Raw genomic sequence first — 114709 nt, 5'->3', positions numbered from 1 at the left:
TAGCACTCTGACAGTGTGTCATCGCCTGGCCTCCCTGAGGCTGTCCCCGCAGCCTCCGTCCCAGCACATTGTCTGAAATGGGCCACCGACAATGTTCAGGTTCCAACCCAGCCCTGAGCACAAGGAGGTCACTTCTGAGGAAATGAGGCAGCCTGCCCCTTCCAGAAAAAGCTCAGCTCTCCCACTGTCTGCCCTGGAGCCTCTGACCATTCCTCTAGAGCCCAGTCCGGAAAGGTCCCCTTCTGCCACCTCTGACACTTGGCCTCTTGGCAGATTGTTGCGGTGGGTGCGGTGCTGAACTCTGCTGTGTCCCTCAGAAAACCTTTCTGTATCTGAGATAGCAAGGGCCAGGAGTGCTGGGATTTTCCTAGATAATATTGGCTGTTTTATAACATCAGGCACAACACAGGGCACTCACCACACACACTCCTCTCATCTTAGATAATCAGTTATTTCACAGATGAGAAAACCAAGGCCCAGAGAGGTTGTTTAACAACACATTTTTAAAAAAGATTTATTTATGGATTTATTTGTTTATGCATAGAAGTACTGGGGTATAGACCAGAGACACAGGGCGGGGGTGGGGGAGGTGAGAGGATTCACCAGAGACAGAGCAGGGAGCAGAACAGGTGGATCTATTGAAATACACTGCTGACGGCAGCCAGTGGGCTAATCAGGAGAGATTTGTCGTACCGTATGTGGGTGAGCTCCCTGGCTGGGGATTGATCTCAGGCTGTCATGGTGAGGAACCCCTATGCCGCCAGGGAGGCTCCCTTTAACAACCCTTATCTACTTTTATAAGAAGTGAACCCATGAGAATTCTTTTGGCCCCATAAAACCGAAACACAACAAATTGATTAATAGAATTGAAATTATGATTCAGGTTCAGATGGATCACAGTTCTTAAGCCACCTCACCAGGGCCGCTTCTTTGTCCATCTTTTGGCTTTCCTTGTATCAGCTTCATTCCCCGGCAGGTAGGAGGGTGGCTCACAGCTCTGAGCCAACCCTAAGGTGCGTAAGCAGCATAAAACAGCACCAGGCTGCCTCAGCGTGGCGTATGGATGGCTATGTCTGAATCAATCTCAGAGGCCAAAGGGCCAAAATACACTGATTAGCAAGGCCAATGAAGCCCACCTAGAGGGCAGAGGAGCCGTCCTCCCTCCACACATGGAAATGCTGTTCCCCAAGGAGCAGGAGGAAACTACAGGTGGGCAGATCTGATGGGAACCCGGGCATCAGCCCTGAGCTATACTGGCCTCAGCAGCTTTTGACCCAACATATTCATCTCTTCAGAGGTCACTCTCTTCAAATCACCATCAGTCAGACCTGAAACCTTCCCCCCCGGCCACCCCCACACACACACACCGAATCCCAGCCCCTGCCCACTGTGAGTCTCAGTTTCCTTGTCTGTAAAATGGGTCACAGGAAGGGAGTAGCACTCAGTGACAGGTTGAAGGTGACACTGGTTTTACGAAGAGCAAGTTGCTTCTTCAGAGAGAAAGGGAAGGACTTTTCTGAGTGACAAGGGGTCCTCACTGGGAGTGGTGTCTAGCCCAGGGTCAGGACTCAGCAGGCTTCTGTGGTGGCGCCAAGGAGCAGCTGGGGGCACCACAGAGGCTGCCCTGGGAAGCCGGCATCTGAAGGTCCAAATTCAAAACCCAGGATGGGCACCCTTCTCTGCCCTGCAGCCTCTTCCGGGTCTCTCCACTGCCCTACTTTCTTGTTTACCCATTCGCGGCCATGATTTTTTTTCAGATGAGAACACCCGTCCTCTTCACGCTCTGTGGCCACCTGCCAGAGCCACATGCTGGCCACACTGCAAAAAGAGAAGTCGAAGGATTCCAGCCTCCCTGAGCTGAGAGAAAGCTAGTCCTGGGGAGGGTCTCAGCAGGCCTGGCCCCCAATCTTCTGTTTATCCTCATAGACAGTAAAGGGGGTGCAGGCCAGGCCAAATGCTCCCATTTCTCCATGTTCCTGATGAAGGAAGAGACTGACATGCTTTGCAGTAGATGTGAGCACTGTTGCTCAGATATTGGCCCAGGTGTGGTTTAGGGTGGGTTGTGAGGTGTCCAAACATAAATACTACTCCAGCTCATGCACACAAATGCGGTGCATGCAATTTCATTTTAAATTTTTAAAATTTTAACCCATTTCCCATTTATTAGATTTATAAAGTTGAATTACCCATCAGTCTCCACTTTCAACTGGGCAAACTCCTATTCATCCTTCAAAATCCATCACACACACCCCCTCCTCCATCCATCACACATCTATACAAATGCTGCATCTTTGCCCTCTTCGTGCTGTAAGAAAGGAACCCCTGACGCTGCAGTCATCTATTTATGACTTGCTCTCCCCCGGGCTTCTGTTCTAGCACTTAGCTCAGTACCTAGTACACATGGATACTCAGGAAATATGGGACTTAGTAGGAACAGTTTTAAAAACAGCTTTATTGAAATATAATTCCCATAACACTCAATTCACTCTTTTGAATCATACAGTCCAATATTTCTAGTGTATTTACAGAGTTATACAAGCACCACATCTAATTCCAGAAGATTCCATCACCCAAAAGGAGACCCCATTCCAATGAGTAGTCACCCCCCTACTCCCCGCCCCCAGTTCCTGCAAACCTTAATCTGCTCTCTGTCTGGGTCTGCCTGCTCTGGACGTTTCATGTAAGGACCACACAATGTGGACTTTGTGTCTGGTCTCTCACTCAGCATTGTGTCTTCAAGTTCATCCACATGGTAGCATGTGTCAGAGCTTCACCCCTTTTGATGGCTGAGTGATACTCCACTATGGGGATGAACCACACTGTGTTCACCCTTCCTCTGTTGGTGGACACTTCAGTTGTTTCCACCGTTTGGCTATTGTGGACAAGCTTGTGCAAGCGCATGGAGTGTGTTCCCTTCTGTTGGATACATTCTGAGGACTATCCGCAAACACTGTTGAACCCAGTTAAACTGTAATCCTGCTGGGTAGATGAGAACTTTGATCCCACAGGCTGTGAAACTGAGTTAGGAGTGGAACCTGCCCACCAACTCCACAACCTTAAATGGCTCCATAACCTCCAAAGGACCACGGCCCATGAGCAGAAGAGGCCCTTTGGCTGTCAGTTATGTAACCACTTCCTCTTTCCTGGGTCTCTCCAAAGTGAATGTTTCATTCTTCAAGGTCCACTGGTGCACCTCTCCTGCCTCTCAAGGCCAAGAATGGCCTGTCTGAGGGGCAGGCAGCACCCAGATGTGTGACCAGATCAGGCCATGGGGTGGGGAGTAGATGATCTCTGGGCACCTGACCCTGGGTTTATTTTGTTGAGGGTGGCAAGCGGGTAAGCACCACTGCTGGGACTGTGAAACACGAGGCTTCTAATGCTTGTCCTTGGCCTGCCTGCCTGTGTCTGGGGGCGGGGGCGTAGGCGGGGAGGCCCTGCCAGCATCCAGCTGGGAAAGGCCAGGGTAAGCAGTTTTGAGGTCCCACCACTGGGTGCTCTCATTTTACCAAGACTTGATTCCCCACTGCTGGGCTTCAGGGTGCCAGTATCAGTCAGAATCTCCAGAGATACAGAACCAAGAGGACATATGTGTAATTGATATATGTATATACACTCTCACACGATCTTCCTCAACTTAAGGTGGGGTTACATCCAATAAAAAATTGAAAATATTGTTTCAAAACATTTAACTGCACTTTGACTCATTACTACCCGAACATCACAGCTCAGCCTAGATGACATTAAACTCAGAACACTTATCTGCTCACAACACTGACGTGAGCCTCCAGTTGGGCAAAATCATCTCACACAAAATGTATTTTATAGTAAAATGTTAAATATTTCATGTGATTGATTGCAAATGAAAAGCAGAGTGTCCTAACTCAAAATCCGAAGGATGGTTTCTAATGAACATGTGTTGCTTTTGGATCATTGTAAGTCATGGTAACTTGGGGATCCTCTGCAGAGAAATTTATGTTATATAACTGGTTCATGTGGTTATAGGACCCACGAAGTCCCAAATCTATGTCCATTGGACTGGAAACTCAGGGAGGTTTTCTATGTTGCAGTCTAGAGGAGAATTCCTTTTCTCCCCCCAGGAAACCCAAGTTTTTGCCCTGAAGACCTCCAACCGATTAGCTAAGTTCCTCCTACAGTACTGAGGATCACTTCCTTTCCTTAAGGTCAAATAATTGGAGATGTTTACCACAGCTACAAAATGCTTACACAGCAACACACAGAGGAGTGTTTCAGCAAACAACTGGCAAGCAGACACATAAATTTTAACCATTATGGTATGCTCTCCTGGCCCCTGCTGCAACCCAGCTGCTAGAAACCCAAATCCTCTGAGAAATCCTCTGTGATGTGCCTTGTCACCAAGGAGCAAATTTTGACCAGCTGCATCAGAGGGAACCAGAGTGGGTGAGCAGGGCGGGCATGTGGGGTTGTAGAGATGTCAGGAAGCAGTGCTCCAAGGCCAGCCAGAAAGTGCAACTTTGCTGTTGGGGGGTGGGGAGCCATAGTAGGCATTGGGGCAGAGGGGGGTATCCTTAATAAACATCAAGTTGCAAGATATAATACTGGCTGTATCCCTCAGCTGCCTGGCCAGAGCTACGTCATGGGCTGCACACATTGAAGAACACGACCCTGCAAGTCTGTAGCATCACCTAGAGAGCTGTGTGTAGAGTTGGCTGCCACCTCTCCCTGCTTCCAGTGGAAAGCTCACAGGCATCTGTGTGCTGACTTCCCTTCCGCTTCTGGCAACACAAGAGCTGCCAATGCTGCCGATGCTCGGAACTGAGCAGGGTACAAATGAACATTCTGAACTTCTCCTGAAACCAGGCAAACCCAAGCAAAAGGGGATGACACACTTGGTGGGTCCTCACCCTAGCACTTAAGAATGCAGGACAGAACCCAACAGCAGACACACAGAAACAACAACAGGATTTGTTTACATGGGGAGTGAGAAAAGGGATTGCTGAGAAACAGGGAGTGGAAAAGAGAAATAATTTATAGTTTACAGGCTGGCGAGTAGCTGGATGCCATCTGTACTACCCCAGATAACATCCGCTAAACAGACTGAGGTCCAAGCCAAAGCCGCACGTGGCAAGCTAGTGATTTCTCCACTGACACCCTTTCTCACCAGTGGCTTCACTACCAAAGCGCTAGCCACTTAACTGCCACAGTGCAGTGGTTTTAACTGCCAAACCCCCAGCCCTGCCTCTACATCCCATGAGTCCCCAGGCCACCCTCACCTCATGACATCAAGGGGCGGAGCCTGGAAACGCCACCTTCTACCATCTATTGGGCTATGGGCACCACCCACTGGCTAGGAGATTGCTCCTCAATGTTCCTCTTAACATTCCTAAAAGGGAAGGGAGTTGCAGGAAGCTGAGGTCACTGTGACTTACAATGGTCCCAAAGTGACACACATTCAACTGTACTCTAAATTTAAATTTAGATTTAGGGCACTCTGCTTTTCACTTTCAACACAGTCATCAATAAATTACATGAGATGCTCAACATTTTATCATTTATAGGTTTTGTTAGCATCATTGTTTACAAAAGAAGTCCTCGAGATTCTCCCAGTTTGAGGAGCAGAGCCAAACATAAACACCTTTGGCCTCAAGGAGTCAAGTCTGGGCTAGAGGAAGGAATTGTGGCTGATGTACCCCAGAGGGGAAGGCTGTCTGGAGGTTTAGAGAAGTCTCCCTGGAAGAGGGGCCAATGACAATGGGTACTGAAAGGTGAATACGAGTTCAGCAGTTGGTAAGGTGATGGGGGAATTCCCTGATAGAGGGAATTAACTAGCAATGTGTCCAACTACACTAAGCAAATCTGGGGAACTGTGATCACATGAGTTCACAGAGATGGCGCTGCTCAAAAATCCCAGTCCAGGGCCTCCCCGGTGGCGCAGCGGTTGAGCGCTGGGTTGCAAAGCTGCCCGGCAGCCTCTGCAGCGCCGGTTTGATCCCTGGCTGCTCCCCGGCCACCAGAGGAGGGTCCCAAATAGTGCGCAAACCTCCCCTGCTGCCCACTGCTCCCCTCAGCAGTGTACTTTGGTCCTTCTGCCTGCTCTGCTCCCCGCTCTGGCTCTGGTGAATTCTCTCACCCTCCCGCGCTTCTGACTGTACCCAGTGCTCATATAAATAAATAAATAAAGCTTAAAAAAAAAAAATCCCAGTCCACTGAATGACTGCAAGAGTGCCTCCTTCCTGAGGTCAGCCTGGCTACTGTGGGATAAGACCAGATTTCACATCAAATTCTGCTAGACTGAGATGAGAAACTTCCTTGCATAAGTCCTTATGCTACAGTGCTAGGTGGGCATCATCTCTGTGCCTGTGGACAGCAATATGACACTCACTGCATGATGCTTCCTCACTATCGAAGGCAAAAATAGATGCTCATAGAAGTCAGGGCTTTGGATTTGAATCCTGGGCTAACGGGGGTGGGAGGAGCATCTGACCTGGGCTAGGGTTGGGGTATCTTTTCCTGCATCATCTCATCATCTTCACACCAACATGAGGGGGAGAGATTGGTCACCATTTATGAGCCTCTGATAGAGGCTTCCCAGTGCTGGCACCTCCAAGGAAATGCAGAACCTGTGGCCCCACCTGTACCCTCACCCCTTACTCCTCGAACGGAGGAGGGCGCCACCACCCACCCTCCGGTCTGGTCCTGGCCAGAGGTGCACCCAGGAAGCTGTTCCATCCCATGGTCTTACATGACCATTTTCCCTAATTATAAAAAGGTTGGGCATTTTCCTGATGGAGAATAAAGAAGCAAAAAATAAAACGATCACACCTTTCCCACCACTGCTGGGCAGAGATCATCTCCACTCTGCTGCCTTCCAACATTTAAAACATGATCTTATCATATTTTTGTTGTTATCTAAGTAATGTGACTCTGCTGGAGAAAAAGCAACTGCAGAGATAAGCAGAAAGAAAAAATAAACAGAAATTACCTCATTTCCAAAACAAGAACTGTTCACATTTGAGAGCACAGTATTTACTTTTTTCATACACAGCACTTCATATCTACTGCAGATGAATAGAAAATACAGAACAGTTGGAGGCAGGGAGGTTATATTTCATTCCCTGTGCGGAGATGGGGCCTGTTCCATGTGAATCCTGGTGTTTCAGACTCTGGACTAGACAGCTCAGGTTCAATGCCAGTTCTGATAACTGTCTGGGCAACTTTGCCCAAGCAGTTTCACCTCTTTGGGCTTTGGTTTCCTTATCTGATCAACAGGAAGATCAAAATTACGCTTGTTTCCAAGGGTGCTGTGAAGATGGAGAGAACGACTTACTGTGAATGGGAGAGTTTAAAAACCTTAATCTGGGCCTCCCTGATGGTGCAGGGTTAAAGTCTCTGTGCTATCAAGCTTTCGCCAGCCACTGCAGCATAAATTCGATTCCCAGATTCCACCCCCCCACAAGGACCTGACCCACATGACACAGCAGACCTCTCCTTTCTAGTCCGCTGCTCCCCTCAGCAGTGTATTTCAGTAGATCTGTTCTGCTCCCCACTCTGTCTCTGGTGGGTCCTCTCATCCCTGTCCCCCACAACTCTGGCCTACACCCCAGTTCTTATATGCATAAATAAATAAAATCTTTGAAAAAATATAAATAAAAACCTTAATCTTCTGACTTCTGCTCAGACTTGTGTACTTTGTGCGCCAGCCATGCACGCACACAAACACACACACACACACACACACACGGGTGGGGGGGGGGGAGAGGGGCATTGCAGTGGGAAACCCAGCCCAGCAGAACCACAAGAATCAAGTGATAAGGAAAAAAGTTAATTCTTGCAAAATTGTTTTCTGTTATTTCACTTAAATATAAAAATAGGGGACGGGTCAAATGGGTGAAGGGGGTCATTATAAAATAAGTAAGTCCTGAAGATGGAATGTTTAACATGGAAACTCTAGTAAATAACTCTGTGTGGTATGTTTATGCTAAGAGAATACACGTTAGACGTTCTTATCCTATGTGTGGTGATGAGTGTTCATTAGATTTAGGTTTATTGCAGGTTTATTCTGTAAAATATATAATTACCGAATCATTATGTTGTATGTCTGAAAGGAATATAATGTCAGTGATAGGGCAATAAAAATATATATATTCAGTGTGAAAAATTGAAATTTATAGTTCTGTAGATAGAGAACCCTCATCCTCCCGGGTAGTTTACAACTGTCAAATATAAATGCACGGAGGCAGAAATATATACATATCCTTAATTTTACTAAAATGTGATTCTGCATTACATATGAATGTGCAAATTGTATTGTTTACCAACTCTGTGTTGTAAATATAAGCACATTTATTCACATAGATTTATCTCATTTTTTCCATAAATGGACCACCTTAACCCCTCCGTATTATCCAAATATTTTCAAATTTTTTGTGAAACATAATTCCATATTTTCCCCTATTTTTGCATCATGGAACATTCATACAGTGTATTAATTTTAGGTGTGGAGTCTGGTAAACTTTTATATGGTATACCCAGGTAACCACCGCACAGGTGACCTGGTAGAACCCCTCATGGTACCCTCAGTACATCATCTTTTTTTTTTTTTAAAGATTTTTTTTTTAATAGAGGCATGTTTTTATTTATTTATTTATTTGTCTGTTTGTTTGTTTTGTTTATACATGCACTGGGTACAGTCAGAAGCGCGGGAGGGCTAGAGAATTCACCAGAGCCAGAGCGGGGAGCAGAGCAGGCAGAAGGACCGAAGTACACTGCTGAGGGGAGCAGTGGGCGGCAGGAGAGGTCTGCGCGCCATGTGGGACCCTCCTCCGGTGGCCGGGGAGCAGCCGGGGATTGAACCGGTGCCACAGAGGCCGCGGGCAGCTTCGCAACCCAGCGCTCTACCACTGCGCCACCTGGGAGGCCCTCAGTACATCATCTTGATTGAAATAGCTGTTCAGGTACTACTATCTTCAGAGACCCCGCCCCACTTTACAAGTAATATTTATTGTTTTCCATTATATTGAATTTGAAATCTTAATCCTCTAGTATGGCAAGTCTTTTCTTCCCTGTCATTAAACTTTTCACTTTGAAATAATTCTGTGTACAGTAGTAAAAATTAATACTGAGAATTGAAGGCATATGTTCATATAAAATCTTGCATGTGAATATTCATAACAGCACTATCATAATAGCTCGAAGTGGAAGTCATCTAAATAGCTACCAACTGATGAACAGATAAATAAAAAGTGAGAAATATAGACAGAGGAATATTACTTAGCATAAAAAAGAATGAAATTTTGGTACATGCTCTCGTGTGGATGCATCTTCAAAACATTGTGCTAGGGCCTCCCTGGTAGCGCAAGGGGTTAAGACACAACCTATGAAGCTATCCGCAGTCAGTGCAGTAGCTCCCGGCCAGGGAGATACCCACACGGTGCAGCAGATCTCTCCTGTCTCACCTGCTGCTCCCCTCAGCAGTGTATTTCAGTCATTTCTCCTGTTCTGCTCCCCACTCTGTCTCTGGTGAATCCTCTCACCGCCCGCACCTCTGGCCTGTACCCCAGTTCTTGTATGTATAAATAAATAATTCTTTAAAAAATAAATAATAAAACTTTAAAAATAATTCTTTAAAAAAATAAAACATTGTGCTACATGAAAGGAGCCAGACATAAAATAAAAGGCCACATATTATATGAGCACGTTAAAATGAAACATCTAGAATAGACAAATCTATTGGAACAGGAAGTAGATTAGCAGCTCACAGGAGCAAGGGGATGGGTGGTATGTTAAGGGATGAAAGATAGGGTTCATTTTGGCCTGCATGGATGTCCTGTTCCTTCAGAACAATTTCTTGAAAAGTCCATGCATTTCCACGATTGCACAGCTAACCAGGGATGAAGCAGGGATTGAGTCCAGATCCCCAGATCCATTTGACTCCACTCCGAACAGTCTCTACATCCCCTGTGGGTCTGTCCTAATGTCTGGCCCAGCTTTGCCCCATCAGCAAAATGCAGCTTCTTTGTGGAGTGTTTGCCAAAGGAAGCAGGATGGGAAGGCTCAGGCCAGCTTCAACTCGCTTCCTTCCCGCGGGGATGATGAAACTCTGCCTCCTGCTGCCCCACCCCACCTCTTTCTATTTTTTCCTTTTCCTGCCTTCCCTTGAGGGGGAAGGTGGACAGATGTCGCAGCTGTGCATGCATTCCCCATGTGGAAGGTCTCGTGTGTCTTCACCAAGGGGAAGTTTAAGTTCATCTCCAAGTCTAGTACCTTCTGCCACTGTGAGATGTTACTGTGAGGGTCCACCCCAATCCTGACCAGTGACCCCCAAGCCTTCTTAAATCAAGGGGAGGCTCCCCAGACTCTTCTCTCAGCCTGCAGAATATTTTACCCTTTGGCCAGCTTATCATGATTCCCTCCCAGACATCCTGGCCATCTCTCTCTGACTGGAAGACGTCTGGGCTCATCTTTTGATGAGCTGACACTACCTGACACTACCTAGTCCCTTTTCCCTGCAGCAGCCACAAAGAGCTTTCCAGATCTTAAACCGCATGGAGTTACTCCCCAACTCAAAGCTTGCCTATTGCTCCTATTACCCTGGGGTAGAAGCCCCTGCTTCTTGTAGCACTCCTCCCCAAAGAAAACCCAGCCCCTACCATCTCCCTGCCTTGCTCTCCCTCCTTCTCCCCTCACTGGTCCTTTTCTAGCCTCAGATACCTTCTCCATGCTTGTCACTACAACATACCTAAGGACTTTCCATTTCAGGGCCTTTGTGCTGGCTGTGCCCTCCACCTGGGGAGCCCTTCCTCCTGCTTGTGCGTGACTTCTCCCCATGTTCTCCAGGCCACATCCCAAATCCTGTTAGGTGTTGTTCTCTGCACACATTGCCTTGTGGCTTCTCCTTGTTTGTATATTTGCCTTCTAGGCTTCAAGAACCCCCAGCACCCAGCCCAAGGCCTAGGACATGGTCAGGCCTCAACACATCTTTGTAGAATGGATGGATGAATGTACTAAAGTGAGCAGAACCGGGGGCCAGAAGTGACGAGAACCCCTTCTGAGGCCCCAGCACACCGTAGACTGTCTATACCTGCCCCATGCAATGGAGACAAGACCCAGTCTTGGCCAACAGGCATTTCTGGAGGGGGCTGAGTCAGGTGTGGGGTGTGGGGCAGCCAGACCTCATAGCTTGGTGGAATTGAGCCCTGGAAACACCTGGCTTGGGACCCTGGGCAACCCAGACACTCTGAACCTCAGTCTCCATGTTTGGAAAGCAGGCATAATAATGACTGTGACTCCTCCCAACCTTTCCACGTGGGTGAGTCTAGACACAGAAGTTACCGTCACCAAGGGGGTTGTCAGGGGCCGTAGCAGCAGGCACTAACCTATGTTGAAGAAGCCAGAGTTGCATTTATCCCTCCTTTAACCTCTTAGTTTTCAGAGTTTCAGGTGCTTCTCTCTGCTCACCTACCCACCACCCCAGCAGGAAGTTTGCTTTTCCTAAACCCCCAGCTTAGAGTGAAGGGGAGGAATTTGAGCCTTGGAGATTCCAAACTCATCTCACCTCAGTGGGGGAACATATACATGACCCTAAGCTTCACGGTAGCCCAGATGAGGAAACTGAGGCACAGAGAGTTGGTTCCCCCCGCCCCGCCACTTTCTTTGCAGGCTTGAGAACAGGGCTGACCTTCCAGCAATGTCTTTCTGGACCTCTGAGTACAGTCTGGGGATGGACCCAGGGACTAAGGTTCAAGGAGGTAACCTTGTCCACTGAGGTACCCAGTGGGGAGGTGCAGAGCAAGATTTCCTGAGATGGGGTCCAGGCTGGCTCCACACCCTGCAGGTCAATAACACAACATATCTGCTTCTCACAAACACCCAGTACATGTGGGACCAGGTTCTAGAAAGGTTAGATGGTCACCATCAGATACCAAGGAATCCATTTCCTCTCCCTCACGCCTCCCCTCATGTCATCTTTCCTCCCTCTCCTGCTCTCCCTTCCCTCCCTGCCGCCTTCTTTCCTTCCTTGGAGCATCAGCATGAACATGAATAGATTGATAACACATGTGATACCTTCCATCTCTTCCATATCCTCGTCCTTGCTCATTTGTTCCATCTCCGGCCAGGGGAGCATCCCTCAGGATTCGCTTGTTCCTCAGTCCTTTGACATAAATCCAAGCTTCAACTCCTCTGACCGGACCCTACTCAAATATGACTCTTCTCCAGCGTGGCTCCTTTTGGGGAAATGGTATGTTGTAGAGACCATGGTTGGCCTCAGGCTGCTCACTGCTGCAGGGCCGGGTGCTCTTTTGAGGTCTTTTCAGCAGAGCCAGGAGATGCTTTTTCTTCTTAAGAAATTTGAATTTGGACCTGCCTGGTGGCACAGGGGGTTAACACACAGCCTATGAAGCTATCTGTAGCCACTGCAGCATGAATTTGATCCCCGGCCAGGGAGCTGCCCACATGGCACAGCAGACCTCTTGTGACTCACCCGCTGCTCCCCTCAGCAGTGCATTTCAGTCAGTCTGCCTGTTCTGCTCCCCACTCTGTCTCTGGTGAATCCTCTCATCCCCACACCCCTGGCCTATACCCCAGTTCTTTTATGTATAAATAAATAAATCTTTTTTAAAAAGTTAAAAAAAGAAATCTTAAAAAAAGAAATTTGAAGTTCTTTAAGGATTTGAACCTGGGGGCAGGAGGAAGGCTACAATATATTCTGGGGTCTATTGATTTTCCAATTTAAATTAATTGGGACTACAGAATTTGACTTAACTTTCTTGCTTTTATTTTTGTTCAACTTTCTTTCTGGAGCACTGAAAATCTTGGTTTCTAATATTCTTAAAGCAACAAAATTGCTTATTTACTTTATTTAAAAAATACATATATAATAGTTTTAGAATAACAACACCAATGTTATTAATAACACTACAATTGTCAAAAACAGCTTAAGATTTCTTTGCAGTTCTTTTTGTCCTTGGGGTAAAGCCCACCCGGGAATGTTCTGTGTGTACTGAGCACAGTGTTCAAATGACAATGTTTTAAAGGCAGCAGAAATTATTCCTGCTTGTGGATTAAGCCACCAACTCAAAAATACAACTAGATTCAGTTGTCGCATTTTGACTTTAAAATTTTTTTTGCTCTCTTCTCTTCCATTTAGTTTTGTTTAGTAACCATATAAAGCATGTACATGATTGGGGGGCCTCCCTGGTGGTGCAAGGGGTTAAGCATAAGCACTATGAAGCTATCCGCAACTACTGCAGCAAGAGTTCGATCCCCAGTCAGGGAAGTGACCCACATGGCGCAGCAGACCTCTCCTGTCTCACCCACTCTCCCCTCAACAGTGTATTTCAGTGGATCCGCCTGTTCTGCTCCCCAGTCTGTCTCTGGTGACTCCTCTCTCTCCCCCACACCTCTGGCCTACACCCCAGTTCTTGTATACATATAAAATAAAAATAAATATTAAAAAAAAATAGAGGCACATAAACATACATTCAGACTCCCTCTTAGATAAATGGTAGCACATTCCATGCACTCTCTCAGCCTTACTCTTTATCTCTTTATGGTGTGACTTGGAGATTACTCTGGTGACAAAGAGCTGTTTCTTATTGCTTTTTACAGTACATGCTCCATAGGGTGGGTACATGGGTAGATTTTCCCACCACTCCCTGTATGTTTCTTCCAGCCTCTGTTGTTACCATGCATTGCTATTTACACATCTCTTTGGAATAGATCCCTGTAGGTAGGGTTGCTGGTTCAAAGATCGAGTGACCATGTAGTTTTGCTACATACATCCATCACCATGCCATTGTATTGCTTTCCATTCCCACCTGCAAAGCAAAGAGTCAGAGTGCCTGTTTCTCCACAGCCACTTCTGTGTAGGTGCCTGTGGGCTTGCACGTCTGTCTCCATGCATTTTTCTCCCCAAACAAAATGGAAATATAATTACTATTTTGTAAAACTCCAGAGTTAGATGGTCCAGAGCAGGCAAGGTTGTGTCGGTCATGCTTAACGCTTCATGGTCCAAAATGGCTGCTTCAACTTTAACCATCACACCTGCATTCCAGGCAACAGGACTGAGGAAGGAATAGTGAAGGTAAGAAACAGGGTGTCTTCTTTTTTTTTTTTTAAAGATTTATTTTTATTTATTTATTTATACAAGCACTGGGTACAGTCAGAAGCGCTGGAGGGTGAGAAAATTCACCAGAGCCAGAGCGGGGAGCAGAGCAGGCAGAAGGACCGAAGTACACTGCTGAGGGGAGCAGCGGGCACAGCAGGGGGTGTCTGTCGCACCATGTGGGACCCTCCTCTGGTGGCCCGGGAGCAGCGGGGGATTGAACCGGTGCTGCAGAGGCTGCAGGCAGCTTCGCAACCCAGCGCTCAACCGCTGCGCCACCGGGGAGGCCCGAAACAGGGTGTCTTCTGTGTAATTTTCCTTTACATTTCTTTTTTTTTTTTTAAGATTTATTTATTTATGCATACAAGAACTGGGGTACAGGCTAGAGGTGTGGGGGGTGAGAGGATTCACCAGAGACAGTGTGGGGAACAGAACAGGCAGATTGGCTGAAATACACTGCTGAGGGGAGCAGCAGGCTAGTCAGGAGAGGTCTGCTGCGCTCACGCTGCGGTGGCTGCGGATAGCTTCATAGGTTGCATCTTAATCCCTTGCGCCACCATGGAGGCTCTGCATTTCTTATTAGAGTGCAATTAGGTATATTAACCCTCTGTAAGTTGCTAGTATTTCTCCACTTCATCATTTGTCATCTTGCATTATTAATAATGCAAAAGTTTTGTGTTGTACACATTCATAGACATACATTTGTATGAAGATGTGTAGAAAAATGTTCACACATGGTCTTTAGTGCTTGTAGGGTGTGTGTTTGCAAGTACTTCTCTGATCCATTAGGACTTGTTTCTGTGCCTGGTGAGGAATGGACCTGGTTCTACACTTTTTTGTATAGTGATCCAGTTAACCCAACACCTTAATCCCCTACCCACCAATCCCATGGGCTTGAGACCGGGGGAGGGAAGCCTACTTATTTCAGCATAGTGGCATTTGAGCTAAGACTTGAATGAACAACCAGTCCTGAGAGGCCTGTTCAGAGGCACGAGCATGTGTAAAGGTCCTGAGGCAGGAGTGATTGACTCAGGAGGGCCAGCAGCAAAGATCAGGGGGAATAGAAGGAGGCGAAGGTGTAGAGGGGAGGTATCTGACTTTAGTTGAGGTCTTTGGCTTGCAGAAAGGGACCGACTCTGGTGCACAAAAGCCTCCCTCTGCTTCGGGCTGGGTGTGCCCATTTCTCAACTGTAGAGACTGAGCTCAAAGAGATTGGGAGTGTGGGGTAACGACAGCAGGTGGGAGTGTGGAACTCTCTCCTCTACCAATGCGCAAACTACATGGTCAGACGGCATCGGCTGCACTGGTTCCTGGAGCTGCGAAGCCGACACCAGTTAGTGCGCGACCACTGCAGCTGAGTCGGTTGGCCCAATCTTGCCCCAGGTGTTCCTGCTTGACAATGGGGGCAAATGATCTTCCACAGCCCAGGTGGCCCATGGACCCCGCCCACCAGGTACCACTCCGCAAGGTGTAACTTTAATCAGTCCAGCCCACCAAATGAGGAGCTCTCACCTCTGTCCCAGCCCACTAGGCGTGACTCTACTCACTTCAAATGGAGGCAGTCCCGCTCCGGCCCCGCCTTCCAGGCAGGCTCCCACCAGCCCCGCCCATAAACTGGGAAGTCCCGCCCCAGTCTCACCTGTGGCTCCACCCATTTAACATGGTAGCCCCGCCTCACCAGGCGTGAACCAGTCCCCTTAAGCTGGTCCTCCCCACTGTGCGGGCCAAGGGCACAGTGCTTGGGTCCCACCTAATGGGGTAGCCCCGCCCATCCCCATAGCTGCACCCGGGTTCACCTCCACTCTGCTGCTCACTGCTGTGTGGCCATTGGTAACCCCACTGACCTTCTGTGCCTCATCTTCTCTCTATATACAGCCAAAAAGGAATAGCCCCATCCCAACCAGACCCTCATGCCTCTTGCTGTATGATCCCGACATGTCAGTTCCCCTCTCTGAACCTCAGCTTTTCCTTATGCACAGTGGGTGCATGTGGAAACTCCCCCAAAACCTGGTCCTGCATCTCCCAGCTGCATCTACTTTGGCAAGCACCTTAACTGCTCCGTGCCTCAGTTTACCCACTCATGGTGGGCAGTTGGGAAAATGAGCAACTCTAAGGAGGCCCAGCACACAGTCAGCACTCAATAAATGTTCCAGATTGTTGACTCACTTCCCAAGAGATGAGATGAGGAAATAGGAGGTGGTTGGAGAGGATAACTGGGGGAGAAGTCAGCAGGGTGTGGGCTCAGGGTCAACTCTGAACATCAGTGTCCTTATCTGCAAGAAAGGTCTGTGCAGTCGCAGGGAGTCATGGGTCTGGGCTTTTTACACAGTGCTTAGCAGATGCTTTAGGAAGAGGATTTCCGCACTGGTAGCATCAGAACAACCTAGCAATGGCAATTGGTCCAGCCACACATGGGACATCCATGACTGACCACTGCCTGGGCAGATCTAAGGTACCCCAGCTTGGAGGCCAGAACAGGCCTGGTGCTTCTGAGAAGAGATTTTGAGCCCCCTCCAGGAGTGGGAAGGGCCAGAGGGGGCAAGTACCAGGAGCTAGTTGTGTGGGGATAGTGGGCTGTCTAGACACTGCAGACCAACCCCCCTTGGCAGGATCCCTTCCTGCTGGCAGGATCCCTTCCCACTGGGGCCAATCTGAGAATCTGAGCACCCAGACTGCAGCTGGTGGAGAGGTGGGGAGTAGAATTTACCTGAGGCACCTGGAGGAGGGAGCCACTTGCAATCCTCCCCAAGTGAACAGGTTAGAACCCTCCAGAAACTGAGTCCTGGCCCGAAGTCTTCCTAAACTCTAGAAAGACCCCTCACCCCAGCTCACACCAAAAGTCCCTTACAAATGGGCCATTGAAAAGAGTTGGGGGTAGCTGGGAAGCATCTGGAGCCAAGTCATGTTGAAACGCCAGTGCCTCCCCAATCTCCAGAGTGCCAGGGGAAGGGCATTCATGGGCAAAGGTGAGGTGGTGGGGATGGGGATAGGGGAACTTTGCAGCGGGCACTAGCCGGGACCCACCCCTACAGGATGGGGTGCCTGTAGGAAACAGGATCACCACCAGTACCCGTTGGGTGCCCATTGCACACAGGCCACCTGGCTCTAAGGGCCACTTAAGATGACAACTCCTAGACCACCCTGCCAGTTGATCAGTCCCTCAACCTGCTTCCTCCTTGTTTTTTCAGTGGCTTAATTCACAGCATCCAGCAAGGACAGAGTCTGGCGATATGCAGGTGGATGTATGAACCGAACTGCCTCTGCCGGTCCCATGCAAGGCCCCACCAGAGTCCATGTTGGGTTTTTACAAAAAGCTCTGTCCAGAGAATGCTGACCATGGACCAGAGACTCGCCACATTGTCCCCTTCCCCCCAGGGCTTGGGAGTTGGGTTTGGGGACAACGGTGGGTGTGATCTCAAGTAATGGCAGATGTGACCTTTCTCCCCACCAGCCACTGCCCCCATGAGGCCATGCTCCCCAGCCACTCAAGTCCCAGTGTTTCCTGGCTCTAGGCCAAGAACTCCCATTTTCCTTCCCCTTCCGCTTTGGGGAGCCACTATGGAAAGTTTTCTGCCCATCTCTCACACTCTGATTTATTGCATACAATTCATTTGTTCTTCAGATTTTTATAAAGACAAAAATAAAGGAAAATATAAACAGGGGGTTAAAAACGTGTATCCTACCTGCTCCTGGCCACAATGCCTTTTTCAGGGTGGATTTTGGTGTTTGGCAGATTTTTTTTTTTTTGGCCTGGCTCTGATCCACTGTCCATTGTATATTGTGTACATTGTATATTTTGCTAGCCATGATAAGAATAATCAGACTATAACTACTGTTTCATAAACATTCATTATTAAACAAATATTTACTGAGTACCCACTGTTTGCACAACACACAGTCAATGAGTGAGCAAGTGAATGAGTGAAATAACCTCAAGGAGTGATGAAAGTTAAGAAAACAACAAAAGGGATCCTCCTTGGTGGCTCAAGGGGTTAGACACAACCTATGAAGCTAGCCACAGCCTCTGCAGCATGAGTTCGATCCCCGGCCAGGGAGCTACCCACATGGCACAGCAGACCTCTCCTGACTTGCCCCGCTGCTCCCCTCAGCAGTGTATTTCAGTAGAATTTCCTGCTCTGCTCCCCACTCTGTCTCTGGTGAATCCTCTCACCCTCCACACCTCTGGCCTCTATCCCAGTTCTTGTGTGCATAAACAAATAAATCTAAAAAAAAAAAAGAGAGAGAACAACTAAAGGGGGGACAGATGGAAAGTGCTGGAGGGGGCATGGGATTTGGGTGCAGCAATGAAAGTGCCTTCCTGGAAGAAGACATTTTTTTGGGGGGGAGGGGCCTCCCAGGTGGCGCAGGCGGTTGAGCACAGCACTGTGGAGCTGTCCACAGCCTCTGCAGTGCCATTTCGATCCCTGCCATCCGCGGAGCAACCCACATGGCACAGCAGACCTCTCCTGTCTCGCCTGCTGCTCCCCATCAGCAGTGTATTTCGGTCATTCTGCCTGTTCTGTTCCCCATTCTGTGTCTGGTGAATCCTCTCACCCTCCCATGCCTCTGGCCTGTACCCCAGTTCTTGTATGCATATAAGTCTTTTTTTAAAAAAGATTTTATTTATCTATGCATACAAGAACTGGGGTATAGGCCAGACATGCAGGGGAGGGGTGAGAGGATTTACCAGAGACAGAGTGGGGAGCAGAACAGGTGGATCTACTGAAATACACTGCTGAGGGGAGCAGTGGGCATGACAGGAGAGGTCTGCTATGCCATGTGGGTCAGCTCCCTGGCTGGGGACCAAACTTGTGTTGCAGTGGCTGCTAATAGCTTCATAGTGAAGAGACTTAACCCCTTGTATCACAAGGGAGGCTGTGGAGGAAGACTTTTGAATAGAGTTTTGGGAACTTTCTGGAAGGCAGAAACCACAGGCTGGAAGGGAAAACCTCTGGTTTTGTTTGTTTGTTTTTTGAGGTAAAATGCATATAACAAAAAATTCACCATTTTAAATCCTGCAGTTTTGTGGCATTCAACACATTCACAATGTTGTGTAATCACCACCATCTTTTTGAATTTCAGAATATTTCCATCCTCTCAAAAGGAAACCATGTTCCCATGAGCAGTTACTCCCTATTCCCCCTCATTTTTTCTTTTCAAAGATTTATTTATTTATTTACACAAGCACTGGGTACAGTCAGAAGCGCGGGAGGGTGAGAGAATTCACCAGAGCCAGAGCGGGGAGCAGAGCAGGCAGAAGGACCGAAGTACACTGCTGAGGGGAGCAGCGGGCGGCAGGAGAGGTCTGCGCGCCATGCGGGACCCTCCTCCTGTGGCCGGGGAGCAGCCGGGGATCAACCGGTGCTGCAGAGTCTGCGGGCAGCTTCACAACCCAGCGCTCAATCGCTGCGCCACCCGGGAGGCCCTATTCCCCCTCATTTTAATGCACATCTGTAAAACAAGTGTCTTTAATATTTATTTGCAAAGGTCACATGAAAATCCACACTCATCAAAGTGAGGGTCTGAGAAGCGGTTTTCTGCTTCAAGATGAAGTTGGACGTCTGAGTCCCAGCCACTGGCTGCCAGCAGCATCCCATCGAGTGGACGCTGACAACGCAACCTTCGCACCTGCTGTGAGACGCCACAGAAGCTGCTGCTGACGCTCTGGGTGAAGAATGGGAGGGCGACGTGTGTGCGAATCGGGCAGAAACGACAGACAAGGTCTCCCCATGACGCAGGGTGTCTCCACCCGTGATGGGGTCGTCTGTTACCGAGTAAGGGGCTTTCGTGTGACAGTCCAGGAGGATTGGGAAAGAAAACCCAAATCTGTCTGGGTGGCATCGGGATGCCAACCTGAGTGTTCTCAACTTGGTCGTTGTGGTGAAAGAGAGAAGGAGACTCCTGGATTCGTTGACGTGACTGTCTCCCGGGGCCCCAAAGAGCTAGCAGAATCTGTGAACTTTTCAGTCTCTCTGAGGAAGATGATGTCCACTGGGTGTTGTGAGAAAGGCCAGGAAACCTGGGGCCAAAGTACCCCAGGCCCAGCGCCTTGTGCCGTCCCCCGAGCTCCCCATGCAAGTGGCGTGTCACTCTGGAGAAACAAACAAAAGACACCAGGAAGAAGCTGCAGAGTCTGCTAAACTTTCAGCCAAGAGAGTGAAAGAGGCCAAAGAAAAATGCCAGGAACAGACCGATTGCCAAGAGTTAGAGGCTGTCTTCTTGCAGAGCTTCCACCTGAGTTTGAGTCCAGTTAAAAATGAGATTTTCTAAAAGCAACCAATAAACAAGACCAGTCATTTAAAAAAAGAATAAAAGGAAAAAAGAAAAGACAAAGCAAGGAGGAGGTCAGACATGAGATCCGAGGCATGGAGCTCAGAGCGGCCCTAAGGATCCACCAGCAGCCTTGAAATGAATGATTCCACTTCTAGAAGTGTCCTCAAAATGTGTCCCTGGAGGAAACAACCTGGATCCCCAACCACTGGGGATCAATTTAATAAATCATGGAAGATGATATGGATGATGGCTTTTCTCAGCTGAGAGAAAAATCTAGACTGAAATAGATCATCTTGCTAGTAACTGCTTTCTGCGTGTGATTTTATGTTTAACATTTTATTCACTCCACAGACATTTGGGGAGCACTGGTGCCCTCACTGAAGAATTAGTTTGTTTCCTTTGTTAATGGGTTTTAAGTTTCCAGTGAGCTCCCCAGGAGCATGTGCCCCAGACACAACAGCGGATGAAGTTCTCTGCCATTAACGAAGACTGGGCGTCTATATGAATTTGCATTTAGACTGGGGAGGCTGGGGAGAGGGCCACAGAGAGCAGTTCTGCCTTTCACCCTCCCAGCCCAAGCTTTTAATACAGATATGAACAAAGGAACAAGAAAATAGCATGCAATTGTGTTTTTGCTTATACAGATTAATAAGTTACTGCTGAAAACAAGTTTTCCTGGTTAGTGGGGAACATGCGCAGAAGCCAGTACATCCACAGAGAACAGGAGTCAATTCTGGGAAGAAGTTCTGTTTGCAGAACTTCTAACATCCTGGAACTCCGTATGCAGAGTAAACAGGTGTTCTCCAAAAACTCCAGCTCCCTGTAGGGCAGCAGGCTCCCAATAAGCATGTAGTAGAGATGAGATGCTATGACTGGACCTAATTATTTACCTTATGCTGTATTTTCTGAAGCTGTTTTTACACTGAGCACACAAAACTTTGGTAATCAGAAAAGAATGCATATAAAGATGTTTCCATTGGAAAGGTTCACATATCTGTCCCATGCAACCACAACCCCAGTCATGGTCCTGATTTCCCCACAGGTGCTGTCCTCCAGTCCCGCTCCTCCTGGTCTTAAACTAAGCACAGGTTGACATACCCCCAGCTCCCAGAGCCTGGGCCCCTGGGAAATGTGCAATTAAAATGAGACAGAGAGATTTTTCCCATGGGGGAATTTGGGCTTAGAGAGTGACCCTTCATTGTCATGGAGTGTCTAAGTGTCAGTGGAAGCTGTCTGCCACTGGAGAACCTTCTGCTCATTAGAGCGGATTCAGGCCAAGCCTGGATTCCTTCCTATCCTGCAGCAGTTTTGGTGGGCTTTTAAGAGGGTGGTTTTATTACTGATATAGAATTCAACCCCACACAGGCCTGTTTGATTCCTTGAGGGGCTGCAGGCAGAACTTGCCAGTCTTCTGGTGCCACTCACACAGTGGTGCCATTGGGCCCCCAAGAACATCAGCCCGAGGGCCTCCCTTATGGTGCAAGGGGTTAAGTCCCAGTACTATCAAGCTATTGGCAGCCACTGAAGCATGAGTTTGATCCCCGGCCAGGGAGCTACCCACATGGCACAGCAGACCTCTCCTGTCTCACCCACTGCTTCCCTCAGCAGTGTATTTCTGTAGATCTACCTGTTCTATCTCTGATGAATCATTTTTCCTTTACCCCCCACACCTCTAGCCTACACCCCAGCTCTTGTATGCATAGATAAATAAAATAAATCTTTTTTTTTTTAAAGAACATCAGCCTGAGACCTTCCAAGAGCCCTGGGCCTACAGAGACTAAATGTAACACAATCACTCTCAGCTCCATGGAATCAGGCCTGGGCTCCACCTGGAGGGCTACCTAGAGGAAGGGACACAGAGTTGGAAAGAATGTTTAGAAATACGATAGGCTGAGAAGAGGAAGAACAGCCAGGATATGCATGGATGGAGGATAATGGATGATGCCTCCCTGCATGTGTGGGAGGGTGGGTGAATGGGTGGGTGAATGGGTGGATGGATGGATGGATATGTGATTGGGTAGATGGGTGGATAGATGAGTGTGGGGGATGGATGGATGTTTGAGTGGGTGGCTAGATGGGTGGATATTTGGGTGGGTAAGTAGGTGGATGGTGGATAAATGGATGGACGGATAGATGGATGGGTAGACAGATGGGTTGATAAATGTTTGAATGGGTGGATGAATGTTTGAATGGGTAGCTGGGTAGATGGATACAATGGGCAGATGGGTGGGTGGATATATGGATGGGTGGGTTGTTGGGTAGATGAATGTATGGGTATGTGTGGATGGGTGAAGGGTTGACCAACTCTGGACCACCCAAACCCTGAAACCCTCCTCCTTCTTATCCCTGCTCTTTACCTCCATGAAATGTATCCCTGGAATAGCAGCCCAGCCACCAAACACATCCCTCCTGTCCCCCAGGAGAGATGCCAAAGCCTGAGGAATGCCAAGATGCAACAGGGAGCTCCAAGACATGGTAGGATATCTTTCCCATATTCCAGCTCCCTGGTTCCTGTTTACATGCGAATTTGTTAGAGAATTAACAGAGCAGGTAAACAGGGACCACAGTTTCCAGAATTCCATGCCCTAAGATGTGACAGGGAGGCTAAATCCAACTGCCTTTCTCACTGGATATTCAACACATTTGCTTCCATTTCAGAAAATTGGGTCCCTCTGCTCTTGGGCATGCACCTTCACTCTCTGGAACTCAAGTTGTCCAGCTATGAAGATGGCAGGAAAGCTCAGGACAGCTTCTCGGTTTTGGGCTGTGATGTCACTATTTGAAAGTTTGAGAGGCCCTACATTTCTTCTTCTTCTTTTTTTTTAATTTATTTATTCATGCATACAAGAACCGGGGCACAGGCCAGATGCGCGGGAGGGTGAGAGTACTCACCGGAGACAGAGTGGGGAACAGAACAGGTAGACTGACCGAAATATACACTGCTGAGGGGAGCAGTGGGCAAGACAGGAGAGGTCTGCCGCGCCATGTGGGATCCTCGCCGGCCGGCCGGGATCAAACCCATGCTGCAGAGGCTGTGGACAGACTCACAGAGCCACGCTCAACCGCCTGCACCACCAGGGGAGGCCCTGCATTTCTTTTTGTGTTTAGTCCTGCAAATCCTGTGGCTTTGTTGCCCCTGCTGCATCCAAGTGTGAACTTTTATCCAGTACCTGGTGCGAGTACCCTCCAGGAAGAATCTTCAGTCTGGAAGATGTAGCCACTTCTTCCAGGTCTCCAGAAGAATTGAATGGGCCAGGATTTAACCCAGATCGTGATTGCAGCCTGGACACAGTGTCTCCCCTGTGCATGCTGCTGGTGCCCAATGTGTGATTTTCCTTTCTCTTAGTGACCCCCCTCCCCCAACCCACGCAACTGCAGGCTCCTCTGTAACTTCCCTTGGGCCTACAGGATCCATGCTCTAGGAAGCAGATGTGAGCAGATGTTTCCGTCCAGTTGGGGGCTGGGATTTTAGTGATAAGACCAGGGCAAGCACGAGGGCCTGCAAGAGAATGAAAGAAAGGCCAGACAGACAGAGATGGGTTGTGGAGATGGGCTTCCTCCAGGGGCCATCCCCAAAGAAATAACAATACCACTAACAGCAGTGTCATCTGTTCATCCAGCATGGCCAGGATGCTCTCTGCATCACCAAAACCAGGAAGAAAGTGTTGGAACTACCCTCCTCCATTCACTCACCATGTGTCCATGTGGGGCCCTGACCAATCTCATCTAACCATGACCTGTGGAAAGACAGATCCTGTAGCTCTCCTGATTAGAAGTCTCCCATGGTTCCCCATCCAAACTCTTCATTGGGGCCCACAAGACCCAGTCTGTGGAGCACCCCAACCACATGATTCTCACTCTCCCTCAACTCCCCCTGCTCTGGCCATACCTGCCGCTCAGTGCTGCTCCAGTGAGTACCTTCCCACCCGAGGGCCTCTGCATGTGCAGCTTCCCGGTGCTCCCTCCACCCAGCAGCTTTTGCCGATAACTGGTTGTCTTTGCCTGTTTCTTTGCCTAGTTTTCTCTCCTTTACAAAATACTGTCAGAAGCCTTCCTACTGGTTCCCTGTTTGACATCCATCTTGTCCTCCCATAGCTGTGAGCAAGAGCAGGCTTCCTGCAGGTTGGCACACAGTAAGTGCTCAGTTAACATGATTAACAGTTGAAGAATCCCATTATACAAACCAGAACTCCATTGCATCCTTGGAGGTGATCCATTGTATCCATTGAGTCTAGGCCCAAATTGCACCTAGGCTGCCCGAAGGCAGGTGAATGCCTTCCTCTTCCTGTGGGTAAACAAGGCATTAAAGGCTGCAGAGAACAGAGCCTAACCTCTCAGATCTGCATTTGAGTATATGGGGGAAGGGCCTACACAGATAAGCCTGTCCTGTGGGGTCAGGGTTGGGGGAGTGGAAGGTATCTGAGAAGGCTTCCAGGAGGAGGGGGTATCAGGAATGGCATTCCAGGCCGAGTACAAGGGCTCAGAGTGAGGTCCAGTGACTTGACCAAAGGCCATGAGGACCTGATTCTTCCTTGGAGCCTCCAGGAGAGCCATGGAAAGTGTTGAGAGCAGGAAAATGAGCAATGCATGGCCTGTTAAAGGGATTCCTAGAGGGGGATGGTTTGGGGGCGGCCCAGAGGGGCGAATCCTGACTCTAGTCTGTGCCTGAAGACCAGGAATGGCCTCCCCTGGCAGACTGAGGGAGGAGGCTGCAGCATCTGAATCACTGGGTTCCTGCAAGAACATTCGGCACCCAGCGGCCCCGCGTGGGCTGTCACCAAGCAGGAACAAGGCCCCCAGAGCCCCTCCGCGCTGCCTTCCCCACGGCTTCCCGCTCTCTGTTCCCACAGCTGTTTCTTCAAGGCCACAGAAGGAGAGTAGGAGTGGGGGCAGGCGGAGAGGAGGCCATGCAGGCTGCTGGGCCAGAATTTGGGAGCTGGTGGGGGAGGGGAGCTTCCCTGGTTGAGGGTCTAGTGAGTTCCAGGGCTGCCTGAGCCTTGGGATTCTGCTCCAGATGGGGAAAGTGAGACTCAGAAAAGGAGAGGGCCTGCACCCATCCTGCACATGTACAGATTCCTGGTTCTCTCCTGAAAGCTGAAAGCTTGTCTGGATCCTTCAGTATAACGCTGATCACGTCTGTCTCTGTGGCTCCAAATTCTCCCAGGGCTCCCTGGTACCATCAGAACAAAACCCATACACCTCATCACCATCCATGAGGCCCCGCCTGGGCCCTAGGACCTTTTGAGTCACCAGAGCCCCCCTCTGAGAAAGTGAGCCTCCCCCTCACACTGCTTTGGCCTTTCCCCTCCCCCCTGCCTCAGGGATTTTGCTGTGCCTTAGACCTGGAGCATCTGCGAGTTACAGTCCCCATTTGATCCCTCAGGCTGAGGAAAGGCACAAAGAAAGAGAGAGGAACAACACACAGCAAGTCAGCGGTAGTCCTAGTCAGTAGTCAGTGTTCCCAAAGCTGGCCCATCTGACATACCACCTCCCCCCACCTCTCTTCCCCCAACAGTGCCTTATTTAAAACAGGCTCAACCAGTCCACCGCAGAGCTGACTGATTCCCAGCCTCTTCAGGTCCTATCTCCAGTTATGTGCCCAAGACCCTCAGGCCCAAGCCTCCTGCTCAGGGAGCTCCCAGGCCAACCTGATCTCCAAATCTCCCAGGGTCCCGCCTATCCCTGTCGTGGCCGTAATTTCTCCGCCCCACTTTCCGCCCTTCACGTAGGCAGATTTCAGAGGAGCCTTCAAGGACGACACAGCCAAAAATAATCAGGTCCTGACCTACCTCCCAAAAATGGGACAGCCCCGCCCAGGCACCTGGCACCACAGAGGTAATTAGTGCATGTGGCAAATGAGGGTAATTAGGTCTGTGGGAGCCAAACTGAGATCCAGGTTTGGAGTTGGGGACAGAGCTGCTGATGCCCCCTCACCCCCAACCCACCTTGGTCCTGGGACCTCAAGTTCATAACCCAGGGTCAGATCCCTCCCCTCAGTACCTTAATGCCTAGGACTGAGGGATACTTACTTCCTGGGGGCTGCTTGTTTAATTAATTAAACTTGGCTTTGGGCAGAAGTTAAATTGGATCTAAATTTAAGGTGTGGTCACTTTCATGTGATGAAAAACCACCAATATTGCGTCAGCAAACTCTCCTCTATCGTGATACTCCATACTGAAAAATGCCAAGCCTAAAGAAGGCCTTAGCCCAGTTCTTGAGGTGCCCTCAGACTGGAAGAGTCAGCTAGACACAGGCATTCCCAGCCCCTTGGCATCAGGGTTTGGCCACAAGGAGGGAAGACACTGAAAAAGGTTTTGTAGGAGAGAAGGAAAGTCTTCTTGGAGAAGAGGGCGTTGGGGTGGGACTTTGAAGGATGAATAGGAGTTTGATGGGAGGCTGTTCTGGTGACTGGTCCAACTGGCCATGACTGGGGGGATGGGAGAATTAGGAGAAGGGTGGAGAAGGGATACATAAGAACCTCAGAGTTGAAGATTTACAGGATATCACACTAAGTTGGTTCCATTCCCTTAAAAGCTCATGCCTGGGTGGGACCCTTCAACCATAGAAAAAGAAAATCTTAAGAACATGGCTCATATATATAATGTTTATAATAGCTAGCATTTATTAAGTTCCTAAGGTCATGCCCTCTTTGTGTAATGACTCTTTTGATTCACACAGGAAATCTCAGAAGTAGGCACCATTCTTATGTGCCTTCTATAGATGGGGAAACTAAAGCACAGAGAGGGAAATTGGCTTCTTTAAGGTCACAAAGCTGGCAAGAGGTAGGCTGGGATTCATTCTCTACCTTATGTGAGTCTGGAGGTCACCAGATACCAAGGTTGGGGCCTGAGGAATCTCCCTCTTCTGGACGCATTTACAGATCCTGCTGCAGGTCAGGCTTGCTCCAGATGCTAGGACAGAGGTGGGCAGTAGCCAAATCATGCCATAAACTAATTCAAGTGGTCTCCATGAGCCATCATGCCTTGAAGCTAAGCATGCAGCTTTGGCACATTTCTTGGGACAGGAACCCTCTATGGGGGAGAGATGATTTAGGTTCAGTTCAAAGGTTGTATCAGATAACTAGGCAAAGGTCAGAGTTTGATCTATAACAGGCACTTTGCAAATGCACCTCACCTAAAGACGAATGACTTATCCTAGTCCCTGCATCACTCCTTCTATGACAGGGAGCTCATTATCTCATGTGTGTTCTCACTCCCAAGGGAAAACTGTCACTTCTAGTCAGCCATCCTTGGGGTGGCAGCCTCTAGTTATCCGGAAAGGATATCCCCCATCCCTTGGAAGAAAATTATAAGCCTTGGGCAGAAGAGGACTCAGGCTGGGTTGACAGTCGCAACTCAAGGAAGCCCCCTATCCATCTGTACTCAGGGATATGAGGAGCTGCTGGTGTTGATGGATCTCCCCTGCCTCCTCCCACCACCCTTAGATGGAGCACACCAAGGCGTCAACCCATTCTCCAGGTGAGAAAACTGGACAAAGCCACAGCCTCAGTTTGGACAACTTCAGGTAGGGGCTGCTCAAGATCAGCCACAGCCCAGCAGCCCCCAGAGGCCTAAGAGGGGGCCAAAGTCTCTGTCACACTGTTGTTTTCCACCTATACAGGAAGTCTGCCCAGGCCTCTCACCTGACCACCCCCCTAGCATAGCCACGTGGCTCTGTAGTTGTCTTGCATTCAGCATCTCCTAAGTGGATTCCAGAGCCTTGGCCCCACCAGCACCTTTCCAGTTACATTTAAAAAAAATAATGTTCTTTTTGGTAATAAGGAAAAGTCACTCTTTGCACAGAACAGACGGTATTTTCTTTGTTCCCCACAGTGTTCAAGTGTTTTGTGGCTTAGGGCCTGAGAGTGAAGCCAAATCTTTTGTTGGTGCAGATGCCTTGTGAAGCTAAAAGCAGCTGGGGAAACTGATTCTGTGCCTCAGTTTCCCCAACTAGAGTGAGCCATTTCTATGATCCTGGATGATGTTAGGGCTCCAAGACTCTGTAGACCCCACCATGACAGGATTAATAAGAAGGTAACACAGATCAGGGGTCTCACAGAATGTGAGGGGGGTTGGGGCAGGGGAGAGCAGGGGATGATCAGAGGACAGGAGGCCGAGAGTTGAGCCTGGAAGGATAAAGCGGAATGGATGCTGGGGAAAGGCATCCAAGGTGGAAGGAACAGCTTGGTCAAAGGCCTGGAGGGAGAAAAACTCAGATCTTGGCCTGGAAGTAAGTCTCCAGAAACCACAGGAACTAGAATTCACCTAAAGGTCATTTGAAGGAGGCTGCTGGCTCAGAAACACAGAAATAAAAGGACAAGGAACAGAGATGAAAAGCCCAAACCTCTGAGGTTGTCAGAGAACTCCAAGGTGAGGCTCATAGTGTCAGGAAACTGCCAGCCTTAGTTCTGAGGAGCTGGGGAGCCTCTGCCACCAGCTCCATGTAACTTTTGAGGGGTCCTCAGAGAAAGGGCAGCCACAGGATTGACAAGAGCCAGTTGGAGCCAGGGGAGGTCCATCCCATCTCAGGTCTAGAAGATGGTCTCCCAGGAAGAGTGTGAGGGAGAGGCACCCCTGTCCAGAGGGGGCACCTCTGGAGGCATCACTCACTGGTTGGGAACTGCAGGGGACATTCCCTCCAACCTGATTGTGGGATCAGCAGTAACAATCTGAGTCCTTGTTATGGCTGTCCTGAGGGAGGCAGAAGGGGACAGAAGGCCCCTGAGTACCCAAGATCAAGTTCCATTAAATGTCTGTTTGCGGCTCTCATCGTTTTCCACCCCACTCTCTGGCCAAGTATTTTTCATTTCCTGGCAACACCCACTGAGCACCTACTATGTGCAGACACTGGGAGCCATCCAGGCCGCAAACATGTCCCTGGACCCCCATCACGGTCGGACGTTCATGACCCCAGGCAGCGAGGGCACTGGCAGCCAGACCTGGCGAATCAGGCCAACCCTGACCCCAGGACATCTCCCAATCCCTTCCCACTCCTCCCTCCCGCTCCCGGCCCCGAGCACACGCCCCGTCCTCTCCCTCCCCGCCGCGGTAGACCGGCAGGGGGCGCTGCGGAGCGGAGGCGGGGCGGTGGCGGTGGGACCCGCCGCGATGGGACCGGAGGCGGCGCGGGCGGCGGCGGCGCAGACAAAGGCGCGGGAGGCGGGCGGCGCGGAGGGCGCGGGCCCCGGAGCCAGCAAGCGGGCGCGCGCCGGGCTGCGCGAAGTCGGCGCTGGGGGGCCGCACCCCACTCGCGCGCGGACACTCTCGGGGCGCCGAGCCCGTAGGGTGAGCCCGGCCGACCGAGCCTGCGCCTGGGGCGCAGAGGATCCCCGAAGTTCCAGGGCCGGGAAGAGGAAGCGAGGGGTCCCCGAAGTTGTGGACACGGAGGCTGGGGGCGGCGCGGGGAACCTCGAAGTTCCAGGGCTTGAGGGGGGTCCGCAGGGGCCCAAAATTCGGGAGTCGGAGAGGGGAAGGAGCAGTGCGGGGATTCCCGGCGTTCCGGACCCGGCGTTGGAGGAGGCTCGAAGGTGTCTCCGGAGTTCCGGACGCGGGGTTGGAGCGGGGAGCGGCGCGAGGGGTGCCAGAATCCGAGCCTGGGGCTGGCAGGGGGCGCCCGCCGGGGCCGGGCGTGGAGAATCCCGAAGTTCTGGACCACGGGTTGGAGGAGACAGAGAAGGTTCCACGAAGTTCTGGACCGAAGTCGGGGAGCGGGGGCGTCGTGGGGATTTCGGAAGTTCCAGGGTCTCGGGTGGCAGTTCCCGAAGTTGGGGCGCGTACTGGGCGACCCGTTCCTGCCGCGCGTGGGGACTCGATTCTGACTGATATCACGGAGCTGGGATGCATGGGGTGGGGCTTCGCCCCCTCACGCGCTTGGGGATCAGGCACCGGGCGGGGTCGGGCCCCCCTCCAGGAGCCCCGGGCCGCCCGGCGTCCGAGGCGCATGACTAGTTGGTGAGTAACTTTCCCCAAACGTTGCAAGTCGCGGCAGGAGCGTCAGGACCGGAAGGGCCTGAGTTCCCGGGATCCCTGCACCCCAGAACCCCAGGACTTGCCTACAATCTCCACTAGAGCCGTCGCCCCTCCTCCACCCAGGGGCTCCGATTTCAGACCCTGTGAACCAGACAGCAGCTGCCCTGGACTGGGTGGGGAGGGGAAGAGGCATTCCCCCTCTGGCCACTGAGGTCGTTCCTTCTTCCAATTTGCCACCCCCTCCCCCAGATCCCTCTTGAGTCCCCCGGCTGCCGGATTGAAGGTACACAGGTGAGGGGCGGAAGTCTCTCTGGTAGCTGTTTCTGGCCTCTGTTAGGTGGTGGCTAGAGGAATCAGAAGCGAGGTACAGGGGCGCCCCCCATCTCCAGATCCTGGATACCCTTGGGCCTCCTGGTATGGAGTTGAGAGGAGATGGGTCTTCTGGCTGTAGGCCCCAGGGCTGACCTGTTTAGTTACATCTGTCTTTTTAACTAGGTTGGGGGCTCTCTGGGGATTTGTACTTTGACTCCAGGTTGTGCCTCTGCCCTGGAGGAGAAGTTGGGATTCCCTCAGAGTGGAGGGGGGAGTGGTCTCCAGTAGGCACCAGACTACACCCCATTTTTTGTGGAGGCCCTGGCTTGGGTCGTGACTGGGGAATGTGGCAGAAAGTACTGGGCCAGAATTGATCTTGGACTGCATCTCCACCCAGTCCCTAGACTGAGGGTGCTTCACTGGGGGTTCTAGTAACTGGGACTTGACAATGAAGGTTTGTGCTATGATGTCAGGTACCACCTGGCTCCCCTCAGAGTGTTGTGGGGATAGGGGTTCCTTCAGAAGGGGAGAGATGAGAGATGTTCTTTTGTTCTTTTGCCTTGAATGGTATACTGATTCCCTCCCGTTTTTGAAACAGTTGTATGAATGGTGTGCCAGGTTGTGGGTCCTGAGTTTGGACATCCTTGGCCTCCCTCAATCGGTCACACACCCCCCTCTCTCCCCAGAGGCCAAAGCAGCAGACCTGCCATCCCTCTGGCTACCTCTTGGAACTTACCCAGCCCAGCCTGACCAATGTCCACAGCCAGGTAAGCCCCGGTCACCCTCACTTGGCCCTTAACCCCTCTAGAGGGTTAGGGGGTTCGGGGGCACCCGACTCCCTCCTGAGAGCCCTCTCTCCACACAGGGAGCAGCCCATCTTCAGCACACGGGCACACGTGTTCCAGATTGATCCCGCCACCAAGCGGAACTGGATTCCTGCGGGCAAGCATGCACTCACCGTCTCCTACTTCTACGATGCCACCCGCAATGTTTACCGTATCATCAGCATCGGGGGTGCCAAGGTCTCCGGGTGGGACTTGGGTGTGAAGGCAGGCCTGGGTGTGGTAGCTGCCTTGCTGTTTGCCTGGGGCCAGGGGAGCGCTGAGCCTTTCTGTACCTTAGTGTCTTCCACCTGAAATGACTCAGGCCAAAGATCTCCGAGGCACTAACACAAAGTGATAGCCTAGGAATTTCATGTTCATTATTACCCGTCCAGTCATCCTTGAACTTTGTTTCCCCCTTCCTCAGGCCATTATCAACAGCACCATTACCCCCAACATGACCTTCACCAAAACCTCCCAGAAGTTCGGGCAGTGGGCAGACAGCCGAGCCAACACTGTCTACGGCCTTGGCTTTGCTTCGGAGCAGCATCTGACCCAGGTGGGTCGCCAGAGGAATGTGTCTGGGTTTTCTGGGTGACTGGGTCCCTGGACAGCTGCAGGGCCTCAGCTGTACAATGGGCATATGAAATTGGACAAGCCAGAAACCCCTTTCCAGGTCCCTCTTTCACATCTCAACTTTGCTGGTCACCAGCTCCAATTTTGGGCATACCTGGCCCCTGTGGGTGCTTGGGTGGGACTTGGCGCTTCCCCAAACACCCTGGCTTGTCTTTGTTCACATTGTCCCTTCACCCTCAGCTATCACTAGACTTCAATATTGTCTTATATACCTGACAGCCAGTACTTCCTCTGTCCTGCCGAGATCACCAGGATTTTCTCCTCCAAGTGATCATTTTCTTTTCACATTAAAATAGTTTTGAATTAATTGCTGTGGGCAGTAGAAGGTAATCTTTTTTTCCCCACATAAATGCTGGTTGTTCTTGACCATTTTTTTAAAAAGACCACTTTCCCAAATGAATTGCACCACTCCCTTGACTAACATCAAATAGCTGTATGTCTGTAAATATTTTCTTTAAAAATTATTTTCAAATGAAGGAACTTTATTTAAAAATTAAAAGTGTGTCGTACCTTAACCTTATGGTAAAGGTAGAGATTAGTGAAACAAAAATGACACCAGCAGAGTGGTGAACAGATGACTTTCAGAGCTGCTTTCTCTTTTTGTTATAAAAGGATTTTGTCCCAGGCAGTAAATAGCACCTGCCTCAGGGTCTCCAAGTTGAAATAAACTTGGTAGAGAGAATGAGGGGATTCTTTTCTTGAGGAATCTCACAGTGAACCTCTGTGCACATCCCATCCTACCCTGAGGTTCCCTCACCCCCACAATGCTCACCAGGGTATCTTTTAACAAGTCTTCTTTCTAAAAGTTCCTTCCAAAGCAACAGGGTTGGCATTGGGTGGGGTGACCTGGTGGGGCTTAGGGGAAGAGGCTAGGGGCTGGTGACTCTTTGTTCCTGCTTGCCCACCCCAGTTTGCTGAGAAGTTCCAGGAAGTGAAGGAGGCAGCCAGGCTCGCTCGGGAGAAATCTCAGGATGGTGGGGAACTCACCAGTCCAGCCCTGGGGCTCACAGCCCACCAGGTGAGCACTCGCGCCCCATGCCCTGGTGCCCAGACCTGAATGTTCAGATGAAATGGCGGTAGGTGAGATGATGAGATGGTGATATGGTGGTAGAAGCCTGGGGAAGGGGAAGGGTGTGGTGCCATGCATGGGGCCTATCTTATGGGTACGACCTAGTCTTGTTTCAGGGAAGGCCAGAAAGCCAACTATAGGGCAGAATCAAAACCTGGTAACTGAAATGGCCACACAGGGGAACAGAGTAAAGACCTGTCCCTGGGCAGCTCTGCTGCAGCACCAGACACGTTAGATATGAAAAAGCAGGCTGGCTCTGGCTCCTGACCTCAGGGCTGGAGATTCTGGTGATAAGATCTATTCATAATGAATTCAGAGGAGAGGGCTTCTTGTCCCAATCTTCAGTGGAAAAGGTGTTGAAATTCTGCCCCCCACCCCCCGGAGGAGGGGAGGGTATTGCTAGGAGGGCTTCTGAATAAGCTCGTGGATTTAAACTGGTCTACTATAGATCCCTCCTGGGGTGGAGGTAGGGGGTTGATGAAAGCTCAGGCAGGTAAGATGGGGGGCAGGGACCCAAACTCCGCCAGGAGCCCTGGAAAGTGGTTGAGGAGGGGAGGGGCACCGTGGGCTCCCTGTGCTGGAAGGATCCCTGCCCTCAATGAGGACCGCACTAACATCTGTCCTCACCCCAATCATGACTTTCTAACCTGGGCTGGGCTGCAGCCACTCCCCCCTGTGAGTCCGCTTCTGCCTCTGCCCTTAGGTGCCCCCCAGCCCCCTCATCAGCACCAACGGCCCTGGCGATGAGAAATTGTTCCGCAGTCAGAGCGCAGACGCCCCTGGTCCCGCAGAGCGCGAGCGGCTCAAGAAGATGCTGTCGGAGGGGTGAGGGAGCGGTTGCGACAGGGAGCAGCGGGGCTGAGGGAGGCTCTGGCTCAGAAGCCGGTGGAGGACGGGCGGGCGGAATCCGTGAAACCGAGGCCTGAGAGCAGGGCGAAGTAAACCCCATCCAGTCCCGTGGGGAGTGGACCCCCTCCACTCTGCCCTTACTTTGGCCACGCCTTCCCGGGATACGGGATAATACGACTCCCACTCCCCCCCTCCTCTGGGACAGTGCCTCCCCACTCACCAGTTCTGACCCCATCCCCTGGGCCGAGCCCGCCCCGCATTTCTCACTGAGCTATCACCTAGCACCCTAGGGGAGACCCCCCCCTGCACCCTAGGATGTACAGCCCCTGCCCCGTCTCGAGAGGGTGTGACCACACCTGGGTCCCTGCGCCTCCCACCCTGGCGCCCCCCCCGCCCCCACCTTACCCCCTGCTGCCAGCCCCTGCCAAGCCCCTGTCCTCCCTGCAGCTCAGTGGGAGAGGTGCAGTGGGAGGCAGAGTTCTTCGCACTGCAGGACAGCAACAACAAGTTGGCAGGCGCCCTGCGGGAGGCCAACGCCGCCGCCGCCCAGTGGAGACAGCAGCTGGAAGCCCAGCGCGCTGAGGCTGAGCGATTGCGACAGCGAGTAAGGGGACACTTCCTACCCCGGGTCCTTGAGTTCCTCCCTGTCATGTCACTTTCCTGAACCTCCGCTTCTTGCTCTGTAAAATGGGTCTGATATAATGCCACCTGAAGAGTTGACAGGCCCTAAAGTCCCATTATCAGAGACAGGGGGTGGACCCAACCAGTGGGTGTTACTGTGCAGGAGGCAGGTTCCCCAGGGGTCAGAAGCTGTCTTTCCTGTCTGCGTAGGTGGCCGAGCTGGAGGCCCAGGCAGCCACGGAGCAAACCCCAGTCAATGAGAAGGAGGGGCTGTGCCAATCACTCCAGCTGGAGCAGCTGGAGGCACTGGTGCAAACCAAGGACCAGGTGAGCACTTAGCTTGTGAACATATCTATATTTGTGTCCCTGCCCTTGCCTTCCCTGACATCCCATGGGGAAGCCAGAACCTCCAAACAGACCCTGGGAACTCTCCCCTAGGAGATTCAGACACTGAAGAGCCAGACTGGTGGGACCCACGAGGTACCGGATGCCACAGAACGTGAGGAGACACAGCAGAAGGTGCAGGTATGTGAGGCTGCTGCGGTGGGGGGATAGGAACTAGGCAACCACCCCCTGCTGTGGGATGCATTTGGGCGTTCCCCCTCCCAGTGAGTCCTGGTAGCTGTGTGCCTCCCTGGGCCTCCATTTCTCCACCTGTAAATGGGGTCAGGAAGACCTGATGCTGGGAAAACCTGGTTGTAAATGGTAGTTGTTATTGGTACCATGTTTTTCTATTCATCCACACATTCAACAAGCAGTTTGATTCCCTACTGCATTCCCATGTTTGACCCCATCAAGTTCTCATACATCCTGGCCTGGGATCAAAAACCTGCATCTGAAGCTACACCTGACTATTGCTGAGGACTTTATCTGTGAAACTTTCATGGGATGCCTCCTGTGGGTATAGGAGGTGGAGATGTTAAAGGATCTGGTGCCCTCAAAGGTGTCCTAAGAGAGAGAAGTGGGCAAATGCTCCTTGTTTTCTTGGGGGCAGAATGCACAGTATGTGCAAAGGCCCTGCAATGGGAAGCTAACCAGTTCAAGGAAGCACAGCGAGGCTACAGGCTTGAGTTGGGATGAGCAAGGATAAAAGGGGAGTGTGGATCTTCTCCCCAATTTCTTGGCTAGGGGAGGGTTTTCAGTGGATGAGGGATGTGAGCAGTTCTATGATGTTGAAATCATTGGGGACAGGGAATGTCTTGGCAGAGACAGCAGGGAGGCAGTTGGGAGATGGAGAGCGGGGGCTGTGAAGATGGTGTGCAGAGGCTGAGGCCTCAGCAGAGCTGTGACCTGAGACTTACTGGGCCACCCAACTCGCCCTGCCCCTCCCTGCAGGACCTGGAGACCCGAAATGTGGAATTGGAGCACCAGCTGCGAGCAACGGAGCGCAGTCTAGAGGAGGCACGGGCTGACCGGGAGCGGGCGAGGGCCGAGGTGGGCCGGGCCGCACAGCTACTGGATGTCAGGCTGTTCGAGCTGAGTGAGCTGCGAGAGGGCCTGGCCCGCCTGGCCGGGGGTGCACCCTGAGCCAAGCCTTCAGAAGCTGCTTTTACATAAACCATGCCCACCTGGTGCACGGGCTGGGCCGCAGGCGGCACAGTGGGCCGTTCGCCCTGGCTGGAACTAGGGCTGACTCAGCCTGGGGAGGGCCTGGTCACAGTGCCCAGCTGGTCCTGGCTCTCAGCTCAGGGGCTGGTTTTGAGCTTTTCATCGTGTAGAATTTCTAGAATCCTCGGGGCATGCGCTGGCGCCCAGATTACATTTCTAAGCGTAGCTGTGTGTGCGTGTGGTGTGTGGGCACCAGGCATCAAGCCACTGTCATGGGGCCTTCTACCCGCCTTCTCTTAACTGTACCCTAGCCGCCTTGGTTCACATGGGACTTGGTCGGCCATGTGTAGGCGTGGCAACATTTGGAAAGTTGCTGGGCTGGGTTCCAGCTCTGCTCAGGGTTGGTGCCCCCTTCCCCTTGGACTCAGCCTGAGCTGTCAGAACTTAGGTGGCCCCTCGTCAATACCCTCTTCACTCTGGCCTCAAGCCTTAAATGAATTCAGGTGGGCAGGTGAGGCAGCCCCCAGAATTGGTGGGCAGTGGTGTTCACTGGGTGGGGGAGTGGTCTCCCTAAACCTCACAGATGCAACTGGAGAATGGTACAGTTGCTGTGTTAACCTTTCAGAGAGGAAACTGAGGCCCTGAGGCAGCTTCACAAACCGGAGGTCGCCACGCTGGATCACAGTGTAAAACTTTGGGCATGTCTGGACAGGAATGGAGAACCAGGGTGGGGTGGGATGACACGATATTCGAGGGGGGGGGGGAGATGAAGCATATTAGCCACCTCTCTTCCCCTGCCTCCAGTCCCTAAGAGATAGGGATATCAAAAGATCCATTTATTGAGTGCCCCTTGCAAGCAGCTTATTGTTCTGACCCTACCATACCATGAAGGGTCTCTGGCCACAGCCAGCCCCCCTTTCCTTCTCCGAGGCCTCTTTCCAAAGCTCGGAGGAGGGGCCAACGGGGACCACAGGGTGGATGAGCTGTACTCTGCATGATGGGGTGTCTGTACATGCTGCTGAGGGGGGCTGGCAGGTTGTGGTGGGGCCAGCTGTCCCCCAGGAAGGAGTCCTAGGCAGCACCCGTGGAGCTCAGGCCAGGTCCTGGGTTGAGTGGTTCTTAGGTTGGGTATTGGGTAAATGTCCCCTTCGGCCAGCCTGCTGCTGCTTCAATGTCCGCTGCACTTTTTCCTTGAAGCGCCGGTTCTTCTGCTTGATCTTAGCCAGTTCTGCTTTGCGCTTGGCTTCCAAGTCTGGGTCCTGGCATGGAGAGGACCAGGGGAAGGGGGTATCTGAGCTGGGCAATGCCCCTACAACCTCACCCACCACCTACCTACCTGCCTGCTGGGTCCTCACCTTCCCCTCCAGGATCAGCTGCTTCCGCTTATTGATCTCCTTCTTTTCATCAAAGTTGGCTGCCTCCAGTTTCTGATGGGAGAGGGGGTAGAATCCCGTCATGGAGGGCCACCTCTTGGAGGGAGCACCCTCACCCCAGGACCAGCTCCCCAACACTCACAATCTCACACTCCCTCCGCACCACGTTGACCTGTGTGAGAATCTGCAACACCTCGGCCTCCTCCACTGAGAACTCCTCCAGCTTCTTCTCTGTAGGGATGTGAGGCGCGGCAGGGGAGGGTAGCATGACAGGGAAAGACAGTTTACCCACAACAGTGAGCTCCCCTTTGGGGGGAGGGCACATGCAAGGCCATCCAGAGCTCTATCAGGTGGGCAAGACCAGGGATTCCAGCTTTCTGTCACTTAGTTTTTGGAAAGCATGCCCTTTAAAGCCAAAAGACATTTCGGAACATATGTGACCCACATTTCTGGCTCGCTACATATTAAACTACCCAAAGGGGTTTTAACACATCCAGGCTCTGTCCCTGGAGCCTCACATCCACAGGAACTACCCACACGCCTGAGAAACCCCACTCCCTTCCCACTTGACGTGGCTTTCAGCTGCTGAGAGCCACTGTAGGGAGCTCCTGTTCCAATGGTTGGGCAAAAGAAACTTCTCTAGGGTTTCAGACAAAAGTGACTTAAGCTGCTCACAGCCTCTCCCACTGTTCACACCCACTCACTGATCTGTTCTTCGATGGCGTGAACCAGGTGGATGTCGTACTGCGTCACTAGCGTGATGGCCTGGCCTTGTCGCCCTGCAGGAATGTACCAATGTACCAGTTATGTGTGTAAGGCCTGGATGAAAGGCCAACAAAAGCAGATCCTGAACACTTGGCAGCTAGGGATTCCTCCTGTTCAATCAAGGGAAGGAAAATCAAGGTTTGATAGGTGGGGGAGGTGAAGGAAACTCAGGGCTCTACCACCAGCTGGACCTCAGTCTAATGGGTGGTCTGTCCCAGGGCAGCAGCTACTTGTTTGACTTAAAAGGGGGTTGGAAACATGGATGTTTTCCCTTTTCTATGTCACTGCCAGGGAGCTCAGGTTCTAATGTCATTGAGAGGCCTAGATCTTAGGCACACTAGTTCTCCACTCTTTTTCTGTGACAATGATTAATGCTAGGACAGCACTCACAAGTGATGAGGCCCATGAGCCTGGAGCAGCTGCAAACAGGCATGATGCACCAGGCATCTGGGGCCCACAGAGCTGATATGACCTATCTAAGGCCATGGGTAGGAGAGAAGGTCCAGGGCCCAGCCTAGTCTGGCCCCAGAAACTATGCCTCTCCCCGTCCTGGGTGTGAAAGAATCCCACACACTCCATGCTCCTCCCTTCTGGAGTTGAGCAGACATAGGACACCTCCTGGCAGGGTCATGATGAGGAACCAAACCTGGACACCATGGGGTCACATGGAGAAGCCAGAGCAGCTGGCTTCGTGTCTGAAAGAGCAAGCCCCTTGACTTGCAAATGTTGCCTCCAATATCTCTCACCTGCTGCTATTCCCCCCCAAAGTCCCTACTGTTCACATGTGGGCAGGCTGAGGGATGAACATCCAAAGGCCACCATACCCTGCTTGCTCACCTGCACGGGCTGTCCGGCCAACTCGGTGGATGTAGATCTTGGGGAGCCCAGGGGTATTGTGGTTGATTACCACCTGCACTGTGGGGATGTCTAGGCCCCTAAGGGAAGAGGCCAGTCAGCACCACTGTTCACATGGAGTAACTGAAGCAGGGACCCTCTAAGTTCACTCAGCATTGAAACTGGGGCCACTTGACCCATGTCCAAAGCCAACCTCCCCCTTTGGCCCCTCTATGGGGGCATCATGGGGCAAGCACATGAAGCACCCTGGGGCCACTCACCGAGAGGCGACATCTGTTGCAATCAGGATTCGGTAGATGCTGGACTTGAATTTGGCCAGGGCAGCAAAACGTTCTTTCTGTGCCAGGTCAGGGGAAGAACTGACATCAGTATTTCAGCAAACATTTGAACATTTACTGGTTGGGGTATACCAGTTCCCGGGGCAGAGGCCAGGGCAGTCCAGCCCTCCATGGGCTCACAGTCCAGGCAACCATGAGGGAGAAAGGCAACCATGAGAAGGTCAGATGGACAGACACCACAACAGACACAGTGGAACAACAGGACAGGAAGGCCTCGCCAAGGAGGGACTTGTGAGACTGGGACATGGAAAGCAACAGCAGTGTGCCAGGCAGAGAAAAGTACCTGCGCAAAGGCCCTGAGGCTGGGGGAGCCCGGGAGGCATGCTGGAGTGGTTGGCATTGAGACAGCCTAGCAACTTACCTGCTTCATCATGGAGTGCAGAGCTACAGTGGGGAAGTTGAATTTGCGCAACATCATGCATAAGATCTGGCAGGTTCTGGTGGGAAGGACATGTTATAAACTCCAGCCAGGGTCCTGGGAAGGTGCTCCTAGCCTACCCACTCCCAGTCTCCAAGCAGATGGCCCTGTACTGCCAGGGAAGGAAAAGCAGGGGTGCAGGTGGTTGGACCCTGCTAGCTGACATCCTGTCTATTGACTGTTCCCATGGCCTAAGTCCACGAGAGTTGGTCCTATTTTCAGAATTTTTTGTTTTGGTAGCTGATAAATTTTTGGGGGCCAGCAGCCAGTTAGGAGGCCTCCCCAACTCCAGCCCTGCTGGAACATCACGATTTCTTGACAATCTCCCCCAATACTTCAAAGGAAGACCTGGTTAGAACTGCCCCTCTGGGTTATCTGGGACTGCAAGATGACTGCACTGGGGGTTGTGCTGATCTATGGGCCTCTGGAGACAACCCACGCACAGCCCCTCTGGTTAAGGTGGGTCTGACGAACCCTGAAGTCTGTTTCTGCCTCTGGGAAGGGTGGCCCCTCTCGGCCTCCTTGAGCAAATCCTCCGAAACTTCTGGTCAGAGCAGAAGCCCCAGAAACTGGCTGTGTCTCATGCCTGTGATGTGGAGTCACCCGTGGGCCTCTGTGGGGGTCAGGGGACAGGAGTCAACTGGGAAGGGGTGTGACAGGCCGCTCTTGCTCACTTGCACGTATTGGTGAAGATGATGATGGACCAGTCCTCATGCTCATCCTGGAAGCTCTGGATTAGGTGGACCAGATAGGCGTCCTTGACTTTCTCAGGCACCAGCAAGTAGCGCTGGTCCAGCTGCTCCACCGTGCGTACCCTGGGGATGGGCGACTGCTATTTTTCCTTCTGTGTCTACAGCCATACCATCCTGAATGCACCCTGTGTCATGCTTCCCCTTCTGTGGAATGGGGCTGATGCCCTGTCCACAAGGCATAACCTCTAATGGGTGTGAGCTTCACACTGACCACCCTGCCCTTGCCCCAATGTGGTCGTGGACTCACGGGGTCTGAGCCTCCCAGAAGAAGGGCTGGTTGGTGGCCAGGCCCTGCAGCTCCCTGAGTGTGTCGGTCAGGGTGGCACTGAAGAGCAGTGTCTGCCTGCGGGCTGGCACAGCTGCTAGGATGGTCTCCAGGTCCACAGTGAAGTCTGTGCAGCCCTGCTCCAGCAGCCGGTCTGCCTCATCCATCACCTGCAGCACCAGCAAGCAGGGGAATCTAGGTTAAGCACTGGTCCTGAGGGTGGGCACTCTCTCTTCTAAGTTTCCAGCACTCTTACCCTCTTGGCTCCAACAACATGCCCTCAGTCACCCTTCACTAACACAGGTCTCACCTTGTTGACCTCTGAGCTGTCATCGTCTCATGTCCTTCCTATTCTTTTTTTTTTTTTAATTTATGCATACAAAAACTGGGGTACGGGCGAGAGGTGTGGGAAGTGAGGATTCACCACAAACAGAATGGGGAACAGGACAGATTGACTGAAATACACTGCTGAGGGGAGCAGCGAGCGAGTCAGGAGAGGTCTGCGGTACCATGTGGATAGCTCCTTGGCCGGGGATCAAACTCGTGCTGCAGTGGCTGCAGACAGCTTCATAGGTTGCGTCTTAACCCCACCAGGGAGCCCCTTCCTCATCTTTTAAAATGTCTCCCAGATAGAGAAATCACTGCTTCACATGACTCACCAGAAAGCGGATCTTCTTGATGCTGAAGGTATTGGAGCTGCGGAGATGATCAGCCAGGCGCCCTGGCGTGGCAATGACTACATGCGGTTTCCGGGAGAGCTCCAGGGCCTGGGCCACCATGTCTGCGGGCAGAAAGGGGGCAAGAGGTGGGTCTGGGTAGTTGGCCTGAGGTTTCAGGGCTCCACACTCAGCGCTCCCTGGGCCCCTTACCCACACCACCCAAGGTCTCCCTGATGCACTGTACCGGTGCTGCTCAGAGATCCCCTGGCTCCCCTTACCCATGCCGCCGACAATGATGCAGTCTTTCAGGCCTAGAGGCTTCCCCAGGACCCGGAACTGCTCAGCAATCTGGTAGGCCAGCTCCCTGTAGGCAGAAAGGATACAGGTTGGATCAGATAAAGAGTCTATGTCAGCCTCCCATTCCCTTCTCCACCCAGGACCACCCTCTCCTGTTCACACACCCTCTGAGGCTTCCTGTCCCCTTTGACCAAAGGCTCGGATACTGAACATTGGAGGCCCATTGTGATTCCTGGTCCCTCACGATGCTGGGCTCCAGAAGATATCCCAACAGCCCTTTCCCTATCAATACCACCCAAACTGGCCTCTCTTCCTCCCATGGCTTTAGCACTACAGTCGCCAAAGCCTGACAGTGTTAGTCTCTTCTCCACATCCCTGCCCAGCTCCACACAGGCTCCGAGTATGGGATCCCCAAAGCTTCAGACCATCTACCCACTTCCTCATCTCTTGTTTTGCTCTGCCTTGCTCACATGCCTTCAGAATCAATCCTAAACCTCTTGAGATCCTTCTCAAGCTGGCTCTAACACACTCAACCCCCAAGACCCTTTCTTCCCTGCCTTCTCAGTCTTCGCATAAATGCAGTTCCCTCTGCCCAGAATACCTTCCCCCAAGTTTTTCCCTTTGAGGCACTCTTCTCATTCTATAAGGCATCCCTTGAATGAAACCTCCCTCACTCCCCCACCCCACCATGCTCTCACAACATGCAGCACCTACCTTTCTTACTGTCCTTACAGACCTATATGTCAGTCACCATACCTGTCTACTTAAGGATGGGGAATGTATCTATTTATTGGATCGCAAGACTGTTCACACTTTTTGCACACCATCTCGCATAATTCTTCAATGCCTCTAAGAGGCAGACACAACTTCTGTCCCCATTTCACACATGGGGAAAGCATGGCTCTGAGAGGCAAAGACTCTTGTCCAAAAGAATATAGATGGCTAACTCACAGCAAGGGTCCTATGGTTGGCTCACCTGGTGGGTGTCAGGACGAGGCAAAAGATACCATAGGGATCCTCAGACAACTTCTGCAAGATGGGTAGGACAAAGGCTGCTGTCTTGCCACTGCCTGTCTTGGCACAGCCCAGGCAGTCCCGACCTGGATGGAGGGCAAAGCAGCATCAACACATTCCAGGTGAAAACAGGCCAATTTTGCGACAATTAACACCTAAGGAACAATCACTGTGTGCCCAATAATGGCCTATATCATTTCCATTGTGACCAACTGGCAAATTCCAAGAGGGAGAGGCCCTTAGAATCTTCAATAAACAGAATGGGAAACTGAGTCTCAGTTTTGCCCAGGACACAAGCTGGTAAACAGAAGTTGAACCACATCCATCTTATCCTAGATGCCAGTTACTGGCAGCCTCAGTTTCCACGCGTAAAATGAAGATAACAGTGTAAGCTCTAATGGATTTCCCCAGTACTATCGAGCAGTCATTCACCAAACCCCTCCTGTGCTCTGAGGCTTAGAGAGTTGTGCGCGGACACACTGCAAGACAGTCGTGCAGCCTAAATGCCAACCTGCCCAGTCTACCTCCGTTAACGCTTCGCAGGAGTAGCGCGGTCAAAGGCTGCGAAAAGAAGGAAGGCGAAAGGAGCGACGACTGCTCCTGGGGAAGATGCCAGGCCACACTCACCCTCCAGGATGGCGGGGATGCATCCGAGCTGCACAGGTGTGGGCTGCTTCAAACCCAGCTGCCGACATTGTTCCACAAGCCACGATGACAACCCCAACTCCACGAAACCAGCCATACTCGCCGCCAGCCACGGGGCGCCTTTGAGCCGCGCTTCCGGCGCGTGCGGATGACGCCATGGAAATATTCGCGTTTATTGGATCCGCCTTCTGCGTGGAACCACCCACTCCAGCTCATTCAGCAATTCCCTAAGTCGAACACAGCCTCACCCTGTTTCCCGGAATCCCTTTTGCTCGCAGAATCTAATCGAACTACAATTCCCGAGACGCCCTGCGAGCCGTACTTGCGGCACCCTCCCCTTTACTTTCTATTAAGGGTCTCCCATTGGTTGGTCGCCAGCCATCGGGGAACGAGTAAACTACATTTCCCGGCGTGCTGCGCGGTAGCTCCCTCCTTCCGTTGACGTGTCCCTCCGGAAGAGGGGAGTGTGAAGGCAGCGATATGGCACCTCCTGCCCCAGGTCCAGTTTCTGGAGGTTCCGGGGAGGTGGACGAACTATTCGATGTAAAGAATGCCTTCTATATCGGCAGCTACCAGCAGTGCATCAACGAGGCTCAGCGGGTGAAGGTGGGGCCGTTCGGGGGCGGGGGGCCTCTGGGGGGCGCTGGCATAGGATGCTCCCTGGTAGCCGCCGGTCGTGCTCTCATTTAAAACCTTTCTGGTCTTCTCGTCTCGGCGGTTCCCCCGCGTATTTCTTCAGAACACGGCTAGGAATTGTTTTTGTGCCACGACAGAACGCGTATCTATAACAGTTTGTCACCCTTCTCGGAGTGCGCTTCCTCTGTGCCCTGAGAGGCATTTGGGTGAGGGAGGCGTTTGTACCACTTGCAGTAGTGATAGCAATAACTTTTGTTCACCGCCTACACTTTACGGCCGAATCCGCAGTACCCGCGAAGTAGGAGCTGTTGTTTGTCCTCGTTTTACCGATGAGAACACCGACGCGGGAGACAGTAATGACTTCCCGGATCTTACCCTGATCCCTTGTGCCGGTTATTTTGTCCCAACCTTGCCTATTTATTCATTCCTGATTGAGCATCTCCGTGGTCAGGCAATGTATTCGTGCTGGATGCACAGCAGTGACAAAATAGGCAAAACTTCCAGATCCCTTGGAAACTTACCTTCGAAAGGGAGGTTTGACAGTAAATAAACAAGAAGTCAGGAAGTTTGGTGGAAAATGGTGGGAAGGAACTCGGTTGTTTGAGAGCAGAGCCCAGCCAGCACTGGTTGGGTGGCAGGGTCCTTTGCCTTTTAGGGAGAGGCATGGATGTTACTTTCATTTTGAGAGTGAGGTGCTGGAATATTTTTAAGAGCTGTGAATATGGCAGGGTCTGGGGGAGGGGTGGTAAAAGGGGCGGGCAGACTCATGGCAGAGGTTTCGATGTTATTTTGAAGGTGCAGAAGGCCATGGGAGCACAAGCAAGGGAGTGGCAGACATCTTCACAGAGTCAGCTTGAGAGGAATTTGGACTCTGAAGTAGAGAAGGCTTGCTTTCCATGCCTCTGTCTTTGGCAGTGTGCCTGGATTCCTGAGCATATGATGGGAATGAAATCTCAGACGTAAAGAGTCTGAGGATTTGTTGAGGTAACATTTGCACCATTGTATTGGTTTTCCAATGCCTCTATGATGATAAACAACTGCTTAAGATGGCACAAATTTATTATTTTACAGTTTCTGTAGGTCAGAAGTCTGACGTAGCATGCTCCAAGCTAAAATCAAGGTATTGGTCTACTGAGTCCTTTCTGGAGGTTCTGGAGAGGAATCCAACTTTCCTGACTTACCATAGCCGTGCCACCTTAGCTCTTAGGGACTTCTCTCCAATTCTCTCCTGCCTCCTCTGTGTTCTTTCCTTAGCCAGGGCTATCACTGTACTGTGTGTCTACGAGCCTCAGTTTCACCTCCTGTCAAATGGGAATGATGCCTCCTAACTCGGTAGAGTCATAATGAGCTCTAGCGTTACATTCACATTCCATCTTGCAACTTTTGCCATGTATCTCTTTTTCTTACATCATAGCAATGACTCTGAATCTTCTCTTGTCATAATCTGCAAACGTTATGTCCTCACTGAAAGAACCACCATTACCTTCTGTACGGGGAGTGACAGAAAAGGAAGAGAGGGAAACCAGGCCAAAGTCACCCTGGCTGGGGGCATGCCATGGCCAGCCTCTGAGCACAACCTGTCCCCTCTTTGGTCACATGGTGAGGGTGCTCTGGTCCTAAGCCTAGGTGCTGCCTCAGTGCATCAGAAGAATGGATGTGTCCCTGCTGAGATACTCAGTGCACTTTAACTCTGGTCCTCAGAGCTAACTCTGACTAAGCCTCAGGCATTCTGTGCTGCATGGAATGGTATCTTAAAAAGATAACATCCACCATGTGTGTGACTTATTTGGGAAGGGAGTTTTTGCTGGCATAATAGTTAAGTGAAGGGTCTCTGGAGATCAGCTAGGATTTAGGATGGGCTCGAAATCCCACTGTAAACATCTTTCTAAGATAAGGGGAACGAAAAGTTTCAGACACAGAGAAGGTGAGGGCAGATTGGAGTGATGGCACACTCCACACCAAGGATGGGCATGCTTGCAATCCCAGGGGCTGAGAGAGGTAGGAAGGGTCTTCCTATGGGGCCATTGGTGGGAACATGGTCCCGCCAACACCCGGGTTTTGGAAGTCTGGTCTCCAGAGCGAAGATACTTGGGTTTCAGTTTGTGGGAGTTCATTCATCAGCTCCCAGCAACTTCAATAGGTAACACCTGGTCAAACACATGATGTATCATTGCCGTTGATCATCACCATGTCACTGTTTGTCACTTTTCTTAAGTGCCCACAAGATGGCAGGCAGTATCCAAGTGTTGGGGATGAAGCAGTGAAGAACGCCTCAAGGAGCTTGCTGTCCAGTGTGTCCAGGGACCAATGGCCACATGGGCAGCAGAGTGAAGGGATGTGACTCCTGGCCCCATCGCTGTCCTCCCTAGGCAGTACCCCTTGTCCTCAGGCCTCGCAACACCTCTGAGCCACTGGAGTAGTACAGGAGCACCCAGTGGGGACTGGGGGCAGTCCTGCCATCAGGGATGGGGAACACAGCATCCACCTGAAATGGTACATGAGTCTCCCGGTACTTTGATGGGGGTGGGGCTGAAACTGCTGCCTGACAAGCTTCTGGAGATACTACTGCAGGTCGTTTGTCCTCATCAATGCCCACATATGAGGGCTATTTGAAGGTTATTTATGGCCAGATCCCCAGCCTGGCCACCAAGGCTAGAGCAAGCTGCTGGTACCCTAGGGTGAAGTTGACCTGTCAGATCAGGGCCAGGAGCCAGGCTTCTCATTTGAGGCAGTGTTGGGCCTGGGAGGACATAGTCGCCGCCCTCACCCCTCTCAGGCTGGAGAGAAGAGGGCTGGCTCAGTGAGCAGAAGTGCAGTCCCGATGGACTCCCAGTTGTCAATTCCTCGACCCCTTGTCCCTGTACCCTAGTTGCTGGACCAGCTGCCCCATTGTTTGCTTTCCTGGGGCCCATGGTTTAAAGGCTGCTGGAGTGATCACCCTGAGGTGGCCTGTGCCCTCAATTGAAATTGTGCCCCTGAGAAAGGGCCCCTGCCTGCCTGCAGCCTCTTGGTCTGGCCAGGGTTTCCTCACAGTAACTCCCACTTCTTGGCCCTGAGTAGTGGCTGGGCTGAGGGCATGAGCCGTGGGCTATTTCCCTGGGATTTGGCCTTGGTCTGGTTGGGTACAGATGTCATTGTACCAGGGTAGCCCTGCCAACTCTACAGAAAAGTCCCCTGAGGGAGGCAAACCATGTCTCTTGTTTGTCATGTTTAAAGAAAGCTTTTTGGAGCAAGAGCAGGTCAGAAACAAGATGTGTAGAAGTATTTGCCACAGAAAGTTCTCTCAAGTGGCTTCCTGAGCCCTGTCTGTGCTCCAGCCTCCCCACCTACCTTAAGACTGTTGCTGACCCAGCATGGGGTACTCCTTCAAACACCCTGACCACACACACTTTTGGACAGTGGCAGTTTGATCCGCTGCACCCGGCGGTCGTGAGGTTGAGGCCTGAGTTCCACCCTGCCTCTTGCTGTATGAATAGAGTGGCCATGGCAGCTGTAGGGGCCTGTTCCTCACTGCACAGACAGGTGCTGATGGGGCCTCCTTCCCAGGGTGGTGTATGTGTCGGGGGGAAGTCACAAGGCAGTTTCAGGAGCCAGGCTTGGGACTCCACTAGGGCAGCTGGGCCCTACCTCTGAGGACCTGTCCATACAAGGGTCCCTGAGTCCTGACCTGCCTCTATTTCCACAGCCATCCAGTCCAGAGAGAGACGTGGAAAGGGACATCTTCCTGTACAGGGCATACCTGGCACAGGTGAGTGTGGACAGGGTCAGGGCTCTAAATGCCTGGTGAGGGGAACAAGAAGAGTGGGCCCAGGACCATGAGCAGCTGGTGTGGTCATCCCAAGTAGATAGGTCATGTCCCCAGAGTTCTGGAATGCCAGGCCAGAGGGACAGTGCCAGGATTTCTTACTATTCTCTTTTACCTGATGGGTAGATCTTATTTAGCGTGGTGTTGGGTTTACACAACAGTAACAGAAACCCCCCACTGCCACCCCCATGAGAAGGCAACTTCTTGTGTTACCTGAGTGGGTGCTTTGTTACAGCCACTGCACCTGTAAGGACAGTATTGTTAGCTAGTCCATAATTCACGGTAGACACCAGGGCCTTTAAATTGCATTGTTGCCCTCATGAGATGCCAAGAAGGCCTCTTCTTTCTCTAAAGACACCCAGGTGGTACAAGCAGGGCTGAATGTGCCCGCCTGGCTCCCCCAGACCCAGTATTCTATCTGCCTTGTCCCCAAGTGTTGTTCTTGGAGCTGCCCCTATCTCCAGGCTCTGGTAGCCTTGCAGGGTTCCTCCCACCTCTTTCTCTGCAGGGTGTTCTAGTACCTGACAGGGTCCCAGTTAATGCTTCCTCAGCCTCAGGGTAAAAACTCAGGCCTGGGGCCTCCCCGGTGGCGCAGCGGTTGAGCGCTGGGTTGCGAAGCTGCCCGCAGCCTCTGCAGCGCCGGTTCTATCCCCGGCTGCTCCCCAGCCACCGGAGGAGGGTCCCACATGGCGTGCAGACCTCTCCTGCCGCCCGCTGCTCCCCTCAGCAGTGTGCTTCGGTCCTTCTGCCTGCTCTGCTCCCCTCTCTGGCTCTGGTGAATTCTCTCACCCTCCCGCGCTTCTGACTGTACCCAGTGCTTGTATGTATAAGCAAACAAACAAACAAATAAATAAATATTTTAAAAAAAAAAAAAAAAACTCAGGCCTGGACAGCACATGTGATGTGGCGGGAAACTCCTTGGGATGCGTTCATGTGTATGTGCACACATGTCTATGCACATACCTTGTACATGAACTTTAAAAAAATAAACAGGGCCTCCATGGTGTTGCAAGGGGTTAAGAAGCAACCTATGAAGCTATCTGCAGCCACTGCAGCACAAGTTCAATCCCCGGCCAGGAAGTTACCCACATGGCGCAGCAGACCTCTCCTATCTTGCCCGCTGCTCCCCTCAGCAGTGTATTTCTGTCAGTCTGCCTCCTCTGTTCCCCGCTCTGTCTCTGGTGAATCCTCTCACCCCCCACACCTCTGGCCTATATACCCCAGTTCTTGTATGCATAAATGAATAAGTCTTTAAATTAAATAAACAAACAAACACCTGTGTGTAGCAGTAATAACCCTGACAATGTAGGAAGAACTCAGTGAGAAGTAGGCCCCTGACTCCAGGCCCTTCTCAGAGGAACCACTGGCACTATCTGGTTTCAGCGCAGAGGTTCTGTCAGGTGTGTGTTTTGCTTTATTATTTCCCAGGACCCTGTCACCTCACTGGAGTCTGGACAGTAACCCTTCAGGTCGTCAGCTAGGATAGTGGGCAGTGTGACCCAAGGGGGCCTTTGGTGGAATGGCATCCGGTGACTGAGGGGTCCATACAGTAGTGGGCACTTGCCCCAGGTGTTGGGCCTCCCCCAGGGCATGCATTTTGGGACTGATGGCAGAGATCCTGCAGGGAGCCGCACTGACCGTGTACTTGTTCTCACAGAGAAAGTTTGGAGTGGTCCTGGATGAAATCAAGCCCTCTTCAGCTCCAGAGCTCCAGGCTGTGCGCATGTTTGCTGAATACCTGGCCAATGAGAGCCAGAGGTGAGGGGGGAGGGTGGGTGTTCTACCTCCTTGTCCCTCACCTTCTTCTATCTCCTGTACCCATACAGTGGAGAGCAGTGAAGGACCAGCTTCAAAGGGGTGGGAGGGGGGTAGGGGCAGGGACATGAGTGCAGATGTCCTTAGAGAATGCCCACAGGTTAAAGGTCAGCCTGTGGAAACATCTCCAGAGTGTGGGGGGCCAAGGTGGAGGGTGGGCAGAGACACTCCAAATCCTCACCCTGGGCTGGATGTCCACCCTGAGCTGCAGACCAGCGATTGTCACAGGGGAGGTGGGGGTCGGGGCTCTGGGGCCCTAAGACCCCATAGGTTGCTCTGTGCTTGACTCCTCTGTGGGCACCTGTGACAGCACATAGTACAACCCTACCAGTCTCAGGTGGACCTCTGGGCATTTGTACAGGCTGTGGTCTTATTGGTCAGATGCTCACCCAGGGGCGTATTAGCTCCCGACTCTGAAGGTGGGAGCCATGCCACCTGCCTCTGTGCGGGGTACCTGGCACAACCTAGCAGGTTCCCTCTACATTCCATTCCAGCTGGTCAGCCCCTTTCTGCTTAGAAAGGGGTGGGAAGCTGGGCCCTCGAAGAGTGCTCCAGAGAATTGCATAGGGCAGATGCTCAGGGGAGCAGGCAGCTGTCAGTGTGTCCATCCTGCAGCCACATGCTGCCCCCAGGTCTGCTCAGCAGGCAAGTGGTGGAGAAAGTGCCAGACCCTATGAAGATGATGGTTTCATGTTGCAGTCATGACACTGACATCACAGAACAGTGGTGGCGTGTGTGCGGAACCCGGCAGGAAGCTGCATGGGTGGCCTAGGGGCTCCTCACACCAACCCTGTGTAACCCTGTGCAATGTCACATGCAGAGCAAGACACATGCTCAGAATTGAAGTCATGTACACTGGGCACCTCCTTGGTGGACACAAAGATGGGGATGGGCATGTCCTGCCCTCCAGGGACCCTTTTATATATATACTTGGCCCCCAGACTGCAACGCCCTGCACAGCAAATACACATTCGTAGAAAATGAACCCTGAACAGCAGCTTTTGTGTACAGGTGACTCACACAACCTCATGGCTCCATTGTAGTGCCACTGAGAATGAGTCAGGCCATCCTCCATGTTCAGGACATTGGGGTACCACACCCCAAGTGCTGAGGACCAGGAATGCAAAGCCTGGGCAGAGGTGGTATGTGATACCTTCTACATCACATCTCCCCGCTGCATTTTTCTGATTGCTTGGGGCTAAGAGTGCCTAGTGGGGGTGGGGAGGTCAGCACCCAGCGGGTCAGCAGTTAGCCAGTTCTGCCTGCTGCTGCTGTGCACCTCCAATGGGCTGACTCACCATCTCTGGGCCCATCTGCTCGCTGAGACTACCATGCTTTGCAGGGATTCAATAGTCGCTGAGCTGGACCGGGAGATGAGCAGGAGTGTGGATGTCACAAATACCACCTTCCTGCTGATGGCTGCTTCCATCTACTTCCATGACCAGAATCCTGATGCCGCCCTACGTGCCCTGCACCAGGGAGACAGCCTGGAGTGGTGAGTGTTCCCTCTTTATTGGGGGTACAACCTGGAGTGGCAAGTGTCTTCTCATGTCTCTAGGCATCTCAGACTTTGTTGGCAGTTGTCATGGAGATGGGGGTGGGAGGGTTGCTATTGAGCTGGCAGCTCTGCTTTGCACCCCGCAGACTCCTTTCTGCAGGCATGGGCCATTGCTCCAGGGACATGGTGCTCGGGGTAAAATTCTTTGTTCCTTACTGCAGAGCAGAAGCACCTCTATCTGCCATTGGCTCCTCTCTGGGGCCGATGAAAGCAGAACTGGGGGATGAGCTCTGCTCCCAACATGCCACCCTCTTCACAGCACGGCATCTGTGACTGCCCAGGGAAAGGAGAGTGTGGTACAGGCAGAAGAGCGGCCAGGGAATGGCCAGGGGCCTGGAATCTGCACTCAGATTATCAGCAGCCCCTTTGCAAGGGTTATGGAAGGTGGCACCCATGTGGAATGAGCCCTGGCGGCGGGTAGTGTGGGGAATGGGCCCACTGACTGACTGCCTTATCCTGCAGTATGGCCATGATGGTGCAGATTCTGCTGAAGCTGGACCGCCTGGACCTGGCCCGGTGAGTTCTCCCCTCTACCCCACAGGAACTATGGACAGGCCACGCATGGGGATGTCTGAGCAGAGACCAGGCCAGTTTGTCTCTTTCAGAAGACAGACTCTGAGTATTGGTGCCTCAGTTGTTTTTCCAATTTATCCCAGTCCCTCCAGGTGGCGTACCACTCACTTGTCCTTTTCTTAGTGTGTTACCTAGAGAATGAGGGGTGGTGCCATCTGTGCCTTAGTTTCCTTCAGTGAGGCAGGTGGCTGGGCCTGTTCTGCAGGGTTGAGTGGATGGAGAGGGTGCAGGGTGGCGTGCAACAGAGGGACAAGGCAGCTGGGCCAGAGCTCCACATCCTGAGACCTCATGAGTAAGATGAGGGGGAAGAACTTGGGGGATGATGGCTGGGTCAGCATTGACCACTCGGCCCTCTCCCACTTCTCTGCCCCAGGAAGGAGCTGAAGAAGATGCAGGACCAGGATGAGGATGCCACCCTCACGCAGCTGGCTACTGCCTGGGTCAACCTGGCTGTGGTGAGCCCAGACCTGGGTCGGGGTAGGGTGTGGGTAGGCACCTTAGAGTGAAGGTGGGAGGTCTCCCCCACCCCAACTGCTCCTGAACAATGTGTTTGTATTGGGTGGTTGTGGCGGGGCGGGGAGGTGGGGGAAGTTGTTCCATGGACTTGCTGGACCTGCTGCTTCCTTTGGGGCCAGGGATTCATTCCTAAAGGAGCTCCTCGGGCTGCAGGGCCCCTGCCCATGTCCCCTTGGCTCAGCCTCAACCCTATTCAGGGCTGCTCCTAGCTGAGAGGCTTGGCCAGAGCCCGCAGGAATGAACTGGGAACTCTGGGGCCAGACAGAGCGAGCATTTCCTTGCAAATTCTTCTCCCAACCAATGCAGCCTAGCTGTGCACCCTCTCGCTTCTGGCGCAGAATGGGTGCGGGTGTCCCGTGGCACCATTTCTGAGCCCAGCCCCCATCTACCTCATGCCTGAACATCTTGCTCTCTTGGCAACAGCCCCTTTTTTTGGCTTTGCCATTTGGCTTCCTTTTTCTGAGCCACTCTTTTGTTTGGGCCTTTTGAGATGCATTCCCCATCTGCAGGCACTGTCCTGGGAGCCAGGGCCTCCCCAGGCTGGTGTCCAGTACCCATCCAGTTAGTGGACAGACCCTGACAGCTCATTCCAGCAGCCTGGTTTGTTTTCATGAGCCCTGCTGAGTCTCTGGCTCCCCTATGGCTGTGATGCTGTGCTTTTAGAAGGGGACAGAATCTCCTATTTAGAACCAGGCTGTTAGAGCAGGGCTGCTGGTAATGGGGCTCTGTGACTCCAGCCTGGTGTCCTGTGCTGCATCTCCCTCTGGAAGCTGAGGCTTCCATGTCTATAAATTAAGGGCTTGCGGGACCTCCCTGGTGGTGCAAGGGGTTAAGTGTCAGCACTATGAAGCTATCCGTAGCCACTGCAGCACGAGTCAATGCCCGGCCAGGGAGCAAAACCACATGGCGCAGCAGACATCTCCTATCTCGCCCGCTGCTCCCTTCGGCAGTTTATTTCAGTAAATCTGCCTGTTCTGCTCCCCACTCTGTCTCTTGTGAATCCTCTTACATCCCCCCACACCTCTGGCCTGTACCCCAGTTCTTGTATGCATAAATAAATCTTTTTTAAAAAATTAAGGGCTTGGGAACCCAGGTGTCAGGTGGCCATCGCTATCATGTGCCACTTCACTGCTCTGGAAGAGCACAGGATGCACAGGGGTCTCTACAGGGAAGGGCGGCACCCACAGGGTGTTTGTGAGGCCCAGCCATGCCAGGACCCTCTCCACACTGCACTGGTGGTGTTCTGTTCTGTGAGGGCACAGGCTGGACTGGGCCAGGCAGCAGGAGGACAGCTGTGATGGCAGAAATGTCCCCGCAGGGTGGTGAGAAGCTGCAGGATGCCTACTACATCTTCCAAGAGATGGCTGACAAATGCTCGTCTACCCTGCTGCTGCTCAACGGGCAGGCAGCCTGCCACATGGCTCAGGGCCGGTGGGAGGCCGCTGAGGGTGTCCTGCAGGAGGCGCTGGACAAGGTATGGTTAGGCCCATGCCCTCGGCACCTGGGCAGGGCAGGCAGGTAATGGGGCACAGGCTTGCTACAGGGTATAGCGGCAGAAGGATCTGGTCCGAGCCCCCATGGGCCTGCCATATGACCACTTCAGGACTTAATGTGAATCAGGTAAAAGATAAGATTTTAAATGAAAGTCCCGATTCAGCCTCTCTTGGAAATGGGAGGATCCCGTTGGCCTCACTTCTCACCTGGGTCCCTGCTTGGTCTAAGACACCCACCATTCATGACCAAGGGCCAGCTTTAGACAGGGACACTGTCCAACTAGTAGAGAAGGGACCTTGGGCCTACCCTCCCGGGGTGGCTACAGCTGCCTCCTGACTGATGACACCTGAGGTCTTTCATGCTACTTCACAATCCGAAAAGACATCAAAACTTTTTCCATTTTGGGGGAAACATTGTTTTGTGTTTTTGATGAAAGATGGGCATGGTGCAAAGCTCTGCCCCCCTGTCTCTGCTGGTGTCCTTAGGCTGCATGTGTGGTACCAACTCGCCTGCCAGGCCATGCCCTGCCCACACTGACCCCCATGGCCATGCCATCTGAGAGGGTCCATCCAGCTTAGCTGCCCTCTGCAGTCAGGGCCAGTCAGGAACTCCTGACCTGGTGGGCATCTCTGCCAGGTTATGTCCCTCCCCTCCCCAGAAGGACCAGCAGTGGGGTCCCCAGTTAAACGACTCCCTGCTGTTCTTGTCCCCTGAAACATCTTCCTGCTGGCAGCTGCCCTGCAGTTTTGCCCACCTCTATGATGTGGGTATCCCAAGCTCCTTCTGTCAACTTCCAGAGATTTTTGTGTCCGTTCTTGTTTCTTTCCGGGCTGTCCACAGCTACTGCTGTGAGCTCTTGTCCTGAGTGGTGCATCTGCCCAAGTGCCCAGGCAGCCCTCGGAGGTTCCCTGGTGCCTGAGCCTGAACCCAGTGTGGCCTGGCAGGATAAGGTCACATTTGGAGATTCCCAGCAACTTGGAGGTTCCCTGCCCAGGCCCCTGGAGAACAGGCGGGATGGGTGAGATCTGACCTGGCCTGGGACTTCATCACAGTAGAGGTTGGGCAGTGGTAGCCTGGAGACCTTGGGTCAGACTCTGTTTTTACAAGATCTGTACTGTAAAGACACCCGTCCCAAATTGCAGCAGGCAAGGGGGCACTGGCTGCCTGACTGCTGGTGAGGAAACAGGCTGGGGTGAGGGAGATGCAGTTGGTGCAGGGAAGAGGGGCAGGAGCTAAGCTGCCCCTCAAGGTGGAGGGCAGGGCTCCCAGCTCACTGCCTGGCGGGGCAGCCTGTGTGAGGCACTCTGGGTCCTGTAGCCCCAGCTCTGAGGCTGACCTTGTGCTGGTCATGCCCCTTCCCAGGCAGCAGAGCCATCCTGCCTGAGACGAGGGGAGCAGGTGAGTGGGAGGCACTGACTCTGCCCACCCGATGTTCCTCTTCTTCCAGGACAGCGGCCACCCGGAGACGCTGGTCAACCTCATTGTCCTATCACAGCACCTGGGCAAGCCCCCTGAGGTAGGCCTCCCAGCCAGGTTCAGGAGGGCTTCCCAACCTTCTCCCCGCTTTCTTCCCCCTACCAGCCTGGGGTGGGTGGGGGTCTCGGGGTTGGCCTAGGATCAGGGTAGAAGCCCACTCCCCATAGGGGCTCAGCTGCCATCTTCCAAAGGGTCCCCACCCTGACCAGGATCACAGTTCAGCTGCTCTTTTGGATCCTACAGATGAGCAGGTGAGGCCCGTGAGCACCTCAGTGGGGAGTGGGCAACAGGACTGAAGAAGGGAATTCAGAGGAGCTGTCGCTGCAGGAAAGACTCTGCTCTTAGGTGCTCACCCAGGATCACATGACAGTTACTTGTCCCTTGTAGCAGTCCATCCAGGCAGACCCAGGACTAGGCGGACAGCCTTCCAATGCACCCCAGAATCTACTCCCAGTCTCAGAGACAGCCAGCCAGGTGGCGTCAGGACCAGGGGCTGGGGGGACTGTGCTAGGATCAAGGGCTCTGCCTGGGACCCAGGTACCAGTCACCAGAGCTTTGGGGAGGGGGCCTCCATATATTGTGCCCAGAAAGAACTCATCACTTCAGCCCTGTCCCCCCAGGCCTTGCCTTCTCCCAGGGCCAGGCACCCTGTGGTGCTGTCTCCAGCTGTGTCCCAGGTGCGGGCTCTGTACCAGGCAGTGTTCCCAGCAGGACTCCCTGACCCTGAGGGGCCTGTCATCAGACTGATTCCCTGGTGTGGTGGGATGAGGAGCCTCCAGGGTGATGGAGGAGATGGGAGAGACAAGGACTCCTGCCTGGAATATGCTGGAATCCCTTGTGCCTCCCTCCCCTATCCTGTAGCTTAGGGCCAACATGGGGGTCCCCATATTTCACTAATTGACCCTTGCCTCCCCCACAGGTGACAAACCGCTACCTGTCCCAGCTGAAGGACGCCCACAGGTCCCACCCCTTCATCAAGGAGTACCAGGCCAAGGTGAGCCGATGCAAGTGGTTGGTCTCCAGCCCAGCCCCCCAGGCCAGGCAAGGGACAGCCTGGAACTCACCTGACTCTCTCTCTCATATCCCCTCCCCCTTGCTGAAGGAAAACGACTTTGACCGACTGGTGCTTCAGTACGCCCCCAGTGCCTGAGCCCACCCAGATGCCTGACCAAATCCGAGCTGTGGGATGGCGAAGCTGGGCATGTTGCCTTCCCCGCCAGCACTCTTCCCTTTTCACCCTTTGTCCCACTTCTGTCAATAAACATGTCCATTCTGAATGTACCCACCCAATTCAAGTGTGCTGTGGCCACCTGGGACGGAGTGGTGCTCATGGGAACCAGGACTGACACAAGGGTCCTGGGTAGTGTGACCCTGGGCTGTTCTGGGATAGGGAGAGGACCTGGAGACCAGGGTCTGTGAGTAGCTACACCAACTACCCCAACCCTCAAGTGGCTGCCTGGTTCTGCTAAGCTGCAGGTGGCACAGCTGTGCCCCTCGAGCCCAGTTGGCATCCAGGTAAATAGGCACAGAGATAACAATCACAGGATTGAAGCCCAGGACCCTGAGGGGTGGGGGGTGTTCCGGCTTGGCTCAGCCAGGCGGGGAGAAGGTTATATGCAGAGTCCTCTTGGGAGTGAGGTCAGCCCCCTAGCCCTCGCTCCTCACTGCTGCCTGGAGGTGGTGAGTCATCGGCCAAGACGGAGACCTCCTGTGTGGACACACCGAGCTTCCTGCCCTGAGAGATAAGAGGAAGCTGGACAATGAAGGCGGGAGGTCAGTGGGCAGGAGAGGGGCAATAGCTGGTCTCTTGAGGTGACCTTCAAACTGTCCACCAAACAAGGGGCTGCCAGGACACATTCTGGGGCAGCAAGAAAAAACAGCCTATCAAACACATCAAAGAACCTGAGGAACAGGAATTTAAAAAACCTAAATAAGAGACCAGGAAAAAAACTAATCAATACAAAGTAAAAATCAAAATCAACAAGCAACTATAAACCAGAGACACTGGAGGCAGGTGGGGGGGGTGGGAGGTGGGGAAAGGAAGGACTAGAGTCAAAATAAGGGGGGGGTGCAATTGTATGGGGAATATAACCCAAACGAAAATGCATACATTGTGCAAAGATGAAAAAAGATGTAAGAATTATATAAAATAAAGTAGTTAAATTTTAAAAAAGACCCTGAGGTCACACTGGCTCTGAGCTGGACATGGCTGTGGTTTTCCTTGTGCCAGTGTGGGCCTGGACTTGATCATCTGGATAATAGAAAACACCTGGACCCCAGTCCCTGCTGGCCAGGACAGGACATAAGGCAAGGGCCCCACTGTAGCAGGGGCTCGGTCAGGGTCATGGAGCCATGCAATCAGCCAGGAGGCCTGTCATCTCTGGTAGGACCAGAAAGGATGCCACCCTTGGGACCTCAGTAGTCCCTTGCTGGGTCTATGAGCCTGGGAGTTGCTGGCCCAGCTGCCAGCATCAGGAGCCACTTTCCATCCCTGCTGTGTATACACCTGCCAAATTGAAACTGGAGGCCGGACCAGCACAGGGGGCTAGTGGGCAGGGCACTTCTCCCATTACTGATGGGTGTCATGGCAACCAGATAGTGCTGGATGGGAAGACCCAGGACTGGTCCACAGGCCCAATGGAACCTGCGGGAGCAGGTTCAGCCAGCCAGGGACCCCTGAGCAACACCCTGCACCCCAGGTTGACCTTGGTATTAGTCACACCTGGCTTCCAGTTGGACCTTGCAAACCCCAGCCCACACAATACGCATTCAAAAATAATGAGTAGGAAGGTGGAGACTTCCAAAGGGCAGAATGATGGGGGGCATCAGGGAAGCACACTGAGTGTTCCAGGATGGTTTCCTAGAAGGCAAAGGTGATGGCTGCAGCTTGGGGCACAGGGTCTGGTCAGTGGACAGTGGAAGTGTGGTCCCAATGAAGCTGCATCTGCATCCAGCCTGAATCCCCCTCACCATGGGTGCCCACTCCCTCCCCTTCCAGGCAGACCTGTGTTAACTTGCTGCAGAGAGGCCTCAGGTCCCCAGGATCACACAGGTGAAGTCTGAAACTAGTGAAGGAGGAGCCCTGTCATATCTGGGAGAACAGCATTCCAAGCAGAAGGAAGAGGCAGGCCCTGAGGCAGGACCGTGTGCAAGGTGTAAGATGAACATGAAGGTGGCCATTGTTGATGGAACAGAGGGAGTGAGAGGAGGCGGTAGTCATGTGGGATTCTGAGTGAAGGGCTGGGCTTTTACTCAGCAGTGGGAGTCATGGAGGGCTGTGAGTGAAGGAGGAAGGCAGGCTCCATGTGACTTCCTTGGGGTAAGGAGAAAGCAGGGATGCCAGGCAGGAGGCAGGAGGTTACCCATGGCCACATGAGGATGTCTAAGTGCAGAGAAGTGGCAAGATCAGGACATATTTGAAGGGGAGCCAACATGGAGTGCTGCAGTTCTGGAGAAATGGTGAGGAAGGAGAGATGAGGGTCCCCTTCCTGTTTTCACCTGTGCAGCTGAGGTCCAGTCAGGCTACTGGCCAGATGACATTTTGGCCCCTTCAGGTTGACACTGACTCCTGCAACAGGCACCTCGAGTGTTCCAGGATGGTTTCCTAGAAGGCAAAGGTGATGGCTGCAGCTTGGGGCACAGGGTCTGGTCAGTGGACAGTGGAAGTGTGGTCCCAATGAAGCTGCATCTGCATCCAGCCTGAATCCCCCTCACCATGGGTGCCCACTCCCTCCCCTTCCAGGCAGACCTGTGTTAACTTGCTGCAGAGAGGCCTCAGGCCCCCAGGATCACACAGAGCAGCTGGTGGACCTTGGGCCAGGCAATGGTAAGGTCCCACAGTGAGGCCCGGTGAGAGGCATGCCCAAGGGTCAGGAGCAGGGAGTGGTCAGTCAAGGTGCTGCTTATTGGTAACCCAACGTGCCCACGCACAGACACAGCATGGTGGGGTGGGAGGCCCGGGTTGTATGGGGCGTCCCTGAGCGGAGACCGGGTGGAGCCACCGGGTGGCTCAAGGTCTCCACAGGCCAACTCCACGCCGCCGCTCCGCGCCACGGTTTCTCCTGCTGGAAAACAGGCCCGAACGCGACCGCCTCCGGGAGGCAAAGAGACCACGCCGGGACTCATCAGCTGCTGCCTCAGAGGCACCCCGCACCCCGCACCCGCGCGCCCCCAGGTCGGCGACACCGCGTCCGGGCCCCGCGTGCCCGTCGCCCGCGCCCCCGCGGGGGCGGAGCCTGAGTCGGCCCCGCCCCTTCGTCCCCCGCGCTCCAGCCCGCGCGCCCCCGGCCCAGTTGCGGCGCGTGACGCGGGGTGCAGGACTTCGGCTGCCACGGCTGGCGGGCACAGGCGGCGGGCGGCGGCGAGCGGACTGCATGGCGGAGGCAGAGACCGTGGGGCCCGAGCCCATGCCGAGCTACGCGCAGCTGGTGCAGCGCGGCTGGGGCAGCGCGCTGGCGGCGGCGCGGGGCTGCGCGGACTGCGGCTGGGGGCTCGCGCGCCGCGGCCTGGCCGAGCACGCGCACCTGGCGCCGCCCGAGCTGCTGCTGCTGGCGCTCGGTGCGCTGGGCTGGACTGCGCTGCGCTCCGCGGCCACCGCGCGCCTCTTTCGGGTCAGTGCTACCCGGGTCCGGGGCTGGGTGGCCGGGTGGAAGGGACATTAGGGGGCCCTGGGCCGCCCTGCGCCCCTTTCCGTCTTAACGAGTCTGGCCACTGGAACGTGGGGAGCCTCAGGCCGGAGAGGCCAGGACGCGGGATCCCGAGCCCACGCTCTCCCCTTTTGGTCGGTGCGGGTGGGGGTGGTTACGGGGGTGTGGCCGAACTGAGGGGAACCCAGGACGTGCGACCCCAACACGGTGGTGATGCAGATGGAGAGGAACTGGGCATAACCCTTTCCTGTCGAGGCGGGCCCGGGGGGCCCGGGGGCGTTGTGAGGGCCCGGGCCGCCCGCACCCTTTTGGGCAGGGCCGAAGCAGAACTGAGGAGCGGAAGGCACGGGCGGGGAGGACTCGGCGCTCTGGGGGCGCCATGCGCCCTCGGGCCGCGCGTAGCGGGCTCGAGGTCCTGGGGCCGGCTCTTCAGCCGCTGTGGGGTAGTGGCTGCAGCGGGTCTCAGCCTCGCGCCTGTCTGGAGTCAGCGCCGCCCTCCGACCCGGGGAGGCAGTGGCCTGGGCTCCCGGCCACGCTTGTGGTCACAGCCTTGGGGAGGTGCCGCGGCCTGAGTCTTAGGAGAGGGACTGTGCCGCCTCCAAGGGGCTGAAACTGAATTGCCCAACTTCCACAGAACCCGGGTGACCGCGGGAGTGACATTGGCGCTTGGCCTCATTCCAACCTCGGGGGCCCCTGCTGTGTTTTGCCCCCCCCCCCCCAGATTGGCCGAAGCTATCCTGTGGATGGACTGGAGTCACCCAGGCCAGTCTGGCTGGAGGTGGCAGGGGGTGCAGGGATAGAGCCCTGGCGCCAACAAAGGGGCCTTTCTCTGCTGTCCAGGAAGAGGCTGGCCCTTGTTAATCGGGGATGGGGCGTTGTCTGGCCGCCATTGTCCCCGCCCCCACCCCCATATCACTCACTTGGGACAGAGACATCAGCCATCCCCCTGCTCTGGGGAGGGGAAGCAGGCATGACAGAGCCCCTTCATAGGTCAGCATAATCACAATCTGGCTTTGTTGCTCCCCTGACCATCCCAGTTCCCAGCTGGGAAGTGGGAAGGTCGGAACCCAGGATGGGGATGTGGTGGGCCACTCTTGGATGACCAGGCAGAGGGAGCATGCCCGAGGGACCTGTCAGGGGCACAGCAAGGTCAATGGAATGTGTGGAGGCAGGGCCCCAGCACCAGGAAACAGGTTCACCATTCCCAGGGAAGAGACTCGCCCTTCCCAAGAAACAGGCAACCTCCCAAGCTCATCTTCTTGGCAGGAGCCTGGTTGCCAGGGGTTACCAGAGCCGACTATCTCTATGGCAACTCCTGGTGTTGGGGGTGCCTTCAGCCTGGGGGAAGGGAAGCAGCTCATCCTGACTGCTCTGGAGTCTGGAACCCAGGGATTGAAGCCCTGCCCCCAGAACCCCATGGGTGCTGGCTTTCCCAAATTACCTCATGCCTCGCAGTGCCATTGTGCCCACTTCTCTCATGTTCTCCCTGATGTCCTCTCAGATTTGAGGTGCAGTCCATGTCCACCTCTCTCTGTGGCCTCTTTTCCCTCCCTGGTCCCCTCTCTCTTCTGGCCCTCTTCTCTCCTTTGGCTCCCCTACCTACTTGTCCCACTGTCCTCAGACTCATCGTCCTCTCTGGTCTTCCCAAATTCCTCCTCTGAGGCAACCCCTTCCCTCATGTCTACCCATGGGGATCACTTGGTGTTCTGTTCCCCATGCTCCCCACATGCCCTCATATTACTGTTTACAGGCTCACCCATAGTCCCCTCCACATCTTCTCTTTAATCCTCTCTTCCTCTTCCCTACCCTATCCCCAGCTCCTGTGATACTCCTACCCCCCCAACTCTCCCAGGGTCTTCGTCTTCCTAGCCTTATGCCCATATATCCCCCTCCTTGTGCTCACAGCCTGTCTTCATGTCCCTGCAGATCCCTCCACCCCCTCTTACCCTCCCTGAGCTGTCTCCGGACAGCTGGACACTAAGTTTAGCCTTGGCAGGCACACATGGGCTCTGGTTACGTTCCAGGTGGCTGTGGGTACTGGGCAACCCTCCCCAACACTGCCTGACCCGGGGAGTCGGGCCTTGGTCCCCCCTCTACTAAGAGCACCCCTGGTGCTCCCAGCGCTGATGGCCTGCCACTTTCTTGCCCACAGCCCCTGGCTAAGCGGTGCCGCCTCCAGCCTAAAGATGCCGCCAAGATGCCAGAGAGCGCCTGGAAGTTCCTCTTCTATCTGGGTGCATGGAGCTACAGTGCCTACTTGCTCTTTGGCACTGACTACCCCTTCTTTCATGACCCACCCTCCATTTTCAACGGTAGGGGCCCTTCTGGATAGGCTGGGTGGGCAGGGCTCTGCTCTGAACACTGAGATGGGGTACTCGGGGGAGCCAGACACTCATTTCATGCCAACATGAAGCCAGCCCAGAGACCAGGGTCATCGAGGGACCCTGGGGACAAGAAAGGAGCCACCTGGCTCAGGAGGCCTCCTGGGGAAGCTGAGCCCTTATGTAGGTCCAGAGGACACACCAGTTGCTGAGATCAGCATGTACAAGAGGCCCACACATGCCCCAGGTAGGGTGTGCCGGCAGGAGGAGGGTGGCAGGAGTTTGAGTTCCATTCTGAATAGGATCAGTTGCAGCAAGGGACAGGTGAGGTTGGGCTTGTGGGTTCTAAAAAGCACCCTCCAACTGTCGTGTGGAGATGTGAGGAAAGCAGGGTTGGGGGGCTGGGGTGGGAGGCAGGGACTGTGTGTTTGGACCAGGTTGACGGGATAAATTTGGTGAGAAGTGACTGTGTTGATGGAGTTCAATGTGGGTGTCACTGGGACCTGAGTGCTGGGTGGGGTGGGCAGGAAGGTGACTGCAGTATTGTCTGTCAGCAGAGTCTGGCTGGTTTAGAAAGCGTGGTCTGCAGTGGTCCTGCCCTATGTGTAACCCGAGGGCTCTTGGTGACCGGGCTTCATTGTCCCAAGACAAACGGGGCACTTGTCTGCCCTGTAGGGCCGTGCAAGCATTCCCGGTGGTGGATCCCCAAAGGGGGCATAGCTGTCTGCCTTCTACTTTCCTTTGTGTGAGTGAGCCAGAGTTGCAGTCGCAGCATTGGGCACGGAGCTGCCTCTGGCTTCTCGTGACCGATGCCGAGGTGACATGCTGGTGAGGCAGCGCTGCCTCCATGCTCATGTAGCGGGCACCTGCTGTGTGTGTCAGGCCCTGTGCTGACACAGCGGCCCCCGGCCCACGTCCTAAGGCAACTATGAGGTAGGAAACCTAGTCATGGGACCAGGAGGTGCCTGAGGTGAGGAGAGAAGTGGCTGATGTGAGGATGTTTTGCAGGGCATGCTGGAGAAGAGGGGGTGGGGCGACACCAGTCTAGGGAAGACCAGGAGCTGGGTCCCAGGGGACAGATCCTGGAAGTGGGGAGGGAGACCAGCTGGGACAACCAGGAGCACCCACAGAGCAGGTCGAAGTGAACGTGGAGAGGATGGTGGAGTCTATGTGCCCTAGGGAGGAGCAGTCTGCATGGTGAATCATATGCACCCCTAGATCTAGGCCTGGAGTGGAGGGTGTGCTCCCTCACTGTAACAATCCTGCCAGTTCGATGGGTAGAGAGATTGGTCTTGCATTTCCACGCAGGCCTCTCCGTGCCCCTCCTGGGTGCTACCACGTGAAAAGGAACGGAGGCTTGGGAGGCATGCGGTGGGGTAGGGAGGCCCCATGGCCACATTCTCCCAGTTTCACGCTCCCACATTCCCAGGTGCTCAGAGGAGGACCTGGGGAGGGCCCACTATGAGCGTGGGTTTTGCTGCCCAGCGTTGGGGAATACCTGGACATGTTAAAGTGGCGGGGGCAGGGGGCAAGATCTTATTTGTGGGATGTTTGCATTTTTTTTCCTAATTAGGTAAAATTTACTTAATGTGAAATTGGCCATTTTAGCAAGTCACAAAAGAAAAATGCTGCAAGAGCTCACTCATGTGAGGTCTCTAGAGGAGTCAGATCATAGACAGAAAGCAGGAGTGGGGGCCGGGGCCGGGGCAGGGGCAGTGAGTGTTGAGTGGAGACGGGGGTTCAGTTTTACAGTGTGAGTTCGGGAGATGTTTGCATGACAATGTGAACAATCCTAATGCTGTTGAACTTAAAGTGGTTATGATGTATTTATTTCTGTATATGTATGATATTATGTATTTTTGCCACGGTTTTAATATACCCACCATTTTACAATATGTAAGTGGCATTTAGCACATTCACAAACCGTACACACCACCAGCTCTATCTAGTTCCAGAACGTTCCATGAATCCAAAGGAAGACTCCCCCTACCCATGAACAGCACTCACCATCCCTTTCCCTAGCCCCTGACAACCACTCATCTGCTTTCTGTCTGTGGATTTGCCTGCTCTGGACATTTCATATCCATGGATCATACAGTGTGGCCTTTTGTGTCTGGTCTCTCACTCAGCATTATGTTTTCAGTTCATCCATGTTGGAGTGTGTGTCAGGGTTTCCCTCCTTTTCTTTTTTTTTTTTAATAATTTTTATTATTTTTTTTAATAGAGGCATGTTTTTCTTTATTTATTTGTTTGCTTGTTTGTTTTGTTTATACATGCACTGGGTACAGTCAGAAGCGTGGGAGGGTGAGAGAATTCACCAGAGCCAGAGCGAGGGGCAGAGCAGGCAGAAGGACCGAAGTACACTGCTGAGGGGAGCAGCGGGCGGCAGGAGAGGTCTGCGCGCCATGTGGGACCCTCCTCCGGTGGCCGGGGAGCAGCCGGGGATCGAACCGGCACCGCAGAGGCCTCGGGCAGCTTCGCAACCCAGCGCTCTACCGCTGCGCCACTGGGGAGGCCCGGTTTCCCTCCTTTTCATGGCTAAGTGATACTCCACCATGTGGATGGATAAACACGCCGTTTATCCTTTATCAGCTGATGAACATTTAGATGGTTCCTCCTCTTGGCGAATGTCCCCAATTCTCCTTTGGACACTTTGTTGTTGTTGTTGTTTTTTTTAGAGATTTATTTATTAATGCATACAAGAACTGGAGTACAGGCCAGAGGTATGGAGGGTGAGAGGACTTACCAGAGACAGAGTGGGGAACAGAACAGGCAAATTGACCGAAGTACACTGCTGAGGGGAGCAGCAGGCGAGACAGGAGAGGTCTACTGCGCCATGTGGGAATCTCCCTGGCCGGGGATCAAACTCGTGCTGCAGTGGCTGTGGATAGCTTCATAGGTTGTGTCATAACCCCTTGAGCCACCAAGGAGGCCCCTCCTGTGGACACTTACCCTGAGTCCTTGTGTTCAGTTCCCTGGGGCACATTCCTGGGACTGGGTTTGCATATTCACAGCATGGAGGCCAACCAGAGGAGAGTGGATGATCAGGATCCCATTCTGGAGGCTGGGAGGAGTCAGGGCAGCGCTGCATGGGAGGTGGCCTTGTCAGGACTGGGCTGGGGGCAGTGAGGAATGGATGGAAGAGAAGTCCTGATGGGTGTCCAAGTGCATCCTGGTTGCAGGAGGGCAGGGCACAGGTGAAGGGTCATTACTGAGGTGGGGGAACTAGAGCCTTCTGGAAGCAGTTGGGCTCCAGGGAGACTGGAGTGTCTGGCTCTAGACGAGGGGTGCGTGGGGTGTCGGGAGACCCAGGATGGAGCCCGGGAGGTATGGATTTGGAAGGTGGGCAGGGAAGGAGTCATTGAAGGGCAGGGTATAATCCAGTGAGTTCTGTGTTGGTATGAGCTGGGGGAGGAGGTGTTGGAGGGGCAGATGTCAGCTGGGAAGCCTAAGTGTGGGTGAACACAGGCTGCAGAGGCAGGATAGGGTAACAGGGCCCAGTCTTTGGCAGGGCTGCATTCAGAGGAGGGGGAGGAGGGTGGCGGCTTCCATAGGGTGAAGGCTTGCCAGGACTGAGATCCCAGCTGGTTTGAAGGAACCTGGTAAGTTAAGACAATGAGAGGGGCTGGCAAGAGTTGGAAATCCTGCAAGGGACTGGTTTTGGACCAGGAGCACCTTCACCTTTTTTTTTTTTTTTAACAAATCTAAAACTGCTCTATTCGTACAAAATAATTGGGACAGGAGAGCCACTACTCAGTACACCTGCAGAGATGCATGGCATGCCCAGCATGAGGAGGGTGCTGGCCTGGCTTGAGGGGGCTTATGGGGCCTCCTGGGGGTCCCCGACAGCTCAGTCTGGCTCTCCCCAGACTGGACGTCAGGCATGGCGGTACCACGGGACATTGCAGTCGCCTACCTGCTGCAGGGAAGCTTCTATGGTCATTCCATCTATGCTACGCTGTACATGGATGCCTGGCGCAAGGACTCCGTGGTCATGCTCATCCACCACGTGGTCACCCTGGTCCTCATCGTCTCCTCCTATGCCTTCCGGTGAGTTCAGGAGGGGACTGGGAGGGGTAGGGTGAGGTGGGGGAGAGGGCACAGCATGGGGCGGAGGCCAGTGTCTGGGGCGCAGGGACATGGGGATTTCATTGGGAGGATTCTGGTGAGCGATACTGGAGCAATGGGGTAAGAGCCCTGCCGTACCCCGCCCAGTCCTGCCTGGACAGCCCACTTGGGTGCCACTTGGCACATGCTCACTGCTATCAGCCATGCACAGCTCTGGCAGGGGTACTGCCTTGAACACAACAGACAGACTGGGCATGGTCTAGCCCGCTGCAGCTGGCATGTGGGACCCCTAGTGCTTCTGCCTGAATACGTGCAGGCGTCAGTGTGCTTGCTATCTGCAGAGCCACCCCGGCCAGAGGCAAAGCAGCCCTTTCGCTGTAGTGGTTGCAATTTGAAATGACCGTATCTCAGACTTAGTGAGTTAATTAGAATATAATGTTAACTTTAACTTTGCCTCTTCCTCTTTTCATAAAAACAAGACTGGTAATAGATCTAACATGGGGGCATCCCTGGTGGTGCAAGGGGTTAAGTCTCAGTACTATGAAGCTGTCTGCAGCCACTGCAGCACGAGTTCGATCCCCGGCCAGCCAGGGAGCAACCCACATGGCACAGCAGACCTCTCCTGACTCACCCACTGCTCCCCTCAGCAGTGTATTTCAGTCCATCCGCCTGTTCTGCTCCCCACTCTGTCTCTGGTGAATCCTCCCAGCCTGCCCCCCGTGCCTCTAGCCTACAGCCCAGTTCTTTTATACATAAATAAACATCTTTAAAAAAAAAAAAAAGGATCTAGCATGACATAAAGGGCACGTGTTCTTCCATTGCCCTGGTTGCCCCAGCCATAGGCGCCAGTGTAGCAGTTGCCAGTCACAGGTGACTAATTCAATTTGAATTATACTTGAAGAAATTCACGTCTTCTGTTTGTTAGCCACATTCAGGCTGCTCTTTGACCACATGTGACTGGAGGCACCTATATTGGACATTTCCCATCATTCTAGAAACTTCTGTTGAATGTCAGTCCTCTGGAGGATAAAATCAGATGATAAGAACATAAAGGAAGGAAGAAGTAACAGTTTGAAGGTGATTCTCTGAAGAGGAATCAAGTTGGAAGACTGCAGGGATGCGGGGGAGTGGGTGGCAGATGTGGGTTAGATGCGTAGGTGGGGAGGTGTAGGGAGGGTGAGGACAGCAGGTAGAAAGGCAGCGAAGGAGACCTTGAATGGCTGGAGGTGCTTATCAGGCTGTGGGACAGCACATGCAAAGGGCAGTGACAGATGGCAGTGGTTGGGGGCAGGGAGGGGCTGGAGACCTGGTGAGAAAGATTTATAGGGTAAGACCAAGTATGACTCAGGCCCCTTGGCCCGAGTGGCTGTGAGGTGGGACCAGAGGGACTATGGCGGCCTCTGACCATGGTCTTGTGTGTATGTGTGTGTGTGTGTGTGTAGAAGAACTGGGGTGTAGGCCAGAGGTGCGAGGTGGGGGCCTGGGGGTGAGAGAATTCACCAGAGACAGAATGGGGAACAGAACAGGTAGACTGACTGAAATACACTGCTGAGGGGAGCAGCGGGTGAGACAGGAGAGGTCTGCTGCGCCATGTGGGTAGCTCCCTGGCCAGGGATCGAACTCATGCTGCAGTGGCTGCAGATAGCTTCATAGGTTGCATCTTAATCCCTTGTGCCACCAGGGAGGCCCCCGGCCCCAGGCCTTTTTGAGGTAAGTCTACAGTTTGCAGCTCATGTTAAGTGTATAAACCTGGGAATGTCACCTCAGCAATGAGGTTCACTGTAGGAATGAATGCTTGACTTGGTGGATCCGGACACAGAATGATCCAGGCCTGTGAGGATCAGGTGTCATGGAGGGATCAGAGGTCACAGAAATGCGGGACAGAGAAGGAACTTCTAGGGAGTATTCTGGGTCCCCTGTGGATAGTGAGGTGGGGTGGGACAGGATCTGTTGGACTGGGGTGTCTGGGAGCTAGTAAGGCCTAGTTCTTGATTACTGGCCCTGCCGAGTGGGATGGGCAGGGCCACCGGAAGCCTGGAACCATAGCAGAGAGGGCCTGTGCTAGGGCTTCAGTGCAGGGAAAGGGTCTCCAGTGTGACCTCTTCAGTCTCTTCTCTCCCTGCCCAGGTATCACAACGTAGGCATCCTTGTGCTCTTCCTGCATGACATCAGTGATGTGCAGCTGGAGTTCACCAAGCTCAACGTCTACTTCAAGACCCGCGGCGGCTCCACTTACCGCCTGCATGCGCTGGTGGCGGACCTGGGGTGCGTCAGCTTCAGCCTTAGCTGGTGAGCCCGTGGAACTGGCAGGAGCAGTGGGGGCGGGTAGAGGTGGGCAGGGGCATGGGGAAGGAGGTCTTGGTCTTGGTGAGGTGGGTGGGGCAGTTGGGGGATGGGAGGGCCTGGGCGAGAAGAGGCTCAGGTTGAGCTGGAAGGGATGACGCAGGAATGAAGACAGATGGGGAGAGGTGGGCAAGGATGGGACAACAGAACAAGGGTGTTTGTTGACAGGTGGATGGGACAGGGCTGAGTGGGGCCAACCTCGCTGATCGGCCTCTCTCCTCACAGGTTCTGGTTCCGCCTCTACTGGTTTCCACTCAAGGTCCTTTATGCCACGTGCCACTGCAGCCTGCGCTCAGTGCCTGACATCCCCTTCTATTTCTTCTTTAATGCACTCTTGCTGTTGCTCACCCTCATGAACCTCTACTGGTTCCTGGTAAGTGAGCTGCCCCATAACTCCAGGCCACCTGCTCCTCCTCAGTCCCTCTCCCCAGGCTCTCAGTGGGCTAGGTGCAGGCCATCTCAGGTTCACCCAGGGAGGAGGGGCATATTAGGCAACAAAATAGCATGTACAAAGGCACACACAGCCATTAGGAGGGCAGCTGATGAGGGCTCCCCAGCTTACCTGTGCCTTCCCCTCCCACAGTACATCGTGGCTTTTGCCGCCAAGGTGCTGACGGGCCAGATGAATGAACTTAAGGATGTGCGGGACTACGACTCTGCAGAGGCTCCAAGCCCCAAGCCCAGCAAAGCTGAGTGAGTGTGCGGGGCCATAGCCCCAGGTCCATTCCTTTAGCCGCCTCTTCTGTCTGTCCATCATCCTTCTACCTGAGTGTGCTGTGGGCAGGCACTGAACATGTAACAGGGCAGCAGATGAGGCGACACGGATGGTGCTCCCCTCACCCTGTGCCTGCATCCAGAACAGAGACTACAATTAAGGTAGATGGTGGAGCAACAGAATTAGATGTGTAGGACAGACAGCAAGGAATTGAGTAGAAAGGTCTGGGCTGGGGGCAAAGCTGTGAATGGAGAGAATCAGGGTCTCTGCACTGGAAGTGGTGAGGGGCAGGCCTAGTGCTGGCATGGCTGGAGTAAGTGAGAGCTGGTGTGTGGCGAGGAGCAACCACAGGCCAGGCCAGACAGCGATCTCCAAGCTGGTGGATATGGAAGTGGTGACAGGTAACCCACCTCTGTCCAGCTGGTCTTGAGGTCTAGTAGGGCAGCCCACGCATCAGCGAGGCAGGAGATGGGACTGGAGTCTCAGACCCAGTACAGCTCAGGGGAGAATTCTAGGAAGGAGAAAAAAAGGGCCTCATGAGCATCCTGAAGGTGGTGCCCCTGGGACTTGTCAGCCTCAGAGTCAGGTGGTATCAAAAGTACCCCCCAGAAGGCTCCAGGAGCAAATGGAGGAGGGTTTGGGTGACCAGAAGGGTCAAGCATGTGCAGTACCCCAAGGGATTGTGGAGTTGAGCAGCAGTGGATTGAGCAGCAGTGAGACGTGAGGCTCAAGAAAGCCTGAACGATGCTGACATGTGGGCCTCTCACTTGACCTCTGGGGCATCATCCATGGTTTGGGAGAAGCAGTGGCCTTGGAGCTTCATGAGGTGGGTTGGAAGCAGCAGTGAGGAGCATAGAGGAGCAGAGATTTTTAAAACATCAAAAGATGAGATGGAGATCAAGGGAGGACTCTCTGCTTTCTCGAGTTCAAATACATGTTACGTCCTGATAAATCCATCATAAAATGAAAGCCGCATAAGTGGAACATGCATTAACTACGTCTAATCTCCCAAACATTGTAGCTCAGCCTGGCCAATCTTAAAATTGCTCAGAACACTGACATAGCCACCATTTGGACAGAATCCTCTAATGCAAAGCCTTTTTATACGTTAGTTTATAGTAACATATAAAAAGGCCCAGAATCACTAGTGGAGATGGTGTGGTGCCTCGCAGGCCTGGGAAAAGCTCAAATTTCAAACTGTGGTTTTTACTGAATGTGTATCACTTTCTTGCTATGGTACAATTGAAAAATTGTAAGTAAGGGGTCACCTGTAAAAGGAAGCATTTTACATCTGCCAGGCATGAGACCTGAGGCACAATGTGTGAGGCCCAAAGCCATGCCTGGGGAAGGGAGAAGAGGGGTCAGGCAGGATGGCAGGGGTGCCAAGGTGCCAGCTGACCACAGGGAGACCATCTGTGTCATCAGGTATTTAGCCAGGAGGAAGTGTTTGTGTTCAGATCCCAACTAACGAGACAGGCTTTGAATGTAGGTGAAACAGAAATGTAAGAATCAAAGACCACCCCAACTTCTGGCTCAAGCTGGCAGTTACTGAGATGGGCATTGAGGCAGCCTAAGGAGGGGGACTGGGAGTCTAGATTGTAGGATCATTGATGTCCAGGGAACATGAGTCAGGAATTCTTTTTGGGGAAGGGGTCATTTTTATTAATTTATTTTTGTGGTAACATTGGTCTATAACACTGTTTGTGATTTAGAGGTTCAGTGGGTTGGGAATTCTGCAGAGAGATTCATGAGGTCTCACCACTGAGTCTGAGCCATCTCAGAGGCTTCTGGAAGAAGCGGTAGCCAAAGAGAACTGCAACTGGGGGTGGGAGGCAATTGGCCCAATTTAAAGTCTGGAAGATCTCCCTGCTATAGAACAGTGAGAGCTGAGCCCAAGGCAGAGACAGGCCAGACCTCAAGCTGCCCAGTGCTGCTGCCTGCTGTACCTCCCCAGGGAACACCCAGCTTGCCTGTGGGCTGGGGCCTGGTAACCCCAGCTCCGAGCAATGGCATTTCTGCTGTGAAGACAGCTTATCGAGGAGCACTCTGCCACTATCAGCCCTGTGGCGCCATAGCCCCCAGGGACAGCTGGGTCTGAAACTGGGTGGTGTAAAAAACAATGAGGTGGAGGCACACACTACAAAAGAGCTGATCAGGACACTTGACTCCGTTAGGCCGTGGAAAACAATCAGGCAGCAGGCAGCAGCACCTCCCAGATCAGAGGAGACCAAGACCACTGAATGCAGAGTGGGGTCCTGGATTAGAAAAGGGTGCCTGTGGAAAAACTGCTGGAAGCTAAGTAAAGTCTGCCATTCGGTCAATAGTGAAATACTGGGGTGGTCCCTAGTTGGAACCCTGTTCCTTGGAGCTGTGAGATGCTGACGTCAGGGGAGGCTAGTAAGGGCTCTGTGGGAGCTCTCTGTACTATCTTTGTGCCCTCTCTGCATACCTAAAGTTACTTTAAAATGAAAAGATTATTTAAAAAATAAAAGAGAGGAGAGACCTTCAAAACCAGCACTGGATGTTAGATTAGCCTCCTGGGGCTGCTGTAACAAAGTACTACAAACTGGGTGCCTTAAACGATAGGAATTTATTCTCTCACAGTTTTGGAGGCCAGAAATCTGAAGTCAGGTGAAATCCAAGTAAAGCCTGCGGTTTTGTTCAGCAGGGCGGTTTTTCTTCCCAAGGCTCTTCCTTGTCTCCGCCATCTTCCAGGGGCTCGAGACGTCCTTGGTATCACCCCAATCTCTGCCTCTATCTTCACATGGCTTCTCTCCTTCTTCTCTCTTATAAGGATACTTGTCATTGGATTTAGAGTATACCCTAACTCTAGCTTGATCATCCCGAATTCCTTTGCTTCATTATATGTGCAAAGATGCTTTTATCAAATAAAAGTCACATTCAGATGAACAAATCTTTTGGGGGTCCACCATTCAACCTACCACAGATGCTAAGACTCAAACAATTAGATACAGTAAAAGAGAGAATGAGCAAATTAAATGAAGGCTGTGAAGAACTGACCCAGAATTCAGCCTAAACAGATGGAAAATAGGAAAGCAGAAGTCTAAGAACTATCTGGTCTAACTGTGCTCTAACAGGAGACATAATTACATGATTTCATTCTAATGAGGAAAATAGATTATGCTGAGCATTTTCCAAAAAGTGACAAGACGCAAATTATAAGATGAGTAAAAAGGCAGCTTGTCCTCAAACATCATAGTGAAAATGGGGAAACAACCACAGAAAAGAGGACCCACAAGACCATGACAGACGAGCATCCATGGGAGACGCAGGAACTGCGGGGTCAAGCAGCATCTCCAGTGCCGAAGCTATAGCCACTGGCAGCAGGGAATTTTGTACACAATTTTAAAAACAATTACTCAAGAGAAACAGGCTTAGCAACTAAGAAAGTTACCACCACAGATCTACTGTACAGTATATTTCAGGAAATAAGGACACTCCCAAGAGGTAGATCCAGCAGAGAAATTGACACATATCTGGATAAGAATTTTAATTGCCCAATTGGAGAAGTTTTTTTAAAGTATTGTGAAGTATTATCAAAAATACTTAGTGGTTTTTTTTTTTAAAGATATTATTTATTTATGCATACAAGAGCTGGGGTTCAGGCCAGAGGTGTGGGGGGTGAGAGGACTCAACAGAAACGGAGAAGGGAGCAGAACAGGCAGATTGACCGAAGTACACTGCTGAGGGGAGCAGAGGGCAAGTCAGGAGAGGTCTGCCGTGCCATGTGGGTTGCTCCCTGACCAGCCGGGGATCCATCTCGTACTGCAGAGGTTGCGGACAGCTTCATAGGTTGCATCCCAATCCCTTGTGCCACCAGGAAGGCCCCTACTTAGTGTTTTTGAATATTAAATATTATCAAACAGGACTGGGGGCTTGCATGTTATAAGAAGGTAAGGACTGCCTTTAGGCTGTTACTTATGCTAAAACTGATGGGGTATAGAAAGGAGAAATTAGAACAGGTACAACAAAATAAAAGGCAAGAGGAAGAAATCTAAAGCAGGAAAGGTAATCTCGAGTATTGAGCATCCACAACATGGAATAGTCATGCCTATTAGAAATTAGGTTTTTAAAATACCCTGTCTCTGTGCTGGTTAAGAAACTCCAGGGCATGTAGAGTTGCAAGTAAACAGACAGGAAGAGACATCAGCTGTAATTCTTAATCTGGCACATTTCACATGATGCAGTCTCAAACCACCGGGACAGGACTCCTTCATCAGGACCTGAGTGAACTGATGTTCTCTTTAAGCACAAGGAACATGCCTCAAAATTGAGCAAGTCAAGGAGTAGGGAAGCTTGGAAACAGGATCACAGTGACCACAGAGGTGAAAAGTTAGGTTTGAAAACAGGAAGAAAATGATGACTGAGAGTCTGGAAACATACTATAGGACAATGAAGTTGACCCTGGTCATCTGGTGGACCACCCTTCTGAACACAGGCCTTCAGCCCCCAGGGCTGGCCACTGTGCCTGTTGTCCTCTGTGGGCTTCTGAGGCCACCATCTGCGGACAGACACGCACCACCTCTGGCTCCACTGCCTGGCCTGATGATTCCCCATCCCTTGCTCCATCCTCTGCTCTACCTCTGCTCGCACACCACTGCCCCTGAGTCTGAAGAACTGGCTCTCACTGAGCACAGCCCCACCTGATGGGTTGCATGAGGACAAGGCAGCCCAGCATGCCAGCTCTCCTGGGACTGTCCTTCCTCCTTGACGCCAGCTGTCCTCCCCACCGTCTCCTTGACCAACATGTCCCCAGGATAGCAGTCTGAAAGGACAGCTACTCTCCCACCAGCCAGTCACCTCAGTAGGTAGCCCCTCTCCTTCCAGGCCGCTGTCCCACTCATGGCCGACTCTCTGGTCTGTTCCAGGCAGTTCCAGTCAGGAGAGACTCCCCCCTTCACCTCTGCCTCCAGCTTCTTCCTTGCAGTAGACCATTCCCCTCCTCTCTTGAATGCTCCCCATGCCCACTACCCTGACACCTTGCCCATCTGGCCCCACCAAGGCCTCTTTTCTTCTAAACCCAGGGGTCCCAGCCTTCTCTTTTCTTGTTGCTCACAGCTTTATTCTGAGAGACTCCACGTATCATACACTTTGTCTATCTACCATGTCTAATGCAGCGTTTTTAATCCATTCTCAGAGTTGTGCAGCCATCACCACCGCCAGCTGGAGATTTTCATCACCCCCCCTCCACCACCACCAGAGAAATCCCTGACCCAACCCAGTGCACCTCAGGCAGTTGCTGGTCCGCCTGCCCCCCACCCCTTCCACTTCACAACTTCCAAGGCCCTATTCAGGTCCATAGTGCTCCCCAACACCATCCTGTCTCCAGTGTCAGCGGCATTCCAGGCGTCCTCTAAAATGTACCAAACCAGCCCCTTCCCCACCCCAAACCCCCTCTGCTGACATTTGTCCATTGAAGTTGGTGGTAACCCAGGCGAAGACCTTGCAAAACCCTAGGGAGCCCCCTCTTATCTTCAGGAAAACATCCATAACCCTGAGTCGGCCGCCTGCCCTCACCTCCACCCCCTCCACCCCTCCATCCTCACAGCAGTCTTTCCCTGCAGTGATGCAGGGACGTGAACAGTGTAAATCAGAAGCCGAATGTCTAGGCCCTCTCATCCGAATTGGGTACTCCCCTGGCAAAAAACAAAACAAAAAACCAACAAAAAACAGTAAGGCTGTTTCGAGGGAGGAGGAGATCTTGGAAACTTGTGGGGTCCTCTGGAAACATAAAAAGACACAGGCAGGATACCCATCCTTCAAGGTGCTGAATTTCCTGTAAAAACGTAGAAATTAAAACCACCTGGAAATAGACAGGAGTCCATAAATACAGTAGACCGGAGCTCATCAAACTTTAGCAAGTGATGAAGATCCTGGAAGGGAAGAGCTATCAGAACATGCGGGACACGTGAGCTCATGGAGGAAAGAGCAAATATGTGTGCGACATCAGAGCACCCCCCCCCCCCCGACCTGTGGGCAGCCTCCTCCCTGCAAAGTATGAGCCAGCCGGGGAGCATGTCATCTAGCAATTCATTCAACCTGGAGAAGGAGGACGCTGGGAAAGGAAGATTAATTTGGCCACAGGCAGAGACAGGACGAAAGACAGATGGGAGGGCTTATCACTGACCTCACAGATAAAGGGCTCCCGCTGGTGGTGGCGGGAGAAAGAGCCACAACCCTGGAGAAGTGGCTGCGCCTATTCAGGAAGGAGAGTCCATTTGGCCCCAGCCCAAGAAAAAAGGGAGTTAGAGTGACCAGATCATGTCCTCCAGGAAAGCTTTCCTTTTTTCCATCAAAGGGTGACTGAGCCTGAGTATTGGGCAAAGCAGAAGGGCGGGGGACAGTCCTGTGCTCTGCCTGAGCTGTAAGGCGGCACCGCAGCAAGACCCACGCTCGACCCTCAGCAGCAACGTCTAGGCGGTGAGACTGTTTTGCCAGCTTAGGAATGTGTAAGCTCAGCTGTAGAGCCCGTGTCTACAGGGAAGCAGAGCATGTGCATGAAGAGTTTCCATAAAAGGGAACAGGGATGGGCCAGTAGCCATGACGGTGGGGTTGCAGTGACATGTGTCTAGGCACCACAGGGGCCCATTAAACAGGATGGGACTCTGCACCAATGTTGGCAAAGGCAGCCAGGACAGGACAGAAAAAAGCCCTGTCCGTCCAGTCTCATGGGCCTGGGCAGACCCCTGGCGCCCGGGTCCACTCCCATCTGGGAAACAGAGTGTCACTAATTCATGCAGCAATGATGGAATTTGTGGAGAGCGGTCGTGCATATGTGGAGCGATTGCCAATGAGGGAGTGGGTTTTTTTTTTTTGGAAACATGAAGTGCAGGAGACATCTTTAGAGAAGTTTGGAATACCTAAACCGGGCACATTATTTACTTTTTATTTATTTTTAAAGATTTATTTATTTATGCATGCAAGAACTGGGGTACAGGCCAGAGGTGTGGGGTGTGAGAGGATTCACCAGAGACAGAGTGGGGAACAGAGCAGGCAGACTGACTGAAATACACTGCTGAGGGGAGCAGCGGGGGAGCCAGGAGGGGTCCGTTGCACCATGTGGGTAGCTCCCTGGCCAGCTGGGGGATCAAACTTGTGCTGCAGAGGCTGTGAATAGCTTCATAGTGCTGTGCTTAACCCCTTGTGCCACCAGGGAGGCCCCTGGCACATTGTTTAAAAGTTGGGAACCTTTCTCTGGGATCTTAAACTGGACACTTAATGTATTGATAAGAGATTTAAAACACTGCATACCTTCTTGCCTAAATACATGTAAAACACTGCATACCTTGTTTTAAGAACAAGGGGAGGGAAAGCAGGCACCATAGCAGATGTGACAGGACAGAGGACAGTGGTCAGAGACTCAGGGCCTTTCCTGGTTGCCCCGTGAGCTGGTCCAGGCCACTGGAGCAAGGACTAAGCAGTCCCGGCAGGCGGTCCTGGTGGCAGGGGCTCTGGCCAGAGGAGGAGGATAAAGGGCCTCTTTACCCAGGGGCTAGTCAGGTGTAGGTTGGTGGGCCCTGCTGCCTTCCAGTAGCCGCGGGTGGTCCAAGGGAGCAAGAAAGGGGGGAGGGGAGAAGCAGGGACGTTGTGTCCTCCAATGGTCAGCAGGATGTTAGGGTAGGAGCGGGGAAAATGGAGGAGGAAAGAGTGAGGCGAGGCAGGCGCCTGACTGGGAGGAGATGGGGAGGGCAAGGCGGGTGTCGGGGGAGGACACACCCCCATGCCTCACTGGGCCCCGTTCTGGCCTGCAGGAAACCGCTGAGGAACGGGCTGGTGAAGGACAAGCTCTTCTGAACCCCTCGCCCCCAGCCCCGCCCCCCTGAGTCCCGGATCAACCACGACACCCCCGGGGGCGCCGGCCAAGATCTTCCCGACCCGGGAGCCCGGCCCAGGCCACCTCCGTCCCTCGCGGGCTCTGACCTTTCCCTGCCACCTCCCCCCAGGCCCCGCCCCCGGGGCCGCCCCGGCCGGGCTTCGGGCCCGCGGCCCCGCCCCGGGAACCTGACCCTCCGGCCCCGGCCCCGCCCCCGGCCCCCGGCGCGAGGGGCCCCCGCGGCGCTCCCGCACTCCTCCGGCCGCCTCCCGAGAGGAAGATGCCCGCGCCTGGCCGCGTCGGCCGACGCGTCCTCCTCCTCCTGGCCCTGCTGCTGCCATTGGCGCCCCCGGCCCTCGCCCCCGCGCCCCCCGGACCCGCCGCCGCCCTGCTCCAGGCCCTCGGGCTGCGCGACACACCCCGAGGTGCCCCCAAGCCCCGGCCGGTACCTCCCGTCATGTGGCGCCTGTTTCGCCGCCGGGACCCTCAGGAGGCCAGGGTGAGCCTGCGGCGGACCTCCCCGGGGGCCACCCTCCGACCCTGCCACGTGGAAGAGCTGGGGGTCGCCGGAAACATCGTGCGCCACGTCCCGGACCGAGGTGAGTTGGGTTGTGGATCCCGGGGGTCGAGACCCCGTTGGGCGCTGCGTGGGACAGACCCGAGCTGCTCGAGGGGCCCCAGCGCACCCGGGCCAGTGCGTGTGCAACCTGGGTCTCCACTCCAAACTCGCTGCTCGCGGCGGACACCTGCAGAACCCCGAGTAATCCTGAGAAGGCAGCCCCCGTGCTTGCCGCCGAAACCCTGCCCCCAACCCCCAGCCCCCACCAATTCACACCATTTGATGCCTTCCTGCAGATCCCACTCCGCCCCGGCATCCTTCCCCACGGGCCCCAGGTGCTCGCTCACCCCTTCCCATCTTGCATGTCCCCAACCTTTCTGGGCAAGGGCCTCTTCGCGAGCGACCGCCTACCCCCGCCCCATCTCTCACCTCGGTCGCTTCACACCATTTGACGCCTCCTAACAGATGGTGCACCCCCTTCCCTCACCCCCGACTCCTGTCCCCAACGGACATCCTCTGGCGTCCAAACGCAGCCCCCGTGTGGGATGCCGCGCGAGCCGAGTCTTTCCCTGCCTCCCCAGGTGCGGCCGCTCGGCCCCCCGAACTCTCCCCGGCCGCGGGGCAGTGCCCCGAATGGACCGTCATCTTTGACCTGTCGGCTGTGGAACCCGCCGAGCGCGCCAGCCGGGCGCGCCTGGAACTGCGCTTCGCAGCGGCGGGAACCGAGGTGGCGGGCGGCTGGGAATTGAGCGTGGCGCGGGCGGGCGAGGCGGCGGGCGCGGGCCCCCGGCCGGTCTTGCTCCGTCAGGCGGTGGACGCGCTGGGGCCACCTGTGCGCACCGAGTTGCTGGGCGCCGCCTGGGCCCTCAACGCCTCGGCGCCGAGCAGCCTCCGCCTATCGCTGGCGCTGCAGCCCCGGACCCCTGCCGCCTGCGCGCGCCTAGCTGAGGCCTCGCTGCTGCTGGTGACCCTGGATCCCCGCCTGTGCCATCCGCTGGCTCGGCCGCGGCGCCAGGCCGAGCCCGCGGTGGGCGGTGGCCCCGGGGGCGTGTGTCGCGCTAGACGGCTCTATGTGAGCTTCCGCGAGGTGGGTTGGCACCGCTGGGTCATCGCGCCGCGCGGCTTCCTGGCCAACTACTGCCAGGGCCAGTGCACACTGCCAGCGGTGCTGCCCGGGCCCGACGGGCCGCCCCCGCTCAACCACGCCGTGCTGCGCGCCCTTATGCACGCGGCTGCTCCGGGGGCCCATGACCTGCCCTGCTGCGTGCCCGCACGCCTGTCACCCATCTCCGTGCTCTTCTTCGACAACAGCGACAACGTGGTGCTGCGGCACTACGAAGACATGGTGGTGGATGAGTGCGGCTGCCGCTGAGCTGGCAAGGGTCAGACCCACAATAAACACCCTGGTCCATCTAGCCTCCTTGATCTCGTCACCTGGGTGTGGGTAGAGGAAGGGGCTTTCTCCACCACGGGTTGCCAGCTCTCCAAGTGACACCCTGTCCACCCCGCCAGGGTTGAGTTCCCAGAGCCCACCTCCAGATCTCCCCATACCCAACACGGGACTTTAAGGCGCTGTTCCCACCTGACACCCACCACCTCTTTGACTCATGGCTGTTTTCCAAGTGACTCCCAAGTCCCGCACCTTGCAACCCGGCCCCCTCCTGTCATTTATCCAGCCCCAGTGTGAATGCAAGAGCTGTTTATTAAGATTTTATTGGTGACAAAAGAGCTTAAAACAAATTGACCAAAAGTCAAGTTACATTGCCTTGGTACAGATGCTCCTCGGTCCAGAAACTTAAAAAGAGTACCCGCTGCTAGGAAGGTGGACAGGCAATCGGCACAAGGCGAGGCAAAGCATTCCAAGGAACAGGGCAGGGGCACAGGCAGCGCCCCCGGGTGCATGGCACAAGTGTCATAGCAGAAACCACACTCTGTGCCTCTATGCAGCCTACCAAACTGCCACAGCCCTACAGCGATGGAATATCCTGGCCAGAAGGAAGGTGGCTGTGTCCCACCTGCCCAGGTACAAGCTGGGCTTTGAAGGTTTTGGGATAAGGGACAGTGTCAGCCACAAGGGGAGGGGGGCTGCAGGGTCACTGTCCCAACCAGGTGGTCGTCAAGGAGAAAAAAGCATGGTGTAGCCACCAGAACCAGACCCCCAGATGCCCGGGCCCAGCTGGTGTGACCAATTACAAGCTCCTCCTGCACAGAAGCATCTCATTCCAGAAACATTTCTTTTCCTCAAAAAACCAGCAACCATCCCCCTCATGAAAGTTGTGTCCAGTCCGCAGGCAGAGGGGTCCAAACTTGGGGGGCAGGGTGAACAGGAGTGGCGGGCTCTCTGGGTATCTGGTGACCACCAAACTGTGGCACCTCCCCAGGGACAGCCCTCTTGGTGGCTGCCAAATCCTTGGGAAGGACCCTGGAGAACTGGCCTCCTGCCCTCTGGCCTCACAGCCAGTCCTGCCTGGGCCCTCCTGGGGCTGAGTCCACCGCGCGTAGGAAGCACGTTGCTTCGCAGAGTCCAGTGGAGGCCTGAAGCCACTGCCGGAGCGGGCTCCCTCAGCGCCCTGATACACAGGGAGAAGATGCTGGAAGCTAAAACAAACTAAAATCCTCCTCAGATCGCCTCACACGTGTTGATCCTAATCTCAGGCTGTGTTGGCGTGTTTAAACTTCATTTCTGGAAGCCTCTTCCATCTCCCAGGTCCACCACTAAGATTTGAGAGACAAACTCAGGAAAGTATATTTTCAGTACTCCTTTGAAAGAATCTTAAAAAAAAAAAAAAAAGAAAAACAAACAAAACAAAAACCCCAAACACCGTTATTTTCTTTAAATGAAAACCCTCTTAGAACACAGGCAGCAAGGCCACGGCAGTTTCAGCTGCATGGACAGAACTCACACTTCCCGGGCTGCCCGGCACAGCCGCCTGCAAGGAGCCTGCTCAGCACAGAAACGTGAAGTTTTTCCTGCTAAAACGTAGTCCCCTTTCAATAAAAGAGAAAAAGAAAGAAAAAGAACAGAGGAAAGGGCTACTCTGAGACGAGGGTCTTCCTCCCTCCGCCCCGGTCGCAGGCCCAGGTGTGGACGCGAGCGTGGCCTCCTGAGCGGCTGACGGCACGGCGGCTCCGCGGGCCCACCCGCCGCGCTCCCGACTCCTTCTCCTCGCCGAGGGCCAGCGTGGGCGCTCGCTCCGTCTCGGGCTCCTCTCCCTCTCCTGTTGCTCACAGTGGTGCTTCAGTTTTAGCAGTGGAAAACAGGTATCCATTTATTTTTATTTTTTATTACCCAGAATAAGATGCTGATGGACTAAGCCACATAGCTTAGCTCTTCTGCCGCCACCTACACAGGGGGAGGGGGGGTAAGGAGAGGAAGGGGCAGAAGACCATATATAAGGAATGGCAGTTGCTTTGCACCCCCCATCTTAACTGTGAGGGGGGTACCCCAGATCCATGACACCACACCAAGGAGGCTGAGTCTGGGTGCAACTGAGGTCCTTTCCCCCAAGCTGCACCCATACCCCATTTTCCTGCAGAGAGGTGGGAGCCATGCCCACACACACACTGCTCGGTCACTGCACAAACAGGAAGGAGTCCCCATGCATTGGGAGACCAGGTACCTCCCCCTCACTGACACCAGTGGCCATGGGACCCCCTCATTCACCCCTTTCTCAGGGAGCTCTAGGACTCAGGAGAGGGCCGTGACAGGGAGGTTCATACACCCTGCCACTGTACAGAGAGGTGCAGGGATGCACAGTCCTTGGCACAGGCCAAACTGGGCCCTCAGTTTCCTGACTTGCTAGATAGAGATGCCCTGGAGGACCCCCCCCCCACTTGCCTTCTAGTACTGGGACAGCCCCGTCACTCCACCATGCTGGTATGCCCGCTCTCCCTGGTATGTGGAGTCTTGTGACAGCGCCACATCGATCTGGGACTTAAACTCATCGCCAAGGTAGCTGTCCTGAAAGACAGAGTAGGAGATAAATACAAGTCAGAGCATGCATCCCGAGAACCTGCTCAGCACCCAGCCTCTCACCAGCCCAAGAACAATCTGGAACCCTAGGTCTAAGTGGCACGGGACCCACACTGGTTACCAAACCAGAGAGACAGAAAACTGTCCTGGCTGCCCAGGTGATGATGGAATGTGGCAGACCAATAGGTCTGTGCTAAGGAAGTGCTCGTGCAGGAGGCTGAGCTAAGGTCTCTGGAATGTAGCAGCAGACTCACCAGCTGACTCACCTGGGATAACTCGGGCTGGGAGAGACCGGGTTGGCTCATCTGGGAGGGCTGGCTCATGGAGATGTAGCCTTGTGTGAGCGCGCCCTGTGAGAAAGGCTGGGATACCACGTCCTGGCTGGCCTGGCTATTGGGCAGATTCGTCTGACTAGGTCCAGGAAGCCCAAAGCGGTTCTTCTGGCGGCCCCCACGACCAGTCTTGCCTTTTGGGGTACCCCGGCCTGAAAGACGAACAGTTTAGGAGAGCTCCCAGACAGTCTGCTCAGAACCCCACATGAACTCGAGGCAACGCACTCTCCCAGTACCACACTGCCGTCACTCACCTGCAGCAGGCCCATTGGCTTGTCCAAAGTAGCCGGGTGGTGGCATAGGTGGCATCACCAGGTTGAATGGGATGGGAATGTTCATGGCAGCCACATGGCTGGGGCCGGCACTGATCATGCCGATCTGGTCATGGGTTTGGAAGTACATGTTCGAGGGCCGGCCTGTAAGACAAAGAGGGCACAGGCGTGTTGCCTATTGCATCCCAATAAGCCTGTCGCCAGCCCTCACGAGCTAGCTGGTCTACCTGCATAGGTATGTCCGTTGCGCCTGTCAATGCTTGGCCCACCCGTGTTTCTTGGTGCTATTCCCACAGCAAAGTCACCTGCTACAGATCCACAACTCTCTACTCCATTACCAACAGTCCCCCCCTGCCCTACAGAGATCTTACAATTTGAGAATCTCCACACTGAATTTCCAATGATCAAAAAAAAGGGGTCTTTTTTATGGCACATTTTATATGCCCATTATACCCAAGCACACAGCAAAACACAAGGCAACATCAGCTCCACAGAGCAGGTGACTCTGGCCAGAGGCAAAGCTCCATGGTCTAGGGGTGACCCAACCCTCACAGAGATGCCCCTGGGGTTGGGAAGCCAAGAGCCCTGGTGAGCCTGTGGCCTTGGTGGTTAACCCAGCAAACTTAGGGAAGTCAGGCCCAGATAACTCTTAGCCACACAGCAGTCAGAGTTGTCATTCTGGATCTAAGTCCTCGATCTAAGCCTGGAACTAGAATGAGAGAGACCCGATAAGGGGGCTAGCCAAGGCATGAGGAGGTGAATGCATCTGCCCACAGAATGGAGCACAAGACAAAGGTCAAAGTATGCGGTATATGGCAGAAAGCACCCTCTGCGGGGCTTGGGCCAAGGTCCCAGGTGACACAGGGGAACCATGTGTAGACTGCTGAGGCAGAAGGCAGCATCCAGACAGCAGGGCAAGCTAAGCCTTGGGGCAGAGACCTATAGGAAATCTGAGGTCTAAGAAGCCAGTAAAGCATCAGGATAGCAGCTCCTGAAAAAGCAGTGCTGTGGCGTCCCTCTGAGAAGGGTGGGCAGGAAGCACAGGGCAAGCAGGCAGGCTGCAGGGTGTAAAAAAGATCTGACACCACAAGCAGAACTGCATTATTGAAAATACTTGTTTCTAGAAAGAGACCAACTTGTGATTTCAAAAGAAGGAACTGGGTACACCTGTTGCTAGGCTGTTTTTTTTTTTTTGGTGGATCGATGCTGGGGAGGTCACCAGAAGTGACAGGCAGGATGCAGCAGGCATGGGAACAGTCAACATCCACGGGTGGCCAGGTCCCCCCCCCACCAGACACTCACCCTGGCTGCTGCGGTCATAGACTGAGCCTGGGATGATAGCTTCCCGGGCATCATACATGGCTGTTGTCATGAAGCGGGCTCCCTGCAGAGAGTTTGGGTAGGTGAGGAATTTACCACCTAGATGCAGAACTTCCCAAAGACCTAGTGTCTGCATGAAGGCCTGCTGACCCACCCTCTCATGGACAGTCCATCTCTGACTTCGGTTCCGAAACATGACACCCCCTAAGCCACCAAAGCACCAGGTTTCCAAAGTTTCCTAACTGCCACGTGTGACTTACTCCCAGACAACACTCAAAAGCATCCCCGGTGCATGGGTTCTGGGGGACAGGCCTGCACCACTGCTCCCGTGCACGCTGCATCCCCACGGCACTGGCTTGGGGAATAAGGGGTCTTGGCACTGTCTTCCACCCCTCCTGCCTGAGCGATGAGGCTCACCTAAGTGATTCACAGTGTCAAGGCCCACAGACTGCTGAGTCGGGTCAGGGTGGCTCACTCCCCCTAAAGCACTTACAGGGTTGATGGTGTTGACCAGCTTCCGGGGCTTGCTGAACTGCATAAGGCTCTCCCGCAGGTTGTTCAGGGGTCCCTCCACAAGGACTTTCTGCTCTTTATAGTAGTTCAACAGGTGGTTCCACAGGGGCTGCTTGGACAAGGCCTTTGGGTTGCCCACAATGATGACCCCATATCTGCAAGCATGACACAGAGCATGGTGCCCAGGGCTGCCGGCGAGCAGATGCCGCGCACATCGACTCAGATCCAGCACCCCTCACAACACAGGAGCTCTTGGGGCTTCAGATGCCCTCACCCTTCCTGCCTAGAGGCCTGGCCCATGATAGAACTCAGTGAGTGATGGGCATACTGCTGGCTGTGTGACCACAACTGGAGTCCTCCCCATAAGCTGATGACAATGCGAATATACTTGGGTATATTTAGGGGTGCATTCCTGAGTAGCCCAGATGTCAAAATACTACAGTGGGCAGAGCTCAGAGACAAAGCTGCTTGTCTGTAGTCACAAGTCAGACTCCAGGGCACCACTGGTCCCTAGCAGGCTTTACCACTCACTCAACATTTGGGGACCCCACCCAATTGTTGCCCAGCAAGTTAAGAGTGCAACATAAAAGAGGTTACACATAGGAGAGGGCACCAACAAGTGGACCTAGTCCAACCTCTAGCTGACAGAGGGGCTGTTATCTGGTACTGCATAGAACCACCAAACCACTCTATTCTAAGTCCTCTGCTACCATCACCATTTCAGAAAAGCTGTATCCAGAGCAAAGGAAGGGGGATAGGACCAAACCAACATCAAACAACACAGTAGGGAAACACCTCACAGGAGTAACTATCAGAACACTACCCAAAGACCAAAGCCATGGAATTACCAGGACATGGAGACAAAGGTGCCTGGAGGTGAGCGGGTTTCTAAATCAGTGTTGGGGGCCCTTGGGTCCCATATATGACAAAGCATCTTCACACCCAGTGCCACCAGCACAATGCAAGGCTGGGACTCAAGGATTTTAACAAGGAATCTAGGTAGCGCCAGACCCTGAGGGAAGGTTCCTCAGGATTCCACAGCAGGATCAACACCTGCCACCACTAAGGCCCAGCAGGCCAGGGGTATGTCCATACCGCGCTCTGGTCAGGGCCACGTTGAGCCGCCTAGGATCGTTTAGAAACCCAATGCCTTGGTGCTCGTTGGCGCGCACACAGGAGAGGATGATGAAGTCCTTCTCGCGCCCTTGGAAGGCATCCACACTGGCGATCTCTACCTCCTAAAAGGGGCACACGGTCATGTCAACCAACAGACTGCCTTGAGACCAACTGCATGAGACCTGTGAGACGCACCAATCCTGCATGGGACCATCTGCTCATGTGCCCCCAAAGCAGGACCGTCAAGGTCCAGCCCATGGGTCTCAGGTGGTCCCAGCAAAGCACCCCTGGTCCACTCACTTGGTAGAGCTTGGTGTGCAGGGAGCCACTGAACTGCATGTACTGCACCAAGTAGGAGCGCTGGCCCTCGTAGGGCGTGATGATGCCGATCTGGTCTGGCTTGGCCCCTGCCTTCAGCAGCTTCGTGGTGATTTTCTCCACATTTGCAGCTTCCGTCCTGAAAGATCAGGCTTTCAAGTCTTGATGCCTCCTGTGTGCTCCCCCAAGGCTTGAGGGTGGAAGCCAAGAGGCCAGGGCAGCCCCATGCTTAACAGGGATCATGAGGGACAAAAGGCTCACTCAACAAAAAGCATACATTGAAAAAACAAGTGGAGATGCCCTTAGGTTAAGTGTCTGAACCAAACAGTGGTGAGTTGTTGTCTCAGTGGACACAGCAGGAGCCTGCAGATACCAGGAGTCACTTACCTGTTCAGGTAGGAGGTGCCTGAGCTGGCGATCTCCTCCTGGCCCTGGGTCACATAGAAGAACATGGGCTTATCAGGCTGGGGCCACTGGAAGTCAAAGCCCTTCTTCACTCGATCCGCTGTCACCAAGGAAGGAGAAAAGGCAACACCTCAAATTAGAGAACAGCGGAGAATGCCGCAGCAGGTCTCTCGGGCAGAGGTCATGCACAGGAGGCAGTAACAGGCTCTGGACGGGAAACCCAAGTCTGCAGGGCCTAAGGGAGGACTCTGGGTCCATCTGTTCCCAAAGTGCCCAGGGCTAAGGGCACAGAGCTGATGTACTTGCTGAAAAGACTTCACTGGGAAAAACCAGTCTGGCAGCCTGTTTGCCTTTACCTACACAAGATACTATTCTCTTCTAGAAGCTTTTCTACTGTGACTTAAAGCACCCGTAAGCTCCTACACCTGGCTCAGCGGACTTGTTCAGGCTCTTCATGTTCATTTTGCTGTGCATTTATTTCCTTATAATTTAAAAAAGTTACTTGGTTAATTCCCCCATCCCTTTGGGAATTTTGACTGGAGTTGTCTTTAATCAGATCAGTGTGAAAAAGTTTCATTTCTGCACTGCACTGCACTGCACTGGTCTAACATCAGGGAGGGCATGCTATGATCCCTTTTCTATTCAGCTTACAATAGCAAAGGGCCCCCTAGCAAAGTGAAGGCTGTGAGCCCAGGTGCTGCCACACCTTTCTCCCGTGGGGTGGGCAGGCAGGCTGAGGGTTATAGTGCCTGCCAAAGATGAGGTCCTATAGCAGTGGGTCTAGAGGCTCTAGCCCTACCTGGAGAGAGTCACCTGAGGGCTGAAGGGGGAGCTGGTGGTTGTGTTCAGGTGCTGGTGACACACAGTCACTTAGGAAAAGTTCAGTTAGCTGGACACTGGGTTCAGGCTTGTCTTCACACTTCAATATACAGTACTAAGCGCATGCTCACTGGATGCAACCCTCGTGTAGGGTTCTGATGGTACCCATGGACCCCAGCCCCCACATCACAGGGCCAATGCCCTGGAGGAGCAGGGCTGCCAGAGGCTGAGCCAGTATCAGAACTTTCCCAACAGGGGTCAAAAGCATCTGAATCAGACTTCTAGCTAGACCTGGCCTTTTTAAAATTTTTTCTTTACATCGTTGTTCATTTTTAAACAATATTTGCTTCCCCCCAAACCCTCCAGGTGTAATCCCCATGGAATTTCCTTTCCTAATGCACCCGTGCACCATCACCTTAGTCCCCTGTGTTCTTTCCTCCCTCCCTCCCTCCCTCCGATCCCTCTCCCTCCTCCTCCCCTGCATTATGTCTCTGATTTATAATTGTCCAGTTTTGCTTTGTTGTGATTTATACTGTTATTTTTTTTACACTGATGTCTTGTTGGGTTCCCCTATATTCCTGCTATAAGTGAAACCATCCCATATTTTTCTTTTTCCCTCTTACTTATTTCACTGAGCATAATTCCTTCTAGCTCCATCCACATTGCTGTGAATGGCACGAGTTTATCTTTTTTGATTGCTGAATGATATTCCATTGTGTATATGTACATCTTCTTGATCCAGTCATCTATTTTTGGGCACTTGGGTTGTTTCCAGGCTTTACCTATTGTAAACAGTGCTGCAATAAACACAGGGGTGCAGGGTTCTTTTGAATCAATGTTTTTGTGTCCTTTGGGTAGATCCCTAGGGGTGGACTTGCCAGGTCGTATGGTAGCTCCCATTTTTAGGAGGTTGATGAACATCCAGACAGCTTTCCACAGTGGTTGGACCAGTTGGCACTCCCACCAGCAATGTAGGAGAGTTCCTTTTTCACCACATCCTCGCCAACATTTGTTGTTGCTTGTTTTTTTGATATGTGCCATTCTTACTGGTGTAAGGTGGTGTCTCAGTGTGGTTTTGATTTGCATTTCCCTGATGATAAGGGATAGTGAACATTTTTTCATATGCCTGTTGGCCATTTGCATTTCCTCTTTGGAGAAGTGTCTTTTGAGTTCTTCTGCCCATTTCTTGACTGGACTGTTTATTTTGTTTTTGTTGAGCCATGTGAGTTCTTTGTGTATCTTTGTGATCAGTCCCTCATCAGTTGACTGGGGTGCAAAGATTTTTTCCCCATCAGTGGGGTGTCTCTCTGTTTTGGTTAATGTCTCTTTTGCTGTGCAGAAGCTTTTCAGTTTGATGTAATCCCACGTGTTTATCTATTCCTTGACTATCTTTGCTTTGGGTGATGAGTCTTTAAAGATGTTACTGAGATGTATGCTTTGTAGTGTTTTACCTATATTTTCTTCTATATATTTTATGGTTTCAGATCTTATGTCCAGGTCTTTTACCCATGTTGAGTTGTTTTTTGTGCATGGTTGAGTAGTAGTGTAGACCTGGCCTTTTCTAGCCCCACCACCCAGAGGACCAGTAGCTCTAAGTGCCCCTGGGACAGCAAGAGCAGGCCAATTCCCAGGACCCCAGTGTGCAGATGCAAGAACCTATAAAGTGGAGTGAAGCAAGGCTCAAAGGTGGGCTGTTATGAGACACCAAGTTCTACAAACTGTTGAAAAGTCCCAATAGCTAATGTGTCCATGGATCATCTCTACTGATAATACTCGCTGTATTTTAAAACTTAAAAGTCTGAGACATTAATTCATTCAAAAATAAACCCATAACATGTTAAGATTTTTTTTTTTTAAAAAACAAAAAAAAAAACCCTCATTTTCTACTATAGTAGAAATTTAGTGAATTTTTGCAACTTGTTTCTCTATCTGGCTTAGTCAGATCCAGTCTGTCTCCTGTGGCTGCTGCTGTGGGCAAAGAGTCAGGCTTCAATGCTGTGTGCGGCGGGAGAAGAAAAGTGTTTTGTAACTTCTCTCACGGTGGTGGAATCTTCCAGATTCTATAACCAACTTAGATGGGAGGTCACCCTGCTGGTCAATGGTAACAGCCTTTCTAGTCTGCCCTGTGCTCTGTATGGCCTATGACCCAGGTAGCTTTGTAAGCCTCCACGCTGGCTGCCAGAATGGAGGTACCTGCTCACCGAGTCAAACACACCACAGGGGCAAGACACTTCAGATACCTGTCACCTCACAATCTCATCAGAAAGTCATTTGATTTTGGGAAGACCTGGTCAGTTAATGCTAGGGAGCAACATTCTAATTTCCTTTCGAAGTCTCAAGATTTTCACTGGTGATGATATCATCAGTTGTTCCACTGAAGTTTTGAGCACTTCCTTCAAACACCTGCCTTATAGCCAGGTATCCCAAAACTCCCCAGTCTACCACACAGGGTCAGGGAAATGCATGCTCTCTGTGCCACTGTTCAGGCTGTGGTGCGATAGCACCCAACAGTAACAACACAGCCATTCAGCGGTAGCAGCTTTGCTACCATCAGTGGGCACGTCAGCACAAAGAAAGGGTGCATGGCACCTCAGCATTACCATGGAAGCAGTTTACCCTTAGTTCACACATGGTCTCTTCTTCGAGAACCACCAAAAGTAGTAGGACTGGGGGCAATCAGTTCCCTCCTTCCCGTTCTGGTGTGTGGTAAGCTCAGAGGTGAATTTCATGAGGACTTTCTGACTACAGTGCCTAAGGCAACCTGCCCTCCCATCCCAACGAGTGGCTGCACCATACTTTGGCAACCCCTCACCTGCAGTTACGCCATTCTGCAAAGAGCCCTCATAAAAGATGTTGGAGGGAAAGGCGCTAAGTGCAGGATGCATCCGGTACTGGACCTGCAGGCGGATGGGACGGATGCCCAGCACCACCAGGCGCTCAAACAGTGATTGGGAGAGCCCAGCCTTGGCTGCCTTCTTGCACATCACCACAGGGCCCAGCTGGCAGTGGTCGCCCACGAGGATCAGCTGCAGAAAGAGATCCAACAGAAGAGCAGCTCAACAACATAGCCTAGACATCCACCCACAGGGACGAGACCGTGGGTCCATGTAGCCAACTGGCCATGGAAATTCTCCAGGATACTAAGTAGGGGTATGAGAGCCACCCACCACAGGTCTGCTCAGCACCCACTGGCAAGACTATATAGGAGACTGGTGAGAACCCTCCCCTTCAGAGATAACCCTCTCCACCCCTGTGGTAGGTCCCTCTGCCCTTTAGGGTATCACATAGCATCACAGGACATTGAGAAACACATCCCTGGCACAAAGGATCACAGATGGAAAGAGACTTCAGTGTAAACCACATGGCCCACCTGCTTGGCTCCAAGGACCACAGGGACCATGCACTCTGGTTCAGTGGCCTGGGTGCTTTCATCAATTAAAATGGAGCGGAACTGCATCTTGGCAAGCCTGGGGTCACCAGCACCCACACACGTGCAGCAGATGACATCTGCATTCTGGAGGAGAGCAAGGTGTCAGGGCACAGGCTGACAATGGGTGCAATCCCTCACAACCGCAGGAACCAGCTGATCCTCCCATGTAGCATGTCTGTGCAGGCCAAGGTGAGCTGAGTACCTGAGCCCCTCTGAGGGCAGTGCTACACATGGAACCCTGCAGGATCTTCAGTAGGAGGGCATGATCCCACCCTCCTCTGGCACAAAGTGGGGCGGGGGCTTCTACACTCACACAGCAGAGTGGAAACTGCTTCTAAAATTGTGGTTTAAGCACTGAGACCTCTGACTGGGCAGCCACAGAAAAAGCAGATAAAGGGACACCCGTAAGTTCTCTCAAAAGCAAATTACAGATGCCAACGCAGGCTTAACATGTTCAAACAGGGTCTCAATCAGAGGCAACAAAGCCAAACCAAAGGCAGGGGGTTCCTCCTCACCATGAGCAGCTCCCTCTCAGCAGTGCGCTTTAGGGCCCGGTAACGCTTTTCATCTGCAGATGACAGTTCCCCAGTCTCGTCCTTCAGCTGCTGCAGCTTTTGAAGCTCTGGCATGCTGGAAGCACAGGGCCATCAGTGCGCACAGGGGCATGGGCATAGGATGCCCAACACAAAGTCCAATACCCACCTGTCCATGTTCCTGATCTGGTTGTGCAGAGCCAGGAAGGACACTGGGGAGTCGATGGCCTCACGGCTCTTAGCACAGAGCCGCACAACTTTGAGTCCAGTTTGATGAATCTTCTCAGTCAGCTGGTCCACAGCTATGTTACTGGGAGCACAGACAAGTACAGGCCTGCAACACACAGCCACCGTCAGTGCAGGAAATGCCAAGATTCACAGGCAGAAAGCATAATGATGCTGACCCTTGGGTGGTTCCACTGCCACTCTCAGTCCTATTAATAAGTGGACCACATCTCCACTCTCTCGTTGGCAAGGCAAAGACACAAGCAGACAGGCAACCTGGGACATGTCCACCCAGTAGTGCCTGTGCCAGAGCAGAGCAGCAGGCTTGCTTGTTAAAAGCAACCACACGACAATCAAAATCAAACAATGTAAAAAGTTGCACCAGGTCATCAGTCCTGAGCAGACCAGACCTACCCGTTGCCTTGCCGAGCCAGGTGGTAGACGATGGTGGCTGAGGTCACTGTCTTCCCCGTGCCTGGAGGTCCCTGGATCAGGCTTAGTGGTCTCTGCAGCACAGTCTTCACGGCGTAAACCTGCAGGCACAGTGGTGTTAAGGGCACAGATGCTCCAGGGCAGCCGCCTGCCAGCACTGAGATCAGCCCCCACTCTCCACCCCAGGAGGGCAGAAACCTGGGAATGGTTGAGGTCAGGGAGGCCCTGCGCAGTGAAGCGCTTAGGCAGCTGGCACTTAATGATCACATCCTCCACCTCGTGGCCAAGCAGCTTGTGATAGATGTAGCCTGACACAGAGGTCTCATCCACAGCAAACGTTTTCAATGCACTCTGCATCCTGTAAGAAGAGTTCCAGGTCAGTCCTGAGCTGGAAACAGTCCAAGAGACAGCAGGTGATTCCAAGGCAGTGGCACCCAGCGTACCTATCAAATGAGGTCGACTTCCACACGAAATCCACCTGGAAGTTGTGTGTCACTTCCACGGGAGCGCCCACACTGCTCCGAAGCTCAATGGCGATCTCATCGCCATAATCTGTGCCCTGAGTTAAGTACCATCCTCGTCAAAGTCAGCTCTACAGGACCCTCTCCTCTGTGCCATGAGAAAGCACCCATCAGACCTCGGCGCTCAGATATTCACTCTGCATCCAACCCTGCATGCTCCAAGTCTGGCACTGCCTAGGACTGGCAGTGAGTGGACACATGAGGGTCCCTTCCCAACTCTGAGCTTCCTTAGACCTCTGGGGCAGAGCTTGGAGGAGCCTGGCAAAGCACCTCTTATCAGTTTTATACAAACAGGCACCCTCCAAATACAACTGAAAAAAGGCCCAGAAACAAACACAACTCAAAGCACACATCCCAGCCAGAGCAGTCTTGTATGATACCCTTTCTTCCATCAGATGTCCCAAAACTGGTCTCTGAGAGGACCCACACTGTCTCCTGTGTTCAGGATAAGCTTGACAGAGACCCACACAGAGGGCTGTTCTAGAATCCTCAAGAAAGAGACTCCAGGCCAACCTACCCAATCTCATAGTACCATCCAGCTCCAGGCCATTCTCCAAAATTCCCTCCCACAAAGCTCCCCGCCCACTGTACCCTATAGCACCTGAACTATGCAGATGCTGCCAGGCCAGAACCACAGCCTCAAGCTGGACCACCCAAAATACAGCATGTCATGGTGCATGGCCAAGCAGACAGGGGCTCCCTGTATCTGCACATATCCCGGTGGCCCAAGCCATAGTCCCATAGTCCCCAGCCCAAGACTCTAACACAGCTTCTGGGCAAGGGTCTTCAGAACCAAAGCAAGCTCCCAAGAGTAGAAGCTGTTCCTTGTCACACACACAGCCTCATTTACCACAATGGGCAGAGAAAGAGCCCTTATAACCTTTTTAGGGCAACATTCTGGCACTTTCCTAAAAGTAGAATGCACTCCAGCCCAAGATTCTAACACAGCCATGGTCACCCTCTCCCCAATCTCCTATCATTCACCTCCCCCCACATACAAAGGATACTATCAGGGACCTTGATGACATGGCCGATCCCTTTCCACAGGGGCGCAAGGTCCCCTTTGTAGCGCAGACAGATCTCATCACCCTGCATGAGTCGCATGTCTTATATGGAAAAGAGCAAGAAAATCGGTGTTTTCACATGTGTGAAGCTGTCACCACAAATTCAAATTAAGGGACACTTTACAAGGGTAAAACTAGGAATTTTATGCTACTATGGTCACAAATATTTTAAAACTTAAAATCACCTCTTAACCAAATTATGACTAAATCCTCATTACCAGAGTCAGTCTTGGGCAAAGTGAAGTAGGCGATTCTCTTCTTGTTAAGGCCCAGGTCCCACCTGACCGTGATGTTATCTTGAGTCTGAGCACATGGAAAACAAGAGCCCTGTTAGCCTACCACAGACACGGGCCTGGACTCCACGTGCCTGGGTTTCCATGGGCCTGTGCCCCACAGTGACCTCTGAGTCGCAATGATGCGAGCAGCACCCAACGGCCTGAAATGCCAATGAGGCACATCAAGAGAGAAGTCGTTAAAACTCCCAGAACCCATTTGACGTCTGTTGTGGAGGCAGCTTCTCCGTGGGCCTTGGAAGGGGGAGAAGAAGTTGATGGCAGGACCCAGCCCACGGTGTTGGGCTCCACACTTCCCAGGCCCTCTGTGTGCTGCAGACTCCTCAGGTTTGACTCGTAGCTGCGGGCAAAGGCTGCAAACCCAATGAGGGACTTCTGGTGGATTTAAATTTTAGCTCCGAGTGACAGGGAATCTGCCCACAGGCTACAAGGCTCAGCCTCAAGGCCTGCGGAGAGCTGTACTCCCCGACCCCAGGAGAGATGCCCACCATGTTACAACACAGCCTTCTGTACACACATCACCTGGGACTCCTTCAGTTTCTTGTCATAGTCAGCCTCCAGCTTGACCAGCGGTCCAAAGATGTTCTGGTACTGGTAAGCATCCTCATAGCGTAACAGCACATGCTGTGGCTCCTCGTCCACTCCTGGCTTCTCCAGGTCCTCCAAGGTGGCCGAAGGGTTCTCCTGGAAGGCAAGAAGGCCACACCGTGTTCTCCCCATTTTCAGCAGCTTGCATGGACAGGGAAAACTGTCATCTTAGAGAAGCAGTCAATGCAGGGCTCAGAGAGAATGGCGTCAGCCCTCAGAGGTGTCCCCCTCACAGGACTACATTCAAGGCATTGGGAAAGAACGTCTCCCCATCACAAGGTTACACCAACAGGGCAGACCCTGGTGCTGACCCCCCCAGGTACACAGTCAGACATATCTGTATCATCAATGGCTGCATTATCAACAAAAGCTTAGCCTATGGCCTGGAAGAGAACACTGCTCCCAGGCTGCCAGAAAGACTGCTGCTATCTCTGAGATGTGTAAACACAAGGAGGGAGAGAGGGCCACTTCCCGTTTCTTCCTGCCCCTATAGCAAGGACAAGGGCGACCACCTTTTCCTGGCAGGGAGAGAACATGATCTGGGCTAAGTGGGCAAAAACAGAAATGAAAACAACCACTGGAGGCAGCCTGAGAATCCAAGTGGAAAGGTACTCTACTAGCCAATGCTTGAAAAATATTTTGACTTGCACTCTAAGTGAAAATAAATTCACACTTAAGGATTCTGATTACATATGGATGCCCAATGAAAACGCCTGGTCTAAATATTAAAACTATCAGGAAATCTGAACAGCCAGTACCAAAGGGCTTTCATGGAGGAACGGGTGGGGGAATCTCCCCATGGGTCTGCTCAGCAGGGCAGGAACTCAACTATCTGACCCCTCTCTCCTTCAGTCATCAGCTGCTCTGAGCCCCACTTTAAGTTTCTGACCTTTAAATCTGACTCCTAGCCCAAAGAACATCAGCCTGCCCTGCTGCCACCCAGCTCAGTCACAGCTGGGTCCCAGCACACTTGGTCCTGTCTGTCCGCTCAGGTCCCAGGGATCCTCCTGACCTGGCCACCCACAGCCACCCACTTCTGCCACCACCACCCTCACCCAAGCAGAAAAAGCGATCAGAAAAAAACCTCCAACAACTGCAGTTTCCCTTCTCTATGCATGGGCCACCGGAATGAGAGTTCCTTCCAGAACCTGTTTATGAACTCTGGTTCCCAGAGCCCATGCTGAGGGAGGCCTCACCTTCCAGAGTTCCTCCAGTTTATTGATCTGCTGGGCTGTGATCTGCCGGGCCCGCAGTTGCTCCTGCTCTGATGGTATCTTCACCAGCCAGGACAGGAAGCAGCGGTCCTGGATCAGCGGCTGCCACTGTGAGCTGTCCCAGTTGATGTCCTTGAGGCTGCTCTGGCTGGCACAAGGCTGCCTACAGAGCAAGGGCAAGGGCTGTGATATAGGGTAGAGGGGGTCTCTGAAGATAGGGCAAGGGCACCCATGAGGCCAGCCTCCACCCGGGGGCTTGCCTTCCTCCCAGCCTCAATCCCCATTCTACCATGATCTTATCACTCGCAATCCGTTAGTGATCACTCCATCTCCCCGCACACTCGAGCTCTGAGTTCTTACAATTCAGTAGACTTTGTTTTCACAGAATTGTTATGATTCTCCCAGAACACACTCCAATTTCCCAATACCCCTATCTCTCTCTTGAGCCCCCACCTTCTAGCAGGGCACCCCCACCTGCACAGCAGCACCACCACTGAGTCAGCCTTGGCGGGAATGAAGCCCAGCAGGAATACATTGCGGCATCCGCAGTTGTAACACTCCAGAACAGTCTCCCCCAGGGGCCCATCCTTGTGCAGCGTCACCTCTTTGCATTTTGCCCTCACGAGGTGATTTACAATGTGGCTGAAACCAGGAAATGATAAATAGTTAACACCCAAAGTTTGGCTTTTCACCACTTCCAATTTTCGGGCCCCGTCAAAGTTCCGGTACCGTTCACGGTCCATTAGCAGAGGCGGTCACACCTCATCCATCTGGCGTCCCGGGGGTTGGCCCGCCCCCTGAGTTGGCTCCCCACTGAATGCAAGAATCAATCTGACTTGAACCATCTTAAGGAAAGCTTTTCTAACACGTTTCACATAGTTCCTGCTTTTCCCCCCACCCCCCACCCCCACTTCCTGCTTTCTTCAATCCAACTCCTGAGTCTACCCAAAATCTGTGACTGGGGCCGAAGCTGTTATCCTAGAGAGGTAAGAAGCCAGGGCAGGCGCCGGCCCTCCCATGGCTCCTCTGTACTTTCAGAGTCTCTCTCTGGGGCCTCAGGGCCTCCTCCAGGAGCAATGGCCCTCCTAACACACTACAGGTCAGGAAACCTGATAACTAGCAATTTGGAAACCTGAGGACAGTAGGACACTTGAAGCAGGAGGGCTCCCATCGTCTGAAACCTGCCATCTCTGAGCTTTCCTTGCTGTCGCATGACCAGGACCCTGTTTAGGCCCCTGGTCACTAAACTCTGCTCTGTCCAGTCAGTCCTGTTGGGGCCCACGAGATGCAGGTGCAGCCTGACTCTCCCAGACTTCCTCACTGCAGCAAACCCTCCCCCCCACTTAGGAAACCCCTGTTGCAAGCTTCAGCTCAGACCCAACTTTTCCAACTCTCTCTGCCTCCATAAAGTCAAACAGGTTATCCACCCAACTAATGCCACCCTTGGCACCCCAAAGTCCCTCAATGCGCTCCTGGAGCTGCCACACTGCGATTTTACCAGTATCTGCCATCTCCCCTCATCTTTTCTGTGCCCATCTCATCCTGTCGCATTCAAGTTCCCTGAAGGCAGTCCTCTTGGTCATCATGGAACTCGTAATGCCGGTGAATCTGAGCTGTTTTCCCTTAGAGGCCCTTCGCTCATTCCCCTGACCTTGGCTTTGCTGACCGGAAGTGGGGGTTGCCAGCTAAGTTTTATTTAATTGCTTTTCCTGTAGGAGAGAGACTAATGCAAAAAACATTCACACTTAAATTAACCAGGATATTCTGAAAATGGGATGTGATCTGTTGGCGACCCTCAAGATGCTTTTCCTTTCAAATCTTTAAAAAGCATCGGCTTCGTTTTTTGCCTGCTCATAACCCCACAATTCACAACACCAACTCTAAGATGACATGAGATCTGACCACTGTGTCCTTGGGTGGCTGAGATGCTGAGGCTGGGTCTGCAGCTGCTTTAAGTAAGACACAGGAAGGTTGGGAGTTCTGTACAAGTCAGTCTGTTTGCTGACTTACTTTTTCTCTAAAACATCAACCTCAGAAGATGATTCTGCTTTCTGCTGGCTACCCGGAACACTGCCCCATGAGACCCCCACAGTCATGGAGCAAGCCGGCGGTGGAGCATACTTTTCAAGCGAGACACGTGGGCTCCCTCCTGCAAACTAAGCGCCAGCACAAGGCTGTCTAGCCCCAACACAAAACATAGAACAAGGGACCCCATCACAGCTGCTGCTGATCAACAGCAGGAAGGGAAGCCCAGAGCTGACGGTCAAGTGAACTTAATTTAATCCGATGATTCAGGATCTGGCCCGTATTAGCCTCGGGACTGCTCCAATGAGCTCAGGCCAGAGGGAGCATTCTCAGGAAGCAGCCCCCACAGATGCCCGTTACTGTCTTGGGAACATCCTCCCCAGGCACCCAGTAATGAAGATGAGCGGGCATGCCAGGAGCTCATCTTGCAGAAAAATATAAATAAAAACTGGGGACAAGAATTAAGTCAACCCTACTTGCATAATAAAAAGAACCACAGAGAATAAATCAAGGGTAAATACATTAAGGCATTCACACACCACCATCTGTTTCAAGTTAAACCAGGCACAGAGGAGGGAGAAACCAGGTTTGTTAGCGTGATTTTATATTGTGCTTCACTTCAACATTTCCATAATTTACACACAAACCCCGCACAACCCTGATTAAAGACACATGCGTGGTCAGATTATCTACCTGCCAGAAGTATTTCCACGTCCGTTGCAGAACCATTTCTTGCTGGTATTACAGTAAACCACGCAAGCAGGATCATGTATTCCACAGTAACTAGAAAAGTCAAAACATCAACAGTTAAAACTGGAAGGGTGCTCTCTGGTTTTAATTTGGCAGGATATAAAATTCTTTCCTCTTACAACATTTTTAAGTTTTTCATTAAACACATACTCAAACTCAACGATCTCACCAACAAAATCCAATCAGTCAACTGCAAAGGCTCCTTCCCCTGGAACGCAAGGAGGGGGCAGGGGTGCTGTGAAGAAAGCCCTTCCAGGTAGGGGCAAGGGTCATGCCAGGTGTACCAGCATCGAAGGCCTACCACCCAAGGCATCCAAATTATTCCCCTTGACCTAAAGTTTCAGGAACCAAGTATAGGCAGGGAAAACAGCATTCCCAGCGCTGGCTTGGGAAAAGGAATCAGAGCACATGTGCTCCTGCTCCAGCAGAGGGCGCCCTGCTCCCAGGAACAGGTAGCTCAGAATCAGTGGTTTAGGGTATGGGGGCAGAGAAGTTTGGTTCGCAAGGAGCACCCGGCCCCAGGGCCCCAGAGCCCCAGCGTTTGAAATCCACACAGCATAAACGAAACACCGCTCTCCAGACTCACTGTGTATGAAGCACAGAACCAGCCTCAAATCAGAAAACGCTGCAGCCCAGAACTTGCCCCATGCCCCACACTGAGAGATGAGGCGTATATATAGCAACCACTCCCCAGTTCCGGGAGCTCAGCCTGGAGGTTCAGGGGAACATTAACACAAGTTACTAACACGTAAATTAAATCATCTGTAAGTCAGAGTGAGCCCAAGGCCAAAATGAAGAGTTTCCCCGCAGAGCAGGGGAAGGATGGCTCTGTCCTGGTGGGCAGGGACCCAGGCTTCGGAGGGCAAGTGCCCTGTACAAGAGTCTTCCACCTCCTTTGGTCTCAATTTCAGTGCATGTAACAAAAAATGCGAAATCAAATCAGTTCACACATTAAGGGATGGTCATGACTCCAGATGATAATTCCAAACTACCCAATGACTACTCATTCTATTTTTCAGGAATCTTGAACGCATGAGGGAGACAGGAATCTAAAAGAATCGTGCAGTAATTCTTTGTACGAGACACCTTAACAGTTCTGTTTACCCTAGCCCGGATGCTCCCCAATGGATGAGTTCTTGTAAATGAGGGGGCAAAGCCTGGAAAGAGTTAGGATGCAGGAGGGTGCCGAGCTCCCCTCATGCCCCACACAGGGACACCTGTGTGCACCTAGACCCAAGCCACCGCTTTATTCCTAAGGTCGGTGCCACCAGCACAGTGTCACAGTACATGTGCTCACATGGGCTTCGGTAAAGGCAGCAAACTCAGAAAGGGCTATATCCTGCTGTGGGCACTCACCTGCATGCATGTACAGGGAGATCCTTCGTGTAATATGTGTCTTCCTCATCTTCCTCGAAGTTCAACTCGGCCAACAACTGGCTGGTCTTGGCCACACTGTCATCCACGGCCCCATTTTGCAGGATGCCCTCTGGTCCGCCCACCTACAGCACAACGGCAGTGTCACTGCAAGAGGCTGTATGCTGGGCCTCATACTGGGTACATGGCTTCTCTCACATGAGCAGCCTTTCAACCCTCCCAGGAAGCCTCTACTTTGAGACAGTTCAGTTTCTTCTGATTCAACTTTGCACACACTCCCCTGCCCCATCAAACCTACCCCGCCCAAACCACAGGTCAGTGGGTCATCCACTGTGCAGACCCACATCCAAGTCTAACTGGTCATGAAGCCAAGGCCATGATGGGGAGGCAAAGGCTTCGTGCCCTCACTGAGGACCCCCCAAAAAGCTAGATGACTTTTCATAAACGAGTTAACATCCCAGGGAAAGTCCCATATGGACCAGAGGCTGGCATTTTACCCAGTGGGAGGGCCTCCCTCCCTGAGGACGTACCAGCTAAGGTAGTGCCCCTCAGCCCTGAAGAGGGGGCAGCTCCCTCCTCAGTCACCAAACTCCCCCCACTGTAGTGTCCCTCAAGAGGCAACCTTTCCTGATGAATTGGGAAATTAATGTGAGGATGAGCTTCCCAATCAGGCCACAACCCTATCAATGTCTGACCTTAAGTATGTCACAACAGCATACACATACACATACACAGGCAACATTAAGGAACAATCCCTGAATTGCACCGGGTGAACACATGCACTACTGCTGAACACATGTGGCCAGATTACGAAGGAAAATCTGGAAAACTGCCTTGGAACCCCATTATTTCGCCACAGGTCTCTGCACACTGTAGGGCCCTCACAGGGTCCCTGCTACCCAGAGCCAGGAAGGGCATTCAGGCAGCTCCCCTGAACCCACAGTGCCCAAGGAGCTCTCCAACTCAAGACAGTGGTCCCTGTGAAGGCATATGGCCCATGGGGGTGTACTGAAGTCCAAAAGTATGTCTGGGTGGTCAGAACAACTGTCTGTGATGTCTCACCCAGATGGGAGCCCATTCGTGGCTACAGCCCTTTCGTAAACTTGTTCCAGGAAGGGAACAGCAGGTTAACAGTAAGAAAGACTATGTTTTCGGGGGGGGGGGGGGGGGGTTTCAAAGAGAGAAAGCAAATCAACTTTTGGACTTCGATGCAAAGATGACAGCGCTATAACATTACCACAAATACTACTGTGACTCTTTAACATTGTACCCATGTTTAAACATGCAGTTCAGCGGCATTAAGTATATCACATAGTTGTGCATCTATCACCACCCTCCATCTGCAGTACTTCTCATCTTCCCAAACTGAAGCCCTGTCCCCACTGAGCAGTCACTCCCACATACTGCCCCATCCCTCTTTGTCTCTATGAATGTGACTCCTCTAGGGACCTGACGTGAATGAGATCACACATTATGTGGCCTTGTATGTCTGGCTTCTCTCACTCAGCATGTTCTCAAAGTTCATCCATGTTGGAGCCATGTCAGGGTGTACTGGCTCTTTGGATAATTCTCCACTGTGCTGACGGACCACACTGTGTTTATCACCCATTAATGGACAGGTTGCTTCCATCTTTTGGAGACTGCGAAGAGTGCTACTGACAACTGTATAAATAACTCTTTTGTACGCCGCTCTCAATTCTGTGAAAGGTGTAAGACCCTTGCAGATGTAGAAATTGCTAGATCAGATGGTGATTCTGTGGTATTTCAGGAACACCCCCGCCCCAGACTGTTTTCAAGGTGGCTGCACCATCTTCCATCCCACTTGCAGACCACCATGGTTCTCTGCACATCCTCAAAAACATTTATAACATTTATAACAATATGATATATAACATTGTCTATTCATTTATCTACTTTTAGTAGGTATTTGACTTTTTTGTTATAAGTTGTGCTGTTTGAGATCTGATAGTTGCCCATCACCTCTCCTCTGAGTACTGATTTCACCTCAGGGGAAACTATAAGCTGCAGGAGAGGGCCTAGTCTGTGTTCTAGAACAGAAGCAGCCTGCAGGCCAGGCCTCTCAAGGACTGAGGTGGTATCCATGTCTATAATAGCTGGCTCCATTCCCTTAAAAAAATATTTGCTGATTCTTAGTCTAGAATAACACCCAAGATTTCTTATCAAGTTGCATAGCTTTTACCTGTAAAAAAATATTCTTGGTGATATTTGAATCTTTTCTTTCCTGAGATATCAAAGTCAGTATGATAGTAAGACAGAAATTATCATACTCCATAGGGCCCTCCCTTCCACAGAAGACACAGGGCTCAGCAAGCACATGAGACGCCCAGTAGACTGACTAGCACAGAGGCCCCTGCTCTGCACTGCACTGCTCACCCAGCAGGCTAACAAGGAACAGAGACTGCAAATCAGTTTCAGGCACACTCAGGAGACAAGAAACAGACATGGGGTGGGGGGGTGGGGTAGGCAACTCCCTCAAGTCACTAAAGTGGGCAGGCGGGCAGGTAAAAATCAGTCCCTCCAGTCACCATCTGGGAGGCTCAGTAAGCCCCTCCCCTTAGTACTCCCCTCTTGGCCCTGCGCGCGCACGCGCACACACGCGCGCACACACACACACTCACACACTAAACTATGCACACATGGGTGTTCACTTGGCCACACCCCTGCTGGTTATGACCTGGCCACCACACAAACAGACTTCTACAGCTGGGTTGTTAGGTCTCCTCTACTCTCTGGATGGTTTTCTGGTAAACATTAACTTCAAAAAATGCACGTGACCTTAAAAACTATAATTAAATAAGTTAAGGCACTTAAGAGTGCCTGGTACAGAGAAGCCCACAACCATGCCAGGTGACAGGGTGGGATAAGACCAGTGCTAGACTCAAGTACTTGGGGTTACCACCCCCAGGCACAGTCCCCATCAGTTTGCCAGTGCTTCCAGCTACAACTGAGCCACACTCTATGTGTCCTGAGTTGATCAAGGCCTGCAGGGTTCTCTGCCCAGGGATAATCTGTACACCACCACCACAGACCCAGTGTGCATGTCAGAGCTGTAAGAGGCACAACGCAAAGGTATGTATACTCTAACATCACCCCTCCCTCACTGTGCTGGGAAGAATGTTCAAGTAGACTCACACTCCCAACCTTTAAGTGTCCCACCACTCAGTGTGAAAGGAACCTTTCTGCCCCTCAGTCTCCAAGTCTGTCAGTGCCCCAGGGCCTTTGCACTCCTGTCATGTGACCTCTGCATAGCTGGCTCCTTGCCAGCCCTTCAGGTCTTGGGCCACACAGTACCTCCCAGGGACGCCTTCCCAAACTCACCTGAGGCCCAAGAGGGTCCCTGCTCCTTGCTATGATACCAACACAGAATTCAGCCCACACCCAGGGGCCCTCCTAGTGCCAGCTGAATGGAAGCTTGTCTCCTCAGACACAAACAGGCTGAGATGTAGAATGACTCATCTGGAGTCTTTGATACAAGGTTTAAACACAACAAAGAGTGGGAAATCGCCTTTCCCTCAGGGCAGCTTCCTGGTCCTGAAGAAGCACTTGGGGAAAAGGCTACTAGAGGGTCTGGTCTCCCCTATCCTTTGAAAAAGCTCCACACCTACAGATAATGGTCACCCCACACCTCATCTCCCAGAGCCACCAGTCACAAGTTGCCTATCTCCTTGCTCTACATGCACAATTTACTCACACATTACACACACACGTATATGCTCTGCACATGCCACACACATCCAGACATGCACATACTTGTATTCTCCTGGCCAGTTTCTGAGTTCGGGTCCCAGGAAGGGACTACTCCACATAATCACGCTAGCTCTAGTGCTTAGGAAGTTAACATTGATGTAATACTGCCACTCACACACACAGCATTTTCCCATGTCTTGCCAGTGTCTTTTAGTTTTTAATTCCAAGACCCAGTCAACAAATGCACATTACCTGTAGCGTCTCTTAATGTCCTTTAATCCATACGTTTTTCACTGAGATTGCTGAGATTCACTGATTTGTGACCTACAAAGGTGGTGACTTAACAAAGGTGGAGACTTCCCAAGCTAACAGAGCAATCCCTGGGTCAGCTTTCCATATGTGTTCTAGATAGAAAGCCCCCGACCCCACCCTTTACTCTGGATCTTTCTCTGGTCAGTGTGCAGGAGCCAATCCCCAAACTTCGTTTCAGTATGTCAAAGGCATCCCCAGCGCCCCATGGCTGGCTACCCCTGGCCGCCCTATCCTGGGAACAGTGCTCTCCAGTAACCAGGGACTCGGAGAACCCACCCAGACCTGCAGGGCAAAGTCAGCCATGACAGGACTCCTCAGCCATGACATGACCTGAGTGACATGGAAAAAAGGGGTAGCGGGGTATTGGGCAGGGGCAGAGGCACAGCAAGCATGTTAGTGCTGGGCCTCACAGAATCCGACTGAACAGGGATGGCCTCTTCTGAAGAGTGCAGGGGGAATTCACATTAGATGACCTCAGAAATCGTTGGTGGTGCTTTTGTCTCAGGCAGCACACAGCTCTGAGGGGAGATGGCCTTTATGTTTCTGGACTGCACACACAATATTGTGGGTCAGACAGCTGAGCACCACTAACTCATATGGCCCCACCTCAGCAGCAGGGCACAAAGACACACTGGAATGCTTTCAAACATATTAGCAAAGAGGGGCAGAAGCTGTTCAAATTGCTGAACTGAAGGGAAGAAGGGGAGAGTGTCTGCTGTGCTTAGATGTCAGGGAACAGTTACAAACATTTCACACAATTCGGCACTGAGGTGGCCACCTTGATTCCCTGTCAGCTCTGTGGGCCGTGGAAGACTATCAAGGCTCTAACTGCCAACCCCCCCACACCCTCAGAGCACACTTCCACCCTGAGAGTCAGGGGGTTCTGAGTAGCCCCAGGTGTGACCACCATTCTGCCAGGTGTTATGAGAGTCCCAGATGTTACTACATTCAGCCTTTTAAAAAAACTGAGGGCCTCCCTGATGGTGGAAGGAGTTAAGCACAGCACTGTGAAGCTATATGCAGCCACTGCAGCAACTGAGTTTGATCCCCGGCCTGCCAGAGAGCTACCAAACATGGCGCAGTAGACCTCTCCAGTCTCGCCCGCTGCTCCCCTCAGCAGTGTATTTCAGTCAGTCTGCCTGTTCTATTCCCCGCTCTGTCTCTGGTGAATCCTGTCACCCTCCTGCACCTCTGGCCTGTACCCCAGTTCTAGTATGCATAAATAAATCTTAAAAAAAAGGCCTCCCCGGTGGCGCAGCGGTTGAGCGCTGGGTTGCGAAGCCTCTGCGGCCTCTGCGGCGCCGGTTCGATCCCCGGCTGCTCCCCAGCCACCGCAGGAGGGTCCCACATGGCGTGCAGACCTCTCCTGCCGCCCGCTGCTCCCCTCAGCAGTGTACTTCGGTCCTTCTGCCTGCTCTGCTCCCCGTTCTGGCTCTGGTGAATTCTCTCACCCTCCCGCGCTTCTGACTGTACCCAGTGCATGTATAAACAAACAAACAAACAAATAAATAAATAAAAATTCATGCCTCTTTAAAAAAATAAAAAATAAAAATAAAAAAAATAAAAAAAAATAAATCTTAAAAAAAAAAAAACCCAAAAAACTGCGCTTCTCCAATGGGTGAGCAGTGATGTCTATGTGACTTTTCTTTTAATAGTTTCATTGAGGTAAAGCTAACAAATGGCACATGATTAAAATGTGTAATTGTAAAAGTTGACATCAACATAAGCATAATGAAGTCACCCCATAATCAAGATAAAGAACATATCCATCACCCCAAGACTCCTGTGCCCTTTGTCCCCCTCCTGCCTTCCCGTCCTCTGGAACTAACAGGAACCAATGAGTTGCCTCTTATCACTATATACTAGCCAGCCATTTCTGAAAGGTTTACAAGAATGGAATCAGAACATGTACTTTTTTTTGTCTGAGCCGCTTTCACTTGGTGTAATTTGAAATACATAGGGACTGTTGTATTAAAAGTTTGCTCCAGGTTTTTGTTAGGTAGTGTTCCCAACTCTTGCATTTTCACCATAATTCAAAAGTTTAGAGGAATATAACAGTAGCAACATTCAAGAGGAAACATTCCAACCAGGCAGATCAAAAGGTTTGTAACAACAGTTATTATGCAAAGGACTTCTGAAGTTCCCTTTCCCAGCCCTTTGGAGCACCAGGCAAAGTGTCAGACACACAAATGTACACTGTCCCTTTATCTTAAGGACACTGGGCAGGGCTGAGTCAGCAATTTTCACCCCAGGATCTCTAGGGCATTGATCAGTATCAGTTTCATAAATAAGAAAACCCAGAATTATCACAGAAACAACTCTAAGCTCAGCCCCACATCCCTTCTCCCACCCCTGCTGCATACATTCTGCCTCTGAACGCACTTTCAGGTAAAACTGCCTGTGCACACAGGCCACTGAGACTGTAACAGCGTAGCAGCACCTCCAGAGCCATGCACAGACACATCCCACCTGCCAGCAACCTCACTGGACACATCCACATAGAAAACTTGGCACTAATGTTCACAGTTAGTACTGCTCACAATAACTCAAAGTAGAAACTCAACGTCCATAACAAAAAAGTGAATGGATGTAATGTGGTCTATCCCTACTGTGGAATATCACTCAGACATAAAAAGGGATGGAATGGACCCGCTACAACATGGATAAACCTTTAAACAACAACAACAACAACAACAAAAACAGTCCGTGAAAGAAGCCTGACATAGAAGCCCACTAGTATGTTGGCATTTCCACTGACTATCCAGAGACAGAAAGCTCAGTGGTTGCATGGGATGTGAAAAGGGAAACCAAGGGGCCAACAGGTACAAGGTTTCATTTTCAGGTGTTAAAATGCCCTAAAGTGGACTGTGGTAGTAACTGTACTAAAGTGACTGAATTGTACAATGTAAGTGGGTGAATGTGATGGCATGTAAATTCTATCTTAAAAAAACTGATAACATCAAAAGGCATTCAGAATGGGAGGCTTTCTGGAAGCCCTATAGTACAGTGGATTATAGAGCCAACACCTGAGAACAAATAAGGAAAATCTTTTCAGATGTGGCAGGCAGACAATACCAACTGGCACACAAGATAATCAACTTTTTTTCCCACTTTCCGATTATAGTCAGATTCCCTGTTCCCAAATTCAGGTGCTCTTCTTTTAGCACAAAAGGATAGCATCCCTTCCCCAAATATAAAAGTTAGGCTACAGGTGGGGGGGGGGGTTATCAGAGTTAGAAGTGAGGAAGGACAAGCCCTTCTGATGTCATCTGAAATCGTGAATTCCACAGCAAGGTTTACTCTGCAGAGCATTATAATGCTCTATTTTGGACAGCTTAGTGTTAAGGTGCAGGAAAATAATCGATTATTTCAACTGAAAGAGGACACGCCCTGCAATTATTAAACACAGACAGAACATAAGGAACAAATCTAGAACTCCAAGCTGCTCCAGGTTTCCTGCTTTATATAGGCAACATTAAAAGGAATTTGCAATAAAACCATTACCTTTCACAACCCCGAGCTGCCATGAAGCACGGCACAGGGCACTACCTAGCAATTCCTAAGCTCAGCCTTCTGGACACACTGACGTGAGTCACATACAGCTCTGAACAGTCCATTTACATACTTAGGTTTAAAATTAACAGAAAGAAAAAAGCTCACCCCCATTTTACAGCTGTGGAAACAGAGGCCCACAGAATATGGAACTACAGGTGCTCATTAATTTCCCCAGGCAACCTCCCCTACCTCTCTCACCACAGGTAAACAAAAAATGAAAACCCTGCACACCTGTTCTCCCAGCGCTCCACCCATCAGGTTTCTATTTTTACAGAATCTGGGGTTAGATGAGTCAAATGTTTTCTGCTTCTATTAGGGGCTGAAAGAAAGTCCAAGTGGGTGGTCTACCCACGGGAGTGACTCAACGACCAGAAAGGAAGCCCCCTCCCCCAGGACAGGGTCTGAGCTCACTCTGGCTGAGGATGGGGTGGCTCTCCCAGTCCTGGTAATGGGTCCTCATGCCAGGGGACACCTGAGACAAGGTGAGCCTACAGCTCCTCAGTGGCTGAAAATTCAGGAAAATAAACAGGAGGGAGGTGCCAAGTACAGGGAAATTTGGTTGCACTGCAATCTGAGACCCAGAAGATGATGGAGACATCCCCTGGGGCCGCCCCCCACCCCCCACCTGGGACAGGTACCCAGTGTGTGCATGATACTTCTCACAACTCAAACTCAAACTTAAAATACCCAAATAACCTCCGTTAAATGTTCACATTAAAAATGAAAGTTTACAGCATGGGAGACCCATTTTCACAACAGCCACTCTCACTGCCCCATTAGTGGGCAGACTCAAATCCAACTTTCCCAAGGCAGGGCTGTGGGTTACATAACAAGTCAGTTCAAGCAACAGGCAACGCAAGGAGGAAAAACAAAATACAACCTGACTTCCGAATCATCTTAATAGCTAGGGATTGTGGGGTTCTCAACTGTAGACAAAATTCTGATTTTCCTCCAGGACCTTGGACCCCTCCACTGGCCAGCATCTCTGTGCCCCAGGAAAATTTGAACACGCAGGTAGGTTGGAGGGAAGGGGGTAGGTTGCCCAGATGGCTGCCACCACAGGTAGGGAGTTGGGGTAGTACAGCCAAATCCGTTAGAAGAGGACCGGGCAGATCATCCCTGGACCTTGAGCAGGGCAGACTCAGGTGAAGGGGAACTCTGGGCAGTTCACCCCCACCCCACCAAACACGCACACACCTGGCTGAGACAAACCTCGGGACAAACAGAACTAGACGCAAGTTCCCTAGTCTGAACAGGTCACCCAGACGCAACGAGAGCAGGAGCAGGTCTGCCTAGGGTGGGCCAGAGAGCGGAAACCAGAACAGGTTCTTCTGGACCGCGCTGGAATGGGGGACCCAAGGCAGGTTAGTCCCCGACTGGCGGGAGCGGGGGAGTCAGGCCCGGTCAGCGTAGGCCCTGCCGAAGTAGGGAGCCAGGAAGGGTCGGTTTGAACCATCTGAATCGGAGAGCTGGGACAGATAACTACAGACCCGGCCAGAGTTGGGGAGCCAGGGCTGATCACTCCGAGTGCGGCCGAAAGGGAAGCCGGGTAGGTTGCCGGGTCAGAATCCGAGACCCGGGGCAGGTCCCCGGGCCCGCCTGTGTGGGAGTCCCGGGAACTGTTGCCAGTCAGAGAGGTGAAACTAGGCAAGAGTCCCGGCCCTGCCGGAGTGAGGAAGTAGGGGAGTGGGAGTCCAGGCAGGTTCCCGGCTGGAGTGGGGGGGCCGGGCAAGTCCCGGACGGGTGAGAGTGGGGGCCCATCGGCTTCCGGCGCCGCCATGTGCCGCTCACCTGCGCGTCGAGCTGTCCGGCCGCAGCGCCCGCGCCGGCGCCACTAGGGCCGCCCGCGCCGCCAGCTCCCGGCCCGCCCGGGCCGCCGGGGGGCGTCTGCGTCTGGCTGGGGAGGGTGAAGTCGGTGAACTCGAACTCGGAGCCCTGCGTGTCCGCGCCGAGCAGCTCGGCCTCCTCGGTGTCCAGGAAGGTGAGCGTCTGCGAGCTGGGCCCGTACGCCTCCACGCTCATGCTGCCGCCGCCGCCGCCCGCCGCCCGCAGGCCACTGTACTCGAGTCCGCCGCTGCGCCGGAGCCTAGGCCGCAGCTCCGGGTCGCCGCTGCCACGCGCCGCGCCCGCCCGAAACGCCCGCCGCGAGCGAGCCAGCAGCCCCGCGCGCCCCTCGGACCCCTACGTGGCCGCCGCGCCCGGCTGGCCCCTCGCGCCGTCCTAAGCCTGCCGCTCGAAGCCCCCGGCAGGAACCGCCGCCGCCGACGCTGTCGTGCGCGTGCGCGACCGACGCCGGCGCAGGTGCGCGTGCGCGAGCCCGATGCGACGCAGGCGCGCGCGCGCCCTGCCGACGCCCCCAACCGCGCCCGGACGCGGGGAGCCCGGGTGAGACGGCTGGGCGCGCAATGCGCACGCGCGGGGGCGGCGCTACTAACCGCCGGCGCGGCGGCCGCTCGAGTACATGGTTTCGCCCAACCGCTGCTCACCGGCGCCCGGGCGCGGGCGGTGCGGACACCTCCGGGTGTGCCGGTTGGGGCGGCTCGGAGCCTCGGCGTTACTAAGCGTGTGAACGCCTTCCGTAGGTGTTTCGGACTCGTGGCTAGAGACCCTCCTCGGGATGTGCCCCCCTCGCTGGCGGAGAAGCTTCTCGGGCGCCAGTTTCCCCTCAGTAGGTGCTCAGGGGGTTGTTTGAATAAATGCAAGGGGACAGCCCCGAGCACGGAGCCTGGCGCCGAGGTGGTGGTTGCTGCTTTGCAATAACATTCAGAGGCGTGCTGGCACACACCGGTGATATTGCAGGTTTGGTTCCAGACCACCGCAGGCAAGCGTCGAGCCAGTCACTTAAATATTTTGGTGTCCTAGTGCATGTGAAAGTTGTTCACACTATGCGGTAGTCTGTATAAGGTGTAAAATGGTTTTAGGTCTAAAGCAAAATGTACATACCTTAGTTAAATGTGAACCGACACCAGGTGAGTACATGCTGTTGGAAAAATGGTGCCTATAGACGAACTTAATGCGGATTACTGCATACTTTCACCTTGTGAAAAACACATTATCTGCGAAGCGCAAATAAGCGATGCGCTGGACAAGCTATTCCTGTGCAGAGCAAAGCGACTGGGAGCACTTCTCTGGACGCTGGCTCTGTGACTTGTGCAAATGATTTAACCTCTCTGAACCTTAGGTTTCCTCAGTCGGGAAAGGAAAGTAGTTAACCATTAAGATGGAATGCGGTGGGCCTCCCTGTGGCGCTGGCGGTTGAGCAAGTGCTGTGAAGCTGTCCGTAGCATCTACAGCGCTGGTTCGATCCCCGCCGGCCACGGAGATACCCACATGGTGCGGCAGACCTCTCCTGCCTCCCCCGCTGCTCCCCTCAGCAGTGTCTTCCGTCCATCTGCCTGTTTTGTTCCCCACTCTGTCTCTGGTGAATCCTCTCACCCTCCCGCACCTCTGGCCTGTACCCCAGCTCTTGTATAAATAAATAGATCTTAAAAAAAATGGAATGAGGAATAAATGAGCTATTTACTCCTATAATTAGTAAGCATTTAAAAAGGAAAGTTCTGGGTGGATAAGGGTTGGTTTTGTTCATCACATGGTCTTCCTGTGGGAAAAATCTCCTCTCAGCCTTACCTTCCTTTTTTTTTTTTTTTCTACCTCCTTGAAGAACACAACCCCCCCCCCCAAACACACACACACACTTTCCTTTCTCTCCCAAGATTCTAGAACTCTAAATACTTAGTTCACAGGAATCCTGGTTTGCACATCTGCTCAAATAGTTCCTGATCCTGCATATTTCCTCATTTTCCAATATTCCTGTCATAATGTCACAACCATTTCCTTTTTCCTTCTTTACATCTTTTTTGGCCTGCTGTGTATTAAACCATGACGAAAAAATTATTAGGTCCCCCCTCTCCAGAAAGACATATACCAATGGATGGTGTCAATAAAATGCAAATCCCTCTTTGGAAAACACCCGATTTAGTTGTTAAAAGCATTTAAAATCAATCTGGTAAAACTTATCAGAGTTTTAAGTGCAACACCCCACCTGCCTTTGACCAAGCAATTCCACTTCCAAGGATATTTTATTTCCTACAGACACTCACATTTGCAAAATGACATTGTGGATGGCACACTAAAACACCCATTAAACACACAATAAGTCAGTAATGAAGGAATTTCTTTTAAAGACATAATGTATATAGAAAACAAATGCAAAGATAAATATTAATACATTAAATGTAAATGGATTAAACTGTACTTCAAAGGCAGATTGTTAGAATGAATTCTAAGACAGCACGATCCAATTATATGCTGTCTACAGGAGACTCACCTTCTTAGATTCAAAGACTAAATAGGGGCCTCCCCTGGTGGCACAGCGGTTGAGCGCTGGGCTGCCCGCAGCCTCTGCAGTGCCAGTTCAATCCCCGGCTGCTGGTGAGGGTCCCACATGGTGCGACAGACCTCTCCTGCCGCGCCCGCTGCTCCCCTCAGCAGTGTCTTTCGTCACTGCTGTTCCCCGCTCTGGCTCTGGTGAATTCTCTCACCCTCCCGCGCTTCTGGCTGTACCCAGTGCTTGTACAAATAAATAAATAAATCTTTTAAAAAAAAGACTAAATAGGTTGAAAGTAAACGGATAGGGCCTCCCCAGTGGTGCAGTGGGTTGAGCGCAGCGCTGTGAGGCTGTCCGCAGCTCCGCATCGCCAGTTCGATTCATGGCTGGCCACAGAGATTTTCACATGGCGTGGCAGACCTCTGTCCCTCCCGCTGCTCCCCTCAGTAGTGTATTTCAGTCCTTCTGCCTGTTCTGCTCCCTGCTCTGTCTCTGGTGGATTCTCTCACCCTTCCGTACCTCTGGCCTGTACCCCAGTGCTTGCCTAAAAAATAAATAAATCTTAAAAAAAAAAAAAAAAAGGTAGGGCCTCCCCGGTGGCGCAGTGGTTGAGCACTGGGTTGCGAAGCTGCCTGTGGCCTCTGCGGCGCCGGTTCGATCCCCGGCTGCTCCCCGGCCACCGGAGGAGGGTCCTGCATGGTGCGCAGACCTCGCAGACCTCTCCTGCCACCCGCTGCTTCCCTCAATAGTGTACTTTGGTCCTTCTGCCTGCTCTGCTCCCCGCTCTGGCTCTGGTGAATTCTCTCACCCTCCTGCGCGTCTGACTGTACCCAATGCTTGTATAAATAAATAAATAAATAAATAAATAAATAAATAAATAAATAAATAAATAAATCTTTAAAAAAAAAAAGTAAATGGATAGAAAAAAGTTTTCCATGCTAACAATAGCCAAAAGAGAGCTGAATTGGCTATACTAATATCAGACAAAATGGGCTTTAACAGTAAAATTGTTACTTGAAACAAAAAGCATTATGTAATGATAAAAGGTTTAGTCTATCAGAAAGTCATAAACATGTACTTAACCACCAAATAAAGGAAGCAAAATGTGATGAAAAGAGAAGTAAACAGTAGTTATGGTTTCAGCATTAACTATGGTTAACTATAGGAGAAGGGAGTCAAAGACATAGGGAGGCAGAAATTTTAAAATGGATTTGTCATTTAATACCTACCTGGCCACTCTGGGAAGGTTAAGAGGACATAGCTTTTACCACAAATGTGAGAAATAAATTTGTGAGGGGAGCCCCAGCCTCACTGAAGCTCTATGGTTGTTATTGTCTATAGGTCAGATCTTATGGTGGTAACTGCAGTCAGTGAATGGGAAATCTAATGCAAAGGGAGTAATTGAAGCCTGGATTTCAGCAGCCAACCAGCAGCACTCAACTACCAAAGGCAAAGTGGGCATAGTTACCATAATGCACAGCAGAGCCAAAGCAGCAATCAGAATAGTCTGTTGCAAAGAGACCCATAACACCTTAAGAGGGGGCTGGGCAACCTTGAGGAAGGACCCTCCTATACAAGTGAAAATTTATATGTTAATCTTTCTCCCGGCCTTCTCCCATGAGACATACAACCCTTTACCAGGATAACTGCACATGTGAGGAAAAAGAAATAATCAAACCTTTTAGGGATTTCTTTTTTATATATAAAGATTTATTTATTTATGCATACAAGAACTGGGGTACAGGCCACAGGTACAGGGGGTGGAGAGGATTCACCAGAGACAGAGTGGGGAACAGAACAGGCAGACTGAATGAAATACACTGCTGAGGGGAGCAGTGGGCAAGTCAGGAGAGGTCTGCTTTGCCATATGAGTAGCAACCTGGCTAGCTGGGGATCAAACTTGTGTTACAGAGGCTGCAGATTGCTTCACAGTGCTGTGCTTAACCTCTTGTGCCACCAGGGAGGCCCCTTTCAGGGATTTCTGAACATGAGTTCTGAATTAACACCAAGATATCACTGTGGCCCTTTGGTCAGAGTAGGGGCTCATGGAAGTCAGATAATCAATGGAGTTTCAGCTCAAGGCCATTTCATAGGGAGTCTAATGAGTCCCCCAACCCATCCTGTGGTTATTTTCTCAGTTCTATATCTATTGGAATAGATACATGCAGCAACTGGCAGAATTCTTCATTGGTCTCCTACCTGTGGAGTGAGTGCTGCTGTGGTGGGAACAACCAAGTGGAAACTATGACAACTGTCTCAGAAAGTGGTAAGCCAAAAGTAATATAACAGTCACTTAACAACAGGGACATTCTGAGAAATGAGTCCTTCTGCGAGTTCATCGCTGTACAAATGTCATAGAGTGTAATTACACAAACCAAGACGGTACAGCTTATTACACACCCAAGTTAGAGGGCACAGCTGCTTGGACCAATGTCTATGCAATCCATCATTGACTGCAACATTGCATTAATCAATGTGTGACTGTACTATATTCTTGGAGGGCTTTCAGAAGCCTAGTGCCACCATCAAGTACTTAAAAGACGCAAAAGTGTTAAGTCCCGCACATACCCATTCTGCTCTTCTATGGCCTGTGCAGAGGACAGATCTCAAAGAATGACAGTGGCTTATCACAAGATTAACTATGTAGTGCTTCTAACTGCAATTGCCTGACCAGATGTAAGTTCACTGCTTGAGCAAATGAACACCTCTCCTGGTAGTTGGTATGCAGCTATTGATCTTCAAATGCCTTCTTCTCCATCCCTATCCATAAGGCCCACCAAAAGCATTGGCAAGGCCAGAAATGAGACTTCACTGTCCTATCTCAGGGATGTACTGACTCTTAGGCCTATGTCATAATGTAGTTCACAGGGATCATGATTATCTTTGCCTTCCAGAAGACATCCTACTGGTCCATTACATGCTGATTGGAGCCATGCTGACTGGACCAAGTGAATGAGAAGTAGCCACCATTCTAGGCTTATTGGTAAGCCATTTGTATATCATATGGTGGCAAATACAACCAAGGTTCATCTTCTACTTTAAGGGATCCAGTGATGTGGGGCATGTGGAGCTATCCCTCCTAAGGTGAAGGAGATATCATTGCATCTAGCCCCTCTTAGGATTTTAAAGGCAACATGTTTTTTATTTGGGTGTGTTCGAGGCAGAGGCAGATGAAGACATTGATGAAACCTGTGCAAAGTTCCAACAGGTAATCACAGGGTAGATCTTTAGGATTTACAGAAAAACCTTGCCATCCTTTGCAGATGACTGCTCTCCCTTAGAGAAACAGCATTCAAGTTGCTTCTGGGCCTGAGTAGAGGCTGACCATTTATCATGGGCCACCAGATGACCAAGCAACCTGAGCTGCTCA

General features: G+C 52.5%; 6 protein-coding genes across 9 annotated transcripts; 4 read left to right on the top strand and 2 right to left on the bottom strand.

Moving 5' to 3' along the window:
- Window positions 1-29463: 29463 nt before the first annotated feature.
- HOMER3 (homer scaffold protein 3) lies at window positions 29464-36159 on the top strand (the record flags this gene model as incomplete). The annotated part of the gene is made up of 10 exons (XM_084250039.1): window positions 29464-29907; window positions 30574-30615; window positions 31323-31658; window positions 31885-32016; window positions 33004-33111; window positions 33866-33987; window positions 34459-34615; window positions 34843-34959; window positions 35071-35157; window positions 35968-36159. The coding sequence occupies 10 exons, from the start codon at window positions 29464-29466 to the stop codon at window positions 36157-36159; spliced, it is 1737 nt and encodes a 578-aa protein (XP_084106165.1).
- A 1112-nt stretch (window positions 36160-37271) lies between these two features.
- Window positions 37272-43673, bottom strand: DDX49 (DEAD-box helicase 49; the record flags this gene model as incomplete). The annotated part of the gene is made up of 13 exons (XM_084250038.1): window positions 43544-43673; window positions 42879-43002; window positions 41884-41969; window positions 41606-41727; window positions 40929-41116; window positions 40604-40744; window positions 39873-39948; window positions 39434-39510; window positions 39156-39253; window positions 38258-38332; window positions 37696-37784; window positions 37536-37607; window positions 37272-37439 (listed from the first exon to the last, which is right to left on the bottom strand). Exons 1-13 carry the CDS (start codon window positions 43656-43658, stop codon window positions 37272-37274), a joined length of 1431 nt encoding a protein of 476 aa, XP_084106164.1. The 5' UTR covers window positions 43659-43673.
- Window positions 43674-44041: 368 nt separating this feature from the next.
- On the top strand, window positions 44042-56781 carry COPE (COPI coat complex subunit epsilon; the record flags this gene model as incomplete). Of its 3 annotated transcripts, XM_084249580.1 has the most annotated exons (10): window positions 44042-44167; window positions 47883-47945; window positions 49660-49760; window positions 51160-51312; window positions 51838-51891; window positions 52322-52403; window positions 53783-53938; window positions 55406-55474; window positions 56354-56428; window positions 56537-56781. In XM_084249580.1, the coding sequence occupies 10 exons, from the start codon at window positions 44042-44044 to the stop codon at window positions 56582-56584; spliced, it is 927 nt and encodes a 308-aa protein (XP_084105706.1). In that variant the 3' UTR covers window positions 56585-56781. The 3 variants fall into 3 exon arrangements, with proteins under 3 accessions (XP_084105706.1, XP_084105707.1, XP_084105708.1); XM_084249581.1 differs by lacking the exon at window positions 51160-51312; XM_084249582.1 differs by lacking the exon at window positions 53783-53938.
- A 3026-nt stretch (window positions 56782-59807) lies between these two features.
- CERS1 (ceramide synthase 1) lies at window positions 59808-77342 on the top strand (the record flags this gene model as incomplete). The annotated part of the gene is made up of 7 exons (XM_084251289.1): window positions 59808-60044; window positions 62233-62392; window positions 66271-66451; window positions 68597-68758; window positions 69038-69185; window positions 69396-69505; window positions 77300-77342. 7 exons carry the CDS (start codon window positions 59808-59810, stop codon window positions 77340-77342), a joined length of 1041 nt encoding a protein of 346 aa, XP_084107415.1.
- A 299-nt stretch (window positions 77343-77641) lies between these two features.
- Window positions 77642-79292, top strand: GDF1 (growth differentiation factor 1; the record flags this gene model as incomplete). The annotated part of the gene is made up of 2 exons (XM_084249329.1): window positions 77642-77960; window positions 78502-79292. 2 exons carry the CDS (start codon window positions 77642-77644, stop codon window positions 79290-79292), a joined length of 1110 nt encoding a protein of 369 aa, XP_084105455.1.
- Window positions 79293-81761: 2469 nt separating this feature from the next.
- UPF1 (UPF1 RNA helicase and ATPase) lies at window positions 81762-109034 on the bottom strand (the record flags this gene model as incomplete). Of its 2 annotated transcripts, none has more annotated exons than XM_084251512.1 (23): window positions 81762-81881; window positions 82160-82377; window positions 82480-82641; window positions 83800-83881; window positions 84311-84485; window positions 85426-85568; window positions 85747-85903; window positions 86152-86269; window positions 89801-90014; window positions 90359-90502; window positions 90934-91048; window positions 91121-91285; window positions 91591-91709; window positions 91807-91966; window positions 92052-92160; window positions 93137-93235; window positions 93379-93496; window positions 94009-94170; window positions 95271-95451; window positions 95763-95930; window positions 98007-98096; window positions 99420-99562; window positions 108804-109034. In XM_084251512.1, 23 exons carry the CDS (start codon window positions 109032-109034, stop codon window positions 81762-81764), a joined length of 3393 nt encoding a protein of 1130 aa, XP_084107638.1. The 2 variants fall into 2 exon arrangements, with proteins under 2 accessions (XP_084107638.1, XP_084107639.1); XM_084251513.1 differs by having other exon boundaries at window positions 93412-93496.
- Between the last annotated feature and the right edge of the window lie 5675 nt (window positions 109035-114709).

Source organism: Talpa europaea (genome assembly GCF_964194135.1).
Source record: "Talpa europaea genome assembly, chromosome: 12".
Classification (NCBI taxonomy): Eukaryota; Metazoa; Chordata; class Mammalia; order Eulipotyphla; family Talpidae; genus Talpa; species Talpa europaea.
Note: the sequence above shows the minus strand (reverse complement) of the source record. Positions and strands in the feature narration are given on the sequence as shown.